The sequence below is a fragment of the Lacerta agilis genome, chromosome 7 (assembly GCF_009819535.1).
Source record: "Lacerta agilis isolate rLacAgi1 chromosome 7, rLacAgi1.pri, whole genome shotgun sequence".
Classification (NCBI taxonomy): domain Eukaryota; kingdom Metazoa; phylum Chordata; class Lepidosauria; order Squamata; family Lacertidae; genus Lacerta; species Lacerta agilis.
Window position 1 is genome coordinate 2,953,057 of NC_046318.1, and position 121,896 is coordinate 3,074,952.

The following is a 121,896-nucleotide window of genomic DNA, read 5'->3' on the forward strand; positions in this document are numbered from 1 at the left end:
CACAGGGGGGAAAAAACTTGCAATCAGCACTGCTCCACTCCACTCTCATTTAGGGAGAAGATACAAAGCTTGTTCACATGTTACACTGTACATAGGTACAAGCTGTCTTTACATATGTACAAGCGTTTCTGTGAAAGACTGTACACATACTGATTGGTACAGCTCAACTATCGTGCACACAGATTACACACTCCTAGAACGCTACATGTGAGTAGCTGTACGAGTGTACAGCTGAACTATTTGTGTACACAGGTACACAGATTGTACACTCTTTGAATGCAATGTGAAAACCCCTATTGTGTCAAGATTTCCCTGCTGGCATTAAAGCGGAAACTCACCCACAGTTCCCAGCAGTTTATCTGGCAATGGAGAAAACATCTTGCTGTGACTGCTATGCAAATATATATATTAAAAAGCACAGCAAACGCTATCTCAATATTATGTGACTTCAAATTGTCAGAATCTGAACTTTCTTGCAATAAGAGTCCAACCCTTTTAATTTGCCCCCCCCCCACACAAAAAAGCCTCCCTCCATGTTTGGAAGGAGGAGCACCTACAGCAAAGTTAGAAAAATGTTAACTCTGCATTGCACTTTATCAGCCAAAGTCAAGGTTTTTTCACACATGCAAGAAAATATAGAAGATGATGGAAATGAAAGCTCAGTCACTTCAGTAAAGGGGACTGCATATTTGCACATGTTCTTTTGTATGTGCAAGGCTTCTCCACTAAAGAATACGTATAAGAAGCAGGAGTTCCATGTCTGTGCAACAATGTCCACGGAAGTATAGGTTGGAATAATGAACTGTAACTCATACCCAGCATGAACAGCACACCTTATAAAAACATTAAGGCAGGCACAGAAAACAAGTGTGAGTTTTCAGTAAATGCATGCTAATGTTAAATAGTGCTCAAGTAACAAATCAAAAGCACAACAACCAAAACATCTCAAAACAAACACACCATTTAGCTTCTTCCTATTCTGATTGGGGGAGGAGCAGAACTGGAATTTCCTGTGTGTAGATTCATGGTGGGGATTTTCTATTCCAAGGACGAGAAGCAATATTTTTCATGAGGCAATACTAAAAATCTAGAATTAAGAGTTAGCACTGGACATCAACTGACTTATTAGCACTTTAAATACAGTTCTTCTAATGATCCACTTCTCCAGAAAGCGTTCCAAGAAACTATTGCAATGCCATTTGCTGGAGTCATAAAACAGACCAATTCTCTCCCCCCCCCCCCCATTTTTAGTAATCTGTTATTGATCTGCGAGTATGGGACCTTGTGTTCTTCTAAACAGGGGCTTAATATTGTAAACAGGTTTTTTATATATATAATTTATTGGATTTTTCCAGAAAGGGTAAATCCCAATTATCCTTGAAATAAGAGTTGGCATTTTGATACCAATTGTCATGTAAATGCTGTGAAAAATTTGCACACATGTGAAGCGTAAACATCCATCTGGATGTACCCCATAGACCTGTGGTGACTTGCCTTCCTCATAGAGTTTCTAAGATTTCTGAAAATTGTTGTCCAGCCTAGTGGACAGGAATTCTATCATATATCCTATCTGGAGAGGTTTTGCTGTTTACAGTGCCAGCAGTACTTTGAACAGTAAAATAAAGTCCTTGGCACTCCCCATGCCCATGTTTTCTCAACAGCCGCTAACCGCTGTGCAGTCAAAGCAGCAGTATACATGGCTCCTTCAGAAGCAAATGTTCAGGGCATTAGTAGGTCTTGCGGCATAAACAAAGACAGACTGAGATCCTGAGCAAGTGGCAAACAAGACACAATTCATTCACAGCAATGTTATCATCCATTTGGATAGTCAGTTCCTGAATGTATTGTGCTTAACAGTTCTGCAGGATTTGCTTTAGTGCTCACAAGAGGACAAAATATAACATGACAAAATGGAATGTGCTTTCAGCAAAAATAAACATTGGCACCTTGGAGACATAATAACCTAATACATACAATACTAGTAAGTGTAACGTAACTTATTCTTATTTATGCTTGGTTATCCACTGCTATTCAGCAAACCTAAGGTAACTCTGCTAGTTCTTTGTAAAAAGTGAGACGATTAGAAAGATGCTCAGTGACTAGTTCCAAGCAGTGTTGTGGTTCATTTCCTACACAGGACTCTCAGAGCAAATACAATTAGATGCAGGTTTGGCTGCAACCTTGCAGCTACTTGGGGTAGAATAAGGAAACACAGCATTTAACTTGCACACCTTCAAAACAATAGTAACCATCACAGGAGACAATTGTCCTGCATACAGAAATAAGGTCTAGCTCAACGCCGGTCTCAGGAATGAAGCATGACACCTAGGGGTAAGATTGAGAAAGTGCAATCATTTCAATGGAATTAATTCTCAAATTTAATTCACCAGATTGTCAGACACATCCAAGGCAGTGTTTCCCCCCTCCCCCAGTTTGTTCCGCCCCACAGTAGAAAAAGGAAAAAGACTAAAATAGCAAGTTCCAAGTATGCTGCTTTGACAGTACTATCCTGAGACAGGAATGTTTGTATAGCTATAAAAATAGAAAGTTTAAAAAGATACAAAAAAGGGTTACAGAAATAAAAAAAGTAATTACACTTGCTGTTATGGGGACCAAAAGACGGTAAGGCAGCCCAAGGCTGTATACTATATAATTATGTAGGTTGCAAACTACCAGTCAGTCTAGTGGTACCCACTTACGGAAGGGTGGGTGGTGTCTGAAAAGGAGGAAACCTGGTCTGGGAACAAAACAAAGCAGAGAGTTTCTTAGTGGTGATGTACAAGAAGCTGTGAGACTTCCCACTTCAGCGTCACCTTATACGATGTTTTCAAACAGCTGCTGCAGCCTGAAGGACTTGCACGGGGCCTGAAGAGGGATGCTAGTGAGCGAGCCATCAATGTGTCTCTTGACAGTACCTCTCTGAATTCTTCGTTTGTGCCACATCAGACCCAGGAGTCACTTCCTTGTAAAAGGAAACTATTCCCAACATTCCACCAGATTTCTGCTTCAACTAGCCAACAGCTTTTAAAACCAGTCTTCGTGGCTCAAGAATTGCAGCCTCCTACTTGATACTGCCACAGTGAGCTAAGTGCTGTATGCATTCAATTAAATGAACATTGAGAACTAGAGACAAGGGAGACAAGGTGGTTGCAAGTGTGCCTAGGGCTACAGATCTGCTATCTTAGTTTGAGGTGTAAAAAAAGTCCACAGCCATGGAAACAAATTATATTATATTTCTCTCCAAGTATTACACATCTGGGCCTATCTTCAAGACAACTTAGAATTCTCCATCCCACCAGTAGTTATATCTTCAGAGGGAGAAGGAGGGACCCAGCAGAAGAGTCTTGTCTATGTGTTCATTTGTGAGTATCAGCTAATCAGGTAACTGTGCTTCTCCCTGGAATTAGTGCTCAGAACCATGCCTGAGAGATTGCCTAAGGAACAGAAAAACAAAGCACAACGATTAGCAAATTACAGGATTTTGACATGAACCCCACCCCCTTCTTTTCCAGGAACAATTCCACCAAATGGGGTGGTGGATTTAATCAAAATCACATCAGGTGAGAGTGGTGCAGCAGTTTTGTGTTGCTAAAAATGTTGGCTTTGGGTGAACTATTGTGAATTTCTATAGTGTTGAGCCAAGTGACATCATAAAGTGGTTTGGGGGGAGGAGGCAAGGGAGAAGAATGGAACCATAGGCTCCCTTTTAAGATGACACTGACCTGGGACTGGACACTGACTGCCATCAGCAGTAAGGGAACTCTGTAGCTGTTCAAGTTTCCACCTCTCCCAGAAGGAGTCACTGCAAGGTAATGGTGTGGAGAAGTCCCAAGGTGGGGGTGGCCAGAAAGGAGGCAACATAAAATATATAAAAACAAAAGAAGTGGATGGGTGAGTCTAGAAATATGCCACTGCAAAAATTGCAAAATTATGAGAAGAGAGAACAGAAAGCTAGGATTTGTTTAGTCACCACTACGCTGTAAAACAGAGAAGGGTCTGTTCAAACTGTCTCAAAGATGAGAAGGGAATCCCCATGGCAAATCTAACATTTGTCACATGTATTTCAGATCCTATTCGGAGGAAGCATCCCCTGCAGTTAAGCTAAGGAAATTCTACGACAAAAAGAAGGAATGGAATAATTGAAAAGTTTCCTTACACCGTGACCCTGACCTGACTATACATTTACACTAAATTGGGGGCACACAGGCAGCCCCAGTCAATCCACAAGAGTACCAATCACCTGGCTGGGAGTGGGAGGCTTAATCCAAATCCTGCTTCCCCTTTCAGAATAGTAGGTCTGGCCTATCATCTAAGCAGGGCTGGCCTAAGGCACTTCGGCACCCGAGTCGAACCACAAAATGCCCCCGCACCCAGCCAGGGAAGAAGGGATGAATGAAGATCTACACCAGGAACTATTCACACCTGGTAGAGGCACCATGTAGGGGGGAGACTGCTGAGGAGGCCTCCAAGGCGTGTGCCACAGCTGTTGCTGCTACCATGGCGGCAGCAGGAGGCCGAATCTGCGCCCCCTGTGGATCCTGCCGCCTGAGGCAGTCGCCTCACCTTGCCTCGTGGGTGGCTCGGCCCTGCATCTCAAGATGCCCTGAGGGTGCTGGGAACCAAGCCTGGCAGCTGTTCCTCATCCACCTAGGGATGCTGCACTCATGTTTATAGGTCCTTATGCTGAATCAGAGTGTATCACAGGAATCTCTGTCAAAAGAACAGCATGTCACTAGATCTCAAAAAAGGGAATGAGTATTAAACCACTATTAAGGCTAATTAGCAAAATGGAGGCTATAGAAACAAAAATAAAAAAATAAAGATTCTGGAATGGACCATTCACCAGAAAAATGCAGTTTCAGATAGGGTAGGGATGATATTACCATAAGACTAAATGTCCCTGGCGTGGGAGTGGGACAGAAGGAAACAACATTGTTTGTGCTAGGGTTGCCATACGTCTGGGGAGAATTTCCGGGATTTCAATGGTGGAAGTGACATGGGGGGGGGGGGGCGGATTTCCAAAAAGCAGCAGTTCGTCCTGGATTTTTTGCAACATAACCAAAAAATCATTTTTCTAAAAAAAAGGGGGGGCACAATTTGTGTGTTTTTGGTTTTTCACTTCTTGAAATATGGCAGCCCTTGTTTCTGCTGACTTTCCATGGATTTTCCATGGGGATTGGGTGAAAGGCTGTCCTGTTTCTTTATAGGTTTTCTTACCTGCGCTTCACCATAAGGGCGCAGGGCATGTTACAACAAATCATGAAAGCAGTTATAAAACATGTAAAACCATTCCAGCCTGGCAGAAAGTGATGTGAATGCATCTGAACGTGAGAATTCATTGGGTTCATTTCAGTCTCAGACCAAACTGCAGTAGGCATCGTCAATGCCATCTCATCTGCCTGTTCTGATTTTGGACTCAATCTCAATAAGTTAGTTGTACAAGTATACAAGGGTTGCTCAACTATAGGGTTCAAGCACAAATCAGGGCAATATATGAGACCACCATTGTCTACTGCTAATCCCACAGTTGGCACAATTAAAGGCATCATTAAAAAAAATCCAAAGACTTTTACAATTAAAGGCATCATTAAAAAAAACAGGGCTTTTCCCTTTGCAAAGAAAGCTGCAAAACTTTTAGCTGATCCTCAAAAAAACGGCTTTTCCCTTTGCAAAGAAAGCTGCAAAACTTTTAGCTGATCCTCAAAAAAACAGGGCTTTTAGAGGAGGAAAACCAGAAAAAATATTTTTTTTTCTTGTTTCCTCCTCTAAAAACAAGATGCGCCCTATGGTCCGGTGCGCCCTATGGAGCGAAAAATAAGGTACTGAAAAAATGAACCTTTCCACGATATTCTAATTTTTTGAGTTTCACCTGTACGTTCTATGAAGACTGCAAATCATCATTAACAACCTGTAGTTAAAAATCTTTGTTACAAGCCTATAGTTACTTTGTCCCTGCCCCTGAAATTATTTCTTCAGACACCCATGTGCTTGGGAAGTTCAGCTAAAATATATAGCACAGATCAAGAAAGGTACCACCACAGCCTCTGTGGTTAAAGCAGAATTCAATTAGCTATTAGAGACAAAAAGGTTTCCTTTTGAAAATGGAAGTTTGACCAAATGAAGAGAATAAAAAAGAAAAATGCAAGCAGACAATAGCAGATGCTTAAAATGAATTTGAGAAGCAAATTGCTAAAAACATAAACACCAATAACAATGAATTATTTAAATACACCAGTGGCAGGAGGCTAACTAGAGAAGTGGTTGGGCCCTAGAATGACAAGGTCGAGAGTGTGCTAAAAGAAGAAAAGGAGATTGTAGAAAAGATGAATGAATTCTTTGTGTCTGTCTTCAAAGTGGAGGCAGAACAAAGCCATTGTGGATAGTAGCCATTGCTAGTCTTGCCTTCCATGAATTTGTATACAGTCATTCTCTTTTAAGTCATCCAAGTTGCTGGCTATCCCTGCCTCCTGCAGGAGGGAGTTTTAACTACGCACTGCATGAAGAAGAGCTTCCAGCTATCTGTCCTGAATTTGTGGAATTCATTAAGTCTCATTGGATGTCATTGAGTTCTAGTGCTATGAGCAAGGGGGGAAATCATAGAATCCTAGAGTTGGAAGAGACCCCAAGGGCCATCCAGTCCAACCCCCTGCCAAGCAGGAAACACCATCAAAGCATTCCTGACAGATGGCTGTCAAGCCTCTGCTTAAAGACCTCCGAAGAAGGAGACTCCACCACACTCCTTGGTAGCATTTCATACACTTCTATCATGTTGCCTCTTACCTACCTACTCTCTTAACTCGAGCACCCCAAATGCTGCTACCTTTCCTCATAAGGGAGTTGCTCAATCATTCTGGTTGCTCTTTTCCCTTTTCAACTCTAAAATATTCCTTTTGAGATGAGGCAACTAGAACTGTACACAGTATTACAAATGCTGTCACACCATTGATTTTTGTAATGGCATTATATCAGAAATTTTATTTTCCTTTCCCAATTATCCCTAGCAGGAGATTTGCCTTTTTCACAGCTCAACATCTTTATTGAGCTATCCACTATGACCCCAAGGTATCATTCCTGGTCAGTCAGAGACGGTTCAGACCTCATTAGGGTATATGTGAAATTGGGGCTTTTTCTCTTACACTTGTTTACATTGAATTGTATTCACTATTTCACCACCCAACTTTTTTGGAGCTCTTCACTATCTCTTTTTATTCCAACCACTCTGAATCAAAAGCAAACATGGCCGCCTCACTGCTCACCCCTAGCTCCAAATCATTTCAGAGTAAGTTAAAAAGTATAAGTCCTAATATTGATCTTTGGGGGACTCCACTTTCTACATCCTTCTATTGATAGATCTGTCCATCTATTCTTACTTAACCGATACCTGATACAAAAGAGAAGCCTGCCTCTTATTTCATGACTGCTAAGCTTACTCAGGAGTCTTTGGTGAAGTAGTTTGTTGAAAGTTTTTTTTGAAAGTCCAAGTGCACTCTGTCAACTGGATCACCACTATCTATATAAAAAAATATTAAAAAATCCCTTCCAGTTGCACCTTAGAGACCATGCTACTGGAAGGAATTTTTATTATTATTTTGTTTTGACTATGGCAGACCAGCACGCCTACCTACCTGTAAGTGGATATATGGTACTTGACACTCTCACAGAACTCTAAAAAGGAATGAGATGGGATGTATCTTTGCGGAAGCCATGCTGGTTTTGCTTCAGCAGGGCTTTTTCTATATGCTTGCTTGTTTTATCTTCAACTAGTGTTTCCACCAGGACAAGCATTAAGCTAACTGGCCCGTGATTTCCAGCCTCTCTTGCCACTCCCCATAGCCACAATCCCGTTTTAAAAATTGGTGCCACTGTGCTCACTTTCTAGTCCTTCGGCCTTCAGATTTACCTCTCCCTCAGCAGTGAGTAACTAGAATAGGAAGTAACCCTTAGTCAAGCTAACAGATTTAGCTGTAGTCACTTTTTACAAGAACAAATAAATGTCAACCTAATTTACCTATTTTATAAAGTATTAAATGTTAGATTTAAAATCAGTGTTTCCATTAATATAATATATAGATTGAAGAATCCAGAATGTATGTTTAATGCCACATCCACACCTTGCATTTAAAGCACATTTATAGCACTTGTAACAGTCATGGCTTTCCCCAAAGAATCCTGGAAACTGCAATTTACCCCTCACAGAGTTACAATTCCCAGCACCTTTAACAAACTACAGTCCACAGGATTCTCTGGAGGAAGTATGGTGTGGATGTGACCTTTGGTAAATCAGAATTCAGATATGAATAATACAGCTGCTGTGGTCTACAATGACCACAATATAATGAAGAACGCCACTCAGGCTGCTGGTACATTGGAAATGCATTTCCAAACGGTTATGGAACTGAATCAAACAAATGCTTCCATAAGACATGTAGTTAAAAAAGAAAAAGTGAGTCACTGTCGCATAGTGCTTGTCAAGCATAAAGTTAGTAGTGATTTACCCCTACCAACATTGCCATTATAATTTTCCTTATTTTATTCATTCAGCACTTGGGTCCCAAATAAATATTTGTTCCCCTGGACTGACACGTGTACAACACACACACATATATATTTGAATGCTGCAATAATATAGCAGTTGGTATTATTGATTATGAGAACCCTTTGGAGAGCCGAGCAGAAATTTGCCAGTAAAGAAAGAGGTGTACTTACCTCTTGCATTTCCTAGTGTTTGACAATCGAGATCATCATCAATAAACTCCTCCCCCTGGATGATATTTTGGGTGTCCTCTCTACGGTTTACAGGGTTGGTCATCTCTTGTTCTTTTTCATTTTGCATCTGTGCATAGACATTTCTGCCTGGTAATTTCCTTAAGAGTACAAGACAGGATTGTAATGCAATGTTGTACAGTGTTGCCCTGATCCACAAAGGGGTGTGGAAAGTACCAGCTCATTAAGACTCAATTGAATTGGCTGGAAGCACCTTTTGATGCTGATGGGAATGTACTTGCCAACCTACCTATTTCTGCATGCTACTATAGCCAGACTAGGGACGCGGGTGGCGCTGTGGTCTAAACCACAGAGCATAGGACTTGCCGATCAGAAGGTCGGCGGTTCGAATCCCCGCGATGGGGTGAGCTCCCGTTGTTCGGTCCCAGCTCCTGCCCACCTAGCAGTTCAAAAGCACGTCAAAGTACAAGTAGATAAATAGGTACTGCTCCAGCGAGAAGGTAAACGGCTTTTCTGTGCGCTGCTCTGGTTCACCAGACAAACGCTGGCTCCCTCAGCCTATAGAGCGAGATGAGCGCCCAACCCCAGAGTCGTCCGCGACTGGACCTAATGGTCAGGGGTACTGTCAGGAAAACCCCCTCCCCGTGGCTGCCAGCGTCGCGGGAGCGTTTAGAATACAGGGACCCACGTCCGCTATTCACGAGCTCCTCCTCCCTCTCCTCGGCCGGAAGCGACCATTCCTCAAGCGGGGAGGGGGAGGTGGAGCCATGAAGGCGGTGCAGGGGCTTGGAAGGGGTCAGAGAGACTCTGCACCGCAGGGAAAGCAGGGATCGGGGTCAAGTTCCCACGCTCCGGGGTCGGATGCAGGAAGGACGTGGGAGAGGGAGGCGGGGGTTCAGAATCCCGCGGCTTTTTTGCTGGACAAAGAACCGAAGACTTCATTCCTGGACTCTGCTGAGGATTGAGATGGACGTTTGAATTCTTACTGCACTGTACATAGCTTTCACAATAAAGAACTTAGTTTCTAGAAGTTCTGCGTTCTGGCGCATTACTCATGAGCAACCACTGAACGTCCTAACAGGTACCTTTACCTTTACCTTTATAGCCAAACTAGGGCCTAAATCGTTACCTCCAAAGGGAATGTTTAAAAGGTGCAATGGGGCAAATCCCTGGTTAAGAACATAAAAAGAGGCCTGATGGTTCAGCATCTTGTTCTCACAGTGGCCAACAAGATGCCTGTGGGAAGTCTGCACATGGGGCACACCAGTGGCATTCTGTGTCATCTGACACAGTTCCATATGACTGTTGTGCACAATCAACATGCAGGTATACTTGATCTGCTTCTTCCCTGCTGCAAGCAGAGATACAAACCAGGAATCGGCAATTAAGCTTGGTTTCCTGTTACATCTGCGCCCATAGTCCTGTTTTGTTTTTCCCAGGTTCAGAGATAACAAGAAGCCAAGCTTAATTGCCAGTTCCAGGTTTATTTCTCTATTTGCATCAGGGGAAAAGCAAAGCACCAGGTTGCACCTGCATGTTGATTGTGCACAACAAACCAGAAACAATGGCTGATTGTTATGTCAGTATGGCCAAAGAATGGGAAGTTTGATGTCTGTAGAGTTCAACATCCAAACCATTAGCTCCACAGAACTACTGTATCCAACTAGGGCTGGACAGATCAATCTATTTCCGTTCTGTGTCAATTTTTCAGGTCTTCATTCATATGCCCATTCCATTTCTGCATTTATTTGTGATTGTTCATTATTATCTCAATGTGCACATTTATAAATATATGTTATTTTTAAAAGTCTAACACATTTTTGTGTATTTTATCTGAGTTGAGAACTACTTTTGAAGGATAGTTATGTTATTCCTTCCATCTGGGAAGCATAGATCAGGTTGTTTTGCATCAGAAATTGAATTCTTCAAGCATCCCTAGATCTAACCTAGTGTTTGTGACATAAGCTGACTAATAAAATGATTTGTTTAGCCCCAAAGTACTATTCTCATTTGTATTTCCAGTGTTATGATTGCTCGTTGCTCACTTAAAGGAACTGAATTTTGACCTTGGAACAACAGATTGCTCCAGTTTCCTGCTTACTCATTATTATGAACAAAAGATCTTTAGTAACTCAGACTGGTACAGCTTGTGACTATAATTAAAGTGAAATGAATGCTACTGTCCTACAATGCTGATCTTCGGAAGCTGAGCACCAGGCAACCACTGAAAGATGCATGGAAGCACCAGTTTCTGCGCTGCTGAGTTTTGGTAGAGAGGAATGACACCAACTCACCACAAAATAAAAAATTAAAAAACATTCCTTCCAGTAGCACCTTAGAGACCAACTAAGTTTGTTCTTGATAGGAGCTTTTGTGTGCATACCAAGAACAAACTTAGTTGGTCTCTAAGGTGCTACTGGAAGGAATTTTTTATTTTATTTTGTTTTGACTATGGCAGACCAACACGGCTACCTACCTGTAACTGGAACTTATATATAGTGAGAGAGTGGGGAGGGGTATTACTCAGAAGGGTGGTGGGAATGGGTGATTGGCTGATAGGCGTGGAAAACCTGTTGACGAAGTGTGCATGCACACGAAAGCTCATACCAAGAACAAACTTAGTTGGTCTCTAAGGTGCTACTGGAAGGATTTTTTATTTTTATTTTGTTTTGACTATGGCAGACCAACACGGCTACCTACCTGTAACTGGAACCAACTCACCAGATATTGTTACCTTTCTCTTGTTGCAGCAGAGTGAATAACAGTCGCATCAACTACTGCAAACCATTTTGAAGTTCATACAGTAAAGTCTAGTCATAGAGTGTTATTCAGGACTCACCCCCAAATACTTGATCAGGAAAGGGGATTTTTATTTTTATTTTACTTTTTAATTTCTGGACCGAAGGGTTTTCACCCTGAGATGTGGGGCAGGAGCCCAGCACAGCCTGTGTGGGTGGAGACAGGGAACAGAATGCAAAGCCACTGGCACTTTTCTGCCCTGCAGACACAGGGGTTCTGAAGCTACTACACATCCTGGAAAAATCCTTTCCCCGCAGACTTTACTCACAATATTTTGTACAGGCAAAGTTACTTTCAGTTTTATTTTAAAAAATCTGTTCCTACTGTGAACAATATTTTGTTTCCTAAAAGGGGGAATTATTGTTATTGTATCTGTTTTGGAAGCTATTAACATATCATGAGAAGTTTGTAATAACAGGGTTAGGGAAAAGATGTTGGAAAAAGGTGATTTTTTTTTTTAAAAAAAGAAAAGCTTTTCCTATGATTTCCAGACAACTTCTGCTTTATAAACATATTCTGCATATGATGCCAGATATAAAATCACTTGCCTTTTAAACTTGTAGAGGATGATAGCACCTACAGCCACCAGAGAAATGACAAAAAGGACCATTATCGCCCAGTACCCTCCTCCTCCAATACTCTGAGAATCTGAAATCAAAGGCACACACTGTTAAATTCAATCCTGAGCACAATCAACCGCCCTCTGTATTTAGCATTAGTGCAGATCCTTTTTTTTAAAAAAAAAATGACCCTAAACTGTATCTGCTGATTTTGTCCACAATGCAGTAAAGTCAACAGGATTAAAGTACTGTATAGCCACTGATTTAACTGCAATTCCCAGCACCCTTCACAAAGTCCCAGGATTCTTTGGGGGAGGCCATATGCTTTATGTATGGTGTGGAAAAGATCTAACTCCCCAGGCCTAACCTCATTTCTGGAAGCAGGGAATCTTCACTTCAATAGGATTTTCTTCCATATAACATTTAAGAGCAAGATTTTAATTTTTTTCAAAGTGATTGTTTTAATTGTAATTATAGGCTCACACACACACAATTCTGGAGTTTAGAGAAAAGGTAAATTCATAGCAATCATCACCTTCAGGATTACCAGGTATGTATGATTCCATATTAAAGCAACTGAAGAATTTCAAACAAATATGGAGCTTCAATATTATTTTAACATAAACATGAGAGGAACATCAACTAACTGTCAAAAAGGGATACAAATTTTACCTGAATCAGAGCTAACTAAGGTCACAAAGACCCAGTGTCCTCCTCTCATGAAGAAACTGATGTTATGGGCATTCAAAGATTGCTTAATAGCAGCTATTCTCTGGAAACATAAGAAAAACTGTATTAGGCAGGTCCTACCTTCCACAACTGGGGACACGGGTGGCACTGGGGTCTAAACCACAGAGCCTTGGGGTTGCCGATCGGAAGGTCGGCGGTTCGAATCCCCGCGATGGGGTGAGCTCCCGTTGTTTGGTCCCTGCTCCTGCCAACCTAGCAGTTCGAAAGCACGTCAAAGTGCAAGTAGATCAATAGGTACCACTCTGGCGGGAAGGTAAATGGCATTTACGTGTGCTGCTCTGGTTTTGCCAGAAGCGGCTTAGTCATGCTTGCCACATGACCCAGAAAAACTGTCTGCGGACAAACGTTGGCTCCCTCGGCCAGTAAAGCGAGCTGAGCTTCAGAGTTGTTCGCGACTGGACTTAACTGTCAGGGGTCCTTTACCTTTACCTTCCACAACTACCAAACGGAAGTCATTACTTGTGTGGGGTTATTCACTGTTGAGCTGCTATGACAATTCTGCCAAAAGTAAAATTCAAAATGAAGTAGGGGTTTCTTATATTCAAATCTGGGTTGCTCACAGCAAAACATTAATCTATGAGAAGGCAGTGAATCCTGATGCTGCAGAATCTGAAATAATTGCTATTAAAGCTGATGGCAAAAGATGAATATTTTAATACTATAGGGGCCCTGTGACTTCTGAAATATTGATTTTGTTCAGTGGTAGTCACAAGGACTTTTCACTTCATGCTTCAGCTGCAAGAGCACTGAGGCATGATTATGCATCCAGTAACTGCCCATATTAAAAAAGAAATGATAAGAAAAGACCGAGCAGTGTTTGTCAGGATGATATCTGTCTCAGTTCAGCATGTACAGTAATTGGGGCACAGGTTTTTTCCCCCCATGTAACATGATACCCTCTCCAAGGCTAATGCCTTGCACTCTTTCCAAGGAGGAGAAGGAGAAATAAGAAAATTGGAATGTGAATCTAGGGCCAATTCATACCTTACTATTGCAGCCTGATTGGATGGTTGTTTCCTATATCAATGCTGCACATCCCCAGAGCATGCATACATGACCTGTGTCCTGGGGCTCCAGTCACATAAAACAGATGTAGTTGTAATGATGCATCAGCTGTTAGAGGGCACATGCAATGTGACAGTCCCCAGGCCCTTCAAAGAGTGATTCTCTGCTTTGCTAGACATGTTGCAAAATTACACGGTGCTCTTAGTTTAATAAGAAGTGAGACAGTCAATGTGTATTGTGCTCTAAATTAATATTAATCTGTCTTCTTACCTTATTGCTAGACATACTTATTTTGCTTTCGGTGTGGTTCATGGATAGAAGCACATGTAAATCTGCAGTTGTGGGTAGTCCAGGTTTTACTACAGTAACAAGACCTTCTTCAGGTATACCTGTTTGCTGAGGGGAGAGAAAGCATTCAGAAATGGACTTGGACTGCATGGCTACCTTTGGAATAAACTGCTCTACTATAGCTCCTTTAAAGTGATTTGATTTGATTTGTTTCTTGCCTCACATGAATTAGTCAAGGTTTGGAGAAGAACAAACAAACAAACAAATGGATGCAATAAAGAATAAATAATAATAGGAAGATTTAGGCAATTTGTTTTAAAAAGTGGAAAATACTAATTAAGTTCAAGTGTCTTGTAGTTTCACCAGTGCATTATTGCTTGCACTAATGACAGATTTAGTGCTGTGTGCTGTATCATCATCATCATCATCATCTATTTATACCCCACCTTTTCCCCTGACATGACCCAAGTTGGCAATGATTCCCTTTCTTCCTCCCCAATTTTAACAGATCATTATGCAGTCTGATCTTATGCATTTACACTATGTTAAGTCCCATTGTGTTCAGTGAGTCTCATTCCTAGCTAAGTATGCAAAAGATTGCAGTTCCATCTTCTAAGATGGTAAGCAATATGTGTGTCTGTGTGCACCTTGCAGGGCAAGGTGGGAGATCTATCTATCTATCTATCTATCTATCTAGACATTTTATTTTGCTCAAACTTGCTTGCAACTTCCAACTGAACAACCTACCAAACCCCATTGTATAGATACATCAAAACCAGAGGGGGGAGACGGTGGAATATGTATATATTCTTTTAAAAAAATATATTAAAACATTTATTTATTTATTTTAAAAAATTAAAATATTAAAACATTTATTTAAAAGTTACAATACAGCTTTGTCCATTGCCATAGTATCACAGAATGATCATTCTAAACCTCAATCCCACATCGCTGTCATGTTGGCTTGAACCCAACCAACAATCTGGCTAGACATTTTCAATCAATATATCCCCTCTATCATGATGATGATGATGGCATTCAGGGGCGTCGCAGGGGGGGGGGCGGAGGGCCCCGGGCAGCGCCCCTGCTGGGGGTGACACACCGGGGGGCGGTCCCACCCACTGGGCTTTTAAAAAACTTTTTTACTTTTTTAAAAAATTCTTTTTAGGCTATTTTCGGCACTGCTGGGGTGGAGCCGCAGGGGCGGCCAGCGAGGAGGGCCTCTTTGCCGAGCTCTGCTGCTGGCTGGCTTGCGGAGCCGGAGCATGGAGAGGGCCATCCCTCTCCCTGCCCCGACTTGCGCTCCGCCAAGGGAGCCCGGGCGGTGGATTTGGGAGTCTTTGCAGCCCGCAAAGACTCCCGAATCCGCCTCCCAGCACCCCTTCGTGCCGCGGCTGCTCACGCAGGCACGAGCAGCCGCAGCACGAAGGGGTGCCGCCACCGGGCGGAGGCTTCGGGAGTCTCCCAAATCCGCCGCCCAGCACCCCTTCATGCAGCGGCTGCTCACGCAGGCACGAGCAGCCGCGGCACAAAGGGGTGCCGCCGCCGCCCGGCACCCCCGGGGGCGGGGCATCGCGTGCGTCATGGCGTCATGACGCACGCACGCACGCACTGCAATGCCCCGCCCCCAGGGGTGCCTCTTGGCTTCCCGCCTCCGGCAGCCAAGGGGCTAAGAACGCCCCTGATGGCATTAAAATATCCTGTTCTTCTTCAATAAAAGAGAAGAAAGGAGACCAGATCATGTCAAATGTATCTTTTTTTTGTAGAAACCTTTGATTAATCGCTGATTGTATGTGAGGCGTTCTGATAGAGCAATGCTCCAGATGTTATTAACCCAAGCCTCTATTGGTTTATTCGAGGTTCCTTCCACCGTTGGGCAATAATTTAAAAAAACACAACAATTTGAATGTGAAACATTTTCTTGTGAAGAGGTGAACACTGAACCTTATAGTGATGTAGGTAATGTGTCTGAAATGGAGCAAAACAATTTAGTGAAATACTGATAGGAGGTGAAACATAACAGATCAAAATCATTACTGTATCATAAGAATTCCACTATTCTTTTTACGACAGGCATTCATCTCAAGCCAAGGACAAGTATTTTAAGAAAATTACTCCCCTATCGAAAAAAGAGTTAATCGTATTCCTCTCAAGAGAAGTCAATTTGTGCTTGTTATAGATCCTCACTGATGTACAGTATATCAAAGCATTGTTTGCACTTCCTGTCTTTGTTGCTTGAGCCCTAAATTATATGTCATAATTTCAAATCTAATGCACACCTCAATTTTCAGAACCTTGAAACCAAAAAAAGGATTTTCTGGCAAATGTAAATGTACCATTGAATCAAAAGCGTACTTTAATTTTTCTACCGTAATTTGGGCAAAAATGGTGAGCATTAGATTTGAGTGAATACGGTATCTACAAAAGCAATTCAAGAGCATTTATTTACAATCACTGTTAAAACCTTGATAACTTGATAAATAGCGTAAAATTCTCCCTGTAAAATGTCTCTACTTCATTTAAAGACACAAAGGGATTTTCAGAGCACCTTTGCAATCTGTTGTGTTACAACATGGCCAACATCTTCCCGCCAGGCAGGTATGTTTGGGTTGTATAAGTCCAGATGTTCAGAAAACCTTAGAGGAAGTACTTGAAAATTATCTGGAAACAGGAAGAGAGAACTTAAAAACAAATTTTGCATATATAAAAAAGCAATTCTGGATTTGCACAAAAGTTTCTTTACACACCGGGGCGTAGCAAGGTGGGTATAGGCGGCGGGCCAGCCCAGGTACCACCCAGGGGGTGACACTCTGGGGCGGAGCCCCTCCCCCACGACTGGCGCCTCCAAACCCTCGCTCGGCCAGCGGAGCCATGGCATGGAGGCGAGGGGTGGGCCAGCGAGGAGGGCGCCCCTCCTCACTGGCCCGCCCCTCGCCTCCATGCGGCAGCTCTGCCCAGGGAGCCCAGTGCCGAAAAAAGCTGCTGAAAGGGAGGGGAACTTTGTTTCCCCTTTCAGAGGCTTTTTTTCGGCAGGAGGGGCAGGCCAGTGAGGAGGGGGCATCATGCCAGCGACAAGTGTGATGCCCCCTCCTTGCTGGCCCGCCCCTCGCACCGAAAAAGAGCCGCTGAAAGGGGAAAAAAGGGAAGCAGAGCAGGTGCGTTCAAGCGCCTGCTTTGCTTCCCCTTTCCCCCCTTTCAGTGACTTTTTTCGGCGCGAGGGAGGGGCGGGCCAGCGAGGAGGGGGCGTCATGACAGCAACAAGCGTGACGCCCCCTCCTCGCTGGCCCACCCCTCACCTCCATGCCGCATCCACGTGCGTCGTGACATCACGACGCATGCGTCGTGCCCCGCCCCCAGGGGAGGTGCCTCCGTGCTGCTGCCCCGGGCAGCGAAGAGGCTTCCTCCACCACTGTCTACACAAAGTTATTATGCAAAAGAAATATTCTAGAATCACAGTCTATATCTGAAAATTTTCACAACAGAAAACAAGGAACTAAGGGCAGAACTACATAGTACATGAACACACGAGTAACAAAACCATAACAATCTCTGGAACAGTAGAATTAATTCCCCAAAGCTGACTGCGTGCCAGGATTTGTCATGTTCACAGCTGAAGCACCCACAGACTTGTAAATATTCAGAAGAGTCCAAGCTTTAACCCAAGCTGTCTCAGCTACAATAGGATGGAGGTGAAAGAACTTGCATATTTTAAAATATATATTTGAAAGGAAAGTGTCTCACCCAAAACCCGGACAATCTTGGAATCCTGAAGCATGGAGTTCCCACAGGAAGCCTGAACTGTAACTCTGACTTCCCCCACCTCTGCAAAACTGGTTACCAAAAAATTATCCAGTGACAGAAGTGGCTGAAGAAAGAAAGAAAGAAAGAAAGAAAGAAAGAAAGAAAGAAAGAAAGAAAGAAAATAAGCAGAGCCCAAATGTTCAACTAAAAGCTTTCACCTTCAATTTGCAGGGGGAAACAAACCTGGGGACAATTTTCAGGGGAAGCAAAATTATTTGAAACATCTGAGGCAACTTCCCATTGGCAGCAGCAATGGTGCTAGTCTTTCTCCCCACTTTTAACCCTTTAAAAAAAAAAAAAAGTATGTCCACACCACATTTGTCAGCAGAGGAGTTTCCCTTGATCACTACCAGCTGGCAGGTGCCATTTTTGTTCCCTGCAATGTCTCAGATGCAGCGTCATTCTAGGACATTATGAAACAAAAACAGAAGCCAACAGGGGGTAGCTGTCAAGAGAAGCTCCAATGTCTATGACCAGGGGCACTAAAAAAAGGTCTTAAAAAAACCAAAAAGAAGATTGCCATTGCTAGCACCAATTCACAAAAACCTGCAAATGGCACATGGAATGGGGGCCATTTTCTTTCAGCACTAGGGCAGAGGATGAGGAATAAATGAAGGGTGAAGAAAAATGCTGACAACATTGCAACTGTGGAAGCATAAATATTTCATATGGTAACAAACTGTTTATTTAATTTGGTCTAAGCAGGGCTTTGCTTTTACCCTGGAACTTGTATTTGCTGCAAAGGCTCAACCCTGGAAAGCGCTTCTGGGTATTGACTGCTCCAAGGCATCAGGGATTAGCAGCAGAAGATCCAAGGTCAGGCAACAATTGTTTTCAGAGGAGCATTACATATTCTTGTTTCTTCTTTTTTAGAAATTCAAATGGGGAGCTAGATGCTGTATGCAAATGTGCGTAACAAAACCCCATCCGTTTTTGAAAAAAGAGAAGAGCTTCAGAAACCTGCAATTTTGAGTGGAAGGACAGCAGGGGAGGAAAGGTGCTTAATCCTTTCTCAACGGGCTCCAAATCCTCCTATGGTGAGTTTTCCAGTTCTGAACATGTTTATCCTGCAAACATGCAACTGGAACACATGGCAGGGGGAAGAAGCTTGGGAGGGGCAGTTCTGAGCAGAAAAATGTAAATAAAGCAGCTTTCCCTCACCCCCTGCTGCAACTTTCCTCAAAATTGCAGCCTCCTGGTGCTGCTTTTAATTAAAAAAAAAATTTTTTTTTACATACATACATATCAAAATTATCTGAGTATCATAGGGTGCACGTTATCCATAACAAGAAAGAGTAGAAGTATGAAAGATGTGAGACAATACATTTTAAGAAAAATGCAAAAATATTAACTATATTGTGAAGGAAATCAGAATGCACATTTGAACGGAATAAAGAAGGAAGACAACACTTTAGAGCTGGCAAAAAAGCATAAAAACTAACAAAATACCAGTTTCCTTAGACAAAAAGCCTTTCTTCACTGTCTGGCATGATGTTGTATCTGGGCAGGGCCCCAAACTCCACTTGGTTTCATGAGTCGTTTTGATTTCAACCATTTCCAGTGGGTTTTTTGGGGGGTGGGGATGAGAATGCACAAATGGCTGGTTGCCAGAGCTGCCAAGCAAATGTAACACCAGTACAAAGATGCAAGCAAAAGCAGACAGCTTACATCATGGCCAAAACCAGTTCCAGTTGGAAGGAACTCTCTGGATCTGCCAAGAGACTGCTGTTTGGATTACCGTATTTACTAAAAATCTAATGTGCACCTTTTTTGGCCAAATCACATTGCGAAAATTAAGGTGTGCATTAGATTCAATGGCACATTTACATTTACCAGCAAACAATTTTTTTGGTTTCAAGGTTCTGAAAATTGAGATGTGCATTAAATTTGATGGTGCATTAGACTCAAGTAAATACGGTACCTAAATTCTCTCAGTTGTTTCGAAATCTTACCCAATTGAAATGAGCAGACAGAACTTATTAGCCAATGAGGGAAAGGACTAAAAAACTAGCCAACTTAAGAAAAGTAGGCAAATAAGCTTTTGAAACCTAGGTCTCATCAACACCATACATTTAATACATACTGTATATTCTGGCGTATAAGACTACTTCTTAATCCAGGAAAATCTTCTCAAAAGTCGGGGGTCGTCTTATACGCCGGGTGGAGAATCTGCAGTCAAGTATATCTCAAACTCTATATTTTAACTGGAAAAGTTGTGGGTTGTCTTATACGCCGTCGTCTTATACGCCAGAAAATACAGTATTTAAAGCACAAAGCTTTCTCCAATGAATCCTGATAACTGTAGTTTACCCTCCACAGAGCTACAATTTCCAGCAACCTCAAATAACTACAGGAGTCCCCAGGATTCTTTGGACAAAGCCATGCAGGTGGTGTGGATGTGACGAGAGCCGGTGCAGCCACGAGGCAGGTGAGGTTGCTACTTCAGTGGTGAGGTGCTGCCCCATCAGGGCTGATTTGAGACAATATCACAGAGATTTTTGGTGAGATTTCACCAAAAATTGACATGCCCAAAATTGGCAATGATGGTGGAGGCACTTCACCAGTGGTAGATGGGGCGGGTTGCGTGGCAGCTGCGGGGGCAAGTCGGTGGTGGCAGGAGCCACACAAAGCAGCACTTCCTGTTTCATCTCAAGTGGAGAAACGGGACACGCCACCCCTGGATGTGACCTTAATTTAGATGAAGTCTGTCTCTGTGTGTGTAAGTGACAACCATTCTCCCTTCTGTGATTTGTACATGGGAAATTGAACACCCATATCAAACAGGTTGCTTGAGAATGGGCATAGTTTAAATACTAAGAAGCTGGACAGGTCAAGTTGGCCAAAGTAAGAAATTAAGCCAATTTCTATCAGAGCATCTCAGGTGTCCTCTTACCCTCTCATACACTGAATTCCTAATAAAAATATTATTTACTCTTTATAAAAGGATTATCACGCTTCAGTACTGCTATACTTCGTTTGTTCCTAAATTTATTGTTCTAGCCAAAGGCCATGACAAACTTATAGCAATAATATTACTAAAATAATACAGGTCATACATCCATAACATAAGCCAACATCCATGATGTTAAGAGAGAGAAGTTACCAGAGACAGCAACAAACTCAAATCCAGCTTGATTTGAGATCAAACCTCTGAATTTCCACAACAATTTATAGCAATTTTATCTAACTCCTTTTCCCTGATTTTTCCAGCCAGTGTATAAAAGGCCACTGTCTGTGTTATGAAACTATGATTGACACTCCAAAGAAACCTCATATTTTCTGCTGGGGTGTGCTGGCTTGCGTGTGTGAACAAAGGTTTCAGAAAACGATCTCTTGGGTCTCTACATAAGGGGCAGGCTGGCAGATAACGAGTGACGCCTTCCACCTGAGGTCTGTCTGCATATGGGACCTTCTTGTAGTGGCCATCCAAGACTGCAGGGCATCACTTGGAAATGCAGCTCAATAAAGGCATTTCTTAAGGAAACTGGTGAGAATTTGGTCAATTAACTAGTTATAAAATGCTCTGTTCTCAGGAGTGGATATCAAGGGGGAAGTTGGTGTTTCTAATTAGTTGCAGGTCCCTTCTAGATTCTATCCAGAAGACCCAATTCCTTAGTTCACACTTATCCAAGGTTAATGCTAACCTTAGTTCTGGAAACTGATAATACTGTAGTTTAAAATCCAAAAGACCCAAAAGGTCTTTATAGTTGTGACTAATCTTGAAAAAATGGTTTGCAGTGCTCAGGTAAATACAAAGGATACTGGAGACAAACTTTTGTGTAACAGAATGGTATCGCATAAGATTGTGAGGTTTCTCATATGTGCCAAGAGAATAAGAAGACAAGTTTTAAAACAGGTGTGGCAAACCTCTAAAAGTTGCTGGATTACAAGTCTCATTATATCTGCCTATTAGCCGTGTTGGCTGGGGCTGATGAGAGTTGGGGTCCAGCAATATATTGAGAGCCACAGGTTAGGAACTCCTGTTTTAAATATTGGGGAAGTCAGAATTAATTACTAGTCAATACCTGAAGGTTGTTTCCAATCCACCAGTAAAACAGTGTGAAGTTAGCGTTTCTGGGAAAGATGGTGGCTGTCAGGTTCACCTTCTGATTTTTGCCAGTAACAGGAACTACTTCTAGCTGTAATGCCTGCAGTGGAGCTAAAAAGAGTCCCTATCATTAATTAAGAAGCTATTAATTTATCAAGCACTTCAGGTTCTGAAATCTTTCAACAATTCTTCAGCAATATCATACTGAAGCGCTGAGAGACAATGCATTTCAAGCAAATCCCACATTGCCAACAGGTTGAGGTAAATGGCCAAAGCTGTGGTTAATCACTTTCCGGCAGCACTTTCTCTTGCATGATAGAATATACAAGAAAATGATCACTGAATTAACTCTCATACAGAATTAAATTCTCTTGAATATTTGAGATGCTCTTGCTTGAAAGTTCAGCATGTCCACTCAAAGTGTTAAGGGACCCAAGCAATATCTGTGACACATTGAAATTTTCATCAAGAAAAAGAGAAGTGGATTTTATTATGCTTACAAGTAGTAAGTAGATTTCCAAAGCTTTATGGAGCCCCTCATATCCACGTTTAAGCAGCACTGAATTCACCAACTTTGAAAGGCATTTAAGGCTTCAGAGAATGGAGACTCTTTGAAGTAGCTTATGGGGCACAGTCAGCAAAGTCTCCAAGCCTTCGAGAAAAGGAGCTGTGCAACCCCCAAAATTGACAGACCAAGTTATAGTGCAACTCCCTAACCAGACTGAGCCAAAATATTGGCAGAGTCACTTTCAACACCCTATGGGACCAGAGAGTATAGAAAGAGATTTTCCTTCAGCTTCAGCTTAGTAGGATGGGGAAAGTTTCTCCATCTTGGCCAGACAACCTCAGGAATTGCACATCTGAATTTCTGCCAAGTCTAGGAAGCATCACAGTTCCCTGGCTGAAAAATCAGCTTTCAGGAGGTTTTTTGCAAAGATCCTTCTGTGTCCAAGACTTGGATGAAAAATAGACCAACTTTCAGGGGTGCTTTTTTGGTTAAAAAAGAGAGCAAGGGGAAAAAGTATTAAAAGACTGCTTTGGTGCAGCTCTGCTAAGTGGGTGAGGGTGTGATATCTCTCCATCATCTGCCTACCACCAGCTTCCTTATCCACCTCCTTTTTTAAAAGCTTAAGTCATGGTTTTGCTGGATGTCTGACCGACTAGACAACCTCTGTTGTCAACACTATACCCACATGATACCCACATGACCTGAAAGTGTTGCTGTGTAATGCCAGGTCAATGATTAACAAAACCACTGCCATCCACGACTTGATTGTGGATGGAGGATTTGACCTGGCATGTGTAACAGAGACTTGGTTGGATGAAGCAGATGGGCCTGTCCTTGCCGCTGCTTGTCCACCAGGTTTCTCTTACGCACAGCAACCCAGGCCATCTGGGCGGGGAGGGGGGGTTGCAGTGATTTTTAGGAAGTCATTAGTTTGCACCAGGCGTCCTATTGGGAAGACCCAGTTTTCTGAGTGCATGTTCTGGAAGTTGGGCAATAGGGGCAGTACAGGATTCCTTTTGGTGTACCGACCTCCCCGCTGCACCAAGGATTCCCTGCCCGAGCTGCTTCAGGTCGTGGCGGATATGCTCCTGGAGACACCTAGTTTGGTTGTCTTAGGGGATTTTAACATCCATGCCGACACGACCTTACAAGGGGCCGCTTGGGACTTCGTGGAAAGCATGGCCTCCATGGGGCTGTCCCTGAATAAGTCTGGTCCAACTCATAGCCGCGGACATGCCTTAGACCTGGTGTTTACCTCTATGGATGTTGGTGATCTGACACTAAGTAAAAGTGAAACAAAAGAAGTGCCCTGGTCAGATCACTTCCTGGTGCAACTGGACTTCTCTGCGACCCTTCCCCTCTGCAGGGAGGTGGGACCGATTCAGATGGTCCGCCCCCGCTACTTAATGGATCCAATTGGCTTCCAGAGAGTGGTAGGGGATGCATTATCCCATGTTGATGGCCTTTCAGCTGATTCCCTGGTGGCCCGCTGGAATGCGGAGTTAACCAGGGCTATTGACTGTCTGGCTCCGAAGCGTCCTCTCCGATTGCATGGAGCCCGGACAGCTCCGTGGTTTTCCCTGGAGCTGAGGGCGATGAAACAGTCGCTGAGACGGCTAGAGCGCCGGTGGCGGAAAACTCATTCTGAATCAGACCGGACACGGGCTAGAGCTCAACTTCGAGCCTACCAAGTGGCAATGGCGACAGCGAAGAGGACCTTCTTCGCTGTTTCTATTGCATCTGCAGAAAACAGCAGCAGGAGACTCTTCCAGGTGGTTCGCAACCTAGCAGAACCACCTTTGTCACCGGGGTCTGGTAGGGACCCCAAGATCTCCTGCAATGCTTTTGCAAAGTTTTTTGCAGATAAAGTCACTCAGATTCAGAAGGAGGTAGACTCCACCGTGGGAGCAGGGCCGGGGCGGGAGAGTGCTAGAGCCCTGTCTAGTCATGTTTCATGGGATCAATTCCAATCTGTTACCTCCGAGGATGTGGACAGGCTGCTTGGACGAGTGAAACCGACCACCTGTCTCCTAGATCCTTGCCCATCCTGGCTTATAAAAGCTAGCCGGGAAGGGCTGGGCGATGGGCTCTGCGCGGTGGTGACCCGCTGAAAGAGGCGGTCATTAAACCGCTTCTTAAAAAAACATCTCTAGACCCGGCCAATATGGCCAACTATCGCCCAGTCTCAAATTTACCATTCTTGGGCAAGGTGATTGAGCGGGTGGTTGCTGAACAACTCCAAGCACGCCTGGAAGATGCGGACCATTTGGATCCCTTCCAATCAGGATTCAGGCCTCATCATGGGACTGAAACTGCCTTGGTCGCGCTGGTTGATGATCTCCGGTGGGCTAGGGACAAAGGTGAGAGCTGTTTCCTGGTTCTGCTGGATCTCTCAGCGGCCTTTGACACCATCGACCATAACATCCTTCTGGACCGGCTAGAGGGGTTGGGAGCTGGGGGCACTGTTATACAGTGGTTCCGCTCTTTCCTCCTGGGCCGTGTTCAGAAAGTGGTGGTGGGGGATGAGTGTTCAGACCCCTGGGCTCTCACTTGTGGGGTGCCTCAGGGTTCTGTCCTCTCCCCCAAGCTTTTTAATATCTATATGAAGCCGCTGGGAGAGATCATCAGGGGGTTTGGGTTGGGTGTTCATCAATATGCAGATGACACCCAGCTCTACCTCTCTTTTAAATCAGAACCAGTGAAGGCGGTGAAGGTCCTGTGTGAGTGCCTGGAGGCTGTTGGAGGATGGATGGCGGCTAACAGATTGAGGTTGAATCCTGACAAGACAGAAGTACTGTTTTTGGGGGACAGGAGGCGGGCGGGTGTGGGGGACTCCCTGGTCTTGAATGGGGTAACTGTGCCCCTGAAGGACCAGGTGCGCAGCCTGGGAGTCATTTTGGACTCACAGCTGTCCATGGAAGCGCAGGTTAATTCTGTGTCCAGGGCGGCTGTCTACCAGCTCCATCTGGTACGCAGGCTGAGACCCTACCTGCCCGCAGACTGTCTTGTCAGAGTGGTGCATGCTCTGGTTATCTCCCGCTTGGACTACTGCAATGCGCTCTACGTGGGGCTACCTTTGAAGGTGACCCGGAAACTGCAATTAATCCAGAATGCGGCAGCTAGACTGGTGACTGGGAGTGGCCGCCGGGACCACATAACACCGGTCCTGAGAGATCTGCATTGGCTCCCAGTACGTTTCCGAGCACGATTCAAAGTGTTGGTGTGGACCTTTAAAGCCCTAAACGGCCTCGGTCCTGTATACCTGAAGGAGCGTCTCCACCCCCATCATTCAGCCCGGACACTGAGATCCAGCGCCGAGGGCCTTCTGGCGGTTCCCTCACTGCGAGAAGCAAAACTACAGGGAACCAGGCAGAGGGCCTTCTCGGTAGTGGCGCCCGCCCTGTGGAACGCCCTCCCGTCAGAAGTCAAGGGAATAAACAACTACCTGACATTCAGAAAACACCTAAAGGCAGCCCTGTTTAGGGAAGTTTTTAATTTGTGACTCTGTATTGTACTTTGGTATTTGTTGGAGGCCGCCCAGAGTGGCTGGGGAGACCCGGCCAGATGGGCGGGGTATAAATAATAAATTATTATTATTATTATTATTATTATTATTATTATTATTATTATTATTACTAGAATCATAGAATCATAGAGTTGGAAGAGACCACAAGGGGCATCCAGTCCAACCCCCTGCCAAGCAGGAAACTAGTTTGATGCTAGGGCAACAAAACAGAGACTGGTTCGAAGATTCAATAGCAAGAGCATCTGATGGACTTAAGTGTTACTGAAAGACTTTCCACACTATCTGTTTTGCACATCACCACAAAACAGACTGCACAAGAGGTATTACATTGACAAATAGTAATGCTGTAGCACAGGGATTTGTGCAAGGCAGAGCTCATGCACAACCTGTGTATGCGTCCATTGATTTCTAGCAGGTGGCCTTGGGTGCTGAACAGCTTTCAGGGATCCAGTGTACTGAATCAGTGTGTCAGAGATCACATACTATGGACCTTTGGCAGTCCCTGACACACCAACACACCTTGGTTTCATAAACAAAAAGAGCACTTAACTGGTCAAATTTAGCTGAGTCTCTGCTTCTTTCTGAAGTGACAAAAGCCTTCATTTCACAGGTTGCCAAGACTGAACTACGGCAATAGTAGCATGGCTATGACTACTTCTACTGCTACTAAGGACGTTGATGACAAAAGACTAGAGAAGAATTAAGAAAAAGAGGTCAAGACTTACAATGAACCTGAATAAACACAACTGCTTCGTCTCGGCCTGCAGCATTCTCAGCTATCACTGAGACTCGGTAAATCCCAGGGTTTGCATAGCGGTGTTGTATGGGTTCACCTGTCAATGTGAGATTCACATAGATCGCCTTAACGCCATCACCAAGGTTCAGCTGATACTTGGTGTTTAAAATATCTCCCTATGAAAAGCCAAGAACAGCAAAAATAAGAGACAGACGAAACCAAAACAAAGACACACACACACACACACACACACACACACACACTTGCATTCAGCTCCATCATAAAAACTGACAATGGGAAACAAACAGAATTAGTCATCAGGAGGATTATTACTGCCAATTCTTTCATAGGGCTAAAGATGATTGCTTTCATCTCTTTTAATACACAGACATTTGGAAGATTCCTAAATAAAAAAGATGAAATGTGTGAGAATATTCCCTGTTCAGCATTCAGACTGTGGGAGTTCCTATGAATTTATCCATGCTTGGCTTGGATTCAAATGTCAGCTGTAAGGTCTGTGCGGTGGTAACTCACGAGTAACGAGGCAGGAGCCCAACCTGTCTGTTTACAGGTTTACTGTGCAAACTATTTACAGTGCAGAGCTACAAAGTACATGTCTGTCTCAGTCACTAGCAGAATCCGGGAGTGGCCCCTTCCGGCTCCTTCCCCAGCATAAGAGCTTCGGCACCCCAAATCTCCTCCTACCCTCCTTGCGTTTCACCCCTCTGTGCAACTGGGGCACCGGAAATGGCGTGCTTCCCTCCTGACCAGCCGAGCGAGGTGAGCGCAGGGTCTCTGCAACATCCCCAAGCCGTCTCTCTGCCAGATTCCCTGTTTACCGCTCCTGGCTGGCTGAGGTGCTGGGGCTCTTTGCAGCATCCCCAAGCCCTCTCCTCTCCCGGCTGGCCCCTTCCCTTTCCTCCCCACTGGAGGTGTGGCTGCTTTTCGCACTGGAAGAGGTACTGCTGCTCGGTTGGCGTTGGGGCTCCCTGTATCCCAACAGTTCCTCAGGTCCCCTCAGCGGGCCAGGTGGCAGTTCCCTGACATCAATGAAGACTCTCCTCAAAATGGGAACCAAGCCTTCCAACCCTTGAGCCTCCTCTCCACACTCAGGTCGAAATCCAAGTGTTTGGGGCAGTGTCATGTGTCATGCAGAACAACAGAGGTAAATTAATCATCCAAGGCTCTCCCTCAGATTCAGATTTTTCTGATTGTTGTCCCCAGTTCAGGACACTTTGGAACGTTCCCAAACCAACCCGAGGGTCTAAAAAACTGGACAGTGAAAAGTTTATTCAAAGTTGCATAAATTTCAATGGTGAGAATGAATACCTGGCAACATATCTTAGTCTTATTCCAAACACTACCAACCTGTCATATTTTCAAACACCTGCTATCCTGCATCTAAGCCAATAAACCTTCCAAACGACAAAGCCCCCGTGGGGGGTGGGGGTGGCGGCTCAGCTGCTCCTGGTCTCTCAAAATATTATGCAGCAGCCCAGATAAGATATCTGATAAGCTGGGCACAACACTAGAGAGAGATTATCTCAGAAGCAGAGATTATCTCCAGAAATAGGGTATCCCATTAAAGGGATCCATGGTGGAGTTGCTTCTGTTCATTTGCCCCGATGGTGGGCTTGGGCCTCAGTGCTCCTAGAGGTAGTGATCCCTGCAGGGATCCCCCCCATTTGATGTAAGTCATAGGAATCCCTGCTGCCGGATTCACCCTGATGTCATTTCCAGTAGGCAGCTCAAAAATTAAAATGCTTACCCAATGTCTATGCCAAACCACTTCATCCGTAGTCAATAAAGTTGTGGCCTGATTTGATCCCATTCAACTGTGTGGTCTCTTTTCTTGGTAGCTCAATTGAGTGGAGGAGTGGGGAGTGTGTGGCCTGGGCCTGCAATGGGTGCCACTGAACTGCCTCAGTTAGCAAATACTAATATGGGGAATGTTTCAGAATGTGTTAAGTGTCCTGGTATTGGAACCGTCATCGCCTAGATTAATATGCCTTTTCTTCTGTGGTTAACAAATATGCAGGGCATCATGCCACTTCCCAGCTTCCTATCCACTCACTAAGCAGATGGGAGACAAATATCTACAGAGGCAGGAAATTACAGTTACCTGATCTTGTTTGACAATGAAGGTGACATCTTCTCCAGGCCTAACAGCAAGGCTCTCCCCTTTGATGCTTATCTGCAGTCCTCTGGGAGCAGTCAGAGGGCACAGATGCTGAGATATGTTTTGCTGCAAATCCACACCACCCTCACATATATTAGATATAACTTTGCGATACCTGTAGAAAAAATGGAAATAGAGAGCATATCTAAGTGCACAATGGGACTGTACATCAAACACAGCATGCATCATAACTTGGAAGGATCTGATCTCTCCCCAGGGATGAGGCAGGAGGAAAACAGGAAGAGAACCAGACCAAGGTAACCAACAGCATAATCCAGAAACACAGGAAGCTGTGTTATACTGAGCCAGACTGTTAGTCCATCTAGTTCAGTTTTGTCCAGACTAACCAGAAGTGGCTCTCCAAGGTTTCAGACAGGGGGCATTTTGAGCCCTACCTCGAGATACCAGGGATTGAACCTGGGATGTTTTGCAGGCAAAGCACTGAGCTGTATCTCTGTTTGGATGTTATTCCCACCAAGGTCAATGGGACTTGCTTCCACATAAAGCCACATCTACACCATGCATTCAAAGCAGTAAGATACCACTTCAAACTGTCATGGCCTCACCCAAAGAATCCTGGGAACTGTAGTTTGGTAAGGGTGCTGAGAGTCTTAGGAGACTGGGAATGGCTAACAGCAACCTTTCAATATCCATTTAGAAAGGTAGTTGATTAACTAACACAGCAGAACACTCCCCAAGTAGTACTTACCCTGTGCTGCTTCTGTAGGCCTGCCCTAAGACACAGTCTTCAGGAGGAGTTTCAGGGTTAAACCAAAAGTCAGCAAAGCACGTGTTTGGCTCAAATTTTTGCAGTGCTGAACGCTCAAACCCATAATCACTACAGAACAACAAACAAGCATTAATCACAAAGTTGACTTGTCTTTACTATTAATTTGTGAAGTGTTATTTGTAGTGCACATGGCCTGGGGGGTACAAGTACACAACTGGCATCTTTTGTAGCCCATTGGGAGGGCATCTCATGCCAAGTGTGTGAGGGTCAGCCAGCCACCACCCCAGGGTCTCTTGTACTTCCTATGGCAGGAGTCTACTGAGCCCTGCAACTGGAATGCAGCCACAGGGCCCAGAGGACCCAATGCAAACAAACTGCCTATCACCTGCAAGCTCCTTCCAAACCCCAAGCTTGCACTGTGGTGAGTAAAAAAGGCTCCGGAAAGGATGTGTGCAATGCCTCTTTCCACTAGCGTGGCCTGGCCCTTCAGCACTCCATGCAGGAACAACCTTTATATAAGGGCTGGTCCAGACCTGGGCAGTAGGATTCTGGTCCTGGGTTTCTCACTAGTTTTTGTGGACTAAATGCAGGTGCCACCAGCACGATCATTTGTGCTTGTAAAAGGACCATTGGTCTCACCTGAAAGGTGGCTTTAGTGAGTTTCAGGCCATCCCATGAGCTGTGATGGCCACCCTGCATCCAAGGCAGGAAATGTTCAGAGCTGAGTATGTAGCTACTTCCTGTCCTCGCTCAGTCCATTTTCTGACAGGACTGACACAGGACCAGAGCAGCTAGGAGCCAAACACAACACAACCCTTTTTCAACAAGCCTTTTAAGTGTTGTTCATTATCCTGGCCTGTATCTGTATTTGGGTTTTAACTGTTCTTACATATGAAATTCGTTTCCAATTGTTTGCTGTGGAATCACTGTGAAATTCATCAATGGAATCAAACAAACAAACAAACAAACAAACACAACAGCCCAACTGTGGTGGGCTGGGGGGAACCAGAAATTGCTTAGTGTTGTGACTGAGACACTGCCTTCTCAGACAAGACCTCACAGTTATGAAATGCTGTTACACGGAAACTCCTCCAGTTTCAATAACTGCTCAACTTTTGGCGGGCAGTGAACACATTATGTGTGAAGGCCTTGGGAGGGAAGTTAATGCTGCTGCTGGATGTAGTTCAAAACTGTACATATTTATACTTTATTTTCTAATGCCCTATATTGTTTTCAAAATCTTTCTGTAAGGTACCAAGGGGTATGAAGTCTTCTACGTAACTCTGACAAATAACCACCCTAAGAGATGCACAGGTGGGGTAGAACAGCTGGCGATATGAAGCGCTGACTATTACTACTACCACCACCACATCCTCAAAGGAAAGCTAGAAATAATTTTCTCTTTCTAACCAGCACATAACTACCACTTCTGTTAAATATTAGGGTTTCCAGTAAGATTAATGCAGAATATGTAGTTAAGCCGTCACAAAGACCTATAGAAAAGCTCACCATAAGAAATCAGAAGGGCCACACTCACAAGCTATGGAAGTGAGTGCTGATGTAAAGCTTCTTCCTTTAATGCACCACGAGGAACTCTTCCTCTTCCGAAAACTCCTCCGTTGACCCATGATGCAGAGGTCGCCCTGAACATTAGAATGTTAACTCTCATAACTACCAGATAGGATTAAACATACAAAGGTTGTTTGTTTGCTTGTTATTTACCTACCGCCCTTCATCCAAGGATCACAGAAAGGTTTACAGTATAAAAAAACTAAAATACATAGCACAATAACAAAGAAAACAATGAAAACACCCGCACAAATACAGTTTAAAAGGCCATGGATTGTTTACTTAACCGAAGGCCTGGGAGAAGGCCTGGTGCCTAAAGAAGTTTCCCTGAGGAGAGCATTCCACAAACGGGGAGCCACCACAGAAAAGGCCCGCTCTCACGTTACCACCCTTCCAGATTTCAGGCTTCATAGGTCAAAACCAGCAATCTGAATTGGCCTCTACATGGCTTTTAATAATGCAGACTCTCTCACCTTAGCTAACAGCTAGCCAATTCTCTTTAGCACTTAAAAAATAAATTTTTAAATGGTTGACATTAGTAGAGGTAATATTTGATTTATACTAATCAATGTTGGTGACTCCTTAATGGCCAGCTATCAAACTGAATTTCTGTCAGGCTGCTGCCAGTGACTCCTGGCTGGTTGCCCAGGAACGTACAAAGACATGGAAATGTTTCTTACCATCCGCTTTTTGTTCAGTATTTACAGAGAGAGGCTATAGAACCCAGCCTCTTGGATAATGGCGCTGTCCCGAGTGAATCTCCACCCCCATCTCACCCACTCTCTCATTCGTCATTTGCATCATCTCTCCTACGGGTGCTGACAAGCGCCCTCTGTCTTTGAGCTCTTTGCTCTTCTACTTTCAAGGCTCGCCAGGTTCTGGGAGATGAGAGTGTCTGGAATGCTTTCTAAAGACACTGTGTCCATCAGTTCTCCCCCCCCCCCGATGCTTCCTCTTCCTACTCCTCTTCTCCCATTATTTCCCAACTTTTGCCCTCATTGCCTTTGAGCTGTGACCTCCCTTAAACCCTTGTGAATCTAAACTGTTTTCCTCTTCCTCCTCCCTGGAAGGGTCAAGCTGGGGAGGCAGTCTCCACCATTCCTCCTCTGCCCAGTCCCAGACAATTTCTGGGAATAAACAAGACATAGATTTAGAAACCCAAATAATGTCCAAGGGTAGGGAAAATTCTGCCCACAGGCTGGCTGTGGCTTATGAGGCTTCCCCTTCTGGACTGCAACCTCCCCTCCCCACAGTAGAGTGATTAGGCTTGAGGGAAAGTATCTTACTGGAACCAACAAGTGGCTATTAAAGTCTAATTACTCTAGGGGTCTGTCTAATTACTGTGGCAAGCTAGCTTTGTTTGAGGGGGGCACAGATAGGGAGGAAATGGTTAATGTGTGCTGTGACCCCTGTGGAAAATTTCCCCACAACACAATTAGGCATGAAAAAACTTCCTATTGAGTCCTAGACATGTCTACTCAGAAGTAAAGGCTGAGTTTACTCCTTAAACTGCAGTGCAGGACTGCCGCCTTAGTGTTAAATACATGAGCTGTTTTGAGCCTTGGCCTCAAATGTTCCCTACTTTCCTTCCTCTACAAGAGGAGGAAATTAAAAAGTTTTCAATTGGTGTTTATAACAAACTGCAGTTTCTTAGTTTTTCTGAAATTAGAAAACTGTAATTTTTGCAGATCATAGTTAGTTAAGAAACCAAGATATTAAACCAGGATGACACCATGACTTATTAAATAACAATGACAGGTGGGTAGCCGTGTTGGTCTGCCATAGTCAAAACAAAATCGAAAATTCTTTCTAGTAGCACCTTAGAGACCAACTGAGTTTGTTCCTGGTATGAGCTTTCGTGTGCATGCACACGAAAGCTCATACCAGGAACAAACTCAGTTGGTCTCTAAGGTGCTACTAGAAAGAATTTTCGATTTTGTAAATAACAATGGTTTGTGCAAACCACCAGAGTTTTCTGTAATTATTTGAAACAGGCAACTGCAGCTTGTTATATCTAGACCATGAATGGAAGCTTTACATATCCACCCTTTACAAAGAAAAGTGGGAGGCAGGAGAGGAGAAGCACAGAAGCCCGAGGTTCACTGTAGTTTGTACGTGTAACACTAAATAATGCTTTAGTGCTAGATCTGAATGAGACCAGGGTCACCAGTTGTGGCAGCGACTATTTTATCTGAGGTTGTACCTGTAGATTTGTCAGGTCCCAGGATTCATAGTCCTCGTCGGTGCATTCTCGAGGAAAAGAAGGGCGGAAATCTACCTTCACTAACTCCCAATCTGAGCGGAAACTAATGTGTCCAAAGATTCTAAGAGAAAGGTCAAAAGTTTCAGAATAAGGTTTCAGTTAAACAGGGGATAAAATGCAGGAGAGTAACACCAATCAAGAAGTTCTATTTTGGTTGTTGGGTGTAAAAACGTACGTTGCATTTTCAGACTCTTTTAGTACTCACAGTATTTTGTGTACAATTCTACATATCAGTGACAAATTGTGTCCCTATCCCTCCCTTCACAGTGCCTGGGGACAATCAGGGCTCACCCACACTTCCGTTTGCCCCACTGATGTCACCCAGGAAAACCAATGGTTTAGCTCTGAATCAGAACAAACAGCAATCAGGGTTTTGGGAAACTGCTCTTACTCATGCATTCTAGGCAGAGGACAAGCAGAAGTGTGGACGAGTCCTTGTCACTAGGAAAGATAAACAGGGGCAAGTGGTGACCAGTGTCTCCTCCTTCCCTGCATGTTTCCTTATCATCCTCAACAGTCTTCTCTGCCCATCTCTAGGGGAACTTTCAGAATTTTCAGACATGAGAATCTGTGTTACCTGTGGAGGTTGATGCGATTCACACACAAACAAGGAATGTCTTCTAAAGGCAACTTCCAACTTTCCCCATGCAGTTTGTGTACTGGTGCAGTAGATTCTACTTACGTCATGACTAAAGTCTCATCTCCAGGCTCACTGAGTAGGCCATCAACAAAAACGGAGATACTGGTGAAGTTATGAGTGCTCCATGTTTGGCCTTCATCAACACTAAACCTGTAAATGAAAAAAATATTGTTTCTTATTTATTGCAGGTCTCATTTATACAGAATGGTTTGAAAATAAGTACTGATCATCATCATTAGAAATAATTAATTAAGCCATAGGACTTTAAAAGCCCACAGTAGCTGAGTTGTGAATGTACGCAAGGAGGATGCGTGAATGTTATACAACAGTACAGTGGTACCTCGGGTTACATACGCTTCAGTTTACATAAGCTTCAGGTTACAGGCTCCGCTAACCCAGAAATAACACTTCAGGTTAAGAACTTTGCTTCAGGATGAGAACAGAAATTGTGCTCTGGCGGCACAGGGGCAGCGGGAGGCCCCATTAGCTAAAGTGGTGCTTCAGGTTAAGAACGGACCTCCGGAACGAATTAAGTACGTAACCAGGGGTACCACTGTATTTTAATTCTTAGGTGCAGATTTTGCTGAGTGATTTTATTGTACTGAACCTTTCGGAGTTTTGTCTATATGCCAATAAAGGTTTGAGATTGAATGTACTGAATCCATCCTCTAAAAGTCATGGAGGAGGAAGACAGCAATGAAGGGAAAAGGTCACAATGTGTGGGTGCCTATTTTGGTTGTTATTGTGGGATGTAAAAGGACAGGGGCAGTCAAACCCAACTTCCTTATATGGAACTCTACAGTTGGGAGTGAACTCTACAGTTGGGAGCTTCCAACTGTAGTATATGCCGAGTCTCCATGTCGCTGGTCAGTTGTCGTGTTGATCTCTAAGACAGTTTAAAAGCAGCATTATTAAAATGCACCGTTGGCACTAGGCCAAAAGTAAAAAGAGGGACTTTCTCTCAAAAGGAGAAAGTCACCATATGTATATTATTTAGTAACTTTTAAGCCTGCCTCTAGGATCCTTGTGTGACTAGATGATTACTTGTAAGTAAACGTTATACACTTTACCAAACACTGTGAAGTGTCTTATTGAAAGAGGGATAAAAAGGGGAAGACACCAGGACAATATTTTTAATGACTCTAGCGAGTCTATGCAAACTATCTGCTGCGCATATGAAGTAAAAAGGGAATGTTAGCTCTGCTGATATTATTGAGCTTGTAAACGCAAGTTGGGATAGGATATCTAAAACAATATATCCTCTCCCACATCCCTCAACATTCCCACAGTTATCCCAGTCAGCTAAATCTCTCCACCAGTACAATTCCCTCAAACAACCATATCAGTTCTCCAAATTGGAAACCTAAAATCTTCACATTCCATTGTAGAATAGCATGCCTTGCACACTGCACCAGTAAATCAATGACTGATAAGCACCCCAGAGGAAACAACACAATATTTGCCATGCAGAGACAAATTATGGTGGTTTAGTATGTACAGAAGCTTCTCTCTGAGTCAAGACAGCTGAAGGGATTCCGCCTATAAAAAGAGACGGGAATCAACTATAGGGAATAGCAAGACCTAAGAATATGTGTTCAGTTGTGCTATGATTGTTACTACTTGTTTTAGAATAAAGTGCTTGTGATTTACTTCTGTCTTGATTCTTAGACATACATGTAAATATTCCTTCCAGCATTATAACATCTACTCTGGTGACCTGCTGTGGAAGTTCAGCTTCACATATGATGAAGATGTCCATATTGTTACAAAAGTCAGGTGCCTGCCCCTCTCTCTATGTTCCTTTGGAGAATAGAAGACATGGCGGAGACTGTTGTGCTTTAAGAAATATGTTTCCCCCCACCTATTTGCACCTTCAGTCTGCATGGAGGAAGTCCAGATCTCACAGTATGGCCTGCAGCAGTGCAGACAACCTTTCATCTCCCTCTCCAAGATGGATCTCCACCATCCTTCCTCCTTCTCTCTCCCTTGCTTGAAAACTTCCTTTTCCTGTCCCCTCAAACATACATCCCATCAACATCTCACCCCACAGGCTAAAGGATTCCTCTCCTCAATGGCCCATCAACACATTTGTCATGTTAGATTTGTTCCAACCAATGAATTCTTTTGCAACTTGTATTCTCCTTTCATATCACAAATAACCAAAACCCTAGCATTTGTTAATTTACCTTACATCTATAACACCATTCAGAGTGCCAGGCATGGAGGTCAACAACAAAGATACATGCTGCTCTAGACAGATGTCTATGGAAGGATCACACTATAAGCTGCAATTTAAAAGTTGGTGTTAGCCCCTCTCCTCCAGTAAACCAACATTGTTGTTGTTGTTGTTCAGTCGTTCAATCGTGTCCGACTCTTCGTGACCCCATGGAGCAGAGCACGCCAGGCATGCCTATCTTTCACTGCCTCCCGCAGTTTGGCCAAACACATACTAGTTGCTTTGAGAACACTGTCCAACCATCTCATCCTCTGTCGTCCCCTTCTCCTTGTGCCCTCCATCTTTCCCAACATCAGGGTCTTTTCCAGGGAGTCTTCTCATCTCATGAGGTAGCGAAAGTACTGGAGCCTCAACTTCAGGATCTGTCCTTCCAGTGAGCACTCAGGGCTGATTTCTTTAAGGATGGATAAGTTTGATCTTTTTGCAGTCCTCCAGCACCATAATTCAAAAGCATCAATTCTTTGGCGATCAGTCTTCTTTATGGTTCCAGCTCTCACTTCCATACATTACTACTGGGAAAACCATAGCTTTAACTATACAGACCTTTGTCGGCAAGGTGATGTCTCTGCTTTTTAAGATGCTGTCTAGGTATGTCATTGCTTTCCAACATGGTGGGTTTTATATTAGTCCTGAGTCTGCAAATTTTCTCATATATGGGCTTATCCACACTTACCTTTTGCTCTGTTCTTTCCACATACAGGTCTGCATTTAAAAGCTCCATGTTCAAACATGGTTTTTTCTTGCCTCTAAGCTTTCCCCACAAAAACCCACACTTTAGAGCTTAACCAGAGCAAACATCAATTTGGGTTTTCTACAGATTGCCATTTGCTCTGATTGAGCTTTAAAGAGCAGATTTTCACATGGACTGTGCCTGGAGAGAGTAGAGGAAAGGTAAGTGTGGATAAGCTCTATTATTTTTCTAAGTCCTATAGTATTCTGGAGAATCCCAGGTTTATGCACTAGCCTAAGCTGCAGGAGGGTGGGGGGAACCCCACCCACAGTTTAAGGGCCTTGCTAGACAGGTGGTGCTGTGGGTTAAACCACAGAGCCTGGGGCTTGCTGATCAGAAGGTCAGCGGTTCGAATCCCCGTGATGGGGTGAGCTCCCGTTGCTTGGTCCCAGCTCCTGCCCACCTAGCAGTTCAAAAGCACGTCCAAGTGCAAGTAGATAAATAGGTACCGCTCCGGTGGGAAGGTAAATGGCGTTTCTGTGCACTGCTCTGGTTTGCCAGAAGTGGCTTAGTCATGCTGGCCACATGACTTGTACGCCGTCTCCCTCGGCCTATAGAGCGAGATGAGCACCGCAACCCCAGAGTCGTCCACGACTGGACCTAATGGTCAGGGGTCCCTTTACCTTTACCTAGACAGGACACTAAACTTGACGTTATGACGTTTAAAAAACATCAGTTAAGGGCAGGTGTGGGAGCCGTTTTCATTGGGACTGTGGCTTGGGGAGAGGGCCTAACTATTTGCTCCCTCCCTGAACAGTGTAGACAGAAACTGTAACATCTCACAACTGCTGATAAGTCCAGAGAGAGAAACTTCTATTAAGGTGAAAGGGAGCTTTCCTCATGGAGTAACTGCTACAGGGGAGAGAGATTTTCATTGTGATACAGTTCTGATGAAAATCACACTGTGCACCTGGTGTTTGTTTGTTTGTTTTGAAAGATGCAGCAGCAAGTGATTTAGTGCAATGTCTCTTTTGGCTCCAAGTGTGTACTCAAACCTTGCATTCTCTAGTATCTATCAGTAGATTCTCTTTTCATCCTCACCTTTAGAAAACAGAATTCATGAAGAATTAGTACATTCTGGAATCTTGCCTAACTCAAAAGCTTGGTGTAGGGCTCTACACTAAATATAGAAGCACAGGGCTGCAAATGAGTCTCTAGTTCTCATCCAAACCTGCAGCCTATTCCAAGGTCCCCCATGCGCCAAACCTACGCAGGTTGACCCAGTAATCCAGTCCAGTGTGCTTCAACAGGTTGAAACAAAGTTGTCTCACACCACACCAGACACAAACATATAACTCAAGGAATAATTAATTTAAACAAATTTGAATGATTCAAGGAAATATTGCCAGCAACACAAGAAAACCAGGCAAGCACTGCACAGAAACATGACTTAGCTGCTTTAACCTGGGGGACAGTCCTTCACAGTCCTAACCCCTACCCACTGTAACACTATTCAGGTGATCCTCATGCCTACAGTGAATATTTATAGAAGGGGAGTAGGATGGTAGTGATGTTCCACCCCTCGGCTACTCAACTTCACAATACGGTCTGTGCAGCATGCATGTATGCTTTGTACATGTGGCTGGGTATCCTGCAAAAAGTGTGATGATCATCTTAATGAGTAGAGTTCATATCTAACCTAAAGGAGGTTTCACTGGGATCAAAGCACTGCCCATTCAGCATCCTGCCTCTGTCTGCAACAGACTCTGATAACCCAGAGGAAGCACGCTCAACAAAAAGCCTGCCCCATCTATGAATGATCTTTGTATCATTCAGAGAGGTCCGGTGTTTATTACTGCATCAATATAACCAAACCATCATCTTTGCAGAGCAAATATTAGATTAGTAAATTCTTGGAGGGAAAAACTCATATCAACCAATGGAATAGGCTTGTTCCTGAAAATGTGGCAATAGAAGTTTACTGTAGAATTACTTGAGTATTTTCAGTGGAATAGAGGTGTCTTTGATGGCCACAATCACTCCACCGTGATCCAGATACAAGATGTGATGCTCCTCTTCAAAAACCTAGAAAGCAAGGGGGAAACCCAATAAATGACCATGCTTTGGGCTGGGCTGGGGAATGTATTACTAAAGTATCCCATGCTATAGATTTAATTATTAATTAAATGTGTTGACCAGTCCTTAAAACACTGAAATGGTTACACATTTTCTTGAACTGACTGTATATTGTGCTAGACTTGTTTAAATACATAAGAAATATTTGAATATGTGGGGTGGAATTCTGTGTCTATGGTGCTTAATCCATCAGAGCAAGCATTCTATTCGGAAAAATCTCCCCTATCCTCCCCCAGCTCGCAGCTCTGTGGGGCTCTCCCAATCTCTCAGAGCAGATTTAGGTAGGGTGAATTGCATGAGGCAAATGTTTGCACCGGTCACTTTATAGTCTAACTTTACCGGAAGCAACCCCCAAAGGAAGAGTGGACGGGATATCAGTCTTAGTCTGACTAGGGGAGCGCTACTGCAATAATATGAGAAGAGACGCCTGAGCCAGTAAGGAAATGGAGATAGCAATCTACACACAAACACAACATAACAGATTCATTTTCCTTACTTGTCTCCAGGTTTTGCCACAGTCAGATGTTATATACATTTCTTCTTTATATTCAACAAGCTGGGCACCCAGATTACCTGGGAACAAAGGCAAATTAGGCAAGGGTTACTCATGGTTATTTGTTCCGAAACCCAAGCACCCACCTACCCCACAGGCAAGGGGCTTTCATCTTATGATTAGAATTAGCCTCACAAAAGCTGTCAAAGGCGGTCTATGTCTTCCAGGTTCCCAACAGCAACCCCCGCATCCAATAATGAGTCAGGCAGTTCTGAAGAATTACAGTTAAAGACTTTACAATTACCAGACCATTTAACTGCATGACTGAAATGGAATGACTAGTGGTCCAAGTTCTGTCTCGAAGCAGAATATCTTATTTCCTCTGCCAGGGGCTTGTTCAACTTTGGCTGCAGAGAGCTGCCCTTATACTCTCTCAAGTTAGAGTAATCCCTTCTTGGCACAGCCTCAATGCTCAGTTGCATTAACTATTCCCTCTCTTTGTATGAGAGACTCTCAAAAATTTGCACATGCCATTTTAATAACAATAGCAATAGCAATAATAATATTTATACCCGCCCATCTGGCTGGGTTGCCCCAGATACTCTGGGCGGCTTCCAACACATAATAAATCATTTTAATCATTTATGTTGATTAAGCATGCCTGGTTCCACATATATGCGTATTCCTCACTGTTACACCCCATACGCTGGCTGATGTAGAGAAGTACTTTATGAGAACGTAAGAACATAAAAATAGCCTGCTGGATTAGGCCAACGGCCCATCTAGTCCAGCGTCCTGTTCTCACAGTGGCCACTCAAGATGCCTGTGGAAAACCAGTGAGCAGAACATGAGAACAAGAAGCCTCTCTCCTCCAGTGGTTTCCATCCACTGTTATTCGGAAGCACTGCTGCCTCCAACTGTGGAGATAGCCACCATAGCTAGTAGCCATTGATAGCCCTCTCCTCCATGGGCCAAGTGTCTGCTTCACCTGCTGAGCAGCAGCCTGAAGGAATGGAAACACAGGGACTGTGTCTCTACTGTGGAGGCCGGGGACATTCGTCGTTCCTGACCAGACCTTGCTGCTTCTTACTTCTCATGTCCTTGGACCCTCGGCTTTCTTGACTCCCAGACCATCTGACTGTGTGAACTGAGATACTCCTGACCTTAGGACTGACTGGACTGGACTGGACCTTGTATACAGACTCTGCCTTCAGGGAAGTACCCCACTGAGACTTGGCTGGCAGCACAGGACCACGACAGTCTAATTCTCTTTTAAAGTCATCTAAGTTGGTGGCTGCCACTGCCTCTGTGGGAGCGAGTTCCATATTTTGACTACGCACTACGTAAGGAAGTACTTTCTTTCACCTGTCCTAAATCTTCCAACATTCAGCTCCACTGGATGTCTGTGAGTTCTAGTGTTGTGCAATGCATAATTTCATAAACTTATACCATGTCACCTCTTACTTGCCATTTCTCTAAACTAAAAAGTCCCAAGCACTGCAACCTTTCTTCATGGGGGAGTTGCTCCAACCCTTGATCACTTTGTTGTTGTTGTTGTTTTTTTACTGACGCTTTTTAAATGTTTCTTGTAAATACTTTAGAGGTTTCCTTTCAATCAACATTTTGTTAAATAAAATAATTGTATAATGCAAATAGGGCCACAGTGTTCAGGCTCAGCATGGAAGATGAAGGGCTGCCAGAATTAGTTATCAAATATGCTAAGCCCCTCCCAAACACAGCCCCCCAAACCTGGAATGCACTCTACAAACTCACCCCAATTTTTTAAATTTTATTTTTTTATCTATTGCTAAGCTATGACAGGCACTGTGGTTTAAACCACTGTGCCGCTTGGACTTGCCGATCGGAAGGTCAGTGGTTCGAGGCCCTGTGACAGGGTGAGCTCCCATTGTTCAGTCCCAGCTCCTGCCAACCTAGCAGTTCAAAAGCACGTCAAAAAGTGCAAGTAGATAAATAGGTACCACTCCGGCGGGAAGGTAAACGGCGTTTCCGTGCACTGCTCTGGCTTTACCAGAAGCGGCTTAGTCATGCTGGTCACATGACCCAGAAAAACTGTCTGCAGACCAACGCCGGCTCCCTCAGCCAATAAAGCGAGATGAGCACCACAACCCCAGAGTTGTCCGCGACTGGACCTAATGGTCAGGGGTCCCTTTACCCTTTACCTTAAGCTATAACAGAAACACTGAAATGAAAGCAAGACAATGCCTATTGTGAGAACATCTGAACCTCAAAATGATGCAGGAGAGATTTTTATTACTTCTGCAGGTGTAAATAAAGTAACATTGTGGCTGGTGTTTGCTCAATGAAGTTGAACAAATGTTAAAACAAAGGAGCATGGAGACTTGAATATGTTTTCACCTAACTTTATGTAATACTTGTCTAGTCCACATATTTTTAAATGTGTGGCTCACTTAAAGCCAACACTGGAAAATATTTCAACTGTATTCCTTCTGGGTATTAACTGTGTGTGTCACACAACTTTTATTCAGAGTAGACCCGATGAAATTAGGTCTACTATGAATAAAAGTTGCATAACACACACAGTTAATACCCAGAGGGCAATTAATTTCAATGGATCCACTCTCAGTAAAATTTAGTTGAATACCACATTCTGTTATTTTATTGAAGGAGGAGACCTATGAACATATAACTATGAGTAAGCACCATGAAACATAGCAGGATGCAATTCTGATTAAACTGCCTAGGACTGGGCTGTATGGCAACTTTGTATAAAACTACACTCACCACTATTAATTGCTATATTTAATCTAGTTTAATGAGCTTTTTTGTTATTTCCTCTGGGACCTTTCCAGGAATAGAAATTTCCTTAGTCATCCTTTTTCTATTTGCAACTAATGCAAGTGATGTGCATTTCTTTCTTTCTTTCTTTTTTTAAAAAACAACCTTATCTTTCATTTCATTATTTCCCTTAATTTTATTTTTCAGATGGCAAGAGAGTTTTACTTTGGTGCTTCTGGAGGTTACCATTCCCCCCATCCCCCCCCAAAAAAGATGCTGTGTTATTTAAAATAGCAGACAACATTTTTTTTTCACCTGAATGCCCAAAGACAATGTAAAATTCAGAGCATTTTTTAAGGGTGAGGGAGAAGTCACTGGAGTTAGCTCACTGCCACCATTGCCACTCCTGAAGGTAAGCCCCCAACTCTGAATGGTACCAATTAAGAGCAAATAGATACAAATATAAGTAACAAGAACTATTTTCATTCACATTCTTTTGATACTCTGTGTATTCTTTTTGAACGAAGTAAAACCGAACTGAATGAATCCCATTTGATTTAACTGTTAATTCATTATGAAAAGAATGCTCACCCTTATTAAGATCCAAGGACAAAATTAGTTTTTCTCCGGTCTTCTAGGAGGAAACTGGTTTCCCAGGAGTTCTGCTCTGATAGCAAAGAAACTGGGAAAGCTCACCCGGCCTGGACACTTACTAGGTCCTGCTCATCTGAATTAATTTGGGATTAACAATGTATCCTTGAGCATGCTTTCGGTTGGCCTCATCATTGTTTGGATCAACGCGGCTAAATATCATGTCACAACTTTCCTTCTTTGTGAAGTCAGAAGCTGAGCAGTCTCAGTAATTCAGGCTTGCCCCCAGTCTCTTCTTCTAAGCTGAACAATGGCCCCACTGTATCTCTTTGGCTTCCGCCAGTTTCTAACAACTCATCCTCTGCCTTTACTTTCCGATTCTGTTCTGGCAAGCTTGTGCTACATCAGTGTCTACTTCCTTGAGATTTCTTCTATAGACATTAAATCTATACAAACAAACAGTGAGTTTTCATATAATTACAAAGACCCCTATGCAGCCAGTTTGGTTTTCTGCCATTCTTTCCCCCTCACTAGTGTGTGTCGTTGGTATCACACTTCAAAAATGAAGCACTTCATTCCACAGGGGTTTACTTTCTTTCGGTGCTTGTAAAAATCCACTTTCTGAAATATAATTCAATACATTTTTACTGTTTCATCTTCTGTCTTGATGCCTATGTTGACTGTCTCCCCCAAAGTGACTTCCTGTTGGTCAAACCCAGAACTTTAATTGCATAGCCTCTGGCTGTCTCTTCTGACTACCAGAGAACAGAAGGCTTTTTGCAGTGTACAGTATATATAGGCTGCTGCCTCTCTCTCGACGCCTTCAAAAGTAACTTTCCAGATATGAGAGACACCCCATTTCACTTCAGTAGTAAGAACTAGATTTTAAATTCTAGTTTGCTCCTCAAACTGGTATAAAACAACACATATGACTAACAGGAAGCCACTAGTTGTCTCTTGCTGGGCTGCACAATTTACTACAAACATCAACACAAAAGTTGATGTTTTCTGATCAGTCGCTGAGCTTGCATCTTCATCCTACACTTCAACAGTGGTCCTACACTTACGGTGTTCTGGCCTTGGTCACACACATGCCTCTAAGTTTTGTAAGACCAGGAACATAAAAAACACTGAACGCCAGTCCAAGAAGCAAAGTGGGATGTTAGCCGGTTACTGATAATTAGATATGTTTTTCAAAAATAGAATTAGACATTGGTTTTAGTTTTGGGTGCCTAAATTTTAACCTTAATTCTTTTTAGATATGTTTTATCAAAGTGATAATATTGGTCCCTGTGAGTTTTGTTATTATATCCGCGGCCTGTATTGGGTCGTCGTTTTATTTGATTTTATCTGATTTTTGATTGACTGCTTGTTTTGTATTGTATGATTGTATTGTATGATGGGCGCAAATGCCGAATAAACATCTATCTATCTAAGCAAAGTAAAGAAAGTACAGGGTAAAGTAAAGGGTACAAATGCGTGCAAGATTCTCCCTTCAGGACCTGCCTTCTATGTGCCATGAGGTCAGGTGAGGCAGGGGATGAGCCAAAGGTCTGTTCCCAATCTTCCTGCACACAGAAGTGAGGTTGGAAGTAAGGCCTCAACTGGTTCTAAGAATCTGAGAAGAGTGCTAGAAGATGAAACTGAGAACTGGTGCTAGAATTCTGGACTATACTGCTCCAGACTACATTGAATCCTCCCACATAACAAACTCTCTATATGAAATAAACAAGCATATTAAAGAGAGGGCTATGCCTTCTGATATGCTAGCTTCTGATACACCTACTTAAAAGAAAAAGTAATTAATTGGGAGCATTCAAAAAGATGATTACTCTCACTTGCTGTATGAAGTGATAACAGTCAAGGAAACTATTACACTCATTCTGCATTAAAATGCTATATGTGATGCTCTGTGGAACACCCTCCTATCAGATGTCAAGGAAATAAACAACTACCTGACTTTTAGAAGACATCTGAAGGCAGTGCTCAGAGAGGCTGGGGGATGAGGGAACACAGTCAGATGGGTGGTTATATATAATAAAAAATAAAATTATCAACATCAGCAGGGAAAGAGCTCATCTACACTTCTGCTTGACCCGTGCCTAGAAAGCAAGAGTCCCAGTGGTTTTCCCCTTGCCCTGCTCCTTTCCAAGGGAATACCTGCTCTTTAGCAAAAGATCTGAATAAATGGCAATCCAGGGAAAACCCGAAGTGCTGTTTGCTCCAACTGAACACTAAAGAGTGGTTTTCCCTAGGGGAAAGCAGCAGGAGAAGAGGACGTGTAGTTAAGTCCAGGGGTCCCTGTGACCTCAAAAGGGCTTTGCCTTTTGTGTCTTGTTTTTGAATTGTAGGCTAACTTGTTTCTTTTTTCCTTTTCCTTTTAATTCATACAGTGCTAGTGCAACTTCAGTCACTTTCAAAGTAATTAATAATGAACAGATTTGCATTCAATATTTATTCATTTAAAATTTTGGACTGAGAGGGAGGATTGGAAAAATTACGTGAAAAACACTTCCATTGTGAGAATATAATTTTGAATCCTGTTTAGCGTTGCCGGTGTTCCCTGTTTTTCTCCAGGTGGTTGCTGCACTGCTGCAGTCTCTTTCCTGATTTCGTCACATGGGTGATCCAAGCTAAGCAGGACCATACAGTGAACAGGTTGACATCACTACACTACAGTATATAGCCAATAATATTTGGCAATGTGCTATCACTGAAGGGAAATGAAGTCAACTGAGAGAGAAGGCAAGAAAAAGGTAGTGCAATGAATAGGCAAATATTTTCCCCAGCGGCTCTGATGATTCTGATGTTGTATCAATGGTGCTTTTGGTTCAGCCCCTGTAAACAACACTATAGTGGGAAGGTGTCTGCAATCAGTTACTCCAGGGGTGGAGCACTAAGGGACAGAGCCAGGTTGTTTGTGTCAGTATTTTCATCCCTCCCATTGCAAGGATCACCTGATCATGATGTTTTACTTTCAGTCTGTGAGAAAGGAGGAGGCAGAAGCCACTCTTCGAGACTTCTGTCTCTAGTACTGCAGGACTGATCTGTCTAGAGACAGGATGGCTGCATGAGAGCTACTTCTCTCGTACATGTTTGTTATGTTCCTTTAATAATTTAACTGGTAGAAATAAATTAGGTATGCTACAAAACCTCCACAGCTTTGCTTCTGTTTACTCTGCTGAATTTGGGTGCTCACATGAGCAGATGTGAGTCCACAGCACCAGGACCTATTCCTCAGGAATGCTGTGTTGCTGTTCCTGCGTTCCTGTGATCGGAAGGTCGGAGAAGGTGCTCCCGTCGCCCAGCACATGCAGGCGCTGAAGACGTGGGCTGAACATGGGTGTACAGAAAGCTTGTTCAGATAGAGATGAATCACTTTACATCAAGCTAAGGCAGCAGAAATTTATCATGGATCAGAGCAAAAAGCATTTGCATGCACTTGGTTAATTATGTTCCACAATATCTCGGTCTGTCTTCAAACTTCAGTTAATTCATACGTGAACTACAGTAGTGAAGAGGTAAAGGAGGAACAGACAGATTCAGTCCTTCACCCCCAGATTCTGCCTCCCACCCCCGCTTTCACCCCACTGTCCCATCTCCTCTTCTGCTCATGGGATTGTTTCTCTTGCTCCCACTGGATGTTCTGCACTCAGGGCAAGAGTGGAAGGGCTGTGAGTCTGTGAACTGCACAGCGTCACGTGGCTTTCCTCTGGCCTCTCTCTCTCCTCCTGGGTGCAGTGCGCTTGGTGCTCAACTTGCCTGGAGAAAGAGGGGAACACAATACTCCACACAGCACCCAGTGGCTCCCACCTTCCTCCTGTTATTATTACCAAGTGCTTGTTGCTGCCACTGCCTCTTCTTTCCCTTGTCAGGAATAAAAAGAATTAGATACCCTGCATTTTCCTCTCCACCTACGGTGTGGCATCTGTGGTGATGGCATCAACAGGTACAGCAAGGTCAGCATAGGAAGGTAAAAGCAAAACAGAGGAGAGAGCCCCATCCTTGGTCATTTCTGTGCTGCTTAATCCTTCAAGCACAATGAAAATAATCAGGCACATAGGAAGTAAGTTATCTGCTTTATATGGATAGATAATATGCAATGGAGAATTGGTTAAATGTCATACTGTATAATATTATGTAACTTTTTGATCAACGAACACCAAAAACAAAGTGCACTCTCTTTTTTTTACCTGCCCCCATTATGAGTCCTGGTGCCGTTTCCTTGGTATGAACCATTCCTGACACATATGGATTGTCTGGCCAGCGGAGATGGAGGTGAAGGTGGCAATCGGGCTATAAAGATAACAAAGGAAAGTCTTTGTTTTTAGCAGAATGGCAGGAATGCCTCTAATTTTTGAAACAGCCACACACTATGGGTAAATGGTATGTAATGACAGCTCTCTCTGGAGAGACAAGGGTAATTATTTCATGAAGACACACTATTAATACAGCTACTATTTCTGCTTCGACTACTGCTTCCTGTGCTGATGTAATGTGCATTAATGCCAACAGCACAGTGGAGCAGACACTGTATTGAGATATTACCCTATTGTATCTCTAAGAGCATTAGCACTGTTAGATTTTGGTGGTCTTTGAAAAGGTCACCCATCCTTTGCTTAATCAGATTGAAATCGCAGCAGGAAAAAACATCAAGACACAATCAACTAAATGTGTTGTCACATGGATGTTTTACATAGTAGCCATCGCTTTGAGAAATATATTTTTAAGAGAATTCCCCTAGTTCATGGTAATTCCATTTATACTTCTTTCTGCACTGGAATAAGCATGTATCTCCCATATATATATCTGACAACCCTGTGGTTTTCTACTGTATCTAATTTCTTCCTCCAGGCTTGGAAGTGATTGTGATTATTACAAGTAAATAAAGAAGATTCATTGCAAAATCAAAAGAAATATCCCTGTTACACCCTTCTGTTTCAAATAAATAAATAAAGCAAGCAAGCAAGGGTTAACCAACCAAATTTTTGCAAAGATGATAATGTGTGGTCATCAATTGTAAACTACGCTTATTCTTATTCACAATTTATTTTTTTACAGTATTGGTATTTCTATCCTGCTCTTCACCCTAAGGGTGCATCAATAGAAATAAAAAACAGTAATAATCAAAATCTATAATAGAAACATTACATTTCCAAAAGAAAGATCCACAGTTGATGATTAGAAGATCTGGTATAAAAAAGTACTTCCTGCATTTTTTTCAACAAAGAATCACTGTCCAAAGAATCACCCTCTCAGTCATTCACTGGAATCACTTCAAACTTAGATCTGGGACTTCACAAATGTATTTACAGGAGGGGTCATCTACACTTCTGATTGTCCTGTGTCTAGAAAGTGTGGGTGCAAGCAGCTTTCCCCTTGTCCTGCTCCTTTCCCAAGGGAAATCCGCTCTTCATTTCTAAAACTTGCTGTTTGTTCCAGCTGAGAGCTAAAGATTGGTTTTCCCAGGGGGAAAGTGATAGGACAAAAGGAAGTGTGGATGAGCCCAGATATGATCCAGCAAACTCATTTTTTCTCAGTTTCACATTTTCCCAACATTAAGTTCAGTTCTCCACATTTCTGCAGAAGTCTGTGATTTTCACAATTCTTTTTTAAAAAATGCTCCCATTAAAATTCATCAGAGAATCTCTCCTAACAGACACATATCTGTATGCAATTTCTCCCAACACAGTGCATACACTATTTTCACTAATATATGCATTTATATGCACACTTTACCCCAGTAAGTGCATTTTTGTACACACCACATGGCTGGAGAATAACATTGCAAAATATCAATTGCAAAAGCATGAATTTCAAAGGATGACTGCATTTCAATGGATTGTTTCAGAACGTGCAAATTAGGTACTGGGGGTGTCAGGGGGGTCATGGCCCCACATGCAACCCTCAGGCCCAGTTTTAAATTCATTGTGAGTACTCTGGCATGATTCCAAAATACTGCCTCTAAATGCGCTCTGGAGATGAGCCACAGCACCTTTCGGCATCTTAATTTGGAAGCCCGGGTTGGGTGGTGTGCCCCAACTGGGGATTCGGAAAGAGTGTTTGATGTTGGGTTCTTTCCCCCTGCCCTCAGAAAGACCACAGTGCTCTATCTATATTCTAATAATTCCTGTGCTTATATTTATGTAGCTAAATTGCACCAAGAGTAGCAGATTAAGGGTAATCCCAAGTAGAAAAAATCCAAAAGGAAAAAGAGATGGGGAGACTGCCCTAACAGCCCCATAAGATCAGGCATGGTAGCAGCTGCAGTTCAGGTCCTCCAACCCTGCTCTAAGGTCTGTGTGAACCTGTTTTTCAAACAAACTGGTGTTTTGCATCAACTCAGACTGATGGAAACATTCCACAGTTGACTCCGTAGATAAAATACTTTTGAGTATTCCATGACATCCCTTCAGCACAAAACACACACAATCCCTTAATGCATAACAGTTTAGAAAAACACAGTAATCAATCCTCATATAGGGAAAAAAGTGTGGGAAATAAAGCATTCTGTGATATAAGTGAGGAGAGGACCTGTGGGATCAAGTACACTAGCTCTGCCCTTCATCCCCATCCTCATCAACCTCCATGAATTGGAGAGCCGGTGTGGCATTGTGGTTAGAGTGTCAGACGATGACCTGGGAGAGACCAGGGTTCAAATCCCCACTTGACCATGAAGTGCAATGGGTGACCTCTGGCCAGTCAGCCTAACCTACCTCACAGAGTTATTATTGTGGGGATTAAACAAGGAGGGGGAGAGCCGTGTATGCTACCTTGAGCTCCTTTGAGAAAAAAGTGGGATATAAATGTAAATGAATGAATGAATGAATGGTCTGAAATGGGGAGAGTTATATGCTCACAGATGCTCCCCATGCTACAGTACTCATGTAGGCTCTCCAAGTAATGGAGAAAACCTGATTTTCCAGGATTTCAAACTGCGTAGGGAGCCTAGGCAAGTACAGGAGGCTCCCTGCTTCAGACAGTCACTCTTCAACAGCTAGTGTTCTTGTCCTCATGAACAATATTCACATGTGGAATTTCCAGATCACCATAATGCCCGAATAGGGCTAAGATACAAAAGGGGAAATGTGTAGCAGCTTCAAAGCTGTTGTCCTTTACAATTACCAACACCACCATATGAGTATTATTATTCCCATGTCCCAGGTGGAGGGGCAAGGCTGAGAAAGAATGGTGGCAAATTAATTATATTTACATGCATTATGAAGCTGTTACTCTGAATTGAAAGGAAGGTGAAAGGATGGAGGAAGGTTGGATGGACAACTGTCAAGAGGTTGGATAGCTATCTGTCATGGATACTTTAGCTGATATTCCTGTATTGCAGGGGGTTGGACTAGATGACCCTTGGGTCCCTTCCAACTCTACGGTTCTATGATTCTAAAACCATTACAATACATTTCTTATGCAAGAGAGGCCCATGTCACTACAGCCCCCACTTCTTCCTGTTTAGTGATCAAGTTCCACCTTTTGTCCCAAATGCCAAATCATGCTCTTTGGAGTTTTGTTTTGTTTTAAATGAAAATTAGTGAAATAGAAACAATTCAATCCCATATGGCCCAAATGTAAGCACACACAACTATACCGGTGAATTGTAGTAATTAGCCTGGCCTAATGGCAAATACTAATGGTGAGCTGACCAGAGGGGCTGGGAAACCCAGCCAGATGGGTGGGGGTATAAATATTATTATTATTATTATTATTATTATTACTGATGCAGAACACATAAATCTTGATTTCCTGTATTTGAGACTGTAACTTTTCAGAAATCTAAGTTAATATAATATTTTAACACAGCTCTCATTGGACCTGAAAATCTGTATGTGACTGGCCATTTAAACAAAATAAATAGGGTTGTTGTGCTTAAACTTTTGCTGCTTTAGGTTACAGCATGGATCCAGTTTTTTATTTTGTAAAAATAACAGCAGTAGAAGAAGAAAAATTGCATAGTCTCAAGGGACGCTGAGATTATACAAGAAAGACACGTCCAAATTTCATATTCAAATTTCCTGGTCATACTATGCAAGAACAAATACTGTTTTGCTTGAAAGATATTGAATATTACTTTCTCACTCATGCTAATCAGATTTGTATATTTGATCAATCAAAGCTTGTTCCAAATCCAGGTAAATTCCAGAGCAGGAGAATCAATCTGAACATGCAGCAGAACCACAAGGTGGCGCCTCCTATACTGGATCCCTTTTGGATGGCAGCCCTGGGGGCCCTCCTGGGGGCTGAGAAATGTAACTGCACCTAGAAAAGTTGCACGTCCAGGAGAAGAGTTCAAGGCTGGCCTTCTCACTGATGGCTAGCATTTTATGTGCAGGGAATTGTCTCATGGAGGAACATTAAACTGTGAAATTCTTCATCTGGAGCTTGAAAAGGTACTAGGAAAATTGGATTGTTATGCTGAATGTTTAGATTAATTCCTGAAAATCTGAACAAACATTTTAGGGTGGAAAAAAACCTCAACACCTATAATATATTATAACTATTTTTGTCATTACAAATTGGGGGGGGGGGGGTGATGCTTACCGGTTTGCAGTCAACTGGTTTACCATTCATATCGACAGCTGGAGGTGTAAGATAGTCCCAGTTACGGCCTTTGTTGAATGTTATAAGAGTGGTGACTTTTCCATCTATTTTTTGATTAGCCAAAAACACTCCTTTGACTCCCCTAATCTACATTACAAACACAAAATGTAGGAAGGTTAATAAGCAGTATTCATAGCCTTCTCCAACATATATTAAATGGCAGTATTTTGCTACTGAGTAACAAAAAAGTGAGTATGCCAGTTCCTTATCTACATAACCATTTATTTTTATATCACTGAAAGTTCTTTAGATTAAATAACGTGAAATCCATGGTCATGCCCTCCAATCCATGGACCAATCTGGGCATGTGGTAACTGCACCAGATGCAGAATTAAGTATTTCACATGCGTAAGATTGAAAATTCTTCTAAGCCTAGGGACAAAGGATAGGTCTAGAGATCTGTCTTCTGTCTATGGCTAAACAATGCTCAAGATATATTGGAAACTAAATTTTAGATAACTTGCAAAAACCTTAAATACTTTGGGATGCAGCTCAGAAATATGCAGTTCTAGTAATCAAGAGTACACTAGTTGCACATATACCAAATTCTGACCTCCTGGAGGCTCCTTATCTATTTGAGGGCATTTGTCATGTCCCTTATTTTGAAAGGGGGTAGTACAAATGCACAATTTTTCTAGTAATTAAGATTCTTTGGGTTACAGACATAAAAGATTTCAGATGTCTAGAAAAGATCATGCGGAAAGACGCTAACAGGTCTGGCACTCCATGAGTGAGGCCAGTGCGAATAAAGCCTGCGCACTGAGCAAGGAGCAAGAAGAGCCAGCAAAATGAGGGCCTAATAAATGAAGAGCATTTTACCTCCAGAATATCTATCAGCACATTCTCCTCAGGCTGCTTGGTGCTCCTGACATTCTCCAGCACAATGGAATAGGAGACGCCCTGTGGGTCAGACTGGTAAAGGTTGTAAGTATCTGTCTGATACCATTCCTGGATAGCTACAAACACGTGGCTCTCGTCAGTGCTGATAATTTGTAAATCCTGAAGGGGAAAAGATCAATACAAAATAAAATGTATACCAGACAGGACAGCATTTACAACCAACTCACGCTTGCCAGATGCCAGAAAAAAACTATTATAATTCTCACCCCACAGACCATTCTCACATGTATTATTTGGAACAGAAAAGCTGAAGGGTAAAGAATATGTAGCATTATCTGCTAGCACATTATCTGCTATACCAAATAGATAAGACTCTGTTGTTTCCATATGATTACAAGATACAACATCTCTGAGGAAGATACATGGACTGAGGAGAACGGAAATGATAGCCTCTGCAAAGGGGGAGCTGGGTTCGCTTGTGTGGTTATATATGTGGGATACCGAATGCGGGGCATGACTTGTAAGAAACATCGTATGGTATCAATCAGTGATGCAGAAGTGCTTGTGAAGCTGCAGGGGGTCAGAAGTAGCTTGGGCCCCTGGCCATCCAAGCTGATGAATGAGAAGTTTGATCTTGTACCAGTTAACATAGCCAGTGAATACTCTGAAAGGCTGGTTCACTAAACTGTGGCAAACCCCTCTCACCAGGAAACGAGCACCAAAAAATTATGCTCTGAACAACAACTGCCTGTCCTCCATCTATTCCTTTTGGGTTGAAGTGGTAGAATAGACGGTTGTCCCACACACATCAGATTTCCAGTCCGAGTTTTAAACTTGTGTATGGGACTGAGACTGAATTTGTAGCCATGGTTGATGATACCTAATTCTGAGGACTGAGAAAGGCAGACTTAGCTAAGCCCATTGTCACTGTTGATCATGATAGGTTCCTGATTTCAGTGCATCCTCTCTGTCACCTTTCAGGTATCAACGTCACTCACTCTCTACCAATCTCCCCTCTACTTTCTAGTGTAAATTTCCTTTCATGTCCCTTTGCTAGCTTTATCCATGCTGTGCAGATGCAAACCAGGGTTCCCATCTTAGTCAGGGCTTTGATGTGAGTGTGCAAACCCTTCATTGCTGTAGCATCACAGATATGACCAAATGGATATAGAACTCCCCATGCAGAAATGCAGCTTTTCACAAACCAACAGTGCTTCCACAGTGCTAGCTCAGTGCAAGCCTTCCAGGATGCATGCCCACTTCTGAGGCATTTGCTTAGGAACTGAATACAGGATGAACTAGACCTTAACACAAGGAAGACAGATGGTACAGGTACACTGAGAAAGGATTGAGAATGTGTGGGTAAAGCTCAAATTGACACTAATTCCCAATGGTTACACCTGAATTATTTAATTTACAAATCTCATCCTTTTGTTGTAGTAGTATTTCCAGGGCAAATAATAAGCAAAGGTTAAAGCAAGACAATTTAATAAAACAGCATAATTGTAAAAACAGTAGAGAGTAGCAGCCTGAGAAAATAAAATGTTTTTTGCCTTCCTCCAAAGGGACATAAGAGTGGGCACTGGACAAGCCTTCATGGAGAGACCCGTCCAAAGAGAGGCTGCTGCTTTTTGGTGATGGGATGCAATCACATACCAGCAAATTTAGGTTGAGGACATTTTTGTGATAAGGAAAGTGATTGGAAAGTGCACGGGGATAACATTCGCTTGACACAACATTGTCTAACACACATCCACATACAAATAATAAAGGATGCTCAATATATAGTCAAATGTCCCTGCAGGGTGAAACTTTGATAAACAGGCAGTCTGGCAGCAACCTGAGGAGGCCCTCTTTGCAGATTATATCCACTTCACCTCAGGAAGTGGGGGCCCATGGAGAAGGGCTTCCAAAGGCGATCCCAAAGCATGGACAACATGTCGATACTGAAGTAGGTGATCCCCCAGATATCTAGACCTCAAGCTCTGAGGGGACTATTACACACAGGGAGAATGTGGGGATACATTTCCCACAACTTCATATAAGGATGTTTCAGTGTTGGGCTGTGGGTGAAGTGGAACAACTACCAGTTTGGGGCAAGTAAACTACAAGCAACTCCCTGTTTGCGTGGTGGTTGCCTTCTGACACACTGAGTGCTTCGACAGGGTGTGTAAGTAAATAACTTGTACTAGCCATTGGCCATGACAAATCTGAATAAAAAATAAATACACATAAAGGGATGCTGCACCACAAATAATAATGTCTATTTAGATCTCTGCGTTTCCCTTACAGTTCAATGCTATTTTGTCCAGGGTCCGCCAGAGCAAAAAGGGCTACTTTGTGAGTCCCTGAAACATTTACATTGCTAAGAAGTCATAAGATCTTCTCTGCCGGGAAGAGACATCTTTCCTGTACGGGCAGTAGGGTGAGAAATTGTCTCCGGGGTCCAGTGTATAATGGGCAGTATAATAAATAGTGTGAGATGTCTTCCACCTGTGGTTGCCCACATATACAAAGTGTCTTCCAGGACATCCAGGATGGTGGAGGGCATAGCTTGAAAAGGGAGCTCAGTGAAAGCAAATGTTAATGAGGATTGCCAGAGATTTGACAGGTAACTGGCTCTAAAATGGACAATTTTTAGAAGGGTGTGTGTACAAGCTTGCCCTGCCCCGTTCAACCCCTTCCAGAGACGAAAACAAAGCATATGTCAATGGTTGCGCATGTGCCGAACGCAAGCCACCAGGGAGCTAGCTACCTGTATTTAAACATTTGCACAGAAGAATTAGAGGGAAAATCTATCAAAGCACAGAACAAATCTATTTTGGGCTAAGAAAAGGGACAGGAATTTTGTGGATAATTACCTTAGGTAATGCATACTTTGGCAATTTCATCTGTACAAATTCATTCCGAAGGTGAGACACATAATAGTTTGTTTGATTTACTGATGATGTCTGTGAAAGAGAAAAGGTTGGTACCATTTTATAATGGGTATCATCAGTTTCTAACTATTAAAGAAACAAAGTTCATTACTGATTATTAAAACTAGAAATTTCAATGTCACTATACAGTATCTCAACATAATGCTGGTATAGTGTAGAGGTACAAATCAAGAAGCTCTCAGTTCAGATCTTGCTTCCACCATGAATTCACTTGGTGGCCTCAAAAGAGACTCTCTGAAGACAAATTCTCCTTTCCATATGAAATTTGACCTGCTGAGTAGAGAGGCAGTGACTTTTCAAAAGTGGGGACTTGAAATGTGAATTGCTCCACTTGAAGGAGGCCTCAAATATCAGGGACTAGCTAGATGAAGAGGAGTGGAGGGAGGCACCAGCAGGGGGAGTCCACTAGGGAGGCCCACTAGGGCTCTGAGGAGGAAGGCTCAGAGCCCAGAGAGTGGTGGTGAGGCACTGAGGACAAGTCAGAGGATGAAGTGGAGCTCCCGTCCCCCCTTATCTCCAAGGTCAAGGAGAGCTTTGCGTGTAGCATAACAACGAGCACAGGTGGCTCCTCCCCAATATAGGTTAAGGCTGCTTGGGAGACATCAGCTGGTGGGGAGACTTAGTGAGAAGTAGAAGGCAAAGACCTTCAGTCCTGGCAACTGTTTCATAGGGGCCAATCTTGTTTGTGGGCATCGCTGCCTGGTATGCTGTTTTCTTGAATAAAGAGCTAACACTTCTGCTTGTCTCTGCATCTTGAGTGCTGACCTGCATCTGGACCAACCCTGACACCAGGTCAACTTGGTTCAAACCCCATCCTAGCTTGGCCTGACTCAAATTGCTACTCTCGTCCCCGTCCCCCCATGTCTTCCACCCTTTGTTACCTTGTCCCTAACCTGAAAAGGCCTTATTTTGGAGGGCGGTGCAACAGGCAATGCAGGGACCTCTCATCGACTGCAAATGACCCCTTGACTGAAGACCTTATAAAAGGGGCCAAAGAAGCTGCATGTTGATGGATTAGCGCTTTTGCCAGTCATGGATCTTCTAAAAAACATAATGGGCTATGTGGCCATTTAAAAGATGTTCCTTGTAATAAATTTCCATTTTGGTTCTGATGGTCCTTATGTCACATAGGCTACAAACCAAAACTTTCTAGCCAGTAAGCCCCACGCTGTGGGAGCAGATATGCTAAGGGTTGCATTAAAACTTTTGTAACTTACCTTCCATGAGTGGCATTACCTGAAGGAATATGTAGTCATCCTGCACCGTCAATGAGTTTTTGTCAATGCTATCAATGAAGAGGGCTCTCGGTGTTTTATCAGAACAGTTCTGAATTTGACAGGCCATGTAGCGAAAGCCTAGAGAGGGTGGGAAACATTTAGGTACCATAACAGATGCGCTATTTTAAACTACTGATATTCTTTTCCTGAAGCAATTTAAGTTGACCTATTGCGAATATGCACATTGCACATGCCACAAAAGGTTTGCCCAACATATCTATCACCCAGTAGCTAGTGATACATAAATGTGGGTGAGAGTCAGGGATTCTGGGGGGTGGATGGGAGCCCATTAGAACTGCTTTGCTGCCCTGTACCTGTCTTCTGTGACAGCTGCCTTTCTCCTTTTAAAGCAGTTTGCCAGTTGTGAGGCAAACTACCCATGACACTGAAACACACAACTTTAAGCTGGGTGGATCTTTTTTTACAAATGGAAGTAGAAGCTGTGGTGTGTCCTCAGGACTGAAAAGGTCAGTAGACTTAAACCCTTTACCTGCTGTGCAGACTAGAGAAACCACACACACCCATGGCTGCCATTTGCATAGGGTGGGAATCTCCCACCAATGAAGACTTCCCTCACAATCCAAATAGCAGCCTGGTGGCCAGGGGATTTTTGCTGATCACAGCAGCTCCAGAAAGGTTAAAATTACCTCCCCAGTTGTAGTATTGAGCCTGCATTAGCATTATGTGTAGTATGGCCTACATCTTCTGGAGGTGGTTGGTACTGAGTAGCAGCAGTGGAAGTACACTCTTCCTTTCTTGGAGCAATGGGTGAGGGGACAGTCAGCTCCTGAAGCATCTTCTGCTTGAACAGGTTGTTCTAAGCACTGGTAGAAGGAAGCAACTCTTTCTCAGGTCTCCAAATAGCCCAAAAAGGACACTATCCACATATTATTTCAGCACATAAACTTGACCTTAGCTCAGCATTCACTCAAAACTAGGATTACATGTTCATTATTAAAAGCAAGACCAGATCAGCATCTTTATAGTCTTTTCAACGAAGCAGAGTATGGTGGCTTGACTTTAACTCAAAAAGAACTTCAAATTCATCCTATAGTTCTACATTACAGTAATGTAGAAACATTCTTGCACATCTCTTGGGTGCCTGGCAACGTTGGTATACTTAATGGAGCTCAGCTTTGCTGGGCTGGACTGCTTGGTGGAAACCTCCATCAGCCTAATTCTCGTTTGCGCATCCTCACCCGTAATTGTGTACAAAGAAGGCCTGCACTGTGAACTCTGTGCCTCACACTATATATATTTGCCATGTGAGCTAGTATGTCTGCAGCCAAGGATTTGACTTATCTCATCTGAAAAGCCACAACCATCAACGCAGGTTCACATTGACAATGACAGGTCATCCAGCCATTGTAGTAGCAAGGCAACAGAGATAAAATAGTCCTGCTGAATACATATAAGTAAAACAAATTCATGATATATGAAAAGTGTGTTTCTAAATAAAACAAAGCAGGAAATGGGGATCACCTCCCCAATGCCTACCTCCTCTGGGATCTTGGACTTCCATGTGAACCAAATTAGGGTCTTCATCAACTCCATCAACTGTCCTGGAAGCATAATGAAACCAAAACTTATCGCAGGACAGCCACAAACCTTGGGTACCTACCTACTTACTTACTAATATTTATGCCCTGCCCTTCCTCCCCAAGGAGCTCAGGGCAGCAGGTAAACAGAAAGATGTATATGCAACTGCTCACAACATCAAGCAAGACATCATTTTTTCTGCCTCCTGATTTTTAAGTGCCAGTATAATATCTCAAAGACAGGCGTGCCTGGTGTGCTCTGGTCCATGGGGTCACGAAGAGTCGGACACGACTAAATGACTAAACAACAACAATAATACCTCAAAAAATGTAAAAGGTCAGAAACGCAGAAATAGGAGTCCAGAGTATCCCTAAAACTCCACTGTAGGTTACATGCAAGCAACACATACATTCCCATAGTGCACACAAGCAAGGCATTCCCATATAATACACAGGCAGTTCAGGGCAGTAAAGCCCCACCCCTTCACTATGACATAATTAATTAATTGTTTGCTTCCATCAGAGCAGATAGCAAGACAAACAAGGTAGGTGTTAGTGGAAGCTGAACCACAGCGGCAAAGAAATAGGCTCTGAAATAAAGCTTGTTGATGCAGCCTCTGTGTGGCCTTCTCTTCATGACACTTAATTCTTTCCTTTCTACATAATCCTTCCTTTTCTAAAAAGTAATTGTATTTATCTTCAAAGTAACAAAAGCAGGAAATAAATTTGAAAGCAACACACAATTATTTCTAATAGTCATTTCTGATTATCTTCAGCAAGTGTAACCGTTACAAAATTACAAAATTCAAATCAATGTGCTGAATACAATGTCTAAAGAAGAAGAAGAGGAGTTTGGATTTGATATCCCGCTTTATTGCTACCCGAAGGAGTCTCAAAGCGGCTCACATTCTCCTTTCCCTTCCTCCCCCACAACAAACACTCTGTGAGGTGAGTGGGGCTGAGAGACTTCAGAGAAGTGTGACTAGCCCACGGTCACCCAGCAGCTGCATGTGGAAGAGAGGAGACACGAACCCAGTTCCCCAGATTACGAGTCTACCGCTCTTAACCACTACACCACACTGGCTCTTAATGCTCTTGGCTCAGCCCACCTTATGGAGAATTGTCTGGAAAGCTTCTGCTCTCTTTGTCAGGGTAGATCTGCAGCGAGGAAATTTCCCTAGAGAAGGCTGCCAGGCAGCAGGTTGCATCCAGTGCTTCAGGAGCAGCATTTCTGTCCTACAACAGGACTTGCCCTTTCTCTCCTCTGCTTGCCTCCACCACCACCCACCATCTAGAGCAGATTTTGAGGGTGTATGGGGGAAAGAAGAGTAGGGGGAAGCACTGGTGTGTGAGCAGAAGTCTGATGCATGCGCAGAATGGCAGCACTGGAAACAAACCAATATCATTATTCAGTTTTGAATGTCAGGTTACACTGTTTCTATTCTACAATTTTTTTGAGTTCTTATTTGAACATGGCGAGTCTGCTTTTAGTTATGATGCTCTGCTTTTGTTATTCCTGTCTGGGTGTTCGAAGGCTGTCACATTTCTTATTTCTTTGTATACCTATTTTTTTTTTTACTCTTGCATACCATTGTGGGTATTTCTAATAGGAAGTTAACTAATTTTAATAAACAAACAAACAAGCAAACTAACTAACTAACTCACTCACTCACTCAATAGCACATCAAATTAATAGATGTACATACAATCCTCCCTAAAGCCTTGAGGAAATTAAGGGTGTTAAATTTGCAACTCTATTATTCAGTACTAACTCCTAACACAGAGAATGTGTCAAGAAAAATCTAAAATGCCACTTTTGTGGTGGGACCATTTGTTCCCATTTCATGCAGCAGGCTTTGTTGGATAATTGGGTTGCCTCCAAAACCCACATTTAGCCACCAAGGATGTATTATACCCAAAACAACCCTTAAGAGATTCTGGCCAACTTTTTCCTGCCTCTAGTCAAGACTTGATTCCTAGCAGAGTGAGCAAATTCAGTCCTTGTGCAGATTTAGTTCTGGTAAACTCTTCTAAACTCATGCTGCACAAATGAAGCTTTCTAACCAGACAGAATCTGTCATATCTGTGTAATTATTATATTTTTCTAATTACCCCCCTCCCACGGGGCATTCACTCTTATGTATCTGATCCAAGAGACTTCAGAAATGTCATCCTTTGACTAACAACCTAAAACCCTCACTAACATCACAGATGGCCCTAGAGAATTTTCTCCCATTTATCCTTCTGCACCAAGCCAGGAAATCAGCTAACATTGAGCTTACCCAAACACATAAATGGAGTCAAGATTTATTATTTGCGGTGTTGATTCACAAGTAAACCGCTGCTCGGTCATCCAGTCAAAACAGCATTATTCATAAGTACAATAAAACAACTAGCTCAAAAGATGTTGTTGTTGTTGCTGCTACATACTGTTCTATTGGGGATTATTTTTTATAAAAAAAAAGTGTACTGAATAAGCAGTCTGCTCTAATTAGCATGAAAGGCTAATGTCTTCTGGCACTTTTAGTTACTTGGAGAGAAAGAAAACTTGATCTTCACAACAGAGTATGTTTAATTTATGGGCTCTGGGTTTTTTTTTTTTTTTACTAAATAGGCTTCCTTATGACATTTCAGTCCAGCATTCCACACTGTACATTTTCTTTACTTTTCTTTTAATTATTTATCTCTATAAAGAACACAGAAGAACAAAGGCAAATGAGGTATAAGCAGAACAGAAAGCTATACAGTATAATGTTTCGAATAACATTGAAGACTGAAAGCTGTACGTCAAAGAACATACAAAGTCAATACAAAGGTGGAGTTATTTAAAACACTACATTTCAAAAAAGTTAATCATTTGAAGACTTCCAGCCTAATTTTCTTTCAGATATATATCATTAATATTTTCACAGAATCATGAAATCAAACTCTATTCCTATAATTTTTTATTGCCACTTAATGTAGGTAGCCACAGGCTTCCAACCAATCAGTGCTTCCTGATACATTTTGAGTATCACGGTTGGTTTTATCATTTTATTACAATGCTACCCCTACCCTTCCAGGGCAGCAAACACCAAAGTGGTAAAATAATACAATTTGTTGTTGTTGTTCAGTCGTTCAGTCGTGTCCGACTCTTCGTGACCCCATGGACCAGAGCACGCCAGGCACGCCTATCCTTCACTGCCTCTTGCAGTTTGGCCAAACTCATGTTAGTAGCTTCGAGAACACTGTCCAACCATCTCATCCTCTGTCGTCCCCTTCTCCTTGTGCCCTCAATCTTTCCCAACATCAGGGTCTTTTCAAGGGAGTCTTCGCTTCTCATGAGGTGGCCAAAGTACTGGAGCCTCAACTTCAGGATCTGTCCTTCCAGTGAGCACTCAGGGCTGATTTCCTTCAGAATGGATAGGTTTGATCTTCTTGCAGTCCATGGGACTCTCAAGAGTCTCCTCCAGCACCATAATTCAAAAGCATCAATTCTTCGGCGATCAGCCTTCTTGATGGTCCAGCTCTCACTTCCGTACATTACTACTGGAAAAACCATAGCTTTAACTATACGGACCTTTGTCGGCAAGGTGATGTCTTTGCTTTTTAAGATGCTGTCTAGGTTTGTCATTGCTTTTCTCCCAAGAAGCAGGCGTCTTCTAATTTCGTGACTGCTGTCACCATCTGCAGTGATCATGGAACCCAAGAAAGTGAAATCTCTCACTGCCTCCATTTCTTCCCCTTCTATTTGCCAGGAGGTGATGGGACCAGTGGCCATGATCTTAGTTTTTTTGATGTTGAGCTTCAGACCATATTTTGCGCTCTCTTCTTTCACCCTCATTAAAAGGTTCTTTAATTCTTCCTCACTTTCTGCCATCAAGGTAGTATCATCAGCATATCTGAGGTTGTTGATATTTTTTCCGGCAATCTTAATTCCGGCTCGGGATTCATCCAGTCCAGCCTTTCGCATGATGAATTCTGCATATAAGTTAAATAAGCAGGGAGACAATATACATCCTTGTCGTACTCCTTTCCCAATTTTGAACCAATCAGTTGTTCCATATCCAGTTCTAACTGTAGCTTCTTGTCCCACATAGAGATTTCTCAGGAGACAAATGAGGTGATCCGGCACTCCCATTTCTTTAAGAATACAATCTACTACAACAACAAATATTTTAAAATATCTAAAAAACATGTAGAACAGTCAGATCAATTCCAATCTGTTACCTCCGAGGGTGTGGACAGGCTGCTTGGATGAGTGAAACCGACCACTTTTCTCCTTGATCCTTGCCCATCCTGGCTCATAAAAGCGAGCCAGGAAGGACTGAGCAATGGGCTCTGTGGGGTGGTGGACACTTCCCTCTGCAAGGGAGCCTTCCCAGACCTCCAAAGAAGGAGACTCCACCACACTCCTTGGCAGCAAATTCCACTGTCCAACAGCTCTTACTGTCAGGAAGTTCTTCCTAATGTTTAGGTGGAATCTTCTTTCTTTCATTTCCTTTTAATGTTCAGTCTTTGTTACAACCTTTCAAGGACATTAGTTACATTCCTTTGGCAATAAAGCTTTTACCACCAACCCTTTGTGTTAGGAATGAGATGTGCCATATTACCATATTTCCATCTGCAGGTATCTTAGTCTCCCCAGTTTCTATTGAGGAGGTTCAGGGGGCTTTATGGCCTCATTACCTTCCTCCCTTTTTCCAGAGGACTGGAAAGATCAGTCGTCATCAGTTGAGGCAGAAGTGGAAACCAGTTAGTTTCTACACACACTAATACACAGCTCTCCACCCTACATCCTGGCAAGCAAGAAGCATAATCAGAGTTCTTTCCAGCAAGGCAAAACCACTCAGGATGGAAAGAAGGGCCCATGAGGGGGCATGGGGAGAGTTTCAAGGGCCAAATAGAGAAGTCAAGAGGGTTCTTGGGCCTGAGCGTCCCCACTTCTGCCATATACCAAAAGCTTTTTGCCTTAGGGCACATGTGATAGAAGTCTCACTTATTTTTTTTACAAAGCCAGCAGTGGTCACCTCCAACTTTGCACACAATATTATTTTTCCCAAGTGACCTGTGTCCTGATATATGTTTTCGTGTGTTCTATACATCCCACATTCATTTTTCATCAATTAATTTGCTATATGAATCCTCCTTACAAGAATGGTAGTTTGATTGGGTTTTGTCACATAAAACTTAAAAGTAGTGATTCAAGTAATATTACTGAAATAACTGGATCAGATTGTGGAATCAACTAAGAAACCACACACACACCGACACACTCTATTATCTAGTGTTTAGTGGAGCTGAGGAAGTTTCTCAGTTACCTTTGACATGGGGCTCAGATCTACAGGTGCAAAGTTTTCTGCTTTGTTGCAATGAATTGGAAAGCCTTTGGAATATGTGAGTTCTCTGTCTAAACCAGAGCTCACACGCTGCTACCAAATCAGTGGATGAGGGTGACACCATTGATGAGTGGGCCATTGAAGAAGCAGGACTAGTTCTATCTATTTGTTCTACCATCTCTACAGAAACCACAGATCACTGAATTGTATTAGCTTTCCAGAAGTTGCTCGACTGCCAGTTCCCTGAATCCTTGAACACTGGCCATGCTGGCTGGGGCTAATGGGAGCTGGAGTCCAATAATATACGGAGGGCCAAGGATTCCCCAGCCCTGAAGTAGTGTATTCCTTCATCCAAGGATAGTTTTCATCAAACCACACTAACAAACCAACAAAAGATCTGCCTTAACTCTTAATTTCTGGAGAGCAACATTATGTTTCTTACCAAAATATATGGTCTTTTGACACATGATCCTGCAGGAGTGTCCATTTTGTCCCCAAGTCAAGAGATGCATAAAGCTTAAAATATAAAAGCAAAACATGTTAGTACAGTTTTCATGTAATCCTTCTTACAAAGTACAATAAGCACAGGCCAATGAATTTTCAAGGCTGGAAGTAATTTGTGAGTGAGCTGTCCAGGTGATCAAATTACTGGCTGCCATCCCTTAATTCATTTCAATTTGCTTAAATATCAACAAAACATGACCAAAAAGGAAGCAATATTCAGATTCATATAAATAACCATAGCATAACAGAATGGTTCACACATGTACATTCATCGTCGTGACTTTCAGATTCCTAATATCACCTCCTTACCAGCTGGTGGCATCTCAAACCCAATGCTATTCAATGGAGTCTGTTCAGTTATTCAGCTGTGAAACACTAACTGTTGAAGAATAGTATGATATGGATGTGTGTAGGGTACAGCCTACACTGAATGACCTGAATAATAATTTTCCATTGCTAAATAATGTCAACCTCATCTGAATACTATTCCTCTAAAGTGGTAAGAACTTATTTTGGTGTAACATTTCCGAAATGTCAAAATACCACATGGCCCTTCTTACCTGTCCCTCCTTGGTGTAGGCAAGCACTTTATCCTCCTGCTTTGGATGAAAAATCAGGGTTTCCACAAAGAAATTAATAGGCTGCTTTTGAAAAGTTGCTCCTTCATCTGTGCTAATAAAAAGACTCTGATCCAGGTCATTATGGGAAGAACTTACAAGAATTATCTACAAAAGAAAAGAACAGCAGATTAGCCAGACTCTTGTACTACCTACAGGAATCTTTTTCATCTTATTAAAAGGCAAAGAAATGTAGGAGCGGAAAATAGGCACACATGTACTGAGCTTATACAGCTCAATCTTCCTTCCAACTGGTCCAGAAACCAAAAGAGGAACTATACCAGCCATTTCATGATAATCCCTTTAGGGCAGATCATATAATCTACAATTATAACCATTGGTTTTATGCCACTGCAACTCAAATGGCTATTCCTAAAAAAAACAAAAAACCCTATGATTTGTAGGCTGATGATGTAGGAATTCTGTATTAAGGATCCCCTGTGCCACTTCTCCATAGAACTACAATTCCCAGGATCCCCTGAAGAAGAGAAGGGACTTTTATAGCACAATCCTATAAATGTTAACTCAAAAGTAAGTTCCATTTTGTTCTATGGTGCTTACTTCCTAGAGCCAGAATTATTCTCGTGCTTTATCAGTAATCATATCACAACTGGCACAAGATGTTTGGAAGGAGGCAGCAAAATACAGGGGACAAGGACTGCAGTTGGAAGGAGTGGGGGATAATAAAATGTTGGAAACAACTGAGGCAGTATTTTCCTTACTGAGCAATACAATAAATTTTAAAATGACAATTCCTTGCCCATGTGCTCATAATCTAAAAAATGTCAACATGTACATGGTAAATCTGTAACGGTGGTGACAGTCAGCAGTCAATTCTTTGTCTAGATCACAACTCACTACAAAATGCATAAAGAAACTAACTGAATTCTACAAAAGGAATTGTCTCATGCAGACATCCTGTTGGAGCCACACTGCAGTACCTTTCACGGTTCTCACTGGCAGACCTATTCAGGCATTTATAATTTTCATGTGCTAACACAGAAGCAGCAATGTCCTGGGGAGGTGCCCTATGTCTGGCCTTCATCCGCAAACCCGTTAAGTGCTGTAAAAGGTGACCTGCCAGTTGGGTTGAGGCTTGGCAGCTCAACCAGCCTGCTCCCCCTCACCTGCCAGTTTGCACACAACCCAGATGACAATCCACTCCAGATTTTGCTTAGAACTATACTGTATCCACTAACTGCAGATCCAGAATTAGCTGTTTTCAACTCAAGAGTAAAGCTTGTAACTAAAATGCAAACTTTATCTCTCAATGTCCACAAGTGACATTTCAGAGGAGACTGAAAGGCTGTTGTACCATGGATGATTAAATAACACGTTGAAACACGGTGAACAAATTCGTTCAAGATACACTCTGTGTGTAAGCAAAACCACTGCAGAATTCCCCCTCCTCATAGAGCCAAAGGTCAGATTATCACATTATTGTATGGTGTGGCTGCTGCTGAAAAATCCCTGCAGGATTGCGGAGCTGCAGGGAACATACGTAGCAAAATAACCATACTTGTTTGAGGGGACGGGGCCAAGGCCGCAACCCCTATGGCTGAATGCACTAGCTTGGAGATGCCCCAAGTGATTCTCTGGCACGCGGACTGTGGGTCCAAACAGGTGTGATGCAAGCATGCAAATGCACACACCGCCTGTTTTTTTTTGTTTTTTTTTAGCAATAGCAAGCTGCAGGGACACTCAATCAGGATCGGGACTGCAGCACCCAGGGAGGGGGGACAGGTTAACCATTTCCCCCATGCAACAGTCCCAACGTGCTTGCCTCCTGGAGCTAATAGAAGCTTCTGGAGGGAGGGTTTTTGGCAGGACTGCAGAGGGAGGTAAGAGTTAACTCCATTGCCACAAAGCTGAGGTTCCAATCCCTCTTGGGGCAGCGGGAAGAGAGAGCTGCTATTATTATAAGAAAAAAATCAGGCATGTTAAATGCATTCACACATTCAACATCATGCCTTTTCGGTCAGATGTTATGTAAGCACTACATACGGCAAGGGGCTAACAGCATGGCAAAGAAGCGTTTTGCTAACGTTCATGCTGCAGCAATAAGAGCAACAATGAAATCAGGCCACATTTAGCTAGTGCTACAACTTATGGAAACCTGCAATGGATACTCCGAAAATACCTAATGTTCATTATCAGGGCTTACCTTGAGCCTGAACTACAATATTAAGAAGAAAAGATTGAAATTGATTTTGGACTTAAATAGGAGATCAACTTGGGAGGGGGTGGAATCCTAATATGAATGACCATAACTAGCTCACTATCTGGCAATTTGCCATTTCTCAATTTCCTTTCATTATTTGTAAAATTAGAATATTGCATTATCTCTAAAGTTGCAGTAATCAACATTACTGAAGAAGTGTGAATGCACACAAAAGCTCATACCAAGAACAAACTTAGTTGGTCTCTAAGGTGCTACTGGAAGGAATTTTTTTATTTTTTTATTTTGTTTTGACTATGGCAGACCAACATGGCTACCTACCTGTTGCAGTAATCAGTAAGATTAAGATTGTAAAACACTGTGCAAATTACACATGATCCAACACAATTCATAACAACACAATTGTGGAATTCTGTTCCAAATTCACATGCTGCACAGAGGGATCCTCAGTTTGCATGCTTCCATCAGTCTCTGATGGTGGGGGGAAAGATTTCCAGTAGCAGCAAAGAACAGAGTAAACTGGGTTCACTCTAGGAGACAATTACAGTGGTACCTTGGTTCTCGAATGTAATCTGTTCCGGAAGTCCATTCGACTTCTGAAACATTCGAAAACCAAGGCGCAGCTTCCGACGGCACTCAAGCGGAAGCCCATCGGACATTCAGCTTCCCAAAAACATTCGAAAACCAGAACTCTTACTTCCAGGTTTTTGGCGTTTGGGAGCCAATTTGTTCATCAACTAAGCCATTAGAGAACCAAGGCTCCACTGTAATTATTCATTGAGTTCATTTTCTATCCCACCAATTCCCAAGAGTTGCAGCCTAGTAACAACCGTTTAGGAGGGAAATATAATGAAAGCAGAATGCTCAGAATGCTCAATTAACAAGCAAATCATGCAGAAATTAAATTATACCCCATGTCTGCTCAACACAGGCTTAAATAGAAAGACTATAAACACTGCCTGGCAGTATTCGGACTGCGTGCATTCCAGTGCTCTACTCCATGTGGAAGTGGACTGAGCCCCGCAAAGAAGAAGCTATGCTACAGGGTGAGTCCTTTAAAAGAGGCCGCCCCGTGGATACAGAGTACACATGTTCCACGGGGCCTCTTTTAAAAGACTCACCCTGTACATTTAGAAGCTATACAAAAGAGGAACTGGCAACTAAGCACAGGAGCCAACTCCTAGGGGCAGAGTAGTCTTTAGCCCACCACAAAAAATATTTGAGCCCCCCCCCAAAAGATATTGGACATTGGCTTTAAATAGTGTGCATGTGCCACATCATGTGATTGATTATGCAGGACGGGGCTTACCTGGGCCTATTATTCAAGTTGTCACCCCTGCAACCAAGCAACTCCTAACTATTCTGACATGTGGGCCACTGCTCCTGGAAAAATCAATCACAGATAAATTTCCAGAGCTCACTGACAGTCCGTGGTCTGGCGGCAAAGCCAGAGAAGTTCCTTGGTGGTTTACATCTCTTTCTAATGAAATGTCCATTTACCATCAAAAGAAACGTGCATGAAATGAAAATGCGGCATATCAAAACATGAAGAAGGAAATCCATAATGTTTAAAGACTCCTGACAACATCCTTTTGATACACCAAAAACATACCAACCTTGCTTGCGCCTATACAACGAACTGCCAAGGACATTTGTAATACAACAGAAAGAGGAGTGACTTGTCAGATTTTTAATAATATAAAATTCTCCTGCTAACCAGGTTTCTCGGATAAGAAATGTACCAATGTACAGTGGCATTCTGCTCTTCATTTATTAGTAGCCACTTTTTTCTTTCAGATTTCTCCATGTGGTTGTGTAAGTGGGTAACAGGTGCATGGAGAAAGTCTAGGGTGAGTCAGGGATCCTCCACACTTCCGCTTGTCTTGTGCCAAATGATTTTGCTTTGCCCTGGAAAACCTGCTCTTTAGTGCTAAATCGGAACAAACAGAAATCTGTGAAAAACCTGGTTGCCATTTGTTCTGATCCAGCACTAAACCATGGGTTTCCCCAGAGGAAAGCAGCAGGCAAAATGGAGGTGGGATGAGCCTGTACATGCAGCCCACAGCCCTCATCCCTGCCACACTCACCTCAGCAATTGTGATCACAGAAATGGCTGTTGACTTCCTGCATACACATCCAGTGTACACTAGTCTCTCTCTACATGGCAGTGCACCCGTGTATATAATTGTATGGAGGAGTCTGTTCACTCCATTACTCATTAAAAACATGAATTTAGGTAAATTGATCTCAGTTGACAGATGCTATTCTATGTGTTACCTGGAGATGGCAGCATTAAATTTCCCTCTGTATTGTTCTAGCCTCTGTCCCATACTACTATGCAATTTCACATTCCAGAAGTACTCTGCTGTGGTTTTTAATTACTACATGAAAGAAATTTCATGCAACTGCTGTTAATTTGGGAGCTTTACCAAATTATGAGCTTATTTTTGTACACTGTCAGCATATGTTCTATGTAGCAGGTGGTATGTAGAAATGTATTTTAATATAAAAAAACCATAAAACATAATGCAACAGAATTTACACCTTCTAGTTTTTGGCTATTGGAAAATTCACATTGTGTGCATATTAATTCTGTGTGCCTCCTTGGATAAGACACCGCAGGTATGATTCCATGTGAACAGTATTCATCTTATACCAAAATGACTAAACGTTTTGTCTGTTCCCCTCATATCATTAGTGGGTCTGGGAGTAGGAAACCCAGCTGTGAGAAGGAAGGAGGCAGAAGAGAGCAAGGCAAAGAGTCACCATCCACACCTGCTTCACCAAATGGGACTGGCCTCCGCATCCCCTCACCACGGCCATCGCAAATCAAGGGCCCCCTCCCTTGCACAATGCACAATTCAAAGACCAGACATGCCTTATGGGGAGGGGGAGCTGAATGGAACCAGAACAAAGAATGCTTTTATGATGTTTCCTGCTTGGCAGGGGGTTGGACTGGATGGCCCTTGTGGTGTCTTCCAACTCTATGATTCTATGATTCCATTGTGAGGTCTGTATTTTAGAAGAATGCAAGCAACAGGGACAGGAAAATGTTAGGAGGAAGCAATTGCTTATTTTATAGTTCCCCAAACAAGTCATGCCAAATGAATCTCATTTCTTTTTTTGATAGAGTTACAAGCTTGGTGGATCAGGGGAATGCTGTGGACGTAATGTACTTTTGTACATAGAGATAGATGTCAGAAATGAATGAGGCAATGGGTGCTTCCAGAATACACCCAAAATGATTTTTAAAAATAAGTAAATATTAACATGGCATTAGTGTTGGCTGTATCAACTATGTTTTATCTGATCCCCCACTGTTCATGCTCCTGTAGATATGTTTAAAAAGCAGCAAAGTAAAGCTTCTTTACAGATTAGGAAATTTAAGAAGTTCTATACAAAGAGGGGGGGAAATCATTTTTTCTACATCGTAACATATTTCTGCCTCAAACAAAGCCACACAGCCAAATGAACAGTATAGCAGAGTCTAACTATTTGGTTTTATGCCCAAAAACGGGAGATCAAGTGCTCCAGTGACACCTGTCACCTCAGTAGCTTCTCTGTGCTGTCTTGGTCTTTTTATAAAAGTTATTTCCATACAGACTAGGTAAATCTAACATTTATAGAGTAATTTGCTTGCCTTCATGTAACCTCAGACAGATTCGATTAGACACTTCCGGGTGTTGCTTTGTGTGTGAAAACATCACATTCAAACTCATTGATTTAAATGGAAGGGAGTTATGCTGGCACTTAGTTTTGATTTGAAATCAATGGGACTTAAAAGTGCTTAACTTTGGCTGGATTGTGGCCAAAATAATTACTGTAATTAGCAATGCTTATGGCAGCCTCTAAGTAATAGCCCAGGGTGCATGTGCCACTGTGGCATCGAACATCATTTCTGTAAAGAGAGTAAGATGACAATAGGGAAGGAAGGTCATGGCTGGTCTACAAAATTACGACTGATCAAAGTGCCTAAGGCCCCAGAGAGGCACATCATGTCATGGCAACTCACATCAATTGTTCTTCCATTTGTTCATAGAAAGCAGTCACTGAAAACAATAATGCAAAAATTCAGAAGGTAAGAAAAAGAATGTAGGTTACATTGTCACATTGGGTAACTTCCTTTTCATACAAAATACACGGAGATGGATGCTAGAAAAATCTTTACAGTTAACAGAAGAGTAAGAAGCAAGCTTTTTTTGTGCGAAAAAACACGAAGTATCACAAATAAGCTTAATAAAAGAGCATCTTCAAAAATTATGCTGAAACCATGCAAGCAAAGGATCAATTTCCTTTCCCCCCAGAAAGTATTTATAATGAAAAGGTTGATTTCTTATATATTTTATTGCCTCCCTTAGTAGCTTCCTAGCAAGCTCTAGCTATGTTGTTGTTGTTCAGTTGTTTAGTCGTGTCCGACTCTTCGTGACCCCATGGACCAGAGCACGCCAGGCACTCCTGTCTTCCACTGCCTCCCGCAGTTTGGCCAAACTCATGCCAGTTGCTTCGAGAACACTGTCCAACCATCTCATCCTCTGTCGTCCCCTTCTCCTTGTGCCCTCCATCTTTCCCAACATCAGGGTCTTTTCTAGGGAGTCTTCTCTTCTCATGAGGTGGCCAAAGTGCTGGAGCCTCAGCTTCAGAATCTGTCCTTCCATTGGTTGATTTCTTACATATTTTACTGCCTGCTTCATTAGCATCCTAGCAAGATCTAGCTATACGTAACTTCTAATAACACACTGTATGTGGGGCTGCCTTTGAAGAATGCAAACTTCAGTTGAATGCCAAATACAACATTAAGAATGCTGGCAAGATTCAAACTATCAGACAAAACAAAACCAGTTTCAATCAGGGTGGATTTGTTTTAAATCAAACTGATCTAAATCACGATTTAAATCACTAGTCAGAAAGGCTCAGGGCCAATTTAAATAAATAAAAAAATCGGATTTTTAATATATATTTTAAAATCGGATTTTTAATATTTAAAATACTAAATTTTAATATTCAAAAAATATTTTAAACATATTCTAAAAATATTTTTGATATTAAAATATTAAATTTTAAAAAATATTAATATTTAAAAAATCGGATTTTTATTATTTAAATCAGATTTATTATTATTATTATTTCAATAGGCCCTGAGCCTTACTGACTAGTGCTTTAAATCATGATTTACATCAAATCCACCCTGGTTTCAATTCAGTTGTTTCTGGGCCCAATGCAACGCGCTGCTTTTAACCTTTAAAGGCTTAAAGCGTTCCAGAGCAGGATATACAAAGGACCACCTTCTCCACATGAGTCCACCCACATGTTTGGATCATCAGGGGAGGCCTGCTCCATGCCCCACGGCCCTCCGAGGCAGAGAGAAAGCGGTGGTACCCAGGCGCTGGAACTCTCCTGCCCTTTCTGCATGCTTGTTAAGGCGCTGTTGTTTAGACAGCTATTTGCTCAGTAAATGACTGAAGTTTTCACCTTTTTTGGGGGGCAGATTGCTTTTGCTTGAAGGCTGCTCTTGTTGTTTTTGTTTTATTGGTAGGTTTTTTTATGGTGATTGTTGGCCACTTTGAACGTCTCAGTAAGGACAGAAAAAACTGGTATTTTAAGTATTCCAATTAACAAATAATTATTACCCAGATAAATGGAAAACTGTATTTTTTGTGTTAATTATTGTGTTAATACAACATTCAGTTACACACACTGTCGTTCAAAATAGTGACTGTGATTGACAATCAAATATTTGTAGCTGAATAGACTAATCTCAATTTGTTTTAACTTGGCATTCATCCAAAGGCATTGACCAGGGCAAAGGTGGCATCACATTGAAGGCTGAAATTGCTCAAGACAAATAAAGTCAATTTGTACCTATGGCAAATTGTTCCATACTACCTCTTATCCCCTACTGGTTGTTTTGAATATTGTACAATTATCTCCAAGAGCTAAACAGTATTCTCTTTATCACTGCTTATGTCAATACGCCTTGCATCAGGCTTATCTTTTCCTGTCCTCTACACAACTGCGTCATCTGGTGAAAAGAGAAAAACTTGAATGGGTTGCCTCCTCAAACCCACCCCCTCCTAGGCCTCTAAGTAAATGGGGCAATGGAAGCACCTGTTACTACGTAGTTCTGGATCTAGGGGTCTATTAAATGTATTGGGCTAATCAGAGGGGGGGGGTCATATGGGCCACTTGGCCCAGGCCTCCAATTGCAAAGGGGGCCTCGGTCAGCATATTCACAATCGCTCACCATTATTTAAATGTAAATACTTAAAATAATCCTTTTCCCTATGTATTTTAAAAATGCACTATTATTTATATACTTACTTATTTATAAGACTTCGGAGATACCTGGGGTAAAAAAAGGGGGGGCACATTATCTACCTGGCCCGGGCCTCTGCCCGGCTCTGCAAGGGCCTGGGGCTAATAGATCTCAAGGGTCTAGGGAATAAAACAAAGTAGATCCTACAAGTCTGACACCTGGCCATCACTGCAGACAAAACTGAGCTGGAACAGTCTGTCTTGGTACAAAGAAGGTTCCTGTGTTTCACTAGGCTTGAGAAATATAGTACTGCCACTCTTCCATAAGCCCTGGAAGAATTATGGCTTGTGGAGATACAGCAACAAACCACCATTTTATCATAACAGCATATGGGAACATCTTCGCGCTGCAACAATACGGCCATCTGCTGCCATCAGATTAATAACAGGTTCTATTATAAGGGCAAGGATAAATGTGTTTATCTATATTAGGGTGGCTTCAAGTGACTGAGTGTTATACACAAAAATAGTGTATTTAGGCATGGAAAGGGAAATTAGAGGAAACATGTTATGCAGATTCCCTTCAAAAGCTGTGCTAAAGGGAATGTGTATATTCTCATTTTCTTTTCAGGTTTTTTTGTTTTTAACTCTTAGACATACAGGGAACTGACTGTAGCAATAACTGCGTATTGCTGAAACTGTGAGATAAATGTGACCATCTAGTTTTCACCTCTGGAGCATCTTCCAGATAAATAGCCCAACCTGAAGATCAGCCATTTGCTATTTTTTAAAAAAATCAGAAAACAAAAGAAATCAATTTCACACTTGAAAGTCTGCCAGGTTGACATTTTAGAAGAATAGTTAATGAGGGAGCCCTATTAGAAATAAATGAAAATTTCCATATTAGGTAGAATGCAATCAACTTTTTGAGTCCTATAATGCAGTAGTATAATAAACATTGTTTGTCCTATATGCATTTACACAGTGGAAATGCATGAGGGGCATGCCATGAACTGTACTTTGTGGCAACTGAGAGTAAGGGGAACTGATCTTTCGGTGGCACAGGAGCACTCAAGTGTGCAACAATGCTATGACAAGATGCATTGGCTAAGAAAACTGGCGACTGGAGAATGTGATTTTGAACAGGGAATTGCAGGGAACTGCACTGCTCCTCAGCTTCAAATCCCCCGTGCCAAGTGCTTCTCCTCTTGCAGGGCTCCCTTGCAAACATGCACACTATGTAGGACAGTCTTTAGGAAGTGACCCAATGCTTATTTGGAGGAGCAAAGCTACAGTTCCCTTGAACATTTGTGGCAGCTGTGGCCATTATTGTCATGGAGGGCAGTGACCAGGGTCGGCCCACCCATGAGGCAAAGTGAGGCAACTGCCTCAGGCAGCAGGATCACAGGGGCAGCAAATCTGGCCTCCAAGGAATGCATTGCCTGCTGCCGCCGCTGCTGCTGCTGCTGCTGCCACTGCCGCTGCTGCATTAGCACTGATGGCTGTGGCACACTCCTTGGATGCCAGATCTGCCTCCTCCTCAGTAGTACTCTCCAACACTACCTGGGTGTTTGTGGGTATGGCACCACCATTTTGCCCTTAAGATATTTCAATATGGCTATCATATCTCCTTTCAGTCTCGTTTTTTTTCCAGGCGAAACATACCCAGCTTCCAAAATCACTTTGGCAAATGCACATATTCAGTGTCTTTGCCCTTTACTCCACTGCAGTTGCATCACCTTTTTAGCTTTACAAGAAACAGATGGTTTCCTTCCATATGAAATGAAGCCCTTGCAACAACTTTACAATATACTTTTGAGTGCCATCAGGATTTTGTGTGCCTGTGTGAATTGGGATTTCCGCTGCACTCACAAAACACACAAATTTGCATGAAACTTGCATATACCTTGTTATATATGTTATAAGCATATTTTTTGCCTTTTTGCGACGGGGGTGAAGGATGCAAAAATAAATCAAAGACCACACACAAGCAATAAGAGGTCTGACAAACAGAATATCAATGTGATGCTTTGCCCACGATAGTATTTCCAGACCAGAAAATGTTTACCCTGTTACAGGTTTTTGTTTTTAATACATTTTAAAACATACCATCAAGTTGTCCAAATGTTTTCTTCTTGTGTGTTTACTCCAACTTGAGTTCTTTACATGACTTAGGATTGGCATTGCGGGAGAGTGGGGCTCTTGTGCAGAAAGAATTGACTCTTCCTCAATGTAAACCATGTAAATAACTTGATCTCTTAAAATAATCCATTTTGTCATCCTTTCTGGCATCCTCAAACTTACCTCTTCTATACTGCCAAGTTTCAAATTGATCCACTGAACCATTTTGAACCGTATGACCTACTTAACCACTACCACCCACCAATTTTCCGTTCAGCCAACTCATTCTTAAACACAGGGCCATGGCTGTAAGTAACAAACATTCTGAATAATGGATTCCTCAGCTAGTTTTCTCCCCATCTAAACCCTTTCCTTGCTGGAGACAACTACCGGTAGTTCCCCAGCAGCATACAGCATATAGTAAATATTACCAAAGTACAGTAATAAATCTTTGGTAGATGATTACTTTGAGAATTTTGGAAGGGAGGGAGGGAGAGAGAGAGAGAGAGAGGGAGGGAGGGAGGGAGGGAGGGAGGGAGACCTTACAGATTTCACACACACCCTCCCAAAATGTGGTTGTTTATACCAATTTTGTCTGCTTATAGTGACAAAACTATGAGAGCTGGCAGGATTGCTTTATGTTCATATTAATTTCCTGTCTAATGCAAGAGCTGAGGTTTTAAAAGTTACGTACCCCGGAGGATAAATCCAATTTGACTATAAAATCCTTGTCATCCAGAGGAATATAATATGGAATTCAGTTAAATGTTCTACTTGCTTTTCATCTACAGTTGTATTAAGTCACCCATATCATGTTCCTTGATATTATTTTGGAAATGTTAAGGTTTCCTTCCCCTGGATTATAAGCATTTTGAAATCCTAAGTGGCATATCATAGCTCTCAGTACTCTTTGTTGTAGGACTGGAACTTCCTCTTTATCCCTCTAAACTCAGATAAAAAAAAGTATTGCTGAAGTCAAAATTGCCTTTGGGGATTGATCTGAATTGAATTTGGGAATGTAAATCAGATCATCACCTTTGCTTGGCAGAGTCTTACATCTCTCCAGCTATTATAGGTTTGACAGGCAGCAGAGTCCAATTTGCTATAATTATTTGACTTTTGAGAGATCATATTCTTTTCTCCACACAAAAATGAGAATATACCGTGAATTTGGCATGGAAGAAAACGTAGGGCAACACACGAAAAGATGAACAGAGAAGAGGGCACTGTGGTCAAGATGATGAGAGAGAGTGCAATGCAAAAGATACATTTGGGGGTTTATATTTCTTTTTGCAGCAAGAGATGACCTGTTGTATAGCTGATACTTCTGGCCAGGAAACTTACTAGTCATAGCACTACAGGTGTGCAGCTTTGAGAAAGACAGCGCATAACAACCATCAGGATCAGAAACTTTCTCTACAAGACTTATGTACTAAGTATACTCACAGCACAAAACTAACGCAGACACACCAACTGACCTTTGCCAAAAGAGAAGGTCTCTTCTGAACACATTCTGCCAGTAACGTGTGTTAAATTTTTCAATACTTTGGGGGAGCAGATCTTTCAGGTGCAGAAAAAAAAGAAATGCGGGCCTTAGCACATCATGCATTTTTAATAATCAGAAAATGTGCTTGGGGGAGATTGACCACAGCTGACAGGCTGAACCCACAGGAGTAGCACATTTCTCACAAACCCCCTGGAAAAGAACAGTGTCTCACTTCTATAAAAAATACAACAGATGGGCAAACCGCTGGTAACAGAAAAGGAGCGTGTCTAACTACTGATTTCAGTGCTGCCTAGTGACCTTTCAACAACACTGACTTTCCAACATTTTAGTTGGAAGCAAGTTCATATCCAAGTTTTCATTAGTTTGGAAAATTTGGTAAAACTGAAAACTCTCATGGTGTCACACATGCCTGGCAAGATGTGGCTAAAATCACAGGCACATCTGGCATCATGGCAGTGTTCACTTTTAACAAATTTTCAAATTAATGAAACTTTGGAAATTAGATTTTGAAAGGTGGTTGCATTTCATGTTTATATATTGGTTTGAAAAATGAAAATAAGAGAGTTTACATCAAAAAGCAAATGGAACCAAATTTCTCCCCCATTGGAACAAGAGCTATACAGAGAAAGAACTTGAAATAAAGCTATAACATCTCTAGCAACAACGCACAAAGAGAACTGCAACCTATTTGGCATTCAAATATGTAAGGCATGCTTTTTGCTAACTTCTCAGCAATGTTTTCTTACCTTGCTGAGATCAGAAAACATCTGAGTGCTTGTTCAGACATTCAAAATTTGCTCCATGCAACCTGTCCAAAGCTATCTGTAGCCACACATGGAGAATGCAATGTGTGGATCAGCCTTTCTCCAAAGCTGCGACTTCTAGTCAGCTAGAAATGGACAGCAGACAGCTAAGCTGTACTCAGAGTAGATCCATTGAAATTGGTGGACATAACTTAGTCATGTTCATTCATTTTAGTTGGTCCACTTGAGTAGCAGCTAAGACTGCTGGGCTCTCTCCCAACCCCAATCCCCAATCTGTGTATATTCATGTCAGGTTGCTTGAGCTGTAGCCATGGAAGAGCCACGTTGAACATTATATTGCAAATTCAACTGACATCCCTGGGGGAAACTGAGATGCTTCCTATGGAGCCAAGTTGGATCTTATGAACGAGTGAGTCCCTGGCTCTTAGCAATCTACTGTAAACTCAGTCAGAAATGAAGAAAGCTAGCATTGCCATTGTGAGTGTTATCAATTTGCTTTCCCTTGCAACACAAAATTGGGGCTCGCTGTCCTGAGGTTTTTGCTGGAAGCTAAGTTCCCTGGTCAGAGTGAAAGAATAATAGAAAAGACAACCTGGCAAAAATCCATAAGCAAAGTGGGCTGTTAGGCCTTTGATCGTTTATTAGTTGTGACAAAGATTCAACCTCTCTAAAAGCAAAGAAAGGAGAACCCAAAGGGTGTTCTGCCTTTTGAAGGTTTACATTTCCCACATCCCACAAAACAATAAGCAACCCCACCTCTGAAGCATCTGTGGCACAGTAAACATCAAAGGTGCATCGCAAAATTAGAAGGGGCTACAGCAGGTCAGACAGGTCAAAATCACAATGTGTCAATCCAAACATTTTGTATCTTACACCTTTCCAGAAAGAATTTGCATGAAGCATTCTAAACAGTTACATTCAAATCAAGAACCATTGTGCTGCAGAAACCCTGCCCAGATGCTTCTCCTAACAAGCTGCAGCCTACATTACAACAACAACAACAACAACAACAACAACAACAACAACAACAACAACAACAGACACCCTGCTCATCTGGCTGGGTTTCCCCAGCCACTCTGGGCGGCTTTCAGCACATATAAAAACATAATAAAACATCAAATGTTAAAAATTTCTCAATATAGGGCTGTCTTCATAGGTCTTCTAAAAATTGGGTAGCTCTTTATCTCCTTGACATCTGATGGGAGGGTGTTCCACAGGGAGGGTGCTACTGTCGAGAAGGCCCTCTGCCTGGTTCCCTTCTTGCAGTGAGGGAACCATCAGAAAACCCTTGGAGGTGGAACTCAGTGTCTGGGCTGAATGATGGGGGTGGAAATGGTCCTTCAGGTACACTGGGCTGAGGCTGTTTAGGGCTTTAAAGGCCAGCACCAGCATTTTGAATTGTGCTTGGAAATGTACTGGGAATATTACACTTAGGGGATTATGGCAGCAGAGGTTTCACAGAATACAAGTGTGTGGGGGTAATTTTGGAGGTTTATGATATAGAATAAATCATTTACAAAACATTCATATATACAAGCTTTCCCTAGCAAAACAAGCTTGATTAACTGCTTCACTTTAAACAGAAAGTGCCCATATCCCGCGGTGCTGCTTGCTACAACTGCACAGTGGGGTGTTTCATTCATTGAAACCAGTGGCATTGCCTGCTACTACCATGGAGTGGCCATTAGGGGCGCTGTGGTGCAACAACTTTGACAGCAGAAATTTTGACAACTTGACACTTAAAATTTTAAAGACCTCACAGGTGTGAGCCTTTATTAGAGAAATCTGCTTAGGTTTTCGGGAATCTGTTTGGGTTTTGGGGGGGTGTATGTGATGTAGTGCATTGAGGAGACATATCATTGCAGACATGGCTCTGCCATGTGAGCTGCAGCGATGCCAGTATCAGGAGGCCAGCTCTGGAGCTGCCCCCCCCAGCCGCTACTAATTAAATGCATAAAAAGGCGGCACTGGTTTTGCAGCATGCTTAGCATGGGTCCTTCTTGTGGGTCCATTTAACGAAATGTTTGTCAGTTTCCAAAAAAATGAAAAGTGTGAGGTCTTGTGGATATCTGGATGTTACAATATGACACACAATTTATCTGCACTCTCCAGTCTTGTTTGTGCAACTCCATTCAGTCAACTGCTGTTTCTAGGGCTAATTCAAGAGATACATTGGCAGTGTGAGCGTGGTTGCTGCACCTTCCAATCTATGCAGCTCCAGTAACATGCTACCATCTGTGTGGGCAGGATAGAGTGGGCTACCTTCTACATTAGTGCTACTGGCCCAGTTAAGCAACAATGGTATAGGAAGTACCGGTAAGCTCACTATCCACCTGCTCACATGTTCTTGCAAGAGCAGCATGGGACCAGAGCACACAAAGGCAACTCCCACCCTGCACATGCATTTGGCCTTCACCAGTCCTTGAGCTAGCTTAGCTTTGTATGCCTCTGTGCATTTGTTTTCACCTTCCTACCTTGCTACATGTACTATCCTGATTTTCTCTTCTCTCATTCTTTATCCCTTGTCAGTCACGGTTTCCTTTTTCATATCTGATCTCTCTTTAACTGACAAGTTCCTATTTCTTTGCTTCTCTTTTTCTGTGGCCTTCTTAATTGCTGCTCAGTGTTTAACAAATTTGTAATTGTCGGCAACTCTTCTTGTTGGAACATCTCCACATATTGGCTCATAGTCAAACTTGGCTCTCCCAAGCTGATTCTGGTGCTCATGTTGCCCGAAACTCTGGCTCTTTGTCATTTTCCCACGCTCCCCACTATGATACTCATGATAAGTACCTTTCAAGCCGGCTACAGTCTTCCTCTTTGCAAATACCTTTTATCTGTATACTTTTTCCAAGCTATTGCTTTGCTATATTTTCCATATAAATTATTATTACTTATAGTCTATTCCTGCAGTCTTATTCTCCCTCCTCTCCTGTTTCTCTTAATGAATCCCTGCAATCTGGTTTCTTTTCAAACTATTCTGCTAAGGCCTCCCTTACAAAAAATGTCAAATGGTCTGCTGGCAGTTCAAGGTCAAGGTGTCTTCTTCGCTCTTATGTTCCTTTATTTCTTCTCTGCATGTCACACAGTTGCTCACGCTAATCTTCTGGAATTCTTGCCTGGTCTTTGTATTTCTCTGGCTTTTCTTTTTTGCAGGGCTAAACTACACAGACGATGTGAGAGCTTTAAAGCACTTATGGGTGTGGGGAAACTGAGTGGACTTGGGCAGCAGTGCTGGGTGAAGCTCATACCAATAACAAACTTAGTTGGTCTCTAAGGTGCTACTGGAAGGATTTTTTTAATTTTGTTTCGACTATGGCAGACTAACATGACTACCTACCTGCAACTAGAACTCCTTTCTCCAGCACTGCTGCCCCAAGCTAATGACTTCTTTGAATTGTACCTGGAAGATTCAAGTAGCAATCATATCATGTTTATAAATAAATCCCAATGATTTCAACAGGACTTATTCCCAAGTAAACATTACAGTCTCGGTGACAGAGCTCCCGCATCATGTGTGGCTTGGTCCTTGGTGCTTAGATATCATACTTTTTGTGCATTGTTTCAAGATTCCCCATAAGAATATTCCCCACTTTATCTCCTCAAGGTTCTTTCATTAAGTCATCTTTTGAGTACATTTCTCTCTGTGTGTGTGTGTGTGTGATCATATAGCTTCATTTAATCTGGATTGACTCTGCACTGATCAATAGCTCTGCCTTCCTTATATCTCTGTCTTTCTCTGCCATTTCTTTCTGGATATTCCAGTGCCCCCAGTTCTGGTTATTCCAGAATGACTCTCTTTCTTTCATTCCCTTCCCCTCTCTTACTAGTATTGATTTGGTGGCCCATTCTTCTCCTGATCAAAGTCATGTCTTATCGCTGCCTTTCTTTTCTCTTCAAACCAGCTCAGTCAACAAGACCCGTATCTTTGTAATTTCTCAAAGGGCAGCAGTACACAATGGGTGTGCAACTTGTGTAAAACCATGTGTCTATACAGTCTCATGTTCATACATCTAAGAAAGCTCAATTGTCCCATTTTTATCAGACATATTTTGCTTCCACACTTGTGACAGAAAACACCCATGGGACACCACTGGGGCCCACAACAATTGCAGTGATGTCCCTCGAATCTGTCAACCGATGAGTGGACAAGTCTTTAAATAATCAAATCCTTATCATCTCATGTCTTCACTATTATGATAATTGCCTGTCATTATATTCCTGTAACACAGCATTACAACCAATGAACAAACCACAAAGGCACACACAATTCTTTTGTCCCAAGGCAACCCATAATTAACGACATCTGTCATGAGAACTAAGCAGTATTCATTACATTCCAAACTCCAGCTTTATACATCTTTGGCTCCAGAAAAACAGAGATCAGGCCTTCAAACATCATTTTGAAGTAACTGATTGACAAATAAGCCAAATTACCAGGCATTATCAATATGCTTCCAGCTCGGGTCACCTCATTTAACAGCAGCCTGTAATTTATCCCAGTCCTTCAAGCATGCCTGATGGCCCCATCCTAACAAGACCAATTCTTGTCTGTCTTGGCCACTAAAACAAGGGTGACACACAGAAAGCCAGGAAGTCCTCCAATCTTACAAATGCCCAACTCCATTCCTAACAAAGCAACCAGTGTGCTAAAAAGAGGAAATGGGAACTAGACTTTTTAAAAAGCTCAGAGCAAGAAGTGAAGATTTCAGAGGTTTTGTCAGCTTCAAAGCTAACTAAACTGAGAGAACTTGGTGTTTTTACAGCTCATTAGTATCAAAAGAATGGAAATACAAAATGTCACAGGCTGAAATAAATCCAGGGGTCTTCCTAGGGGAATTCAATGTGTGAACCAGAAAACAGAGGTCCACTCCATTCCACATGCACTGGAAAATATAGACCACAGGTGCCCACCTTCCACACTGTGGATATACCCTGCACATCAACATACACTGGGCATTTATATTCCCCCAACCTGATTGGCAGCCAATTCACAGCACCATGCAAAAGCAATCAGCAAGCCTTCATAATTGCTTTCTGCCAACCTCAAAATCTATTAAATTTACAGCTGAGTGCTGAAATAAAACCACCAATCAACAATTCTGGGTCACATCATGGTAAACTGAGTTGTTGTATCACTTGGACCTCCCATAGGAAAATGGTTACCTTTAAAGCAGGACAACTGATAAAGCCCATTTCAAAAAGCAGAACATCACCTGAAAATCTAACGTTACATACATTACTGAACACAGACACCATGAACACCACATCCAGGACACTGAAAAAACAGCTTTGTGTATGATTTAGAGACCATAAATCAGCCATCTTAACCAAAACAATTAAAATACTGTTTCACAACCCTGTAATTCTGATGGCCACAACCTCTCCCACTTGAGGATCTTTCCTACAGAGCATCCATCAAACCCTGGGATATTAGAAGCAACAACTGGAGAACAGCTCTTAATCTATATGACAATACAATTTCTATTTGTCTGTCCCTTTTTTAAAGCCCCTTCTCTTGTATATGCCACACTCCTTAGAACTGTTCAGTTCTGAAGCTGCATTCAGACAGTGTTTCATTTCATTTCCCCAATATTTCCTTACTTGATCATTTTCACATTTTATGTGATCTTCCACACAATTTAAAAGCTACTTCTGGAAATAATAGTGGAATCTAGTGGAAGGTTAGCACTCATTTCCATTGACCTGAAAAATTGTGGGATGAAAAAATTTGGGGCGGAATCCCAGCATCTGGGGTGCCAACTTGAATAAAATATGGGGGGGGGTAAGCCCTGCCCTGCATAACTGATCACATGACATGGTGCACAGACACCATTTGAACGACATTGCCCATCAACTTTTGGGAGGCAGGCCTCTCAAATATTTTAGTGGAGGTGCCTGAAAACCCCTCAGCCCCTAGGAGTTTGCTCCTATGCCCAGCATACAGTTCTTTCCCACTGCTTTCGTGGGTGAATCATGGGGGAACAGAAGCACACACTTACCGGTACATAAAGGGTGGGGAGTGGTGGCAACAGCCCCGCTGTTGTGTCACAACTCACCCACAGGTGTGAATTAAATGTAGCGTGAATGTCTCACTCAAAAAGCCACAATTCCATGCATAATGCAACTGGGAATGCAGTGTAAAAGGAACCTCAGAAACCAGAACAGAAGTGACCAGGAACTCAAATGCAATTATCTCCACGTCTGAATGCACCCTGAGTGCTCTTAAAACTGTTACCTTCTCACAAAGTTCATTTGAAGTCACGGCTATGTTATTTAAAACTCACATTTAGCATTGCCTCTTGTTCCAGAGTTCCAAGGGCTAAGATGGGAAGTTTGTGTGTGCATCCACAAAAGGTCACAACATTTCAGGCAACAAAGATGAGATTTCTTCAATTGTTCCATACAATGTTTTCAGATAAATTATAGTTACCTCCCGCTCATGTCAGCACACATTTCCAGCTTTCCTTATGATCCTACAGGCAAGGTTATCTATTTTTACCTTTTCATGCATATTATTGTTCTTTCTTCCCACCCTTTATGTCCCTTGCCAGATACAGAAATAGCTCAGAGAGTAAGGTTGAATAAACCAAACTATGGTTAATACTAAAACAATTTATTGCTAGCATCCTTCAAACATGTATTTAGGTACTGATGCAGAGTTCTACAGCATACCATCAATCCCTATCTTACAGCTGCTCCTTTATGAGCTAAACATGGATGGCATAATCCAGCAGGAGCTAAATTCGGCCAAGTAGAAAATAAAGACAGCCATTTCCTGAGCTGACCTATTGAGTTGTATAGTAAAGAGTACCCCCTTACCTTTTTTTTGTTAGTGGGGCAGATGTAGAAATTTTCAATGACTGTAGTAATTCCTGGCTGTAGATTCAACTTGGTATATAATGTTCCAAAATCCGAGGACCTGGTATGGTTGAAAACAAAACTTTAAATGCATGGTGGTAATCAACCAGTATTTTTACATTTTATAATAGAGCTGATATACAGCTCACATATTATACATTTGAAAACTGTTATAAACAAAACTTTTAGGTAATGTAACTGCCTAATTCTGAAGGCCCTGCTCAAATACAACATATTGTTATAGACCCTAGAAATTAATAAATGGTAGGATATTATTTGGAATATTATAGGGAAGACTGTCCTTTTGAGGATCACCAGGGAAGGGGCAGGATGAAAAGGTGGCTGGTGGTGGGTGGGGGATGGCAGGCTGAGTCAGCCCGGCTAGGTAGGGGGGGGGGTCACACATGTGACATCATGCACATGTATGCCCTGCCCCCGCCCACACATTGGGTGCAACTCAGTGCCTATGCCGAGCAGGCTGGCTGAAGGCTGGCTGGGAAAGATGCCTTGGACTCCATGGTTGCACTGTTGTGGGGAACAAGCCTCTCTTGAAATGCAGGATAAGGACTCCCTCTACTCCATGCAGACTGAAGCTGTAAATATGTGACTGAATCATATTTCTTAAAAGTCCCAGCAGCATCTTAGAATCATAGAATCCTAGAGTTGGAAGACACCACAAGGGCCATCCAGTCCAACCCCCTGCCAAGCAGGAAACGCCATCAAAGCATTCCTGACAGATGGTGGTCAAGCCTCCGCTTAAAGACCTCCAAAGAAGGAGACTCCACCACACTCCTTGGCAGCAAATTCCACTTCAATTCCCCAAAGGAGCACAAACCCTGGGTGAGTGCCTGGAACCCCCTGAAATCCTGCTACCACTTGGTGGGTGGGTGGGTGTGCCACCCAACTTTTGTAACTATATGAATGAAACAAGCTTGACATAAATTCCCACCATTTTGCATCATCCAGATTTATGAAACAGAAGACGTTGACCTTATATTGTAGGAAGAACCCATCAGAAAATGAACACTTGCTTTTGCCTCCAAGAGTAAAAATACACAGGTATCCTTCCAATTTTAGCCTTAGCCTTGACATTTTCAAAATACAACAGCCTATAGAGACAATAATGGATGTACAAATAATGGTGAGTTCTGCCCTCAACGGGGCCCTTGAAGGGGAAGCACAAGAGAGAACAAGATCTACATGATCGAAGAACAAGACACTAGGTGAGGTGCACCGAAAACCATGCTAAGTTTCAATGCATTTTAATATCTGAAAGAAATCTCCATTCTTACTGACCCTCTTGGATGCTAAGACTGAGGGGGGTGTCATGCTAGTTCTGCCACCCTCAGTATTGTAAGCTTTCTCCGTGGCAACCCCCCTCACAACAGTGGTAGATTGAGCTTTCACCATAGGTCAAAACATCTTTCTTTACCTTGGTTTCTGTCAGTTAAAATATTTTATTTTGTTGGACATAACTATTTTGCCGAATTTATACTGTTCAATTCTGACTGTGAACGTTTTACTTTTTATAATTGTAGCTGGTTTATCTGGTTTTATGATTGTATATTACACGTGTAGAGACAAAGTCAGAAAAACTAAAGCACAGAATGAACTCAGGCTTGCTAGAGAGGTTAAAAGCAACAAAAAGGGCTTTTTATGGGTATGTCCGTAGCAAAAGGAAGAACAAGGAAACAGTGGGGTCACTTAGAGGAGAAGATGGTGAAATGCGAACAGGGGACAGAGAAAGGGCAGAACTCCTCAATGCCTTCTTTGCCTCAGTCTTCTCCAAAAAAGGAAACAATGCCCGACCTGAAGAATATGGAGCAGATGATTCAGCAGGGGAAACACAGCCCAGAATAAGTAAGGAGGTAGTACAGGAATACTTGGCTAATTTAGATGTATTCAAGTCTCCAGGGCCAGATGAACTACATCCAAGAGTATTAAAAGAACTGGCAGAGGTGATTTCAGAACCACTGGCAGTAATCTTTGAGAATTCCTGGAGAACAGGCAAAGTGCCAGCAGACTGAAGGAGGGCAAATGTTGTCCCTATTTGCAAAAAGGGGGAAAGAGAGGACCCAAACAATTATCGCCCAGTCAGCCTGACATCAATACCAGGAAAGATTCTAGAGCAGATCATTAAGCAAACGGTCTGTGAGCACCTAGAAAGGAACGCTGTGATAACTAAAAGACAGCATGGGTTTCTGAAAAATAAGTCATGTCAGACTAACCTGATCTCATTTTTTTGACAGAATTACAAGCCTGGTAGATGAATGGAACGCTGTGGATGTAGCCTATCTTGATTTCAGCAAGGCCTTTGACAAGGTGCCCCATGATATTCTTGTAAAGAAGCTGGTAAAATGTGGGCTAGACAATGCTACCATTCAGTGGATTTGTAACTGGCTGACTGACCGAACCCAAAGGGTGCTCATCAATGGCTCCTCTTCATCCTGGAGAGAAGTGACTAGTGGGCTGCCACAGGGTTCTGTCTTGGGCCCAGTCTTATTCAACATCTTCATCAATGACTTGGATGATGGGCTTGAGGACATCCTGATCAAGTTTGCAGATGACACCAAATTGGGAGGGGTGGCTAATACCCCAGAGGACAGGATCACACTTCAAAATGACCTTAACAGATTAGACAACTGGGCCAAAGCAAACAAGATGAATTTTAACAAGGAGAAATGTAAAGTACTACACTTGGGCAAAAAAAAATGAAAGGCACAAATACAGTATGGGTGACACCGGGCTTGAGAGCAGTACATGTGAAAAGGATCTAGGAGTCTTGGTAGACCACAAACTTGACATGAGTCAACAGTGTGATGCAGCAGCTAAAAAAGCCAATGCAATTCTGGGCTGCATCAATAGGAGTATAGCGTCTAGATCAAGGAAAGTAATAGTACCACTATATTCTGCTCTGGTCAGACCTCACCTGGAAAACTGTGTCCAGTTCTGGGCACCACAGTTCAAGAAGGATACTGACAAGCTGGAACGTGTCCAGAAGAGGGCAACCAAAATGGTCAAAGGCCTGGAAACAATGCCTTATGAGGAACGGCTTAGGGAGCTGGGTATGTTTAGCCTGGAGAAGAGAAGGTTAAGGGGTGATATGATAGCCATGTTCAAATATATAAAAGGATGTCATATAGAGGAGGGTGAAAGGTTGTTTTCTGCTGCTCCAGAGAAGCGGACACGGAGCAATGGATTCAAACTACAAGAAACAAGATTCCACCTAAACATTAGGAAGAACTGACAGTGAGAGCTGTTTGGCAGTGGAATTTGCTACCAAGAAGTGTGGTGGAGTCTCCTTCTTTGGAGGTCTTTAAGCAGAGGCTTGACAGCCATCTGTCAGGAATGCTTTGATGGTGTTTCCTACTTGGCAGGGGGTTGGACTGGATGGCCCTTGTGGTTTCTTCCAACTCTATGATTCTATGATTTGTGTAACCCATCCTGGTACCTTACGGTTAAGAGCAGGTAAGAAATCTTATAAATAGGATCACAGGGGAAGACAGCAAAGTCACCATGGAAATAATAATATTGTAAAAATAATTATGCATTAATGTCAACATCTGAAAGATATGATTGTGAAGATTTGAAATTCTGCATAATCTGTTCATTTCACAGCCCTTGACATACAAGAGGAAATTAGACTGTGTGTGTTTTTAACCATTCAATTGCTTCTCACTTGGCTCTCCTTAGTGGTTAAAGGGTTTGAAAAATAAATGAATTCAATAACAGAATTTTAAGCAATTTTTCAACAGCACAGAAACTAGAACTTGTGAAGGAAAATTGGACATGACAGCATTCCTAATATACATTTTACAACACCTTCTAAAAACACCTTCAGATTCCTTATATATTCCCAAACACTAAGTCAAAATGACATTGATTGCTGTTCGCCTCAGTCACATTTAACCAAAGGAAACCAAGGGGCATCCTAATTGGTATAATTAGTCAGTTCACTTGTCCGCCTGCACACTTATTGGGGTTTTTTTAGGCCTCAGCGCATGGAACAGGAAAAATATCAGACCGTTAATGGTACAATGCCCGTAAAATACTGCTCAGTGGCAGGGGTGCCAACTTGAATAAAATATTGTGGGGGCCCAGGTAAGCCCCAGCCTGCATAATCAATCACATGGCAATTTGAATGGGAATGCCCATCAACTTTGTGGGGGTCTAGTCCCCTATTTTGTTGTGGGGGTCGAAGCCCCCACAGCCCCTAGGAGGTGGCTCTATGCTCCGTGGAGAGGCTCAGATTTGCCAGCACATAGAGAAACCAAACAAACTCGTGTTGCAAAAACTACGTCAGCATCAGCAATATCCAAGCAACACGATGACCATGTACATACACCATAGACAATCTTTATAGAATTTCTTCAAACCATAATAAGTGCAAAAAGATTTCATTTTGCACTTTTTATGGTTTGAAGAAATTCTATAAAGATGGACTATGGCGTATGTACATGGTTATCATGTTGCTTGGATATTGCTGAAGCACATAAAGTCAGTCCAGTGCTGATGGGCAACAGGACTCAGCCAAAATGATTCTTGCCATTTCCATTTCATTTGCTCAGAATATCGAAGCATATCTTCTTGTGGAAATCATTTATTGCAAATCATCTTCAGTTGCTTTTTATTTAGGTTGCACACCAGCATACTATTTGTGTGTGTTGCCTTTTTAATAGAAGTGGATGTTTAAGGCAATGTTCATATCCCTTACCGGTAAATCCTAGAAGTTTCCAGGTGCTCATATTCCTTCTTTGCTGCAAGAAGGCTTTTGTGTGTGTGTGTGTGTGTGTGTGTGTGTATCTTTAATTGATTTGTGTGTGCACTGCCTCCAGACACTTTGGCACACTGAGGAATTCTGCTAATTCAAGCACACCCTTTTTCTCTCTGTGTGTGTTTTAAACAGGTTACAGCTTCAATCAGAAAGACCTACTTGGAGACTATCTTGAAAACATTTCATAAAGTATGGCCTGTGTTTCAAGAACTGTATTATTTCAAAATAGCTCCTGATCTCCCTTTCAAGCTTATTAATCAGGTTTATACCTTCCTGGGACAGTCTGTTAAGCTTCCAGTCCCTTGCTTACATTTTCTCCATCCCTACACCAAGCTGCGTATTGCCCATGCATGATGAACTCACATTTCTGACTGGATGTTAATGTGCTACATTGCAGTAGCTAAGCCAAGTAGGACTTCCTGCCTTAGCCCCCAATGTTAACTCACCTGCTGGAGCAAGCGACTAGGAAGTTAGGAATTGAACTTTCATTTCCTCTTCTTCTTCTTCTTCCTCCTCCTCCTCCTCCTCGGCTTATTTCTCTGAGTATCCTAAGCCCACAATGATCACTCCTCAGCCTTGCCCTGCCTTTCTCTGATGAAGGAACTGCACTCCATTACAGCTACTAGGGATGTAGAAAAATCTTCCCATTTCATTTCATCTCTGAATTCATTTTGCACAGTTAGAGCTTTGCAGTCTGAAATCTCTGTATGAGATTTATTAACATTGCCTAACGCAGGGGTAGTCAACCCTTTTATACCTACCGCCCACTAATGCATCTTTCTTGATGGTAAAATTTCCTTACCGCCCACCAGTGCTTGATGGAAGGAGGATTCAGCTTGTGCCGCAGAACCCCCTACCACCCACCTAGAATCCTGATACGCCCACTAGTGGGTGGTAGGGACCAGGTTGACAACCCCTGGCCTAACAGAAAAGGTAGAAGTTGTGCATAGCTTGTCTACTGATAACAGTGAAAGAATACTGAAGGAATGGAATGTAAACAGCTAAGCTATGACAACGAAACGCTAGAAGTTCAATCAAGCATAGAAGTTACACTAAGTCCTAGGTCGAGAAGAGAACCAAAATATTAACATAGGTAACTGAAAGCAGATGCTGGCAGACCACTAACAGAAGACAATGAAGGAAGACACTGAAAGATGGTTACATGCATCCACACATTATTAAAATGAGATGCTTATGGTTGGCTAGTCAGAAGAATCCAAGTATCTCCAAGTGATTGAAGAATGAGGACTGTTGTTGTTCAGTCGTTCAGTTGTGTCCGACTCTTCGTGACCCCATGGACCAGAGTACGCCAGGCACACCTATCTTTCACTGCCTCTCGCAGTTTGGCCAAACTCATGCTAGTCGCTTCAAGAACACTGTCCAAACATCTCATCCTCTGTCGTCCCCTTCTCCTTGTGCCCTCCACCTTTCCCAACATCAGGGTCTTTTCTAGGGAGTCCTCTCTTCTCATGAAAGAATGAGGACAGTGTGTTGCAATTGTGTAACTGTCATAGGAAGGATTGCTGCCATTGCGGTGATTGATTGGTTATTTTGAACTCACGTGAATAGATTAGCAGCGTACTGTACAGTGGTACCTCTGGTTACGAACTTAATTCGTTCCGGAGGTCCGTTCTTAACCTGAGGCGCACTTTTGCTAATGGGGCCTCCCACTGCGGCGCAATTTCTGTTCTCATCCTGGGGCAAAGTTCTCAACCCGAGGTGCTACTTCTGGGTTAGTGGAGTCTGTAACCTGAAGTGTTTGTAACCCAAGATGTTTGTAACCCGAGGTACCACTGTATAACAGATGATGTTTGAGAACATCAAAATTGCACTCTGCCTCTTATTTTTTAGGAGACTGACCCCTGGATATGTTTGTATCAATAAGAACATAATCTCTCCCTCCCCCCATGAAGGCATTAACATGATTCCTCTTCCGTGAAACTATTACTTCTTTAGCCCTTTAACTATGGTTTCTTTTTCCAGATTTTGTATGACTGGAGAGAGACATTGTCAGGGACAATGGAGAAGGAGCTGGGTCTCCTGCTTCGCAATACAGTCTGGATTTTGCTCCTTCCCCTCCCCCACTTTCAGCGCAGGAACGAAGTGTTGTGAAAAGGCTAGAACAATTACGAAAAGCTGAGTCACAGCAAAAAAAATGCAAGGAGGGATGCATAAATAAGGGGAAGAGGGGCCGAAACTTTAGCTTCTGCAACTGACCTGCTTATCTGATGGGTGTGATGGATGCTGACTCCCTGGTTGCTGAGCAATAAAATTAATTACTGACAAGTAAGTTTGCCTGCTTCTGATTACAGTGTTGGATAAGGGATGGCAGGCTTTTCCGGCAGCCTGACAGATCCTAGCAAGTGTCACAAAACCACATAAGGAGGGTTCTAGTGAACCAAAGAAATCAGTCATACGCATTGGCACCCTGAGCCTAATAAGGAAGAGGATACAGGACACACAGTTACAACTCAGAGTCCAATGGAGGTACAAGTCCCTGTACAACAGAAAAAATTGCTCCCATCGGAGTCCTTTAATATAAGCTGCAAAGACATCATACATTTAAAACACATGCATTTGCATGTGAACTTTTTCCCTTCCTGGTTTCTCCTGGTTCTTTATTTCTTCATAAAAGCATTTACCGGTATAAACCACTTAATATTTTTAAAAATGTCAAAGCTGTATTAAGAAAAATCTAAGTGGCCATGTTTGGACTTATGGCTCCAAGCACCACCACCAATCCAGATGGTTCACTTTCAGAGACTGATGGGATCCAATGGATTCCTGAATGCTCTTGGGGGCTTTCCAGCACATAGGACAGAGGACCCTGTTGAAGCCCTTTCCATTATGTAACAGTGGGGATCATTGGGCTTTTGACACAGTCACTCCAAGCACCCTCTCTAGCACTGCAGAGTGATAGTAGAACAGTGTATTCTGTTATCAAAGCAGTCTTGCTGACTACTCTAAACTTGGAGACTTTGGATTCTAGAAAAGGGGATCTAATTATGTCTTGCTACCCTAATTCAGTAGGAAATGGCAATAGCTTCATTTTCTATTTTTGTTTATTTATAAACAGCAATAATAACAATGTATTATATAATTAGACAGCATGTAGAGCAGTAGGGAAGGAGGTAATTCACAATCACATTGCTTAGTTGCAACATTTCATACTCCTTCAGCTACATGGGGATGACTGTCAGTCTATGTGACACTAAAGACAGGTTCCATCTGTTGTTCTATTTTTCCTCTCAACCTATCTTCCAGTTCATTTATCAGTTTCCTAGCAACCCATCTCAATTTTCTGTTCTTACATGTAATTCCTTTCAGTTCCTGCTGAGAGGCATCCATCTTTCAATGCAGTTGAGCTTTAATTTCTTCCTGCACAGTTTGAATCACATCAAGTCTTCCTCCTTTGCCCTTCCTGTTGGGCAACCTTGAGCTTTATTCTTGGATACTGAAAACAGTGAAGGCATTTGAAAAGCCTGCCTGCAAAACAACAGGCCACTTTTTGGGGTGGGGGCAGGGGGAACAGACAAGCAACTAATGAATAGCTGAATGATTTGAAAGCAAAATTCTGGTGCACCTGAAGCTACAGGCATAGAAAAAGTAAGATCTGGAACATGTCTGAATTTATTTTTGTATTTATTTGAATACTTTTATCTCAGTAACTACAAAAGCTCAAGGTGGTCTTAATTTTTTTTAAAAGGGAACACTGAAATACAAACAAAACTCAGAACCAGCTAAAATTCTTAGAAATCAAAGTTGACATCTAGAAGCAGATACAGATGTAAATGTCTACCTAAGCAAGCACATATTGAGAGCAGCTCTTTAGGGCATGAATTCCACAATAAGGGGGCAAGCACCAAGAGGAGGGTTCTCAGCTCACTTTCAGAAGACAGCAGGAAGACTCCCTCCTGCACATGGGACCATCGTAATACACATGGCAGTATATCCGAGAGCAGATCTGTAAGGTGCCCTGACCCAAGTCATTGTGGATGTTCAAAATCAAAAACTTTGAACTTGGCCCAGAAAACTAACAGCCAGCGTTCTTTGAAAACAGGCATTATGTGTCTTCAAAGGTCAGTTCCAGTTACGGTAACAATTGTTACAGGTATATTCTGAATTCGGTGCTGTTTCTGAACAATCTTCAAAAGACACCCCCATTGATTGAAAAAACCCATTGAGTGTTCCCTGAGAGCAACATTGTTTGACATTCATCCTCCCTTTAATAAAAGATGATCTGGTGGGCAAGGCATCAGAGGCTTAGCGGGGGGTGCATGGGGGCCATGTCCCCAGGCGCAATTTTGTGAGGGGGCACAAACAGGCACCTCCACAGCAGGCGCCTTCATCGAAGCCTGGCTCCACGCAAGAAGGAGCTGTGCCTTGGCTGTGGTGCTTGTGCCTGGCTGCAGCAGCTCTACCCTCATGTCAGGCCTGACCTGGGGGGGGGGGGACAGGAGAATGGGTGGGAATGCTGCCACCCACCCTCCTCAGCCACGGTGCACCTTGCACCTGGCTGCACCAGCTCTGCTGCCAGAGCAGCCCTCCTCAGCTGTGGCGAGGAGCGCCTGGCCACAGCAACTCCACTGCTGTGTCAGGCCTGGGGGGGGGGGGGGAGAGAGAGAGAGAGAGAGAGAGAGAGAGAGAACAGAATGGTTAACTCTCAGTTCCTCAGCTTCAACGTAATTTTTCCCAGACAAATTAAGCACAATACCACAGCTGTCTTGTGTCTGAAGATCTACATCCTCTATTAGGTAATAAAATAAATGCAAGAATGCTGCCCTCAGCTTTCCACAGCTAGAGAGAGTGGGGGGGGGGGAGAATAAGACAATGTCGTCTTTTGACAGGCCCCAAAATAGTGATAATCTATGGGCTGCTTCTCTTATTACATTGCAAAGCTACTGGATGACTCCCACAGGTTATTCCTACATCTGAAAAGATGTAGCAGTGCCTGGGATTGATATTAATAATCCAAGTAACTGCAGGCTGTTCCTGGCCCTGTTTTACTCAATTCAGATTCACATATATATGTTGAAATGTACGGTATATAACTGAATGTCATGGATGGTGTTTGGTTCTGTATACATGGTGCTACTAAATATATCAGCCATATAGGTGGGGTATAAATAATAAATAACACATTAGTAGTAGTAATGTAGTAGTAAAAAGGGTGATCAGGAGGAAGAGTTAACACAGTAATTTTGCTCCTCTCCCAACCCAGGTTGGAAGACTAGTGAGCAATCAAATTGTTCCTAACAACACAGTCTCAATTCTATTCTAAAAATGGAAGAGAGGGACCTCGCTATTTTCTAGCAAAATCTAGGTGGGTAGGCAGCTGGAATTAGAAGAATAACTTAAGCACCAGTATTTGATTTCAACAGGACCAATGCTGAGAAGCTAAAAAAACTAGAGAGGTAGGTGATACTGTATATACAGAAAAACATGTGGAACTTCTTTCAATCAACAGTGCAATAATTATAAGCAATTTGCATAGGAAGCACAGGTCCCATACCAAATTGGATAAGTAATAATCTTTAAGTGTTTTTATCCACAGGGTTTCTCTTTGCTGCTTAATATCAAGGAAAAATCAGGAGAGAAATATTTGCGATACGAAATTACTATTCTGGCCAATGTAGTTGTTGCATTAGCATAACACCCTGACTGAGTAAAAAGCCTCTTAAGGTTCATGTAGGAGAAATAGAAAGAAAGAGATCAAATGGGGTGAATGCGTTCAAAAGACCAGGTGAAGATGAAAGAACCCGCTTTAAACGCTCAACAATTTTAATCATTTTAGTACATAAGGTGTATGCATATTATGCACTCTGCCAACCCATGTTAGATTTGACTGAGAAGGGAGATGGGCCAAAAACAAAGCATTTCCTCTTCCCATAAAGTTTGCTGGTACTGCATAGTGGAAGTCAGATCCAGGAGATTGTGTGGAAGATGTCCAACTCCCACGCTGCCACTCAGACAAAGACATTCCCACCCATCCACCAATGCAGGAAAGACTGGAACCACTTCTAGACACTGGAGAAATTGTGAGTCTGGTTGCATTTCTCCACCCTTTCATGCAGCCCCAAAATCTGATCCATAGGGTCCCCATCCAGATTTGGGGGGGGGGGGTCACATGGGATTTGCTGTGGGAGGAAGAGGGATGAGAAGTCCTGTTGCACGAGTGGATAGCTGCTTACAGCGCATTAGATCCCACCCTCTATGTTGCTGAGGCTGGATTTCATTGTGCCTTCCTACTTGTTAGCAGTTCTGAATTAGGGCCAGAGAAAAGAGAAGGAAAACAGCTGCAAGGCATTATAAGGGCTACTAAAGCTAATCTGATATCCTTTTTTAGAAGGTAGATGGTTTTCCAGATAAAATTAAATTCAGCAGATTGAATCAGTTTAAAATTTCACAGAACATTTGGTTACATATGATGTAAGAAACTATTATTTCTGCTTTAAAAGAGGCATGTCTAATATGTATTAACGGGACTAGTTAAGGTTTTGCTTAAAAGCAAACAGTACAGTTGAAGAAAAGAAAGCAGTGGATGTAATCAGTGATGGGGCCCACTTTATTAAATATTTGCATATTTTACAGAAGCCTGGGGGGGTGAGGAGAAATGTTTTGGTTAGAATCTAACCGTTAGATGACAGCAACCCCAAACCATTGTTAATACAGATTATTAGGAAATTGCACAGGACGAATTGGTTGATCTCAAATTTGTGGAATAATACTAATTAAATTCAGTAAGATATAAGATGTACACAGAGAGAAAATATCACATTTTTTGTTGCTGGCTAGGGGCTCAGCAGAGAAAAAAAATTCTAGGAATATTGGCTGATCACTTAACTCTGGCTCAGCAATGCCATATAGCAACAAGCAGGGCAAATGTAACCTCTAGATGTGTTCAAACCTTTAGATCCTGTAAGAAATAGCAAGCAGGCAGGTGAAGTTACACAACTGGAAAGAGGGAGAAAGTTATGAGGCAGGGCTAGATATCAACAGCATATGTCCAATATTGAAAGCTGTAAGTTTTGATGAGATCACTAATAGAGAACATGTAGAGAATGGTCCTGTATAATTTCTCTTGGAGAAGCTACTCAAAGATGCCACAAAAGGAGGTGATACAACTTGGTTCTATTAGCCACCCTGAAAGTCCAAGGTTGCCAAGAAATGAAACTGGGTTTTATATTTATGATAAGCCAGAAATGAGTGGAAAGTTATTGCTAACTGAGGTCTTAATTCTTCAGCTATGGTGTCATAACTGCCTCCTTTCTTCACTCAGATACATATTTTATCTTCACAATTATTTATGGACAGAGCAATTCTACAGCAGTGGTGGTGGTGCTGGAATTATGTGGAAGATAAACTGCCACTCCCTAGGCCCTGCCAACTCACACCAACTAGGAAGGAAGGGGCAGGGGTGGATTTTCCAGGTTAGCCCTCTAAGAAAATTTTCCTCTTATAGATCCTAATGGGAGAGAAAACAACTACACCAGCTCCAAGGCAAGCATATATTTTTCAGCCCGAGAGTGTCAGGGGAAGAGGGGGGTTCTGGTGGGTCCAAAGTGCTCCTCCAAAGTGCCCCTGGAATGCCCCCCATGGTGATGGCCTCTGAGCACAAGCCTCCCTTCTGGGAGTTCACATTTGCTTCCTTGTTTGTTTATTTAAAAGCATTTCTACACCATGGTGCAAAATTGCTTTACTGTACTGACACTACTAGTGTAGTGTAGTGTAGTGTAGTGTAGTGTAGTGTAGTGTAGTGTACTGTACTGTACAGTAGGACAATAATAAAATACAGTAAATTATTTAGAGGCAATAAACAAACAACAGAATTAGCATGATATAAGCAAGTGGCGCTGTGGTCTAAACCACAGAGCCTAGGGCTTGCTGATTGGAAGGTTGGCGGTTTGAATCCCTATGACGGGGTGAGCTCCCGTTGCTCGGTTCCTGCTCCTGCCAACCTAGCAGTTCGAAAGCACGTCAAGTGCAAGTAGATAAATAGGTACCACTCCAGCGGGAAGGTAAATGGCGTTTCCGTGCGCTGCTCTGGTTTCACCAGAAGCGGCTTAGTCATGCTGGCCACATGACCCAGAAACTGTCTGCGGACAAACGCTGGCTCCCTCGGCCAGTAAAGTGAGATGAGCACCGCAACCCCAGAGTCATTCACGACTGGATCTAACGGTCAGGGGTACCTTTACCTTTACACTTAAATATCTATTAAAATGCAAATAATTTGTGTTTTAAAATATAGCAGCTTCCCAATACTATCCAAAATCAAACCAATTAAAATGCCTAAGAGAATGAGATGTCTTTTTCATCTGACATCTAAAAGACAATAAAACAGAAGCCTCCTTGGGAAGGGAGTTCCACAGCAGGGGTGCCACAAATGAGCCAGCTACCCACTTTGCTATTGAACAAGAACCCTGATTCAAATGTCTAATACTGAGTAGACAGTGCTTGCTTTATGGTGCTTGCTTTGTAAAAAAATATATAATAAAAAGGTGAATAGAAAATGAAAATCTGTGAGCAGTTCTGACATCAAGCATACTATACTGTGGCAAATTGTTGCTGTAGACATTGAATGAAGCAGAATAATTATGACTGAATTCTTACAAAGTTCATAGGACGGTCAGGCCACATATGTCAGCATCCAACAACAGAAATGTTTGATGAGAAACTGGCAAGGAGGAAGCTGTTCCACAAGTATGAAAATTGATTTGTAAAAGCTTCAAGTTACCAGCTTGAAGCAGAGTATCATATTTCCCATGGCACTTCCAATATACTAAAATCTTCATGGAATATAATCCTATCAAACATATCACAATCCTTTTCCACACAATTAATGCCACTTTATTCTCTGTGTTTATCTGTCTATTCCAAAAACAGGAAACGTGGTATTTCTATGGCAATGAGGCAAGAGAGAGGGGGGTACACATTCCATACATACCATTTGGAGGGGGGGGCCATTTACTGTAAATGGGGCCATGCAGGAACTCTGGACCCCAGCCCTTATCTCATGTATACAGCTGTTAAAGGATGTATACTGCACATCTTAAATAAAGTTTCCTTCCATGGTACATCCTTTTTTGTATATCATAGTGCATTTAAAATAAACAAATAAAACAAACCACATTTGTGTCAAAGAAATGTGCATGAAAGCCTTGCTCTAATGTACTCACAGATATTCTCATATATAGATGGCTGGCAAAATGCACCAACAACTACACACCACAATGCTGAGACATAGAGCTGTGGTGGGAAAGGTTAGTAATTCTGTCCCGATTGGTACTGCAGCTGATAGTGGTCTTCCCCAGCACTTATGCCCCCCACTCCCTGGAACTCACACTTTACAGTTCCTTGCAGGAAATCGAAGCCTGTGGGGTAATGGTGTAAATGCTATTTATTGTTTATCAGGTGTTTTTAAAACTGCCTTTCAGTATTATCACTCCCAAGACAACTAATATAAAACTGATAAAACTGATAAAAACAATAAAAACACATATGAACAATAAAAACAGCAGACTAGAAAAAACAAAAATAAAATTGTAGCGAAAGAATAAAACCAATTCACTTGGGCTTTTAAGAGCTCTTATTGCATGGTGCTAAAAAGACGTAATGATAGATGCCAAGTGAGACTCCCTGGGTAAGCTGTGAAATTGCTGATCTTGTAAGAAAAATATGTAAGTTGTCCCTAAGACATCCATACCTGACGACTGCAAAGTAGTGGATGTACCACCAATCTTAAAAGAAAGATCTAGGAGCATGAGCATAACTTCTGATCCTTGTAAATTGGAGGAAAGCATGGTTAAATATAAAGTTAGCAAGCATACAGAACAGCCTTCTCCAGCCTTTCTAGATGCTTGGACTACAACTCCTATCAGCCCTAGTTCAGCCCACATAGCCAATGGTGCTGGATAACCAGTCTCATAAAACCAACATGCTTGAGTCTAATTAATGCATGGTGTGGTTAATACCACAGAGCAGGGATGTCCAACAGGTCGATCATGATCTACTGGTAGATCCCCATGAGGTTTTGGTAGATCACGGTCGATAGCTGGGTCCCTTTCCTTAGCATTGGTAAAATAGAATCCGGCCCCACCTCCTCGTCCCGTCCTCCATTGTTGCACGATCTGCAGAGCGGAAGGTGTAGTTTACTCAGTTAGGCTGTTTGTTTCCCCAGCAAACTGTTGGTGAGCGGCTGTTCTCCTCCTTTCTCCCTTGACCTTAGGCTCGAATTCTCAAAAATTGGGGCTTTCCTCCTTCCTAAAAAAAGCTCAACAACTTTGACCTGAACCCCCAAAAAGAGGGTAGATCACTGCCAGTTTTTAAATCTGTATGTAGAATGCAGTCTCTTGAGAGTTGGCCACCCCTGCCATAGAGTAAGCTGTCCTGCCAGGCTTAGCCTAGGTCACTTCCCCTCACCTTGGTAGGAAATAGGTAATGAAGCCTATTGTTCACCTCCAGTCTACCTGAGAAACTCAATGTTTGAAGATGTTAGAGCTGGTTGTTCCAGCTCAGTTATATGGCTCTCATCAGCCATTCCTGAGTTCCTATATCAATAATTTAGGAACTTTCACCACTTTGTAACTAAGTGAAGTTTTACCGCCTGTGCAACCTTTTCTGAAGCACATGAATCTGACCTTTGGAAAGTTTGTAAGTAAAATATTTTTAAAATTACCAAATGTCTTTTCCTATGCTGGGGGAAGAGGGAAACTTGGGGGGGGTACTTTTTAAGGGGATATTTTGGAACTCACTTTAAAGGGCACATATTTTAAAGGCCTATGTTTCTATGCTTTACTTTGCTGCATATTTTGTGATTTTAAATCTCTGCTAGGGTTCTCTCACCAAAGGGCACTTGCCCCAAACTTGGATCTTGGCATCTAGGGATTCTCCTTTGTATATATATTTTTCTCCTGAACCAACTAATGGTCAGTGTAGTGGTAGTCTAGAAATATCTTGAGGGCCCCAGCTTGGAGAATGGCAGATATAAAAGAATAAGCCTTGCTATAGGAGGCTCAGTGTGGCTTCTGACTAACCCAGGCATAGGCAACCTTCGGCTCTCCAGATGTTTTGGCCTACAACTCCCATGATCCCTAGCTAACAGGACCAGTGGTCAGGGATGATGGGAATTGTAGTCCAAAACATCTGGAGAGCCGAAGGTTGCTGACCCCTGGACTAACCTTTCAGAGTTCTTTGAAAATATCAAACAGAATGTGGATAGGGTTGATTCAGCAGGTACAGTACTTGGACCTTTAAAAGGCGTTTGATAAAATCCTCATTGAAGGCTCCAAAAGTGCACTTTATCATATGATAAAAAGGAAGGCCCACTTATGGATTAGTAGCTGGTTTAATTAGAACTAGATGCAAAGAGTAGAAACAAATGGATGGATGGTTCTCACAATGGAATAAAGAAGCAGAATCTCCCCAGGGTTCTATAGGTGCTTTTAAAGCGGTTCATAAGTGAACTGGCTTTTAGGGTGAAAAGTGAGGTGGCCCCAATTTTCTAAGGCAGTGAAAAACAAAGAGCTCCCAAAAACTAGGTGAAGAGGCGAGCAGAAGCCACACGGGCACGTGGAGGCACTGCCAGGAGGACTGAGCCTGAAACCAGGACCTCACCAGTGTGGGGAGGTGTGGGGGGCAGGGCCAGGGAAGAGGCTGCATGGTGGTGGCAGAGAGGTGGGCACACAGTGGTGGCACCTCTTCCTCTCTCAGAGAATGAAAGGCGAGGAAGCTTCTCGCAAATGCTCCTCTCCCTCTCCGTCCCAGGAGCAGAGAAGTCCAGGCAGCCTGCTCTGGAGACACTGGCTTGGAAGGAAATGCTGGTGAGATTCAGGAAGGTTGGTTAAGTGCATGCAGGACTGTCTGCCAACAACGCCCCTCCTTCCAACTTTGCACATGCGGTCCTGTGCCCCAATCCACACCTGGCACCGGATGGCGCCAGCCGGAAGCATTTCATAAAGTGTGGTGGCACTTCCTTGGTGATGCAGCTCAGAGGTTTTTGTGAGCAAAAGTCAGATATAATCTTTGTCAGCTTTAGCCCTGGGTCGGGCTCAGCAGTCCTCTGATTTTTGTATTTGAGGGTGACAAGTAATGAAAATCCTATCTCGTACAGGGATGTGAAAAATAAAACACTTTTCCTATCATCATCATCATCATCATCATCATCATCATCATCATCATCCAATGCATTATGAGAATCATGAGGCCTGGTCTAGGGCCTTGCTAACCTTTTAATAATTCTGTCCTCTATCATCACATCAAGGAAAGCAAGTGCAGAGCTGAGTACAGATCTATTTCACTCTGCTGCAGCCTTTCCACAGGCCTCCCAAATGGAACTCACAAACCATAGTTTAAAAATTCTGCCTTAGCCCATAGTTAATACCATTTCAATCAATCAATCTTAGTCAATCTCAAACTTTTTTTGGCATATGGACAAAATTCTGAAATGTTCAGTACAATAAAACCAATTAGCAGAATCTGCATCTAACAATTAAAATACTGTTGTATAACATTCACAAATCCTCACTGTGTGTTGCAGCAACCTGGCTACTATCTCCATCTTATCCCCATCCCGAGTAAACATTAGGAAGGTCACCTTGCATACATCTGACTGCCATTCCCTGCTAACAACCAAATGATTAATGAACTAGATTGAATTGTCTGATACAAGGGGCAGTGCAAAAGAACATGCACAACTGGTTCTATACGAATCTTCAAATGTCTCAAGGGCTGTCACGTGGAAGAGGGAACAAGCTTGTTTTCTCCTGCTCCTGGGACTTGAACCAATGGCTTCAAGTTACAAGAAAGGAGATTCCAACTAAACATCAGAAAAAACTTGCTGACATTAAGAGCTTCTTGACTGTGGAATAGAGTTTGTGGACTCTCCTTCACTGGAGGTTTTTAAGCAAAGTTTGGGTGGCCATCGGTCAGGGATGCTTTAGCTGAGATTCCTGCATTGCAGAGGGTTGGACTAGATGACTCTTGGGGTCCCTTCCGACTTTACAATTCTATGACTCTTTCCACAGCAGCATAGTCTCTCTGTGAATTGTAATACCATTTCCATTTCTACTGTGTGTGTTTCTCATTCTTGCATACTGGGACAACTGAATTGTTGTAAGTGTAAGCTACATTCAAGCAATGCAGTTGAGATCATAGAATCATAGAATTGTAGCGTTGGGTGGTACCAAGGGTCATCCAGTCCAACTCCCTGGAAAATGGACATTCATTTGAGGCGACCGTAACCTAGGTTTAAGGTGCTATTTGGCGACTAGCATTGGCAGTCATTAATCTGAAGATAACCCAAGTGTGGGTCACTGTGGCTGAGCCACCTCTGCTTAGGAGGAGAAGCACATCAGCCTCAGTTGGTGGAAGGCACATTGCGTCACAACTGTCTCTGGGCCTTCAGAGACATTTATCTGTGTCCCCGGACAACAAACATGATCCTTTAGGTCAGAGGAGTAGAACCTTGTCCATTCCAATAAGCAAGGCCCAGGCCCAGGAAGGAGGTGGTTAAAACAACAGGGAATGGTCGCTCGTTTGCCCATTCAGCTATAGTTTATCATTGTGGCCATATTTCGATGCACATTGGTGGGCACATTGGTGGGCACCTTACTAGGAAAATATCATTTTTAGGTTACTGTGGCTTTCAAAAACCACATACACATGCATGAAGTTAGCACCATCCTTAGCAATTTAACCAAGCCTTGGTCCTTACATAGACAATGCTTTGTTTTTAATCTGTGGCATTCTTAATTTGTTTGTCACCACAGCACTTAGTTGCAGCTGGCTAAATCTACAGAAGCTTAACAGAACACTGGCATTTTGTTTCCTCTCGGCTTCCAACACCAGTTTATCACCATGGCACCTTCCTGAATAGGCCTGATATCAATTCTGCCATCTACTGAGAGCCTGAGAACACTTTCTTTTTAAATCGTGTTGGCACTTTAGAAACTACCATGGAAATTCCTGTATAAACCAAGCACCCTTGAATTTTGGAGGACGCAATGAAACCCAAACCTTTAAAGTCCTCCCTACTTTTCTAAAATAAAAAGCAACGATTATTGTAGGGCCAGGAGAGTCTCCCAACCACCAAATATATTAAAAATAAAACTTTTTGTGTTAAAAGTTTTATTGTTTAATTTTTTTTAGTTAGGGTAGATAAGCTTTATTGTACTAGCCAAAGGTCACGACCAAACCATACAAACACTGCCATGAAAAGAAATATCTACCGGTAACTGTATATAAAAAACAGCCACTTCCTGAATAATCAAAATTATAAAATGAAGATGCACACATCGATTGGGGACTCCACACAGCATACAGTATTTTCCTATTTAGAGCTCTGAATCTCCCTTCCTGATCTTTCTTGCCACCAGTGCAAAAAGGGCCACATTATAAGTTACTGGAGCGTTAGCATCACTGTGCAGCCAGAGAACCCTATCCACCAGGGAGAGGCAGCTTTCCTGGACAAACAAGGGATTTGAAAAGTGCCTCCTAGGTTCTGTGTATAGTGGGCAATGTAATAAATAATGTTGGACATTCTCCACCTGCGGTTGCCCACAAATACAAAGTCTATCTGCTTTCGGGACCCTGTTATATGCCCTTACAGGTCAGCAGAAGGCATTATGTGTTAAAAGTTGCTTCTTCTTCTTTTCTTCCTTAGGCAAATCAACCAGTGAGGGCAGAACAATGTCTAGACAGGCAAGGGAGGGAGCAGGTTCTCCAGATGTGCTGCTGCTTTCTCAAAGCTGCCCACAACCATGGCTGACCTGAGGAAGCAAGAAGAGACTCTCCCTGGTGAGTCTAAGTCGTCTTGCCTGGCTACTTTCTCCAGCAGCGGCAGCAGCAGCGGCCACTGCCTGAGAATTGCTCTTGTGGATGAGGTGTGGAAAGGAGTAAGGAAGGCAGAGATACACCCCCACACACTGCAGCAAGGGTGCTGCCTCATGCAACCTGCAACTTCCTACCATAGAGAGAAAGTAAAACCACAGGCATGCCACTGCCCCTGAAGCTGCCACCTTCATGGTCAGTTTTAATTTACACAAAGGCTGAATCTACACATAAATAAAAAAGCTGTGAAAATGCTTTTTTAAAAAAAACCATTAAAAATATATGTGGAATTTCCCATAAACTCAACAGCGCCATCTAGTGCCACATTTGTATAATGCACTTAAAATGCACTTAAAATGTTATCTTTCAGCTGTATAGCTAAGTCCCAAAAAATATATTTTTGGCAGTGGCCAGTGTTTTTTTTTTCCTGGGCGGATGCAGAGGTACGCGTACCCCTAAATTTTTTGTGTTGCCCCAACTGACCGACCAACAGACGGATTGACATGCCAGCTGTCTCCACAGTAGCAGCACAGACTGGAGCTCCATCATTCTCCCTGCTGGTGCCCAGAGAGGGGAGTCTGGGGCAGCCACGGTGGAGACGATGGTGCCGCCGCTGCTGCTGCTCCTCTTGCCGGGCTAGAGTAAGCCAGCAAGCACTGGCCCCTCCTCGCTCAACCCATTGCCGCCAGGGGCCTTCTTGTCCTCTCAGCACCACTCCCACCTCAAGTCCTTTGTCCAGGGGTTGGGGATAAGAAAGGGGAAGGGGGAAGCAGCCAAAATGAGAGTACCCACCCTAAACATTTTTAAAGGGAAAAAAAGCACTGGCAATGGCCATTCATTCCCCTGCCCTCCAATAAGGTGAATGGCATCCATTCACTTAAGATGGTGGGGAGAATGAAAGCCCTGATCTCAGGGACACCGCAGCCAGCTCCAGTCACATATCACCGCCTGCTCCATCCCAGCAACAAGCAACACAGGGTGAAAGTTGTATTTAAGCCAGCACCCTTGCTGGCAAACAAAACGAGCTTCTCCCATGGCGGCTGCACAGCACTGCAATTATGAAGCAGCAAGGAGCAGCTGATGGCAGCTGGGAGGACGACTCATCAAAGAAGGAGAGCCAGTCTTCAGCTTCAAGAACAAAACCCTCTAGCAGGCAGGATGGGGGGAGTAGAGGGGAGCAGCTGGAAGGAGGAAAAATAAGGAAGGGAAAGAGGCAGGAGGCACCACTAGAGAAGAAGCCAGGTCTGCCAGCCCTCACCAGCCATGGTGGAAGCAACTAGGGCAGCTCTTTACCTTACCTTCCAGCAAGCTTTCCCTGGGCTGGAGTGGCAAAACCACATCCTCCCCTGCAATATTTTTCCTCTCCCAGTCCCCCCCCCCCAATCTTTCTTTTGTGTAAACCCCTGCTAAGGCACAACTCCAGAGTGCCACAGAAAAGGTCATTGCCATCTACACAAAGACAAAAGGATTCAGTTTGTCTTATGCCTGTACAACTCCCTGTAATGTGACCCTCGAAGCCCTAATAACAGACACCCTGAAGCAATAGCAAATCATCCTCCCTTTTCCAACATTAATGTCTGGATTCAACTACCTTGTACCTTTAGTGAAAGCCAGCACAAGGACTCCCATAATGGGGCTTTTCTCTCTCCTTGCCTCATGCCACCCCCAGGCCTCCCCAAATCTGCTCTGAAGGGTCATGAGTGTTAGAAAAACACTGGGGCCTAATTTGAATAGTTTAATGTCTGGCATCTGGTGGGCATGGCTTTGGTGTTCTGCTCCGGAATTGGCCCCTCCTTGTGTGCGCTCAGTTAAGCTCAGTTAAAGAGACAAGTTGTTATTCTTCATTCTTGTCTCATTCCTGCCTTATGATGCTGTTTTAGTTTTCCTCAGATAGTATGTTATTGTGTTACAATTTTCTTTTATTATTAAAGCTTTGCTTGACATATATGTGAGCCGCTTACTTTGCTGAAAGAAAGAAACTCTGAAGAATGGTGGAATATTAAACTGGGTGTGAGGGGATATTTTAATCACCCCACCCTCCACAACAATGAGAACCCCCAGAACAGCACACGTGGGGAAGGGGAGATCATCCCATTAGAAGAAACGACAGAATTATCTCCTTAGCACTAGGCTAAATTCCAGCCAAATTCACTGAGTCCCAAGGACTCCACGTCAACTGTGGCCTAAGTGCATTATTTTCTTAATATGCGTTTATTATTCCCACTGAATTCTAAGGGCAAGTAGACTAGCTGTCAGAAGAAGCACAGTTCAGGTGGTTAAGTCCCCCCCCCACCAACAATCCCTTTACTTTCTACCATGTAGGGGGGTGGCGTTCATTTACTTGTATGTCCAAAAAAAGGTGTGTAGCACATGTGGCAGCGCTTATAGAAAATGCCCATGACACTGGACATGGCCTCTGTGGAGAAGGACCTTGCAGTGGTAGAACTGGGTCTCTGTCCACAGCACACAGAAAGACTCTTTGCACCCCTTCATGGGCTCCCACAACACACTCCACCAACCTCTACCATAATCACAGGGGTTTTAAAAACAATCACAATCTCATTGTTTCCATGTTGATAAAATTACAGAATTAAGAGAGATACTGCAAATGCCTTCAGAAGCATATGTTGTATTTTGCCACAAATCTTGTTACTTCTGCATTGCTCATGCACAGTAATCAGTAATCAATAAAAGACTGGATGGGAGCCAACCAACTGATGCTCAGTCCAGGTAAGACAGAGGCAGTGTTGGTAGGAGGCTCATCTGCACTAGGAGGTTTGATTTAACCTGTTCTGGGTTAAGCCTAAAGCAGAGACAGTGAGTGATACATAAGCATTTAGCGCATGTTCCCAAAGAAGTAAGTTTTTATTTTCCCCAGTATTTCCGGACTAAGCCCATTATTTGATTTACTTCATTAATGTGTATCTTGCCTTTTAGGAAAACTTACTTACAATGAAATCAGCTTACAAATCATATTCTAAATTATGCAGCAACATATACACAAAACAAATGTGCAGCAACATAGAAACATTATAAGTATAGCCAATAACACACTGTCACAAACAATTAAACTGCAGCAGCCAGACAGGATATTAAAACATTAAGATTATTGTTATTACTTATTAGTTGCTTGTTGCACAAATGTCTCTGACCAACTTACAGCATATTTTAAAACCTAAGCACAAGGGAAAAAATGCATTGTAATACTACACAAAAACGCATACATTATTTTTTAAAAATACACTGAGACATATACACAAACATAGGACCCAACTCCTAGGGAACGTTGCGGCTTCGGCCACCACAATAAAATATTTGAGGGGGCCGGGCCACCACAAAGTTGATGGGCATTCCCACTCAAATGGTGCGTGTGCACTGCGTTGTGTGATTGCTTATCCAGGGTGGCGTTTATCTGGGCCCCCACAGTATTTTATTCAAGTTGGCACCCCTGTACACAAAACAACACTCCCCAATAACAGTAGCAGAATGCTCTGGTAGCATGCTAACAGCACGCACAAAAACATGAGATCACAAAATAAATTTGCACCACAATAACAACAATCCCATCATAATCCTTAAGGGTCCACACCTATGGCCTTGGAAGAGAGTCACAGGAGTTTGCTGCTGTCCCTCTCCACAGGTGGGGGAAGAAGAAGAAGAAGAAGAAGAAGAAGAAGAAGAAGAAGAAGAAGAAGAAGAAGAAGAAGAAGAGTTTGGATTTGATATCCCATTTTTCACTACCCGAAGGAGTCTCAAAGCAGCTAACATTCTCCTTTCCCTTCCTCCCCCACAACAAACACTCTGTGAGGTGAGTGGGGCTGAGAGACTTCAGAGAAGTGTGACTAGCCCAAGGTCACCCAGCAGCTGCATGTGGAGGAGCGGAGACACAAACCCGGTTCCCCAGATTACAAGTTTACTGCTCTTAACCAATACACCACACTGGAAAGGGAGATCTGCAGACAAGAGCAGAGATCTTTTGCCACTGTGGAACCCACCAGTGCTCAGTGGAGCTATAAGTACTCCAACTGTGATAGGAGGGGACAAAGGGCATACTGGGCCATGGGGGGGGGCTAGATGTGCAGCATTCAAGGGTAAATAATGGGAAGTCAATGGATAAAATAATTTACAGTCCATCTTAAAGTTTGTATTCTGTGTGAAAAATCAGTAAGAGTTAGAAAAAAATAAAATAAAATAAAATGGCACTGAGATGGTATACTTCCCCAGCGCACAGACACCCCCCAGGGCGCCATGAAGACATGCTCTGCCGCTGAGTATGAATCACACTGCAGTAAATGGAATCTTAAGTAACTTGCAGTCATCACTTGTAGCTTCCCCCCCCCCTATTTAAATCAGTGGATGATTTAAATATAGACTAACAAAAGTGCATTAATATAGTAAGAAATTCATCACATCCATTAAGAACAGCTAGAAGCATTAGGTGGGGTAAGCGTGTGCATATATGTATTTGATCAAGGTTTTAAAGGTTAATCATTAAGGTTGCAGTGTTTAACACTGTTAAAAAGTATTGAGTTCAGTATGGTTTACTTTTGAGTAAACATGTGCAGAACTGGGCTGTAAAAATGTTTATAAAGCAAACTATCGCACCCAGCGCTGCACATACCACATCCTGAGCTGATTTACTTGCGCATTTATTTACACAACTAAAATAAATAAGAAAAATTAAGATAAAATAAGGCTAGAATAGATCTGAGCAAAATTAAGGCCCTGGAAGTTTACAAAGAGGTTCCACTCCTGAAAATCCTGTAATCTCACGTTATTAAAATTGTAACATTAGAAGAGTATCTATTGCCCTAAACCTTTAAATGTCTTTCCAAGTTTTTCAAGCTGCTCTTTGAAGAAAACAAAAGAAATAAACAGCAAGATGTGAATCTATCTGACCACATACTGAGCGCATGAGACAATAACATACCTCCACAAAGAGCTCTCCAATACTTTGCCCATATCACTGTGGTAATACTTGGTAAGGATCAGAATCACCTAAAGGAAAACAAATGAATAAGAGAACTAAGGTATTTATGTCAGACAACAAAAACAATAAACAGCAGCATGCAATTAAATAAATAAATGTCAAGACTTTGAGTTCTTAAGAGTTATTTTATGTTAAGCTTTTGAGTGGAAGATTTTTCATTTAAGCAGTTATGGAGCAATTCTCAGTTTGCCCTTAACAAACTACAGTTCCCAGGATTCTTAGGAGGAAGCCATGACTATTAAAGTGACGCAATAGCACTGCAAATGTATGGCGAGAACCTCAGAGCAGCTTATAAAAGTCCCAGAAAATATCCCACCCAGGCACTAGTCAACACGAGAGACTATTCATTATTATTAGCAATATCTGGAGTTACAGTTTGAAGCTTTGAATTAGATACCAGCAGCTGAAGCCAGAAACCTCCTCCCTAAAACCTCACCAGAACAATGAACTGAGTAGAGGAGTTCTGTAGGACTAGAACAACATGCACATATTCAAATGCCCAATCTAGATAAACCATTTTCTGATTTAATGTAACAAATTAAGCAAAAGTGACTCTTGCTTGACACAGAGAATAACAGGCCTGAGTGGTTTATCTAAATGTTGACAAATACAGGTTTTCAGCAGCAAATATGGTTAGATTGGGGTTTAATGCTAGCAGATATCTAGGTTAAAGAAAGTAAAGGGAACCGTTTACACAATGTTTTCCATGAGCTGTGGTTGCTTAGGCTGACAGGCCCCAGGTAACTTAGTGAGCTAATGGCTGACTAAAGATTTGAACTCAGGTCTCTTCATTCTGGCACTTTCATCGTACTAACACCACAGAAGCTCTCCATTAGAGCAGCCACCACCATCTGCCTATTTTAGTTAGTTGTTTCTCTTCACCTTTCAATCCAGAAGGATCTTCAAGGCAGGGCAAGGTGAGACAACCATCTCAGGTGACAGGATCCGCAAGGACAGCAGATTCAGCCCCCACCAAATGCATCACCTGCTGCTGTCACTGTGACAGCAACAGTTGCCACACACTCCTTGGAGGCCAGATCTGTTTGCCTCCTGACAATCTCCACAATGGTGAATAGAAGGTGAATAAGAAGGAGTTTGGATTTGATATCCCACTTTTCACTCCCCTTCAGGAGTCTCAAAGCGGCTAACATTCTCCTTTCCCTTCCTCCCCCACTCTGTGAGGTGAGTGGGGCTGAGAGACTTCAAAGAAGTGTGACTAGCCCAAAGTCACCCAGCAGCTGCATGTGGAGGAGCAGAGACGCGAACCCGGTTCACCAGATTACGAGTCTACCACTCTTAACCACTACACCACACTGGCTCTCGTGCTTCTGGTCTCCTCCCACCCGTTTCTGATGTACATCTTCACTCATCCCTTCTTCCCTGGCAGTGTGTGTGTGTGTGCGCGCACACACACACACACACACCCCATCTTGTGGATAGCCTCAGGTGCCAAAATGTCTTGGGCTGGCTCTGCTTCAAGGTAACTTATATAGAATAATAAAATACAGCAGGAGCAGCTTCCATCTCCTCTGACACGTAGCACAGCTCCGGGTGTCATACTCATGCCTCAACGCTCGCTGCTGCCACCAATTCTCATTAGGCCGCTGCAGCTGTGCCCCGTCCGCTTTCATCCTACCTTACTCCTCAGACTGCTGGAAACTGGGTGATCAGTTGCCTGGCTACATGCATTCCACTGGGAATGCAAGCTGCTTTTAAATAATTCTTGTTAAGATGGCCATCAGCTTCAAACAGCCAAAATATAGGAAATCACAGTTCAATCCAGAGACCCACAAAGACGCATCCTCCTGTAGATCTGTGTTCCCCCACAAAAGTAATCATCAGGAGGGACAACAGGGATAGCTGGATTTCCTTCCTCTCCAGAATTTAGAGGAAGGTACAACAGAGTCCATATATGACAGGCCCTGGATAAGACCAGTAGCTGGTGTCAGGAGATTTCCCTCTAATGTAAAGCTTTTTTAGCTTATAGAAAGCGTGATCTGTGAACAGATAGGCCCTCACTTGACCTGTGAATGGTCAGATCTCACATCCGAGACAGAAACAGGAGAAATTAGTTTTAACACATGTGCCCTGAAACCCAACCTAGGCTGCATTCACACTGCAGTTTATTCAATTACCCTGATGATTCCTTAATTGCTGCATCATATTATAGCTTTCACATGACGTAAAAGCCACTTCTGTAAAACTAACGGGATATAGTGCATGTTTAGCACTTATTTCTGTGTTATTTGATCCCCCCTTAACCCAAAAAATAAAGAGGGGGAAAGTTACAAAATTTTGGGCAGTATGTCAGCATAGAGTTCTTTCCTGCTGTTTTCACATGGGGGGGGGGGGGACATGGGGGCAACAGAAGCATGTTTGTGCAGAAAGGCTGGGGGAATAGCAAAACTGCCCAAGGTTGTTCACTGTTGTGTCACACCATGGCCATGGGTGTGAATGGAATTCAGCATGTCATGCCGGTATATTGGTTAAAAAGCCACAAATTCATAATACAACAGGTACTGCAGTGTGAAAGAATCATTAGAAAACAGGACAGAAGTGTAATCTGTTATAATCAAGAAAACTAATGCAATATTCTCCACGTCTGAATACACCCTGCGCTCTTGCACTCTGCCCCAATACCTCCCACCAGAATTTTAAAAAATATCTGTCATATGCCATGTTTGGCAAATTATTATGAAAGTAAATGCTAATGGTAACAAAATGCTCCAAAATTAAGTTCACAATGCTTCTATCATATTAGTGCTCAAAGGAATGACTCCATTGACATGAAGGTAGAAATCCTGGGAATTGCAACTAAGAAGAGTGGTAAAACCTGGAAAACTGTTGATACAGAGTTCACAGATATCTGAGTTTTACAAAGGAATAACCTGCGTTCATGGCTGTGTTTTGGCAAGGGGCATTGAAAAAGCCACAGCCCACCAGCTTATCAATTCATAAGCATAAAATACAATAGGTACAGTTTCCTTCTGCAACCATACCAGTATTCAATTTAAATTTTCCTTGACACTTGGCATGGAGCTCAATTTAAAGAGGGAACATATAATTTTTTTGTTTCAGTTTCCTAAATCTTCCCTACATCAAACATCCTAAATGCTGATAATGTACATTTTTGGTATTCACTGTCACCAATAACTTTTAGTCCAAGTTATTTCTCTGTAGCAGTGGTTATTCAATGAGCTGCATTAATATTCCGTATTTTATACTATTTTTATCATACATTTATTTTTTATGTGCTGAAATACTACACTAGAGCTTCCTAAACTGCCAATTAATTTTTGGGCCCAATTCAAATGCTGGTTTTGACCAATAGAGCCTTAAATGGCTCAGGACCAAAATACCTCAAGGACCATCTCTCCCCATATGAACCCGCATCCTGTGATCATCTTCTGAGGTCCTTCTTCATGTGCCCCCTCCATGAGAGTTTCGGAGGTTGACAACACGAGAACAGGCGTTTTCTGTGGTGGATCCTCACTTGTAGGATGCTACAAGTTTTCATTACAAAAACTTCTCCCTATAATCAGGCATTTGGCCTTTAACTATATGCTATATGTGGCTTGTTAGACAGGCCCTTGCAGAGCCAGGCAGAGGCCCGGGCCAGGTAGATAATGTGGCCCTTTTTTAAAATTTTATTTCAAGGCTTGAACCATATCTGCATATAAAGACAAAATGGAAAATATAGATATACAATAGTGCTTTTTAAAAATACATAGGGAAAAGGATTATTTTTAAGTATTTACATTTAAATAATGGCGAGCGATTGTGAATATGCTGACCGAGGCCCCCTTTGGAATCGGAGCCCCCCCCCCTGTTTGGGCCTGCTGTTAGAATAGGGTGGGGTGTTTCTAATGTATTTCTCTTTCCTCTCAGTTTAATGTATTTATATGGGATTTATTGTTGGTTGGTTGTTAAGTTGCTTTGGGTTGCCCTGGGCAGGATAAAGTGACTAGCAAATTTAATAAATACATAGAAAAAAAAATTAACAATTCCCAAGCATCAAAATAAGCCTCACTGTCCCTTTGTCCTTTCCTGTGTAGAATTCATGCTGTGCATATCCAGCTGAGAACATAAGAGCCTCCCCACATCAAGTCAGACATTGGTCCATCTAGATCAGCGCTTTCCAGACTTTTCATGTTGTTGACAAACGTTTTAGACATGCATCATTTTGTGACCCAGTAATTCAGTTTTACTAGCAAACCAGAGGTAAACGTACCCCTTTCCAGCCCTGGGAGGAGCGCGGGGAGCGTTCGTGTGACACGCCAACACAATAAAGTGTCACACCGTTTGGAAAGCTCTGGTGTTAAGAATCAGTCTCCCCGTCACTGCCAGCAGTCTGTTTTTCCTAATTAACTTTTGACACATTATCCCATTTCCTTTTCCCTCATGTGTTGAGTTTTCTCAATTGTAAGCCTGCAGGCAGGGCCAAGTCTATTAATTTTTCATTTGGAATCTAGTACAGTGATAGACATAGACATCCACAGGGGAATAATGTTGAATCTTTTTTTAAGTCACCTAATCTAGGTTGGTTTTTTAATGGGCCCATGGGCAAGAGAGACAATAATTGCTTTATCCCCAACCCTACACCCACCCCAAAGGAAGAGCACCAAAACCCCTCCTCCGCACTGCACTATAACAAGCCACCACTTTAGAATTTTAACTCTGAAACCTTTCTCTCAAAGCCTCCGTCATCCCTTGGCAGCAGTGAAAAGTGGGACAACCGTCTTCAGAAATGATTGTACTCAGAATTTGCTTCTGTAAAAATGAAAACAATGTCCAAAACACTCACAACTGATAATTATTGTGAAGACAGATGGAAGAAGGGGCTGGTTTTTAAAAGTGGAGAGCTCACTCTGTATAAAACCTTCATAAAGTAGAGCACTAGGTAATCCCAGTGTTTATTAGCAATGACTATATGATGACATTATTACATGTTTATTATAGAAAGAGAAATTCAAGTAAGCATCAAATCAAACATAAACTATGAAGCTGTTACATGGAACTATTTTTACTTTTATTAAAATGTCAAAGATTCAAGGCACAATCTAGATCTCCTCCCATGCTATAAAGTGTCAACACAGGTGAAGAATGGGGACCTGGGAGCAAAAAGGTTAATGGTGGTGAAGAGAGGTTGGAAGGAAAAGGATTTCCAGCACAGGAAAATCCTTTCTCTTCCTTGGCTGCAGATGTAAGATTTTCAGAAATGTTGAAGGCACAAAAAAATGGAAATGTTGGGAGAGACTGAAACGCAAGAAGCAAATAGCTGCATATGAGATCCAAACTTACTTTACGACATTAAGAACATAAACAACGTTGTGTTTAACTTTGCACATAAAAGCATACTGTATAATAGACTAATGGAGTAAAATGGTCTTCATTTTATTGAACAATAACAGCACATACTAGGCGGAGCTGCTACATCCAAAGGCTCCTATCTTAGTTTTTACCAGTTGTGAAAATGGGATGGGGGGGGGGTACAGAATAAAAGTTGAAAACAGAAACCATCAGCAATGTAATAAAAAAGGAAATGTCTATTATGTGGATTCAAAAATGGTCTCCTCCCTTTACCATCAGCATTTTCTGGAAAGAGAAGAAAACGTTCAGAAACCTTAGCACCTCTTTTTAGTCTAACAACGGGATTACTGTTCCCATCATTAAACAACAATCCCTGTTGCAAACTGCTTCCTGATCTCTGAAAGGGAGGGGGGCACACCCAGTATCAACCTCTAGTTTAACAGATCATAGTGTGTCACCTGCAACAAAATGTTGCAGTGCGAAGTGCTTTTATTCAGGGTTTCAGGCACTTCATTCAGGCACTTCATTCTATGGTTCTATTATTTATATTACTTTCATTTCATTTTAGATTTCTATTTTGTATTTTAAATTACATGATTCTGTTATTCTAAGCAGCACCTGGAGTTCATGCTTGGCAATGTCCCAGTCTGCCATCAGTGCTGATTTGGGTGTGCCTGAAATTGGTGCTGGTGGTTCTGCCGCTTCTCCACCATCAGCAAATTCTGCGGTTTCACAGTATATTGCCAACAAGCACTAACTGGAGTGGAAAGGTTAATGCATATGTGCCTATGTGTCAGATAAATATTTTATTGCACCACCTCTTCTATCCCTTTGAATCTTCCATCACACAAAGATGAAGCAGAAACGGAACGTAATGAACAAGCTGCTGGCACAGATGTATAACATCATTTGAGCTGCTTAAATTGCTTGTAAGACTGGATACCACCAAAGGATATTCCCAGAGCATTTTTGTAAGCTGGCTACATTGGGGTGGGGGTGGATCACAACAAAATTTCTGAATTTTGAAATTAAAAGGGGGGGAAAAACACAACCTGGGATTTTAGGAAAGGGAGGCAAGGATAATCCTTGAGGATGCATCTGTTGTTTTCCCAAGGAATGCCCTAGGACAGTGCTGAATTTATCTATAAGCTAAACAAGCTATAGTTTAGGGCCCCACTCTCTTGGAGGCCCCAAAAAAAATTAAAGGGGAAAAAACTGAATGTACATTTCCAAAATATAACATAAAAAACTAACAAAATAAAACCTGCATACAGCAACAGGCTTTAGAGACCTATTAGGTCCATAAATTACCATATAGCAGATATTCAACACAAAAAACAAAGACAATTTGTTGCTAACAAAGGACAGCTGGACATATAAAGGGCCCCATTACCCTCAGCATCTGAGGGTCTCATCAAACTTAGATCCGGCCCTGCCCAAGGATATATGAGAAACACCTAGTATAATCCTGCTTAGGGTCAAACTACTTGTGACAGTAAATGTTGAATTTCCCCAATCACAAATAAAGCAGGAAGAGGGGGTATAATTTGAAGTGCAACAGGGGCATCTGCATGGTAGGAATGGTGGTTCTTCATCTTCACCTACACAACCCTAGCCATGTGGTTGGGTTAAGTCTGCATTTAAAGACACTAGCTTGCCCTTAGTGTTCTTCCATATGTTCAGATAATGTCAAAGAAAAACCCAGCTGTTATGTATTGAAGTTCTCACCCTAGGCCACTAGGGGTGTGTGTATATAGTTCATTCTGCTGCAGTTTTCACTCAGGTCCGCATATGCAAATGAAGGATTGTAAACTGACGTTCAGGGATTGGGTAACTACAGAAAGTTGTTACTGTTGCTTTGTAGCTGAGTCCTATATAAGCAGGTTGCTGAGCCCTTCAGCTCACTTCTGTTCCAGCCTGAGAATAAACAAGAGCTGTTTGGAAATCACTGTGTCGTCTGCTGTGTCCACCCACAACTTAACACCAGCAATTCCACGATTTGTCCTTATTGTCTGTAAGCAGACATCATTCTGTGAGAAGGCAAATGGCTTGTTGGCTGCATGACCTAGGTAACGTAGTACAGTACAAAGACTTTATTTATTCGCAACTACTATGCTTTAATTGATGTGATTATCAGTGTGCAGATCTGCAAAGGAAATACATGGTTTACAAAACGGGAAAATTAATTTAATTAAAAATCATCATTTCCTTGATGATTTAAAAATCAATTATCTCCTGAATAGTATGGAAACGAAGAGGAACAAACAAAAGGCAAGCATGGGGCAATGGTTCAAACATATTCTTAGTCTTCAAGAACCATCAACCCCCCATGTGGGCATATGAGGAATCTTCAAGAAAGTCCTAAAGAATCCACTCATTGAGAGCACGGTTCCCAAATGCAATGCTAGTGCTGTTCAGAAAAGAGCATTGTGTGTCTATGACCTCCTTTTTACTGCTTTCTGCACACACCAGCAGAAAACTGGTTAAGGAGATCTGATGCTCCAAACACTTCTGAACTTATATCTTCTATGGTGGAAGATTATGAAAAAGGGTGGCACCAAACAGTCAAGCAGAATAGGGCTGGGCGATATATCGATATATCACGATGTCTTAAATAAGGATGGAACCATGTAGAGGTGAATGACCACACTTAATAGATCCAAATGGACAACGTTGGCCTTGGTTTCAAGATCTACAAATGTTCTTCTTTCCAATAGTTAAAGAATTGCAGTTGACCTACCTCAAAGCACTTGGGATTGCTATGTTGCTACACCATCCCTTTAGAAATACGTTGCCACTCAGTTGGACGTGGGAGAGGAAATACAGTTTTAAGGAGTATCAGAAAACTCACCACCATCAAATCCTCAACCTCCACAGAAATGAGTTGTCCTCCAGAATAGCCAGAGAAGTTGTGGGTTAGCTAATAATATTATCATATAGTCACTGGGGAACTCAATTTGTTCCTCCCACTACCAATAACTTGGGAAAACCTTGAAACCTGCAAGCGCTCTGCTCCACCATTCTCCTTCCGTTATGCACTGAGATGTGTTGACCACAGTCCTCCAAACAACTATAAGAAACATCCAGAACCCTATGAAAAGTCACAGGACTCAGTGGGAACCACAGGAGATGGTGAGGGTGCCACAGCATTTGTAAACACAAACTATTAGATTTAGGTACCTTATATGTATTCTTGCTACCTCAGAGTGTAAGAAATGGCTTTCAAAAAGGCAATGGATGTTGCATTTGTAAGTATGCATGTAAGTGCACATGTGTGTCAGAGCTAGCCATAGCATTAGGTAGAGAGGTGCATCCACCTTGGGCAGGTGGTTTTGGCTGTCACAAAAAGACAGCAAACTATTGTCATTTTTTCAGCCAGGGAAGAAAAAAAATGGGGTTTCATGGGATTTCCCACTCAGGTACAAAAATAACTTTGTGACTAAGCTGGAAGCAGAGCTTCACTTTTGCTAAGACAGAACAAAAAGATGATCCCCCCTTTGCCCCACCAAACCAAGTCAAGGTAACCCAAATTATTTTGGCACATGAAGCAGAAAATCCTACAAGTGCTTCTCCCTGGGAACAAAAATGCAATAAGGAATTAAACAACTGGCAATCTGCAGCCTTTTCATGAAACCCCAAATCAGCTGGTCTTGGTTGGAAGGGGGAGCCATTTGCTGCTCTGCCAAAGGAAGCAAATTGCCAGGGGTGTGTTTTAATTTAAATATCCACCATCCAGTTTACATGGGGATTACATGCCCAAGTAATTCAGTCCAGATCCAGCAATGTGTTCTCCAGAAGACCATTCACTGGGCCCAAGAGAAGGACCCAAGTACATCTACCACTCAAGCATCTTGCAGCTGCTCTTGTGTTCACAACTCTCTCCCAATAACCACAGAAAAGCACTAGCTTCCCTCAAACACCAGTGGACTCCCTGCCCAAGGTAACTTTTGTGTGTGACAATGTGGTCCTGCACCTCAAACAACTCCCTAGGCACCGGGGGAAGGAAATGGCATTCCTAAGAAGATGTAGAGGACAGGTGTTGTGGCAAGCATTAAGCTCTTTGGCGGATCATGGATCATTTTTCTACAACCATGTGGAAGCCTCTAACTCTAATCTGGAAGGATCATCATTAATCTCATTCCTATACTGCTTTATATTGTTAAGGGGGGGGGGGGAACTCAATGTAGTTTACAGCCTACATTAAAACAATCCAGAATAAAACATACCAAAGGAAGTCAGATATAAAGTATACGTTAAAATTAACAGGAAACTAAAATATTATACATTTCAAATTAAGACATTGCAAAGGAGGTCAGGCACAGAATGTGCATTGAATGCAGCAAAGTTAACACAAAAAAAACCTGAAATAAATCACGTCTACATTAATTACCACGGGCATTTAGACAGACAATACATTTCCATGAGAGGCGAGTTTGAGAACACCAAAATACTGAGTGCGAGAAGAGAGCGGGGGCGTCTCCCATTGTTTCGCCGTAACCTATTCTGGGTCTCCCGCCCGGTGTTTCCAGCAAGCGCCGCGCAGGATTGCAAGGAATCCCCGTCCAGCCCATTAGCAAAGGCACGCATGCCTCGCGAACCAGGCATCTCAAGGCAAGAGGCGGGCGCGGAGCCTCGGAGGTTAACCCGTTTCTGGCGCGTCCCGCTTTCCGCCCCGGCAGATGGATGAAGTGGTCTCCTAACCAAGCAGCTACTCGGTCAGCTGGCGGCGGCGGCGGCGGCGGGGTGTCTCTGAAGAAGTCTGAATAGGCAACCCGTCGCCCTCGGGTTAACTCTTGCGCTACCAGAGCCGGGCACCAAGACATGCCCTGGGGTCGGGTCTGAAGAAGGGTTTCCCCCCTGACACGTGACTACAACCCCCCCCAAAAAAACACCCCACATTCTTTTCTTTTTAAGGGTGAGGGACCCGCCCCGCCCGGGAGACCCCGCACTTACGCTGCTGTTTTCGCCCGTCCAGTGCACCATCGCCTGGTTGTGCGCCGCGTCGCCTTTGAGCACGAAGGAGGTGGTGAGCAGAGAGGCCGCCTCCGGAGGTCCCCCGGCGGCGCGACCCCGCAGGCCGCCCGCCTCGTCCCGCGGGCTGCCGCGTCTCTGCCGGCTGCTCCGGTCCGGCGGGCGCGCCGCCCAGGAGGCGCCCAGCGCGAGCAGCAGCAGCAAACGGAGCGGAGCTGCCCGGCTGCACGCTCCTCCGCGCGCCCCGGCAGCTGCTGCTGGCGCCATGCTCGGCCTCCGCTGCGCCGCCGCCGCCGCCGCCGCCGCCGGGCAGGGATGCGAGTCTGGCAGGCGAGGAGCGGAGGCGGAGGACGGGAGGGAGCGAGCCCGAGAGGGAGGCGGGAGCGTGGCGCGGTTGCGCGGCGTGGGAAACAACGTGCCAGCAGGGCTTCCACGCCCAGTCGAGGCGCAGCGCCGCCCTCTGCCGGCGGGCCCCACGGAGCTCCGGAGCGGAGCCGGCCGTCTTCCCCGACGGCTTGCTCGCAGCGGAGCTACAGCGGGACGCGCCGGGGCAATTGGACGGGAGCCCCGCGCACAGCGCCCGGGCAAGCGAATGTCTCCTCAGCCTCTTCTTGCCACGGCCGGCCCGTCCAGGAGGGCAAGGGGAGGCGGCTACCTCAGGCAGCAGATCCACAGGGGCAGCTGGTCCCGTCGTGGAAATTTGCTTCCTCCACCAGCGTCAGATTTGGGGCCGTGCGGGCGCTTCACCTGCACCGAGCCCCGAGCCAAGGGAGCACAAAATAATGATTTGTTGTTGTTCAGTCGTTCAGTCGTGTCCGACTCTTTGTGACCCCATGGACCAGACCACGCCAGGCACGCCTATCCTTCACTGCCTCCCGCAGTTTGGCCAAACTCAGGCTAGTTGCTTCGAGAACACTGTCCAACCATCTCATCCTCTGTCGTCCCCTTCTCCTTGTGCCCTCCATCTTTCCCAACATCAGGGTCTTTTCTAGGTTGTCTTCTCTTCTCATGAGGTGGCCAAAGTACTGGAGCCTCAACTTCAGGATCTGTCCTTCTAGTGAGCACTCAGGGCCGATTTCCTTGAGAATGGATATGTTTGATCTTCTTGCAGTCCATGGGACTCTCAAGAGTCTCCTCCAGCACCATAATTCAAAAGCATCAATTCTTCGGCGATCAGCCTTCTTTATGGTCCAGCTCTCACTTCCGTACATCACTACTGGGAAAACCATAGCTTTAACTATACGGACCTTTGTCGGCAAGGTGATGTCTTTGCTTTTTAAGATGCTGTCTAGGTTTGTCATTGCTTTTCTCCCAAGAAGCAGGCGTCTTCTAATTTCGTGACTGCTGTCACCATCTGCAGTGATCATGGAACCCATGGAACCCAATAATGATAACGATGCCTATTTATTCTGTTGGGGGGGGGAGCACCAAATTTTGTCCTCACTCAGGGTGCCATATTACCAAAGTCCCCCCTGCCCCCACCTCAATGGGATTTGAAATCCAATTCCTAGGAGTGCCCCCTGTCTTGGCCTACTTAGTAAGCCCCTCAGCCCCTGAAAGCAGACGTCCCATAGCGCTGGGCGATACCAACTTTTCAACATTGTGATATAAGGTAGTGATATATTGCAATGTTGAAAAGCAGAGGCAGCAACAAGCAGAGAAGGAAGATAAGGCGCAGGCAAGTCCCAGCCACAACACAGTCGGGTGAAGGCGCCATCGCGCTCTGACCCTCAGGCTGAGCCTGGACAATGTAATGAATGATACATCACCACAGGGTGTCAGCTTGAATAAAATATTGAGGGGGGGCAGGTAGGCCCCACCTCACATAATTTATCACACACCATGCCACACACACCTCATTTAAATGTCAATGCCCATCAACGTTGGGGGGCTCAGCCTGCTCAAATATTTCAGGGGGAGCAAAGGGACCTCGGCCCCTAAGTGTTGGCTCCTGTGTGTCATAATATGGCACTCTGTGTGAGGCCAAAATTTGGTTTCTTCAAATGGATCTTCTCAATTACAATTTTCTCAGTTTTGTGACCACTTAGCTTGGCGCCCTGTGCCAAGGAACCACCTGCACCACGCTAAATCCAGCGCTGGCCCCCATGGAAGTGGCTGTCAGCGGACGGACTGATTCTAACAGTAGTTACTGCCTGCTCGGTTCAGAATGCAGCTAGTTATTCTAATCCACTGCAAACTCGCCATAGGCATCTGGTTTGTATGTGCTGCTGTACTAGTTGGGACTTTCGCCTGATCTGGCAGCCAGGCACTTCTTATTCCGTCATTGGGAGACAGTACAAGAGCGTTGCTAGCTCTTTAAAAGATTCAGGGCCTGAAGACATCTCATTTGTGTTCCACCCTTCCATCATGGAGCACAAAGTGGCATACGTGTCCCACCTGTTTTGAACCACAACAGCCCTCCCAGGTAGGTTGTACCAAAAGCAGCAAGGGTTGGCATGTGACTCTGTGATGCCCACAACAAGGTCAGATCTATGATCGAGCAAACCCAACACAAACAGGACGCTAATTATTCTGTGCTGCTGTACTCACAAACGTGATAGGTATATACTGTACAGTAAGATAGACTAATGTCGTATAAAATATACAACTCACTTCATAGATATTGCAAAGAAGCATAAAATAGTCCTGAACAACAGAGTTCCAGTTCAGTACAATATATTTTTCAAGT

General features: G+C 42.9%; 1 protein-coding gene across 2 annotated transcripts; it reads right to left on the reverse strand.

The window, feature by feature from the left end:
• Window positions 1–2,427: 2,427 nt before the first annotated feature.
• SORCS2 (sortilin related VPS10 domain containing receptor 2) lies at window positions 2,428–119,669 on the reverse strand. 2 transcript variants are annotated; one of them, XM_033154145.1, is made up of 28 exons: window positions 119,190–119,669; window positions 108,867–108,934; window positions 84,298–84,397; window positions 64,596–64,760; window positions 63,974–64,047; window positions 58,173–58,237; window positions 56,635–56,753; window positions 55,321–55,410; window positions 52,439–52,618; window positions 51,560–51,706; window positions 47,203–47,305; window positions 39,665–39,741; window positions 39,026–39,117; window positions 34,169–34,276; window positions 33,427–33,547; window positions 31,164–31,297; window positions 29,634–29,762; window positions 28,868–29,039; window positions 26,735–26,921; window positions 21,953–22,086; window positions 17,868–17,991; window positions 16,675–16,787; window positions 14,109–14,234; window positions 12,756–12,855; window positions 12,072–12,171; window positions 8,707–8,864; window positions 3,723–3,802; window positions 2,428–3,434 (listed from the first exon to the last, which is right to left on the reverse strand). In XM_033154145.1, exons 1-28 carry the CDS (start codon window positions 119,472–119,474, stop codon window positions 3,411–3,413), a joined length of 3,375 nt encoding a protein of 1,124 aa, XP_033010036.1. In that variant the 5' UTR covers window positions 119,475–119,669; the 3' UTR covers window positions 2,428–3,410. The 2 variants fall into 2 exon arrangements, with proteins under 2 accessions (XP_033010036.1, XP_033010037.1); XM_033154146.1 differs by lacking the exon at window positions 3,723–3,802 and having other exon boundaries at window positions 2,428–3,436; window positions 8,763–8,864.
• Window positions 119,670–121,896: the final 2,227 nt, after the last annotated feature.

What these genes read in the sequence shown, in the direction of transcription:
- SORCS2 (XM_033154145.1), bottom strand. Translation starts at nt 119,474, where the DNA reads ATGGCGCCAGCAGCAGCTGCCGGGGCGCGCGGAGGAGCGTGCAGCCGG. An exon ending in GGCCCTTCTGATTTCTTATG is followed by an intron (nt 29,763 to 31,163) that starts GTGAGCTTTTCT and finishes GTTGTTCTGTAG; the next exon opens with TGATTATGGGTTTGAGCGTT. An exon ending in CTTAGTTAGCTCTGATTCAG is followed by an intron (nt 12,172 to 12,755) that starts GTAAAATTTGTA and finishes CTTTGATTTCAG; the next exon opens with ATTCTCAGAGTATTGGAGGA.